Raw genomic sequence first — 144,179 nt, 5'->3', positions numbered from 1 at the left:
CTTAACCCAATCAGCCAATCGGTGTCTTTTAACTGGACAGTTCAGGCCATTCACGTTCAATGTGACTAATGATAAGTGGTAACTTTGCCCTGCCATTTGCCAAAGATAAGTTCTAATATATGCTTTGAATTCCCTGTGATCTTTTGCTGTGAGGTTTCCTTCCTTGGTTTCCTTCCTTTACCTTCTTTCATATTGATGACCGTGTTTCTGTGTTTCTGTGTGTAACACATCTTTAAGCATCTTTTGCAGGGCTGGACGAGTGGCAACAAATTCTTTCAATTTCTGTTTGCAATGAAAAGTCTTTTTTTCACCTTCATTCACAAATGATAGCTTTGCAGGATATAATATTCTGGGCTGGCAGTTTTTCTCTCTTAGTACCTGGGCTATATCTCGCCATTCCCTCCTAGCTTTTAGAGTTTCTGATGAGAAGTCAGCTGTGAGTTTGATTGGAGATCCTCTGAGAGTAATCTGACGTTTCTCTCTTGCACATTTTAGGATCTTTTCTTTATGTTTCACTGTGGAGAGTTTAATTACAACGTGTCGTGGTGAGGATCTCTTTTGGTCGTGTTTATTAGGGGTTCTGTGAGCTTCCTGTACTAGGATTTCTCTGTCCTTCTCCAAACCTGGGAAATTTTCTGCTAATATCTCACTAAAAAGGCCTTCTAATCCTTTCTCCCTCTCCATGCCTTCAGGAACTCCTAGAACCCGAATGTTGGGTTTTTTCATAGTATCCTGAAGATTCCTGACAATATGTTTTAGATTTCTAATTTCCTCGTCTTTTCTTTGGTCTGACTGTATCCTTTCCTGTTCTCTGTCTTCTAAGTCCGATATTCTCTCTTCTGCTTCACCCATTCTGTTTGTAAGGCTCTCTATTGTGTTTTTCATTTGATCTATTGAATTCTTCACTTCAGTCACTATCACAGTTTCCTGTTGTACTAGTTGTTTCGTTTCATTTTGATTCCTCCTTAATATTTCATTTTCACGAGAGAGATTTTCTATCTTGTCCATGAAGGATTTCTGTAGTTCAAGAATTTGTTTTTGAGAACTTCTTAATGTTCTTATCAATTTTTTGAGATCTGCTTCTTGCATTTCTTCTATGTCATCATCTTCATAATCTTGAATTGGGGTGTCTTTTTCATTTGAGGGCGTCATGGTGACTTCCTTGTTTTTATTACCTCGGTTTTTGCGTTTGTTATTTGGCATATTGGAGATATTTGGTTTCTTCACTGTGGTGCTTTTTCTTGTTATACTATGACTCTAGATTAAGTTTTTGATGGAGCCTTAGGGCTTGAGATGGGTGTGGCCTGAGAGCTCTGTTTGGTGTGCCAAATGTGACACTCCCAGGTTAGGCGTGGTAAATCTCTCTCTCTCTCTTTCTTTTTTTTTTTTTTTTTTTTGATTCAAAAGGGAAGTAATTCCGCACAGCTGAACGAAGTTGGAGGTAGTTAGCAGGCAAATGATATACCCACAGGAGCCAGAGATCGGAAGCTCTTTCCCAAGGACCACACAGGGAATCTGTTTGGCCCTCAGAGTGGGCTCAAATTCTCCTTCAGCCTCCCACTGGGTTGCCAAAGTTACGGAATTGTAGCGTCTCTGGAGAGTGCTCACCTGAATTCCGTGAGTTCTCTCCCCCACCGTCTCTTTTTTCACAGTCTCAGTTCAGTAGCACCACAAATTTACTAGGTCCTAATCTCCTGTTAATTCGCCCCACCCAGAGTCAGGTTTTTCTGCTAGGCTCAGGGCCGGTGCAGACCTGAGGTCGCTCTGCTTATGACGTATGTCCAAGATGGCGCCTGCTCTTTGTCTTGCTCGCCCTTGAGAGGTGAGCGGAGAGAGAGAAACCCGTGTCCGTACTAGTCACCTTTTTTTTTTTTTCTCTCTCTCTCTCTCTTCCAGTTAGCCTTGTGAACTTCCCCCCCGGGGGTCGTTCCCTCTAGTCTCCTCTCTCCGCTTGCCTGCCGGTGTCTCGGGCTATTGAGGTTCGGCTCACCTCGCGTTCCAGCGCTGGTGTGTTGAGTCTGCCGCTGGTGTCCCGAACTGTGGGCTCCCACGCTCTCCACGCAGATCCGCTGTGAGTCACGTGTTCTGGAAGAGTTTCTCCTGCTGTTTCCTCCCCTACTCTTCCTTGAACCTGCAGTATCTCCACTGTTATTAAACTATCTCTCCCCAGACTATCAGTGTGCTCCCTTCCTATTCCGCCATCTTGCCGGAAAACCCCTTAATCTCTTATTTTATTTATTTGGTTCTTCTCCCTCTTTTATTGGTTAGTTGAGCAAATGGTATATCAATTTCATTTATTCTTTAAAAAAAAAAAACAGTTCTTCATTTCACTGATCTTCTGTTTTATTTCTTACTTCAATTTTGTTTATTTCTTCTCTATTTTAAATTATTCTTTCCTTTTACTAATTTTCGATTGGTTTGTCATTGGTTTTCGAGGACCTTGAGATGCATTAATAGATCATTTATTTGATGCCTTTCCAATTTTCTTATATAAGCACTAGTGGATATACACTTCCCTCTCAACACTTTATTGTATCTTGTAAGTTTGCATATGTTGTATGTCATTTTTAGGAATTTTTTTTATTTCCCTTTACATTTCTTCCATGACCTAGTGTTCATTCAGGAGTATGTTGTTCACACTCCATGTCTCCAGTCTCTATGTGAATATTTTCTATATTTTCAAAAGTTGTTAATTTAGAGCTTAATTCCATTGTGATCAAAAAAGACACATGGTATGATTTTGTTTTTTGTTTTTTATTTGACAGGCAGAGTTAGACAGTGAGAGAGAGAGAGACAGTGAGATGACTATCCTTCTTTGTTTCTGTGTGCAGCACATCCTTATGAATAATTTGTAAGACCAAATGAGTGCTGACAAATTCTTTCAATTTCTGTTTTTTTGGGGAGGTCTTCATTTCATCTTCATTTATAATTGACAGATTTGCTAGGTGCAACATTCTATTTTCTTACTTTTAGGATTTGGACTATATCTCTACATTCTTTCCTAGCCTGTAAGGTTTCTGCTGAGAAATCAGATGTTAGTCTAATTAGGGATCCTCTGAAGGCACCCTGGTGTTTCTATCATGCACATTTTAGAATCTTTATGCTTTACTATTGAAAGTTTGACTATATTGTGTCTTTTCTATATTGAAGATCTTTTCATATCATGTCTATTGGGAGTTCTGTTTGCTTCCTCTACTTGGATGTCCCATTTCTCCAAATTAGGGAATTTTTCTGATATAATATTGCTGAAGAGGCCTTCTAATCTATTCTGTCTTTCTATGCCTTCAATAACTCCTAAAACATGTATGTTTCATCACTTGGTAGTATCCCACACTATTTCCAATTGCTCTATGTTTTCCTTCTTTTTTTTTGTCTGACAGATATTTCCAACTATGTGTCTTCTAACTCAGATTTTTTTTCTGCCTTACCATCTGTTGTTGAGGCTTTCCACTGCATTTTCTATTTGGCATTTTGAATTCTCCATTCTTAATATTTCAGTTTCATTTGTCTTCAATACTTCTATTGCTCAGCAAAATTTTTCATCCTTATCATATATGGATTTCTTCATCTTATGAGTTTGTTTCTCTGTTTTTCTGAGTAATCATATCTTCATTTTAATTCATTTATAAGTATTTCATTATTTTATTCTTATTCACATTCTAATATTGAAGTGCTCTTGTGTTCGTTTTAGGGAGTCAGTTTGTCTTCCTCGTTCTTGTTTCTTTTATTTCTGAATTTGGTTTAGGCACATGTGGAAACACTTGTTGGTTTTCTCCACTGATGGATTTTAATCTTTAAGCTATGCCCCTATGGCTTAGTAGAGTGTCTGCTCCTTCAGTGAATATCCAGAAGTGTGTGCTGAGTGGGGCCCAGGAGCTCTGGTCAGTGCTCAAGGGTACAGTGAGATTCCAGGATGACACCCAAGTTGGGCGTGGTAGATCTCCTCTTGTCAGAAGGTGGCAGGGTGTGATCACATCTGCTGGTTTCATCACAGCCTCACCTTCTCTCTTCCAAGATGATCAATGGCCAAGGGGAGTTCACAATGCTTACAACTCCTACTCTACTCACATTAGCACATGAACCCCACAAATTACCTATGTAGTCCTTAGGGTGATCACAGAACACTCAGCAATGACCCATCCCAGGCAGTCAGGGAAATCTGAGCCTCTGATTCCTGACACAGTGATGGCCCTGAGACCCCGTTTTACCCCACATCCTATTGCGCAGTCACAGAATTCTCACAGTCACAGTGTGCAAAGCTCCAGTGGAAGGGGATCCACTCTCATCCCTGCCTTCCTTCCTGGTCCACAGAGATAGCAGGGCCTTACCCGGAGGCAATTGCCTGAGGGAGACCAGCCTTGGCAGTTTGAGCTCCAAAGCCTGTGATAGGGTGAGGGGATGGGAGCTCCCCACAGTCCTAAATCCTAAATTGGCAGCCCCTGCCAACCATGTATTCCAGACTCAAAATCAGTGGTGAACACGGATTTTGCTTTGATAAATCCCCTAATTGTGCACTAAAGAGCCACAGCAGCCTCTACTGGTGTAAAGATGGTGCTTTCTCCCTGATATTCATCAGGGACTCTTGTGTAGGGATGGGGAAATAGAAAAATGCTTTTCTTACCCAGGATCCTCCAGATGGACTCAGAGTCAGTGTGTGCCATAAGGTTCTCCCCGGGCAATATCACCAGTGACAGAGTTGCAGCGTTCTGCTCTCATCTCACTGTCAAAAGCAAGTGTGGGGTGTCCACTCCCTGCCGCACGCTTGTACTGTCCATGCTGCTCCCCAGCATCACTCTTCTTTCTGTGGAATTTCCACGGCAAATCTCTCTCCAACTCTCCCCTGGGAATGCATTTCTTTCACTTTTCTTTTGTTATTTTCTCCTGGTCAAAAACAGCATATCATTTCCCTGTTCATCCATCTTTGAATTTCCTAAAATTCTTTTAAAAAGATTTATTTATTTATTTATTTATTTGGCAAAGTTACACAGAGAGGAAGAGAGAGACAGAGAAAGGAAGAGAGAGAGAGATATCTTCCATCTGCTGGTTCACTACCCAAATGACCTCACTGTTTGGGACAGGACAGAGCTGAAGGCAGAAGCGTAGAATTCTATTTCTGGCCAGGTCTTCCACATGAGTGTAGATGCCCAAGGACTTTTGCCATCTTCTTCTGTTGTTTTTCTTTTTTAACTTTATTTAATGAATATAAATTTCCAAAGTACAGCTTATGGAGTACAATGGCTTCCCCCCCCCATAACGTCCCTCCCACCCACAACCCTCCCCTTTCCCTCTCCCTCTCCCCTTCCATTCACATCAAGATTCATTTTCAATTCTCTTTATATACAGAAGATCAGTTTAGCATATATCAAGGAAAGATTTCAACAGTTTGCACCCACATAGAAACACTAAGTGAAAAATACTGTTTGAGTACTAGTTATAGCATTAAATCACAATGTACAGCACATTAAGGACAGAGATCCTACATGAGGAGTAAGTACACAGTGACTCCTGTTGTTGACTTAACAAATTGACACTCCTGTTTATGGCATCAGTAATCACCCTAGGCTCTTGTCATGAGCTGCCAAGGCTATGGAAGCCTTTTGAGTTCACTGACTTTGATCTTATTCAGACAAGGTCATAGTCAAAGTGGAAGTTCTCTCCTCCCTTCAGAGAAAGGTACCTCCTTCTTCCTCCTTCTTTGATGACCTGTTCTTTTTTTTTTTTTTTTTTCCAGAGTGTCTTGGCTTTCCATGCCTGAAATACTCTTATGGGCTTTTCAGCCAGATCCGCGTGCCTTAAGGGCTGATTCTGATAAGGGCTGCTTCTGAGGCCAGAGTGCTGTTTAGGACATTTGCCATTCTATGGGTCTGCTGTGTATCTCGCTTCCCATGTTGGATCATTCTCTAGGGAGTAGGATTTTAAGTGGAGCAGATGGGATTTAAACAAGTGCCCATAGCTTCACAGATGGTGGCTTGAACCACTGTGCCACAATGTTGGCCCTATTACTGGTAAAGTTTTTTTTTGTTTGTTTGTTGTTTTTTTTTTTCTTTTTTTTTTTTGACAGGCAGAGTGGACAGTGAGAGAGACAGAAAGGTCTTCCTTTTCTGTTGGTTCACCCCCTAATCGCCGCTATGGCCGGCGCACTGCACTGATCCGAAGCCAGGAGCCAGGTGCTTTACCTGGTCTCCCATGCAGGTGCAGGGCCCAAGCACTTGGGCCATCCTCCACTGCACTCCTGGGCCATAGCAGAGAGCTGTACTGGAAGAGAAGCAACCGGGACAGAATCTGGCACCCCGACCGGGACTAGAACCTGGGGCGCTGGCGCCGCAGGCGATGATTAGCCTATTGAGCTGCGGTGCCGGCCCTAATCTACCAGTAAAGTTCTTGAGAGATATTAAAAGTGCTACCTTTAGAGAACAATGTATTAAGATTTGGTTATCTAGAGAGAATTAAACAATCACAAATCCCCATAAGCCAAAGCCTAAGACAAAGTAAACTGCTAATTCTCTTCACTTCTATAAAGGTTGGGCAAGATGTGGAAGCTATGAAAGAAAAAGTATTATACTAGCAGAGATTGGCTTTTGAGGTTTAAGGAAAGAAGCCATCTGTTGCCATAAAAATGTGCAAGATAAAACAGCAAGTGTTAATATGCAAAAGACAGCATATTTACAGAAGATTGAGTTAAGAAAATTAATGAAGTTGGCTGCACTGAAAAACAAATCTTTGATATAAATGAAACAGCCTTAAATTGGAAGACTAGGATGTGGGTGATCCTGTACCTGGTGGGGAGTCTGCCTGCCCTGCCCATGCAAGAGGTTGAGAGGGTATGGCACACCATGCCTATGGGAAGGACCCGATAACCTGACTGCTGGCAAGCGGTGGGAGCCCCAGGCACATTTCCCCCACCACCCCTTCCTTGTTAAATGGCCCTGTAATTGCCAAACAGGAAACTGCTCCCAAGTGTGGTCCAGACCCATTAGGAGCACCTGGAAAGCTACCCTAGCTACATGACCTGCAAGCTGATTGGAGAAGCATAGCGTTGCCAATATTGACTCTATCCTATAGAATTAGTGTTGCCCTGAATTAACTATACTCCCTCTGCCTGCCCTTTAAAAGGTGTGCTTGGTCATTAATAAAGTTGACATGGTCACCAAACCTTGTCTCCAGTGCTTCTTGAAGAATGCTGTCACCTCACCATCCCAGCAGTGTGGACCTCGCGGGTTGAGTCTGCAATAGGCTATCTACAGCATTCATAGCCAGAGAGAATTGGATGTGTGTCTAAAAAGCATCAAAGGACATGCTGGTTCTCTTTCTAGGGCCTAACACAGCTGATTACTTTAAGTTGAAGCCAAGGCTCACCTGTCATTTGAAAAATCCTAGGGCCTTAAGAAATATTCTTAATCTAGTATACCTAGACTCTATAAATGCAGCTAAAATGCTTGGATGACAGAACATCTATTTACAACATGGTTTATTGAACATTTTAAGCCCACAGTTGAGAACTACAGCTCACAAAACAAAGTAAAAGACTTTTTTTCAAAATATTGCAGTTCATTTAACAATGCACCTGATATCCCAAGAGCTCTGATTAAGAAGTACAATGAGATTATGTTTTTTATCTCTGTTAATACAACATCCATTCTTCAGCCATTGGACAGTGAATAATTTTGACTTTCATCTCTTACTTTTAATTAAGACATAAATATTAAATGTATTTATGGAACACAATGTTATTGCCTGAATTATGTATACATTGTGTACTGTTCAAATCGGTAAAAGCGTATCTGTGTCTTCAAACATTTGTCATAAGTTTTTCATGAAAGCATCTAACGTAATTTATTTTGGCTTCTTGAAATAGGTATTATTATTTATAGTCACTCTACTGGGCAATAGAATGATATAACTTATTTCTCCTATGAATTTATAAATTAATGCCTGTTTGTCAATCTTTCCCTCTTTCCCTTCCCTACTCTTCACAGCCCCTGGTAACGACTATCATACCCTCAATTACTGTGAGGAATACTTTTTTCAAATTACACATCTGAGGGAGATCATGTAGTATTTATCTTTCAGGGCCTCGCTTATTTCATTTAGCCTAATGACCTCTGGTTCCATTTCCATTTCATAAATGAAAATATTTCACCCTTTTTGCAGCTGGATAGAATCCCACTGTGTATATGAAGCTACTTCAAAAAGCTCATTGAAAAGTGGAATTAAAAGTAAGAATTTATTATGATGCCAATGTTTTGGTACAAAACTTTTTCTTAATGTGTGGAAAATGCATTTTATGAAAAAATTTCAAAGCAATTTTATAATAGAATATAAGATTTTATACAGTACTCCATGAAATTTTGAATTACCCTCATATAAAACATTTTTTGTCTATTCATCACCCAATTTATATTTAGGTTGTTTGTACATGTTGAGTCTTGTGAGTAGTGTTGCAATAAACCTGGTTGTGCAGAACTCTTCAACATATATGTATATAGATTATATAAATATTGATTTCATTTCCTTCTTGTGCATGTATTTCCTTTGTATAATCCCAATGGTAGGATTATTGGATCATACAGTGTTTCTGTTTTTAATTTTCTGAAAAACTATCACTATTTTCTATAATGGGTGTAGTAATGTACATTCCCATCAACAAGGGGCCAGTATTCCCTCTTCTCCGTAACCTTACCAACATTTGTGTTCTGTCTTTTTTATAATGCCAATTCTATGGATCGGCACTGTGGCACAGTAAGCAAAGCCTCTGTTTGTAGTACCAGCATCCTAAATGGCCTGGTAACTCCTCTTCCAATCCAGCTCTCTGCTATGGCCTAATAAAGCAGCAAAAGATGGCCCAAGTGCTTGGGCCCTTGTACCCATGTGGGAGACCCAGAAGAATCCTAGCTCCTGGCTTAAGATTGGCTCACCTCTGGCCATTGCGGCCATTTGGGGAGGGAACCAGTGGATGGAAAACCTTTCTCTCTCTCTCTCTCTCTCTCTCTCTCTCTCTCCCCCCCCCTAATTGTAACTCTATCTCTCAAATAAAAAAAAAAAATACCCATTCTAACAGGGGCGTGGTGATATTTAATTGTAAGATTAATTTTTGTGAGTGTATACTTGATTACTACAAATAATCAGCATTGTTTCATGCTCTTATTGGTCATTGGTATTCTTTTGAGAAATGTCTATTTATATATATTTCTCATTTTTCTTTTCTCAAGAGTTGTTTGAGTTTCATACAAATTCTGGATTTTATCCCTTTGTCAGTTGTATAGCTTAGAAATATTTTTCACCTTCTGTGGGATTTGTCTTCATTAAGTTGCTGTTTGATCTCCTGTACAGAATATTTTCATAAAGTAAAATCCCATTCTTTATTTTTGCTTTTGTTTCATTGTTTCATGGTCTTATCCAAAGTCTTATTATTTAAGAAACACATTTTATAAAACTTTGCCTTAAATAAGTAGTGATTACTCTTATAGATCTTTGCAAAGTAAATTGGAATTCATTTGTAGAGAATTAACCAATCTAGATGCCATTAAGAATATTTATGTGTCATAGGAAGAGGTCCACATATTAATGTTAACAGCAGTGTGAAAGAAGTTGGTACCCACTCTAATAAATGACTTAAAGGGGCTCAGGACTTCAGGGGAGGAAATAACTGTAGATATTGCTGAACTAGCAAGATAAATAGTTAGAAATAAAGCCTAAAGAATTAGAACTATAGCCTAAAGATATGACTGAGGGACAGCGCTGTGGTGCAGCAGGTTAAAGCCTTGACCTGAAGCGCTGGCATCCCATATGGGCTCTGGTTCTAGTCCCAGCTGCTCCTCTTCCAATCCAGCTCTCTGCTGTGGCCTGGGGAAGCAATGGAAGATGGCCCAAGTTCTTGGGCCCCTACTCCCAAGTGGGAGACCTGGAGAAAGCTCCTGGCTCCTGGCTTTCGATCGGCGCAGCTCTGGCCATTGTGGCCATCTGGGGAATGAACCATTTGATGGAGTATCTCTCTCTGTGTCTCTACCACTCTCCGGAATTCTGTCTTTCAAATAAATAAAATAAATCTTTAAAAAAATGATATAACTGAATTTCTACCATCTCAAGGTTCAACTTTAATAAATGAGGATTTGCTTCTTATGGTGAGTAAAGAAAGTAATTACTTAAGATGGAACTTATGCTTGGTGAAGATAATATGAACATGGTTGAAACAAGAGCAAAATATTTAGAATATTATAAATAATTAGAAAATTATTTAGAATATTATAAATAATTAGAAAATTATTTAGAATATTTAAAATATTTAGAATATTATATAAACTTAGTTGCTCTAAACTTAGATCCGTTCTCAGGTTTGAGAGAATTAATTTGCATTTGAAAGAAGCTCTGGCGAAAATGGTATTAAATAGCATCAATCCCACCAAGAGATCTTTCATGAAAGTGTCATTCATTACAGCAAACTTAATTGTTGTTCTATCTGAATATATTGTCAAAATCACCCAAATTGCCAGCAACAAACACAAGGAACAGTTGTCAACACTGAGACAAATTTATCCACCAGCAAAAAGATGATGGCTAGCTGAAGGAACAGATGACAGTTAGTATTGTTTGAATATAAAGTATTTCAGTGAATGTAGTTTTACCGTATAGTTTTAGACATATTATTGCATATTTAATATGCTATAGTTTTGTGTAAACCTAACTGTTATGTCTAGTGTGAAACCAAAAAATTAGTGTGACTTACTTATTGTGATGGTCTGGAACTCAATCAACAATATCTCTGACTTCTGTCTTCACTGCTTTTTAACTTCCATCTATCAATTTTTACATTTGTGTGAAAAGAATAATAGTATTTTAAATGATATAGAAGTGGTTAATATAGTCAGTTGATATTTCTAAATCTATACAAATGAAATATATATATATGTAAACTGTTAAAATACAGTATCCTCAAAAACAGAATTTCTGAGTTACTTTTAAAAAAAGCATTTACTAATCTTTCATGTGGCCTTGAAGCATGTTTTAAATCAATCTGTTTTGTAAATAAAAAAAACTCAAGTATCCAAAAGGAGAAAATGCTGGCACAAAGGACTTCAGTAGGCAACATTGAGATCAAGCTTTCATTTGGTTTTGATTTTCCTTTTGTTTTTATTTTCACAGGAGACAATAAATAAAAATGAAAGAATATCTAAACTCTCTAAGGTAAGATTCTAAACACAACACGTTCTCTTTACCATTCATATGTACCAAAAAGAAAAGAGAGAAATAAATTCAGACACCAGGAGCTTTCTTTGAAAATCACATTACAACAAACACTGTCTATAGAAAATTTTAAAAAGTATATCCCAGAGAAAAAACAAATATCCACTCCTCAATTAAATTAAGTATGGAACCAAGATAATACCATAATGGAAGATACATGGCAGTTAAACCTCTTAAGCCAAAATTGTAAAAGTTTTAATAAAGTAAGGGATATCAAGTAAACTACAATTATTAATTCCTAATTTCTACATCAAAGAGTAAATATTGTCTAAAATTTATAAAGCAAGTTATGAAAGTGACTTAATTAATAGCCAATAAATATAGTGTAAAAAGAGTATTAAGAAAGCTTCAAGGTGACCACATAGAATTTCCCAGTGTCCATCTCCTTTTCTGCAATGAAGAATCAAAGTTGTAATTAAAGAACTCATTTCAAGAGCATGTTGAGGGAGAACACTGGACCTCGGTAAGGGAGATACAGAAACTCCATAGGACAAAGGGTCCTACCATCCCAGCGTGAAAGAGCAGGAAAGTGCACTGACAATTGGAACTTCAGCCCCCAGCTCAGTGCAATCCTTATTGCAAGAGAAAGAGTATATGGATGATCTTATTAGGCTCCATCTTCAGGGACACTGGACATCAGGAACTTTAGTTGCAGGAGGGATCTATGACCATCACAGAGTTAAGAGATCCCTGACATACACACTGTAACTGCTTCAAGGAAGGAACTCACATTATTCCTCCCCTGCTCCTATCCCCAGAGCACATGCTGAAGCGGTGTGACACTATCTTAAGAACTGAGTGACTCTTCTAATCTATGCTGCACTAGGGGACAGAAGTCCTTGCCAATCCCCAAACTTGGAACCTCCCATCATCCCACTATACTAACAACAAAACAACAACAACAACAACATCAAACATTAAAGTCTCACAAACCCAACTAGGTTTAGAAGCAACAGTGACCACCTCACCTTGGCCCAATCAGTGTTCTATACTACCCAGGACAGCTGATTCAGCACAGCGGGGCATGTGTTAATCCCAGAATATTATTAGCTGAAACACCTGCGTCCACAGGCTTTGAGTTGTCCCTCTGCACCACCTATCTCTCCCCAAGGCACAACACATCAGCCATAGACCATAGATAACAGCCAGCTCTGCCCTGCACTTATGTTTCCTTATTAGATCCAGCCCTGCTCTGCAACAAGATCCACAGCTTCCATCTGTAAACCAACCAGCTTCAATTAGCCCCTTTTACTCCACACTGGATCAGCCTGTGTTTGATTACACACATCTGCTGGAACTGAGTGACTCCCTTATCCATCAGGCAGCAACTTTTTTTTTTTTAAGGTTTATCTATTTATTTGAAAGTCAGAGTTACACAGAGAGAGAAGAGGCAGAGAGAGAGAGGGAAAGAGGTCTTCTATCTGCTGGTTCACTTATCAGTTGGCCGCAACTGCAGGAGCTGTGCCAATCCGAAGCCAAGAACCAGGAGCTTCCTCCAGGTCTCCCACTCGGGTGCAGGGGCTCAAGGACTTGGACCATCCTCCACTGCCTTCCCAGGCCACAGCAGAGAGCTGGATCAGAAGTGGAGCAGCTGGGTCTCCAACCAGTGCCCATATGGGATGCTGGCACTTCAGGCCAGGGCATTAACCCGCTGGGCCACAGCGCTGGCCCCAGGCAGCAACTTTAATAGTGCCTGATCTGAAGCCAGTCCTGATGGAGCCCAAGCCTGTTTCAGCTTTGGTGGGAACAATTACACAGGCTGCACAGTTTCCTTTCCATCCCGCCTCTGTTTGGGTGGCTCATGCCCTCCTCAGCCTTTTGGCACATGTGCAGCGCATACACACATGGAATGTGTGCCCAGCACTGCTACAACTGCAGCCTCCACTATTGAAACATACATGTCCTTTTAGAGACTGAGAGGAACCACCCATGTTCCTGCCACCATTGTGATCTTTAACAGAAGGAGGAGCTATAGAAAGACTAAACTTAGCCTTCAACTTGAAATAAAGCCAGTGTAGCCTTCCAATCCAATGTCCCAAGAAACATCTTTGTTTTAAAGCCTTCAATATAAAAAAGTTATATTTTAAAAACTATACTGACAACTTATCCAACAAGTTGCATATGCATATATCAATATGTTACAAAGTTATATATGCATATATATATACAAAGCTATATATGCATATATCAATATAGGGACACAAGAAGTGTAGAAAAAACCAGACAAAATAATGCCATGAAGGGAAAGCAATAACACATCAACATCAGATTCCTTAGAAAGGGGGATTGATAAATGTGTGATAGAAAATTTAAAAATGATTGTAAGGATACAAATAGATTTAAAAATGCTATGGAGTCAAAGGGAATTGGAAAACAAATTCATAATACAAATGAAAAATTCAGGATTTTCATAAGAATTATTTAACTAAAATCAAACATACAATTAAAAATCTCAACAAACTAGAACAAACAGAAGAAAGAATATCTGAGCTGAAGGCAGGTATTTTGAAATATCTCAATCAGACAAAAAGAGAAGATAAGAAAAAGAAGGAAGACAGTCTCTGAAACTTATGGCATCCTATCAAAAAAACAATGACTCTAATTGTAGTTATAACTGAATAGAGGAGAAGACAGCCTGAAAGCCTACTCATTTGCATAATAGTTGAAATTTCACCAATATAAAGAACAGATAAAGATATTCAGGTAATGAGGCCCATATGATCTCAAATAGACATGACCAGAAAACATCCTCACTGTCATATGTTATATTCAAATTCTAAAAATACAGTGGCTGGTGTTGTGGTACAGTAGGTTAAGTTGCTGCTTGTGATGCCAGCATCCCATGTTGGAGTATTGGTTCAAGTCCTGGCTCCTCTGCTTCAGCATCCAGTTTCTTGCTAATGTGTTTAGGAAGGCAGAAGAAGATTGTCCAAGTATTTGTTTCACTGTCACCCATGTCAGACAACAGAATGGAATATGTGGCTCTCAGCTTGAATCTGATTCAGATCCAACTGTTGCAACAATTTGCAAAGTGAACCAGCAGATAGAAATGCATGCCTAACTCTCCTGTCTGTTGCTCTGCCTTTTAAATAAATAAATCTATTTACTTTTTTAAATGCTCAAAAGTACAAAAAATGATCCTAAATTTTACAATAAAAATGAACTATAACTTTTAGATGGGCCCCAGGTTAACAATAATCATATTGGCCAAAAGAAAATGGAAAGACATATTGCAAGTTCTAAAAGAAAACACCTGCCAATCAAAACTACTCCCATGAAAACATATAGAAGCATAGTATGCAATAGAAAAAGAACAAAGGATATTCAATATAAGCACATGAGATATTTCAAATGGTAGAAGTAAGTCATTAAATATCCATAAAGCTTTTAATATAAATGGGCTAAATTTCTCATTTAAAAGATAAGGACTGTCTGAATGAATAAAGAAATATACTTCACTGGAAAAGACTGAAAGTGAAAAAGTATGAAAAAAGATATTCCACACAAATAGGAAACAAAGGTGAGCAGGAGTAGCTATAATTGTATCAGACAAAATAGATACTAAGACAAAAATTGGAAAAGAAAACAAAGAAGTTCCCTATTAATAATCAAGGTTTCAATTCAACAAAATGATATAATGTTAAATGTCTACTCATTTAGTGCTGGTAAAACCAATTTTTTATATTTATTTGACAGGTAGAGTTATAGACATTGAGAAAGAGAGAGACAGAGAGAGAGGTTTTCCTTCCTTAGGTTCACTCCCCAAGTGGCCACAACGGCTGAAGCTGCACCGATCTGAAGCCAGGAGCCAGGTGCTTCCTTCTAGTCTCCCATGCAGGTGCAGGACCCAAGCACTCAGGCCATCCTCCACTACTCTCCTGGCCCACAGCAGAGAGCTGGACTGGAAGAGAAGCAACTGGGTCTAGAACCGGCACCCATTTGGGATCCCGGCACCGCAGGTGGAGGATTAACCAAGTGAGCCATGGCACCGGCCCCACCAATTTTTAAAAGCAAACATTATCAGATCTAAAGAAGAGAAATAAGTTCCAGCATAATAATAATAGGGGACTTCAATATACCACTTTGAGGTATATTGAAACTTACCAGGTATCTGAAATGAGGCATTCTTGTGATGTCAATGACTTGTGGAGTTCATACTAACTCCAATTAGAGGGAAAACAGGTTAATTAATGCCTTCCATAAAAATTAATTTCTACAAAAAATAAAAAGGGGAAAATAGGCCGGCATCATGGCTCTCTTTGTTAATCCTCCACCTGCGGCGCCGGCACCCCGGCTTCTAGTCCTGGTTGGGGTGCCAGATTCTGTCCCGGTTGCTCCTCTTCCAGTCCAGCTCTCTGCTGTGGCCCAGGTGGGCAGTGGAGGATGGCCCAAGTGCATGGGCCCTGCACCCGCATGGGAGACCAGGAGGAAGCACCTGGCTCCTGGCTTCGGATCGGCACAGTGAGCTGGCCACAGTGGCCATTTGTGGGGTGAACCAACAGAAGGAAGACCTTTCTCTCTGTCTCTCTCTCTCAGGGTCTAACTCTGCCTGTCAAAAAAAAAATGGGGAAAATAATATTTACTTAAGAGTCCATCAAGTAGATAATAGGAAGTTAACTAATTAAAATAAAAAAGCTTAAAATAAATTAAAAAGATGAATAAACAAATGATTTCTTCAAAGTATATTCATGCTAATCACAAAGAAGAAAAAGAAAAGCTATCCATAAAATCCACACAAGCTCCTCAAGTAAAATTAAAATAAAACAAATAATAAAAAATAGTTTCTTTTCTTTGTATGAAATTAAAATTGTTATAATGATAATGGTTAAAGTTTACTAACTTAGAGAATAAAATATTATGCTCTTGAATAATTATAGCCATGCTCACTAATATAGTAACCATTAGCCTGATGTGATTGCTTATAATTGATTAAAATGAAATCAAATTTAAAGTTCAGTTTGTACTATCCAAATTTCAAGCCCCATTTGAGTAGTTTGCCTTACTAGATACCATACTGTTTTACAATATTCTCATAATCGATATCTTTTGAAAATCACTACACTTGAATACTATTTATTTAATATTAAAAGCATACACACAGAGAACAGTACAAAAATACACACAGAAAAACAGAAATACACATAACTTATTTTCCCAAGCAAATTCACTAATGAGTATTTCCTCCACAGATTCAATAATACTTTCTTAAAATTACGCTTTTCTCTGTGAAAATGATCTTAATATATTATCACATTATTATTTGCAATAGCAAAACAAGAAACAATTCAAAGTGCTACTAATAAGGGAGTAGTTAAATAATGTATTATGTACAAACACAATAAAATGTTTTCCATTTGTTAAAAATAATATATTTATCAAAGTCAATAGATGTTTTTTAAAAGATTTTATTTATTTGAGAGGTAGAGTTACAGAAAGTGAGAAGGGGAGACAGACAAAGGTCTTCCATTCCCTGGTTCACTCCACAAATGGCTGTAATGGTGGAAGCTGAGCCTATCCAAAACCAGGAGCCAGGAGATTCCTCAGGGTCTCCCACACAGGTGCAGGGGCCCAAACGCTTGGGCCATCTTCTACTGCTTTCCCAGGCTATAACAGAGAACTGTATTGAAAGTGGAACAGCCTGGACTCAAACCAGTGCCCATTTCAGATGCAGACACAACAGGCAGAGAATTAACCCACTGTGTCACAGCGCCAGCCCCAGTCAATGATTTTTATCAAAGATGTCAAGAACAGCAATGGGGAATGAGCAGATATTTCATTAAATGATGCTGTGAAAGCTGAATATGCATACACAGAAGAAAGAAGTTAAACCCTGCTCTATAACCAACTCAAAACGGACTGAAGATTTAAACATAAGACTTCAAATGTAAAACTAAAAAAGTGGGAAAAGTTCCATGACATTGGTCTGGAAAAGTTTTGAAATGTAGAATAGATAAGAAAAACAAAAATAGACAAATGAGAGTATATAAGGTAAAAAACCCCTGCACAGAATGACCAAAGCATCAACATAGTAAAGATGAAGGCAGCAGAGTAGGAGAAAATTTTGTAAAGCATACCCCTGTGAAAGAGTAGCCAACCACAGTCTGTAAATTTAAATAACGTTAAGAGCCAAAAAATAGAGGAATAAAAGAAAGAAAAGGGAAATATAATAATCAAATGACCAGAATAGACATTTCTCAAAAGAAGACACACAAATGATCAACAGGTATATGAGAAAATGTTCTACATCACTGATCATCAGTAAAATGAAAATCAAAACCACAGTGAGATATCACCACATAGCTCTAGGACAGCTATAGTGAAAAAGACAAAGGATACCAAGCATTGGTAAAGATGTGGAGAAAAGGAGTCTTTGTACACTGTCAGCGGGAGTGCAAATTGTATAGCCATTATGGAGAATAGCACGGAGGTTTCTCAAAAAATTTTTTAAAAATAATCTAGCAATCCTACTTCTGGGTTATATTCAGAAGATGTGAAATAACATGTGAAAGAAAGATCTTCACTTCCATGTATATTGCAGAGTCATTTACAATAGCCAAAATATGGAATTAATTGAGATGCCCAACAATGGGTAAATTGGGTAAAGAAAATGTGATAGACACAAACACACACAATTGAATGATGTTCTGCTTTATGAAATAAGCAAGTCTTGTCATTTGTGACAAATGGATGAACCTAGAGAATAGTAAAGTGAAATAAATAAGGTACAGAAACATAAACACTTATATGAGGAGTAGAAAATTTCTGAACTCATGGAACAGAAAGCAGAATGATGGCTACCAGAGGCTGAGAGTGGGGACTTGGGGCAATGTGTGAAGGACATAAAATTTCATGTACATGAATAAGTTCAGTAAGAATCAATACTATAGATCTATTGCGCATCATGGTGACTAGAGTTCATGACAATGAATTATGTACTTGAAAATTGCTAACAAATGAGATTTTAAGTGTTCTCACTGAAAAAAATGATAAGGATGTAAGCTAATGCATATGTTACATGGCTTGATGTAGCAATTCTCCAATTATGCATCTGTCAGATACCATGTTGTATAGCATAAATGTATACAATTTTTATTTGTCAACTAAGAGAGAATATGTTTATAATGTCTAGAAAGCAGTATTTTGGAGGGAGATCTTCATATTAATAAGCAACCTCTGGTTTTCATTTTGTACTTTTCTGCACAACATAATTTTTGTCATTTGTATTTATGATAAATTTATATAAATAGAATAAAATTAATACACTACTCTGTAAATACATAAATAAATCCTATTGATCCAACCAAAGGAATTATTGATGGGTAACAAATTTCACATTAAGCCAGCAACAGTATCCTTATAAGCCAGCAACAATGGGAGTGATTCATTCCAATTATTTTTAAAGATGTGTTTATTTATTCAAAGGCAGAATTGCAGAGTGAGTGACAGGAGAGAAAGAGAGAGATCTTCCACCTGCTGGTTCACTTCCCAAATGGCTACAAGGACCCGAGCTGGACAGATCCAAAGCCAGGAAGTAGGAGCTTCTTCAGAGTCTCCCATGTGGGTGCAGGGGCCTAAAGACTTGAACCATCTTCCATTGCTTTCCCAGATGCACTAGCAAGGATCTGTGTCACAAGTGGAGCAGCAGGGTCTCAAACAAGCACCCATATGGGATGCCCACATTGTACACTGTGGCTTTACCTGCTGTGCCACAGTACCGGCCCCTCAAACTATGGATAATTCACCATTATGCTTGTTAATAGGACATATATGATATTGGATATTAGTTCCGAGATCATACCAAATGTATACTTGTCATTATGAGTTTAGGTTTTATCACTTTTTTATTATAACTTGATGTAAACTTTGTTTCAATCCGTTGATTACTCCAAATATATCCTTAAAAGTACAGAACCAGAGTTTGAGAACCGCCATTGCCAAGCTTTGAAGAATGAGTTCATGATCATTTGAACCCATGATAACATCACACTATGAGAAAGGAGGGGGAGAGTATTACAGCAGCAGACTCAAGTAAATATCTTTAGTCAATTTTAATAATTTAATTTTTCTGCCTCAAAGACTGCTGGAAATGCACATTGGTAGATACAGTTTGACTTGTTTCTGTTATCAGGGATTTACTTGTACTATTTGAGAAACAGCAATGGGTCTTTGAAGTCTAGGGGAAGTAAGGGAAGCTTATACACTGGGGACATTGGATCAATATTTTCATTTCTTTCTCCTGAAAGAGAAAGAAAATTGACAATTAGTTTTGAAAAAGACACCTATTTCAGCAATATAATTTTATACATTCCCAGACTCTCAACTAAATTTTTCATTGCTCTTCTGCCACCCCAAAACATTTTAAATCTAGCAATAATTTCATGGATATGTTTGAATCATGAAATAGGGGACACAGTATTGAGGCAAATATGTTACTCTAGAGATTTGCATGTCTGGCAAAGCAATTTTATTTCATTTCATTCTGCTTGTCCAAAAGTATTTTTTTACTGAACTTGACATTTAATGTTGTAATTTCATATCTGATCAATGAAGCTTTTATTTATATCAAGGGCTTTCATGATGAGAAAATAAAAGTTATAATTTACCACTCCTCCTGTCTTTTCAGGGCAAGTTTCCCAGGAATGACTTTCCATATCAATTCAATTTAGAATTATAAGGGATTAAATAAATAATAAATAAATAAATAAACACTCTACCACTTCAACCTTCTTAGGTAGGTGACAAAGAAAATATGCCACAATCAACTCCCCACCAGTTCATCCAAACTGTTCCTGCTACCTGTTTTACTTAGTTCTTAATTCATTTAATCTGATTTGTTCCTTTGCTTTCCTGATCATTTCATCATTATATAAAGCTGACCACTTCCCAATTCTTGAAATCCATACTTCCTTGGCTTTATGTTGCACATGTATCTGTATGTTGACTCTCAGTCACCTTTATAGACTCCCTTTCTAAAAATGACATGTAAATACGAATAGAACAGAGTGCAGTTCGATACTTCCCCTTGTATTTACTCTGTATTCTCCTTCCAATTGATATCACCCACTCTCAGACTTTAAGTGCCAGTATTATGCTTACAACTCACTTCAGTATATTTATACTTCCAAACTCTGATGTCCAAAATGATGAATTAACTAAGTATTTTGCATCTATATTCTATTTTACACTACAATCTCTAACCCCATATCTTCAGAAATGAAAGCAACCTTTAGCCTTTATAAGAATTCTTTTCTTATTAGTACTTGTATCTGTAATTACACACCCATATCATCAAATGCTCAAGACAGAAAACTTGGAAACATCCTATAAATCTACCCTTTAATGACACAAAACTTTTATCCATTCACATCCCTGGCATGTCCATGAGTTTCATTTTCATTACCTTCAATCTTACACAAACACCTTGCCTTTCACCTAGATTTTATAAATTGCTTCTAATGGCGTCTTTACTGTATTGATATTCTTTCTATTGCTTTCAATAAAAGCAAAGGCCAATTACATTTTTAGCCACATAGATAAAAATACTATTGTCAAATTTAACAACGGGCACTTGTTAAATATTTTTAGGACAATGACTGAACTCATTTAATTAAAAGATTGCTTAAAATTCTATTTTCTGAAAAGAAATTTAGGACTAAAAAAAACAAGTTATACCAGTGAGAATAATCAAATTAATACATTTTATTTTCTATTTTCTTGCTGATATGCTCCATTTAAAACTTATTTCAATTTGATAGGAATATACTTGCACCATGTTTAGAAGAAGCATTCCTTCTAGAAGTCTGATGAGTTGGAACCTAAACATCTGCCATGTGCTGGCTCTGCGGTGCTTCTCACTGGGGCCAGCATATAGCTTTTCTGCCTTGAAAGAATAAAAGTTGGTTAAATGACTGCCTTTAACTAGGCCAATGGAACATGGGTGGAAGCCATAACAGTCTAGTTTAAAGGCAAAGGCACAGGAGTGCAGGTTTTCATTCATTCCTCTTGTTGTGTTATCTGTCATGATATGGCTATCTATGGTAGCCAAACTGAGAGAAGAATGGAGTTAACTTCACATGTAAAATAGGAATCATAAAATTGTGTGTATAATTTGAGAAATAATCCATACACATTATTGTTTCTTATTCCTCCGTATGCAATCATCTAGATTTTACTAACTTATAGTGATGATATATTTAATTGAGTTTAATACACACACACACACACACACATACACACGAGGGACTTCAAAAAGTTTGTGGAAAATGGAACAAAAATAGAAATAAAAAATGTTTTATTTCTCAACATAAGCCCTAACAAGTTCAAGATGCTTGTTTTAATGATATAAGCCATTTAGTTCATCCTTAAGGAATTCAGAATGCTAGGAATTTAATTACACCAATGCTGCCTTATTTACATTATTAACTGAAGAAAAATAGATGTGACTTAAATTTTGTTTTTAAGATTTATTTATTTATTTGAAAGGCCGAGCTACAGAGAGGCAGGCGAGAGGGTATTCTTCCAACTACTGGTTCACTCCCCAAATGGCCACGATGGCCGGAGCTGAGCCTATCCCAAGTCGAGAGCCAGGAGATTCCTCCTTAGTCTCCCACGTGGGGGCAGGGACCCAAGGACTTGGGCCATCTTCTACTGCTTTCCCAGGCCATCAGCAGAGAGCTGGATTGGAAGTGGAGCAGCCGCGACTCAAAGCAGCATCCATGTGGGATGCCTACACTGCAGGTGATGGCTTTATCCCCTAAGCCACAGCGCCAACCCATTTTTTTGTTTGTTTATTAAAGTAGGATACCAAAAGGAAAGCCAGAGGGAGCTGAAACAGGAGCATTGAGTGTTTGTCTGAAAGTTGCCCATGGAAACTCTTTCCTGATTTCCCCTGTTAGCGAAGAGCAATAAACAGGAGTATTATCATGGTGTGAAGCTTTTCCAAGTGTTCTGATAAAGTTTCAGCTATCTTGCTGAGAACACTCTCCTAATAAGCAGTTGCTATTGTCTTCTGGCCATGCAGAAGGTCAATAAGCAAAATTTGCTAAGCATCGCTCCCTAAAAAATCTTTGCCTTGACCTTTGCTCTTAGCAGTCTACATTTGCTATGACTGCTCCACTTCCAGCTCTTGCTAGTCATTGCTTTAGATGTATTTTGTTTCCAGGATTACCCTGTAAAGCATGTTTCATCTCCTATTACAATTCTTTGAAGAAATACTTCCAAATCTTGAAACTATATAATACTTTAATTGAGGAGTGGCCACTCAATGCAAAGGTTGAAAAGACACTTGGGATGGCTATGTCCCAGTAAGTCCCAACTGCATTTCCAATTCCAGCTTCCTGCTAATGTGCATTCTGGAAGGCAGCACATGAATGCTCAAGCACTGGCGACTCGGATGGAGTTGCTGTTTCCTAGTTTTGTCTGACCCAGCCTCAGCTGTTACAAGTGTCTGGGGTATTGAAGCAGCAGGTGGAAGATCTTTCTCACTATCCCTTGTCTGTTTATCTGTCTTAGCCTTTCATTAGAATGAAAATAAATTAATAAATATCTGTTAAAAGATGTGTCATAAAATGAAATAATACAATAAAAAACAAATTAAAGTCTTTCTTGAAAACTCTGCAGCTGATCTGAGCTCAACAGCTTTGCAATTATTGAGCAGAAAATTTGCTCCACTTTAATTTTTCAGTCAGAATTGTGTGAAGTGACCCAATTGAGATGACTATAGTGTTGGCTATTGCTGCTGTTATTAATAGGCTGTCTTCTTCAATTAGGACACAAGCAAGATTAATTTTTTCTCTCAAATTGTTGTGGATGGTCTGCCACTGTGGAGTTCATTTTCATCATCCCACCCCTTTTTAAAAGGAGTTATCCATTTGCAAAGTGCTGCTTTTTTCGAGGCATTGTTCCTATCAAGTTTTCATTAAATATCAATGATTTTACCATTCTTCTATCAAGATTTACCACAAATTGGATGTTTGTTCTTGCTCCAATTTTAGCAAAATTCATGTTTCCTTGAAAGGGGCTCTTATCAAACAGATATGTACTATAACTATATTTTTGAAAAATATTTTGAGTTCCACACAGTTTTTAACTGAAAAATATTTTGAGTTCCACAGTTTTTAACAGTGTGCATTTTCCATGAACAATTTGAAAACTGCAAATACTAAACTCATGCATATATATCACAAAAAGTTGGTAAGCATCTAGGAAATTGTTTGACACATATTAGTTGTATCAAAAATCATAATTCAACAAAATAATCAGTTGTTTATCGCTTTATAACGTGTTGGTATAATTCATTAACATGACACTGAGAAAATTGAAGACCAGTACTGTGGTAAATTCAACAAGGTTTAATGACACTTGGTGCTCTGTATAGCTTCTAATAATAATCATTATCACTCCCTATTAAACTATTGCATCAACTAATCTGAAAGCCCCTTTTTTTAAGTTTAAAAGATAGACACACACACACACACACACACACAGAACTCCTGTATGCCAGTTCACCCCCCAAATGACTACACTGACCAGGATGGGAGGCAAAGTTAGGACACAGGAACTCAATCTGCATCACCCACATGGATGGCATGCACACAACCACTAGCCATCACCTGCCTCACCAGAAATGCATTAATGGGAAGCTAGGATAGGGAGCTAGAGCCAGGAATTGTACCTAGGCACTCGGATATGGAACGTGATTGTCCCAATTTAAATCTTAACCATTAGGTCAAATGCTCACCATGAAAAAATTTTGTGTTCAAATGCAAACACAAAACCATAAGCCTAAAATATTTTAAGCATTTCCACAAGAAAAACTTTTATCACTTTACCCTCTCCCACACTGAAAGAACAATAAAATCAATGACTTGAACTTGTGCCTTGCTATATAAAAAGACACTTTGTTTTACACAACTAGAGTACATTTGAAATAAAAAAAATCCTGCTTGTTTTTTATTATGATTATTTTAGTTTTCCTTCTGAGTATGGAGACAAGGGCTATAAATGGAAAAGATGGATTTTGTCTAAGATGAACAATTCGAGAAGAGGAGACTTAGGAGTGTTGTTATAGGAAGTAAAAGAAAACAGGGAAAAAGTCATTGTAAATTTTGCTGTGAATGTGAGAAAAGTATAGATTTAAAACCAACACACTTGGTGGGGAAGAGTTGGAGCATTTCACCACAATAAGCTCAGTGTGAAGTAGTGTGAAAAGAATGCTAAGTAATCACACAAGAGTTAAGGCAGTGCTTCAAAAGATAATTTTTGTTTACTTCTTATCTGGTGAAAAGTTCATCATTTGCATATCTTCATCAACAATGAATATTTTGCCTTGGATTCTTTTTGAAATTTGTATTATTTACAATTCTACTACAATACTGAATATATTTTGGACAGCATATATTGCCTTTCCTCCTTATGGATTCTGTTATTCCATTGCCTTATCCTTCAATCTTAGGGTGAGAATTGCTGCTAACAAAAGTCTTGATGATCAACAAAGCACACAGAGCATCATCTGTTAGAAAAACCAGAATGGAAGAAGAATGGAAACAATCTGAAGCAAACTGTAAGTGGTATCAAGATAATAGATAACAATGAAGTATACTTCTGTAAGAATTAATAAATACAGTTAAGAATGTTTAAAGTGGACAAGAAGCATTATTTGAAGAAACTATAGATTTATAATTGGAATTAATTTTAAAATTAATTTAAATATAAAAATCAATGTGAATCACTTTTAATTATTAAAAAATGATGATTTATTTTAAAGTGGATGACATTATGTTTTTATAAAATACATTTTAATAGAATCTATCATATGAAAGAGGACATAAAAGTTATCACAACAATTATTGTGTTCTCTTTATGTCTTATGAAAAAGTTTATCAAAAATTAATTATAGATGTAAATATTTTGAGTTTTAAAATTCAAGATGTTTAACAGATGAGTAATCATCTGTTATCCCATATATGTATATATAATATGTATATATATATGTGTGTGTGTGTGTATATATATATATCTATATATATACTACATTTGTTTGAAGAACCATGACTGAATCCTGAAGACTTTATAAGGACAAGGATAGAGACAGCTATCTGTGCTTTTTGTCTCTTCTCATCTGATATTAGGCCCTGAAGGCCACTGCTATATGAGGCCCTGAGCCCTGGTCCCTCCAGAACCATGGGCCAAAGTAATACCTTTTCTTTATAAATTGAGGCTCTATTGAGGTATCTTATTATAGTAGTGAATAGTAGTGAAAAGCTGACTAGTATACAACCTTAACTAATACACAAACAAGTACTGTTTACTGTGGAACACTTCAGAAATATAAATAAAATTTTATTTTCTGTTTGATGCTCAAATTGGTAACTTAAGGGTATAGCCAAAGGAATCTCTGTATAATATTTTTCTTTTTTCTTTTTTTTTTTTTAAAGTTATTTCATGTACATAGACAGGGGAGAGAGCTTATAGAGAGTGAGCAAGTGAGATCCCATGAACTGGCTCCTTTCTCAAATGCATGCATTTTTTGGCCCACAGCCAAAAATTTAATCCACATGAGTTATAGAAACCCAATTACTTGAGCCATCACTGTTGCCTCTAATATGCGTTAGCATGAAGCTTGCATCAGGAACTGGAACTGAGTATCAAACCTATGTACTCTGAAATGAACATATATGTCCTAACTGACATCTGAACCACTAGCCCAAATGCCTATCTTTTCCATATTATTTTTGTAAATTAACATCACATGAAAGAAAAATAAGTGCACCAAAAGCTTTATCCATGAATGCATGCATTATGAAGAAATTATACTAGAAATAGATGTGTCATTTAGAGAAAATACATGATTCAGAAAAGGTTATGTTATATTTAATAGCATGTATTATTCAGATAATCTATTAGACTTTCCCTAAATAAAATAAAATCACATCAGTTTTTCACAGTGATATTTACCACCTGCCTTTTACTGTTGTGGTCATTGTGCAACAGAAGGTAAAAATTAACATATTTTTCATAGTTTGTCAACATAGTCCTAAAAATATTACTGCAACATTTCATTATTTATTTCTGATAATAATTACCTTATTTCATCATACATTAATTTATACATGCATTTATATTTAATAGAACAGTTTTCTCAGGCAGCAGGATAGTCATTTAGGAACTAACAAGGAAAAACATGTGATCAATTGTTTCAAGAGAGCTCATGGTCACTTTTGATATGAAGACACCTGAGGGAACAATAGCAATCAAGTTTTCATAGATGATAAACTTTATACAATACGTAGGTACAAAGTAGTCAGAGGTCAATTATGAAAGAATTGGGCAGTAGGCTATGACAAATTTGACTGGAAAATTAGCTAGGACATCTAAAAATTCACTTCTTCTGTATTTGGAACAAGACAACTTGAATCAAGAATGAATACTTAAACATAGCTCCAGAAATGGAACTAGCTATTAGTTGAATACTGACAATGGTTTGAACAGTGCAATTCAGATCTGGAAACCCTTTCTACAGACAAATCTGTTTCAGCAGATGTTGCTTTGCGGAGGATGGGGTATGTTTCTTGATCGATGGTGAAAAATACATATAGTTACCATAGAATCCCTGCGAAATATAACGGAAATGAAAAACAATTTTTTGTAAATTGATGTGAGATTTGCTTAGCCTTCCAAAATTGCACAATTTTATAAACTCATAACAATGTTAATCTTGCATATAGGACAATAAGACAAAGTAAGGGCTAGTGTAAAACCAATGTTATTTTTTAAAATGTATTTGAGCTTTCCATTTAGGAAAAAGTAGAACATATGTCAACAAAAAATTCCTAAAACATCTAAATTTAAAGTGTTTAGACACAAATATCTGGATGGTGATTAAATAAAAGAATATATTCAATAAACAGAAATATTGCTTGAGTACCATTTGTGCTTCATGATATAATTTCCTCTACTATGTGAGACACATCAACTAACACATCAACTAACACAAAAAATTACATGAAAATTTAACTTTTGATACTTTATTTTTAATTTTTATTTTCCACATCTTATACTGTTAAATGTTTCATAGAGCTGAACACATTTTAGATTCATAAACATAATAAGAAAAAATACTGTTGTTCTTATAATTTTCTTGCTACTCCCCTTGCTAAGAGGGAAAAAACATATATGCCCAGTTTCTCTTCTATGTAAAACAGAGCATTTTTGATGATTAACAAAGAGCAGCAAAGGTAACAGCCTGGTGCAAGACTTGTGATTCTCCAATTCATGGACTAGACCTGTTAAGTTTCTGTTCAGAGAATATTACATTTTCTTTACACAATTTCCTTTCACCATTCACATTCAAAAGAACATACCAAGAAATCCAGTCCCAAACATATTAATTACATCTAAACACTCACACTATACATAAACACATCCAGTGACCACAAACAACATAATATATCACTTTAACATTTTCATAACAGGCATCAGTGAAGTTTCAAATTCATACAGGGAAACAGAAAACTTACATTTCAACAGTAAAATAATCCTAATTCAGAGTGATCAAAAAAGGAACACTAGTTTTCAATGTGACTTTTTAAATCTTTGATTTCCTCTTTAGTCAGATTTGACATTTGAAGAGGGGTTGTCCTGTTCATATATTTTCAATTATATTAGCCAAAGTAGTTGACAATATCTTCTTTTTGTCTACTTATTTGTATTACTCAATTTCCTTTACTTATTTCCTTGCATTTCATTTTCTAATTACCAGCAAGTTATATATACTGTTTATCTTCCTTAGTCAGTTTGTGGGCTTTTCAACATATATATTTAATTGAAATAATAACACTAATTAATACCATCACTATCCTTCTACACAATCCATGAAATTTAACATCTTACTTCTCTCTCTCATGCAATGTATGTTATTACAGTTGTAAATTTCAATTGCATATTATCTATTTTTTTTTTTTTTTGACAGGCAGAGTGGACAGTGAGAGAGAGAGACAGAGAGAAAGGTCTTCCTTTACTGTTGGTTCACCTTCCAATAGCCGCTGCGGCCAGCGCACCGCACTGATCCGAAGCCAGGAGCCAGGTGCTTCTCCTGGTCTCCCATGCAGGTACAGGACCCAAGCACTTGGGCCATCCTCCACTGCCTTCCCGGGCCACAGCAGAGAGCTGGCCTGGAAGAGGGGCAACCGGGACAGAATCCGGCGCCCTGACCGGGACTAGAACCTGGTGTGCCGGCGCCGCAAGGCGGAGGATTAGCCTATTGAGCTGCAGCACCGGCGCATATTATCTATTTTTAAAACAAAGGTTTAGTTACACTTTCTCTTCAAATCTTTAAGGTAACTTTAAAATACATATAATTTCCCTGCTAATATTTTTAAGCCCAGCTCCTATCTTTATAAACAGTAACCATAATTATTAAATGCCATATGGATAAGTAAAATATACAAGAAATCTGCTTATCTGTTTCAATTTCCTTTGATTTACATGTTGTTGTTTCTTTGCCTTCTTTCGTTTTCAGAATATTTGCATTCTGTTAACTGCTTGAGTGTATAACTAGTTTACTGCCACCTTAAACTAAATTATTAGCTTTCTTATTTTTTTCTTCTGGTTACCCATGACACATGAACTTGACTACAGACAGACGCTTCTCTACTAGAGGTTACATGTTCTGAAGGACTTTCTTCCTTGTTTTTCTTGGCTTCAAAACAAATTTATGGATAGTTACCACAATGTAGATGTGGTGTTGGTAGATTTACATATGGTCCCACTTAGACTGAAGATTTAAGTATAAGTTTTACATAGAAGTATGAGATTTACATATAAGTTTTCTAGGGAAAGATTCTACTTTTAGACTGTCTCTTCACCATGGTTGAGTGGTGGCTTTGGTTTCTACACATTTAATAAAATGCTTTCCAGGTTAAAAAACACCGTCAGGATTACCTTTACCTCTCTGGATCCCTGCCACTGTGCTATTTCATAAGAAAATGAAGCATGGGCTGAGAACTTTCTCTGGTTTTAACCTCTTGCTTTTACTACTGGAATAAGTATTAAAAACTTGACTTCCGTTTTTGCTTATTGCTTTAACTGACTCATTTGACACCTGGCATCTCAGCGTATTCCTTCCAACTCAGCAGGGTTCCTGGAAGATTGGTGCAATGACTTGGATAGTTGATGAAGCTCTGGAAGAGCAAAGGCATGGAGTCCCTATAGGACACCTTTGGGAGGTGTTAGCAGAGTGTCTGGGGACATTCTAGAGTGGTGCAGGCAACTTATTTGCAAGAATCTGAGTATCCCAGTAGGCACTTCACAAATATGTCATGAGAAGTGCTAGCTGAGCCCGTGGGACACTACACCAGCTCTGCCAAGGGTTTTGGGAGTGCTACGGAAGTCATTGTGCATTCCAGAAGAATACTAGAAGATTGTTTCTATAAACTACATTTCTGAGGGACACCACTCATGTTTTCTCCTTAGTCCCTGAATCTCCAGCTGAGCATCTGATGAACTGGATTAGAGATCTAAGAGATGGTCAGCAAGAGCTAGGGCAGCAATTCCCTAGCAACTACGTAGAGCAGATGGGACCACAGAGAATCAGGGTGCTCCTGCAGGCTGAGTAACACTAAGCAGCTCGCTGTCACAGATGAGTATTCTACAGTGCATCAAGATTCTGAAACCTCTTGACCTGGTACCTTCCAAGAGATCTTAGAAGTTTAGTTAGCTCCTCTCTGAATACCCAGCTCTGTTCTCACCAACCTGCCCTACACTGCCACATGAAAGTGCTGTCCAAGAAACAGCTTTGCCCCCTAGCCAGCCCAGCTTGGGAAACTCTGGGTGACAAATCCTACCAGGTGGCCCCTGAAACTGACAAGGGTTCTCTTCCCTTGGTGGAGACAGGAAATTCAAATGCCCTCCACCAAGGTTTAAGTTAAATAGGAAAATGTGAAAACTCCATCCAATGCAGAGGTGACTATGTTTATTCCCTGTAATTCCTCGCACCAAGATGAGGGGAAAAACAGAAAATGCTCTGTGGCTTTGGGTCTGAGACCACCACTACTGGGACTCCCACCCAAGGCTGACTAATAAGCATGTGGTCCCTGTGGTCATCGCAAATTTCAATTGCTAACTCCCCTACTGCTGAATGTATTGTTGGCATTGATGTGTTGCTGCCTCTCGCCTTTCTGCCAAGATGTCACGGAGAGTGCCACCATCAGGACCAGTGCAGATGGTATGTGGAAGACTGTGAGACTCCCTGACTAATAGCAATACTGTTAATAACCAAGCTGCCTGCTGGTGAGTATTCAACTGACAAATAAAACTGGCTGCCCCTCATCCTAGGAGACACAGCACTTGGTAAAAATCCAGTCTTGTCCCCTACAAGTCTTTTTGAATTTTGCTTTTAGATTAACAATGGACGTGATACTCAGTGCGTAAACCGTGCTGGACAAACTGAAGTGTCTTCTGTCCTGATCTTTAGCTGACTGACTCATGGATACACTGAAGAACAATCTATGGAAACTCAGACTCCATCCTCCACTGGGCCTGCGTATGTATACTATATCTACCATCAGAGGACACCAAGACAGCATAGAAAATTGTCCTCACTGCCACACACTGGCCAGGGCTAAACACACCAGCCAAGGACAGTTTCCTGGAGTGAGGGGCCAAGACATTCTTAGCAGGGAGATCAGATTGTGCCTTTTGTCCCTTCCAGAGGGTCTTAATGGATTCTGACTGCAATCAATGCTGCCTTTGGCTTGTTTTAGTCAACATTCTGCATCCTACTACTGAAGACATATTATGCAGGCCCTGCAAGTCCATATTATTTTTTTCTTTTAGAGTTTCCTAAGCATAATTTCTCTGATAGCAGGCCTTGGTTTGTTATTTAAGCTATACATAGTGGGCTCAGACATGGTACGTACCATGGACATTCCATGTTGTATATCACCCCAAGTCATAACAATTAACAAGTGTTTCAATGGACAATTAAAGGATAGTCAGAAGTAGTTAATAGGAGGGGACTAGTTAACAAACCCCAGAGAGCACATCTCATGTGAGCCTGTGGGAGCGCAGTGCATCAGTTCCTCAAAAGGAATTTCTCACTTGTGCACATGTTTAATCATGCTGCCTGGCCTGCCTTCAAATTTACACCTCTTTTTTCAATTATTGACAACTCCTCTCTCAAAAAGGACCTTGTAAGGAGCTTACATTCCCTTCAATTCCTTTCTAAAGACTCAAATCAATGGGAGATTAAAATGACTATTAAACAAGAGATGGAAGATTATATAAACCCATTTTGAAATCTTTTTTAAAAATTCAAAGCTATGCTAACCAATTCTTAAACATAATGTGTATTTGTGGTTAAACTAGATAAAAATATATTTTCTGTAAAAATACATTTGTCCCTCTTGCACATAGCCTTTCTAGACAAAGGATCTGTGTGAGAACAGGGGATTATTTAAAGAAATAATAATAAAATTATGATTACTAAGTCAGACACCCTGATTAACATAGACAACAAAACAACTAAAACCTTAACACATAGGGAGACATCAAGGAAGGACATTAAATATATTTATTTTAATGCTCCTGGAAACTTTCCTGTCCTCTAAACAAACCACCCACTGTCCATGTTGTCTTTGCAAGCTTCTGTGAGCACTTTTGTTTTTATTTTTCATTTATTTGAGAGGCAGAGAGAGAAAAGAGAGAAAGAGAGAAGGATGCAGAGAGAGAGGATCTCCCATCCTCTGTCTCACATTTCAAATGCCTGATATAGCTAGGATCTGGTGAAGTGGAAGCCGAGGCGTAGAACTCATTCTAGGGCTCCCATGTGGGTGGCAAGGAACCAACTATTTGAGCCATCACCTGCTGCCTCCAAGGATGCACATCAGCAGGAGACCAGATTGGAAGCAGAACCAGAATTCAAACCAGGCACTCCACTGTGGGATACAAGCATCCTAAGCATCAACACTGCACCAAAGGCCTGTCTCTGTGAGAACTGTTTGTTTTGCTTCTTTTTTTTTTAAGATTTATTCTGTTTATTTGAAAAGCTGAGTGACAGAGAGAGGCAGAAAGAGAAGGATCTTCCATCTGCTGGTTCACTCCCCAAATGGCTGCAATGGCCAGGGCTAGACCAAGTCAAAGTCAGAAGCCAGGAGCTTCCTTTGGGTCTCCCTCATGGGTACAAGGGACCAAATACTTGGGCCATCTTCCACCGCTTTCCCAAGCACACTAACAGGGAGCTGGATTGGAAGTGGAGCAGTGGAAACTCAAACCAGCGCCCACATGGAATGCCAGCATTGCAGGCAGTGGCATAGGCTGCTTTGCCACAATACCAGCCCCTGTGAGAGCTTTGAATTTGGCATCCAATGATACCTAACATAGCAGAACCAATAGAGAATGATCACAACTCCCCAATGGCTATGAAACAGCAGAAGGTGGACCCAGCTGCTGCAAGTCCCATGCAAAACACCTCTAGAGCTGTATTCCATACTGTGTGGTTGAAAAACTGATATTGTGGATGCACAGAACTATTTAAACTGTTACAAGAGGCTCTTCCAGCAGTAAGAACTAAATTCCATTTTTTTGCACTGAAATGGAAGCCCTGGGGTTGGAAGATTAGAAACAAGAGGCCATATTGGAGGACGGTTAACCTAATTACCTGATACCTTTTTTGAGAAGCCCTAACATTATGTTGTAAACTCTGTTTCCATGGGGACCAGGTGTGCCCTCTCAAATTCTACTACTACGTGTATACCCTGACCGCCAAGACACTGCCTCATTCTGGAAGTTTTCCAATAGTCGTCAACTCACTGCCCAGAGCTGTGCTGTGCCTGAAATTATGTCACTGTCCAGATTTGGGCTGTGATACATGTTTTCTGGCTTGATATCTGTTGGCACTAATGATTACTTTTCCGTCTTCCAGGCAGGTCTGAGCATCTTGCTTGAAATGATCTTGACCATGCCCTCGGATTATTGCTTCCTTGGACTAATTACCTGGTCATTGTCACAACGTCTGAATTCCTGACCTGTTTGGGTTAACACAGAGAAGCCTATATTTCTGGCTTACGTTCTGAAAAAAGAACCCACGGTGTTGAGGAATCTTGTTCCTGTCCAAAGCAAAACCAAAACAAAAAAAATGATACGTGATTGTTCAGGCTATCGGCAATTGCAACCGTTTGCCTTGACAAACCTGCTGGAGGAGAAGTGCCTCTTTTCAGCAGACTGGCTGCACAGCCAGTGAAACACAGTCTCTAGAAAGACCAGCCTTCGGGCCCTCTGGGCTGGCCGTGTTCTTAGTATATATTCATTCCTGGCCTGGCTCAGGTGCTTGCATTTAGACTCTCAGCAACAGGGTAGGACAGAAACTTTGAATGTCACTTTTCCCATTTCTGACTTAGTACTCAGTATTATTCCACTCTCATCCTCCCTCAGCCCTGCAGCCGTTTTGTTCAGGGCCCTCTCTGCAGGGAGACCACACACGTACTCTCCCCTTGACTGTGCAAACCTGCTCCCTGTTCCATGGGACTGAATACCAATTTCTCATGAACAGCAACTGAAAAAAACACTGGACTAACACTGGACTAAAATGCTCACTTTGCTAAGAAAAAATATAGCTGTCTACACAAAGTTATATATTGAAACTTTCATTAAAAATGAAATTAAGGCTGGCACTGGGGATCACTAGGCTAATCTTCTGCCTGCGGCGCCGGCACCCAGGGTTCTAGTCCCATTTTTGGGGCGCCGGATTCTGTCACGGTTGCTCCTCTTCCAGTCCAGCTCTCTACTGTGGCCCGGGAAGGCAGTGGAGGATGGCCCAAGTGCTTGGGCCCTGCACCCGCATGGGAGACTGGGAGGAGGCACCTGGCTCCTGGCTTCCGATCGGCGCAGCGCACCAGCTGTAGCGGCCATTTGGGGAGTGAACCAACAGAAGGCTGACCTTTCTCTCTGTCTCTCTCTCTCTCACTGTCTAACTCTGCCTGTCAAAAAAAAAAAAAAAAAAAGAATGAAATTAAGTTATTATTAGACAAAAACAAAGTAATATAACATAGGGGCTTAGCAATCACAAGACAAATGTTCCACAGACCCTAAGAATTTAAATCCTGCCAACAATAATGAGTGAACCTTTTAGAGGACCCTTCCTAATACAAGCTACAGATGCAACCATCTGTGAGAGGTGCAAAGTCAATCTGCACCAGGTACTGAGGCACAAAAACTATATGATAGCAAATACTTCTGTTTTAAGTAAAAAAGCTTATGATTGTTTATTACACCGGAAAAGATTATTTTTAAACAAAACAGATTGTTTAGAAAACACAAGAGTGCAAATAAGAAAATTGCTGGAATCACAGATATACACACACAATGATGCTAAGTATAATATTGACTGATATGAATAATGTATAGAAAATATGGCATCATAATCATGCCCATATATATTTCACCTTCAAGGAGTAATCAATATTATTTACCACCTACAACAATTTAAGAGGAAAAAAGATCACCTTGACTTTTTCAGAAATGTCATAAAATTCAACTTCTAGATAAAAATTGCAAATTGCTAATGAAATATATTAACAGAGGCATGTACAAATATATTACAGCCAGTATATTAAATGCTGAAATTTCAAAAATATTTATTAAGATCAGAACCAACTAAGTTCATTTAGCATCAGTATTTTAATTGATATGTTAGCCAATCACATGAAAGAAATCAAAAGCAATGAAATTAGTACGGTGTTGATAGGAACAAGTAATTTTTTAATAATAGTTTTATTCAATTATGTTAAAACTTTAAAATTTTTACAAAGCACTATAAATAAGGGAAATACTTGAAGCCACAAAAAATAAATACAACCTATAATAACCAAAAAATATTATGAGTAATATATAAACAAAAATACAGTTTGATAATAAACAGATTAAAAACTGGCAAACCATAGAAAAAGGAAGAGACAGAGAGAGGCATTTTTCAAAAGTGGATAAAGGAATGGCACATAAATATATACGTTATTATTAACCTCATTGGCAATTGAGGAAAGGTACATTAAACCCACAATAGTATGTAATTGTATACCCATTAGATTTATAAAAGTTAAAAGCCATAGAATATTTTTTCTGGTTGCGGAAGATATGACATAATGAGAACTCCAAGTTACAACAGCATAAACTAGCACAGTTTTAAAAAATAAATTGATATTACACCTAAAACTGACAAATCATGATAGCAATTCTATTCCGCAGCACCAGGAGACAAATACAGGACTATTTCTCAGAGCATTCTTCCTGGGTACCAAAATAAAAACAGAGCCTGTATGTTTTCTAGTAATAATTCAGATGAAATCTTTACAAGGACACAATTGAATATTCTCCTCCAATCAAAAGTACTCACACTAAATACATCCACCTGGTTGAATATTCTAATCATGACCTTGATTAAAAGACTGAAATCATAGTTGGATCATTTTAATTAATTAAGAACAGGCAAAACTAGGTATTTTGTATCTATGAATACATGTGGAAAGTCATTAATAAAAGCAGGATATTGACACAGTTTTTAGGAGAGTGGCTATCTCAGGGATTAAGAAAAAGGTGTGCAGCTTTTTAGAGACACACTTGGTTTTCCTAAAATGTTAGTAATACTTTATCCCTTAGTCTAATAACATGTGCAAGGATATGCATTTATTATTATTCTTTAAACTCTGTGCATATATTTTAGTATGTACACTTCACAATAAAAAACTTTTGAAACTTTTAAATTAGTTTTTAAACTGTGTAGTCTTGCAAATATTTGGCTCATTTTTATTCAAAAATTTATTATCAAATTCTAAAAAATATTTTCAGCAAAAGCAACCACTTCTGAATCACTACTTTGAAAGGAATAACATCTCCAATATCACTTAAAAAAGAATCCAAAACTAAGATTTTATTGAACGCATTCCTCACTCTATGAAATATGCCACAAACTGTCTTTGGAATTATTTTTGAACTTTTTCGTGTGAACTCATTATTTCAAAGCTGATGATTCTCTGTTCTTTACAAGAGGGAGAGGAATGTAGATTTATGCTTTGTTGAGTAGGAAAGTACTAGTATCTGCATTGTGTTAATATCATAAACGCAAGAGATACAGAATCAGAGAGAAGAAAGATAAAAACTTTGGTTTTTCATCTTAAGTCTCTGAATGCCCTTCCAAGGTACACTGCTACAAGGTAAGTTGTGTATGTTTATAAGTAAAGCAGCAGCCCACTTTTAAGCTGAGGTATAGTAACTGCTCTAAAGTAATTGACATACCACCTCAGGAATTATAGTAGTTATTTTAATAGAGAAAAATGTTAAAACCAATTTACTTGGGTAGCATCTTGCCTAAATTATTAGTACAAGGTCTATATAAAAGCACATAAGAAATTTATTTTTTTACCTGGAAATCTTTTGTTTAAGGTATACAAACATCATGCACTTCATAAATACAAATGTAGGATCATAGTGATTCTTCCCAATCTACCCTCCCTTCCATCCACACTCCTACCTTTCTTTCTCCTCCTCCTCTTATTTCCACTCTTATTTTTTACTAAGATCTGTTTTCAAATAACTTTATACACATAAGATAACCTTATACTAAATAAAGAGTTCAACAAATAGTTTGAAAAAAAAAAAAAAACCTGCCCCTAAACAGTTTAAATGAGTCTTTTATATGGCTTTATTTCAAAATGTTAATACCATAACAAAATCTAAAATTGTTTCTCTCATTCTTTTCAACTGAAAAAAATAGTATTTTGAGTAAAACTTCATATATCTAAGTCAACTATTTTATTTAAAAATATTTTTCAGAAGCAGTGATACAGCTTAGCTGGTTAAGCTGCAAATCATGATGCTGGATTCCCTTATCTGAGTGCAGGTTCTAGTCCTGGCTGCTCTGTTTCTAATCCAGCATCCTCCTGGTGTGCTTGGAAAAGCAGTGGAAAATGGCTCAAATGCTTGGGGCCTGCCACCCATGTGGAAGACCAGGATGAAGTTCTTGGCTCCTAGCTTCAGCCTGGCCCAAACCTGGCTGTTTTGGCCATTTGGTGAATGAACTAGCAGATAGACTATCCCTCTTTCACTCTCTCTCTCTCTCCGACTAATTAAAGAACTAAAATGTTTTAAAAATATTATTTTTCAAATGCAAGCATTTAGCCTTTTGTTAAATCTCTTGCATTTATGATTTTTTAAAGATTTATGTACTTATTTGAAAAAGGTACAAAGAGGCAGAGGTAGAGAGAGAGACAGAGAGAGAGAGAGAGTACTTCCATACACTGGTTCACTCCCCAAGTGGTTGCAATGGCGGGAGCTGTGCCAATCCGAAGCCAGGAGCCAGAAGCTTCCTCTGGGTCTCCCACATGGATTCAGGGCCCAAGGACTTGAGCTATCTTCAACTGCTTTCAGAGACCATAGCACAGAGCTGGATAGGAAATGGAGCAGCCAGGACTCAAACTGACACCCACCCACATGGGATGCTGGCACTGCAGGTGGCAGCCTTACCTGCTATGCCATAGAGCCAGCTTGCATTTAATATATTAACATAGTGCAAATACTAGTACTTTCCTATTCAATGAAGTATAAATCTATACTCCTCTACATCCTGTAAAGAACAGAAAATCATTAGTTCTGAAGTAATGAGTTCACAATAAAAGTCAAAAATAATTCCAAAGATACTATGTGATATAAATCATAGAGTGAGCAAGAGATTTGGCCTCGGCCACCCATATATGTGTTTTTATTTCATAGTGTGAGACACCATTATTTCACATTGTAAAGAATTTGACATTTTCTTCATTCTTTTTTTAAACTTTTATTTAATGAATATAAATTTCCAAAGTACAGCTTATGGATTACAATGGCTTCCCCCCCCCCATAACGTCCCTCCCACCCGCAACCCTCCCCTTTCCCACTCCCTCTCCCCTTCCATTCACATCAAGATTCATTTTCAATTCTCTTTATATACAGAAGATCAGGTTAGCATACATTAAGTAAAGATTTCAACAGTTTGCTCCCACACAGAAACATAAAGTGAAAAATACTGTTTGAGTACTAGTTATAGCATTAAATCTCAATGTACAGCACACTAAGGCCAAAGATCCTACATGAGGAGTAAGTGCACAGTGACTCCTGTTGTTGACTTAACAAATTGACACTCTTGTTTATGGCCTCAGTAATCACCCTAGGCTCTTGTCATGAGCTGCCAAGGCTATGGAAGCCACCTGAGTTCACTGACTCTGATCATATTTAGACAAGGCCATGGTCAAAGTGGAAGTTCTCTCCTCCCTTCAGAGAAAGGTACCTCCTTCTTTGATGAACCATTCTTTCCACTGGGATCTCACTCATGGAGAACTTTCATTTAGGTGTTTTTTTGTTTTTTTGTTTTTTGTTTTTTGTTTTTTTTTAACCCCCAGAGTGTCTTGGCTTTCCATGCCTGAAATACTCTCATGGGCATTTCAGCTGGATCCACATGCCTTAAGGGCTGATTCTGAGGCCAGAGTGCTGTTTAGGACATCTGCCATTCTATGGGTCTGCTGTGTATCTCACTTCCCATGTTGGATCATTCTCTCCCTTTTTGATTCTATCAGCTAGTATTTGCAGACACTATTCTTGTTTATGTGATCCCTTTGGTTCTTAGTCCTATCATTATGATCAATTGTGAACAGAAATTGATCACTGGGACTAGTGAGATGGCATTGGTACATGCCACCTTGATGGGATTGAATTGGAATCCCCTGGTATGTTTCTAACTCTACCGTTTGAGGTAAGTCAAATTCCTTTAAACCCAGTGTCTAGTTACAGTTGAACCAAATTTTCATGCATGAAATTATTATTTACCAAGAAATCTTTTTTATATTTTAATTGAATTTGAGTTTACCTTTCTTTTATCCAAAAAACACCTTAGGCCAATGATGCCTTAGTCAACAGTCAGCCACTTGGGACTGCCTCTGCAACAAAGCTTCAGGCAGCTGCCAGACAGGTCCCAAAGGTGACTGTGGTCAAGGGGTTGATGCTCCATGGACAAGAAGTTCACTGGAGATTGTTCACCATTATGTTAGATTTAATGGGGGATAGCATCCATCAGAGTAGCTGGTGGTAGCCCCTCTGATTGGAGAGAGAGGTTTTTAAAGAGGAGACTCTGTTAGGACAGAGTAAGGGGCAAAGTATCCTGTCTGGCTTGCTCGTGATAAAGCAAAAGAGCCATCAGAGAGTGGAATACCTAATTTGTTTTGCAATAAATAGGGAGCTCTGAAGGATGGAATGACTATTTCCTTGCTATTATTATGGGAAAATTGGAACAGGACAGGGAAGGGCAAAGACCAGTTGGAGGACAAGGGCCAGAGGGTGAAGGCATGGAGACAGCCTGTTCCCAAATTTGCCTTTGCTTCTCCAGGAGGAGAGTGTTAGAGAGGATCATAGAGAAGATGGGGGAGCAGACGTTGGACAAGGGCTGGTTCTGAGATAAGGTCAGAATACCTGGGTTCGGTGCAGAGGTACAGTGAGCAGAGACAGTGAGAGCCAAGAGTGGCAAATATAGAAGAAAAGGGTTTTGTTTTTTTAGAGAGAGCTCTGAATGTTAAGAGAACTTGAGCCAGAGAAATTTTAGAGCTGAGATAGGAGAAATCTTAGACATAAGAAATTTTTTCCACTTTCTCCAATCTCACGGAAGTGATAAAGATCTTGAGTAGTGTCAGGGTCAAACATGGACTGGTTGTTGAGGTAGGAGACAACCAAGAGGAGGGTTGGATGGAATGCAGGATGGAGAAATTACCCTGGTGACCTGTGGAGTCAGACTGGCATATATTGAATGTCCCCAAGATCATGGCTGTCCAACTAGGAGTGTATGGGAACAGAAATTGGGGGTCATCACCCACGAACTCACTGGAGCCCGAGGCCTAGAGCCTGTTAGAGGAAGACAAAAGGCCAGTGGAAGGCATGTAGCCTGTGGGAGGCTGTGGTGCCTGGTACCAGGACTTTGAGATTAAGCAGAGGGGAATCACAACCATGGTAAAGGTCGCCGTGAGAGAATTTCCTGTTCTGCATCTTACCTCAGGACTTGAAAGGCCAGTGTATAGAAGGAGATCACAGAGTGTTTGGTGGCCTGGAATGAGTTCTGGGAGTGTGCGTTGTGACTGGCAGAAACCAGGACCCCAAAGCTGCTCAGATCCCTGAAGGGAGAGCAAGGTTGATGGGGGAGACTGGATCCGAGTCATGGCAGCAATGTAAGGCCACCACAAAACACACCAAACCTGGACTTAGAGGAAAAGTTTATTGTCAGCTGGGGGAAGCCCGACAGATCAGGGGGAGAGGCCTAGAGAGTAAGAGAAAGAAGAATCAGGAGAGAGAGGGCAGGTGTGCTTGAAACAGGTCCTGTTATACCTTTGCTGGGGGCAGGGAAGTAGGAGCAGCAAATCCCATTAGGGTGGGAATGGAGCTGACACCTGTGGTTGGGCCATGGAACTTAGGACCAAAGCTTACAATTCAAGGTGGTGATGGGGGCCAGAGCCTAAGGTGGTGCCCAGGGCTTAGAGGGCACCACAGAGAATATGGCATCATTTTACGAATGGTACAAACAATAATGAAATAGCCAATTGGTATAAAAAGTACTTATAAACATACTTATGTTTCAATGTTCCTTTTAACAATTACTGAACAGTATAACTTATAACTTAATTACATCCATAATTAAATAGTTCCTGATGAAAATCCATAAGGCCACTATGGGAATTGGGTGGACAGAAGGGTAAATACTCACAAATTCACAAAGTGAATTAAATTTCAATGAGATGTTCAAATATGTAAGAGAAATGAATTATTGCAAACTACTAAAATATTTTTGAATATGCTTCTGAAATATGTCTAAAATGTAAGATTGAGTTCAAGACTTGCTAGGGAGTCTACCCCATGTAAACAGCCATTTGTTTATATTAAAATATGGGGAAATGATGTAAATATTTATCACTATGAAAGTTAGTACTAGAGGATGATCTATAGTTTGAAAGGGTCAATAACAATGTATTCAACAACTTAATATGTTATCCCTCTTAGTATTTTTTTTTGATTGTTCTACTTAATACTTTTGGTTGAATACTGTAATCAATACACAATTCTTCGTAAGTGCTGAAACTTAACTGAAAAGTGATCGCTGTTAAATATAAGAGTGGGAATAAGAGAGGGAAGAGATGTGCAATTTGGGACATGCTCAAGCTGACTTACCTCAAACGGTAGAGTTAGAAACATACCAGGGGATTCCAATTCAATCCCATCAAGGTGGCATGCACCAATGCCATCTCACTAGTCCCAGTGATCAATTTCTGTTCACAATTGATCATAATGATAGGACTAAGAACCAAAGGGATCACATAAACAAGAATAGTGTCTGCAAATACTAGCTGATAGAATCAAAAAGGGAGAGAATGATCCAACATGGGAAGTGAGATACACAGCAGACCCATAGAATGGCAGATGTCCTAAACAGCACTCTGGCCTCAGAATCAGCCCTTAAGGCATGTGGAAGTGGTTGAAAAGCCCATGAGAGTATTTTAGGCATGGAAAGCCAAGACACTCTGGGGGTTAAAAAAAAACAAAAAACAAAAAAACAAAAAAACACCTAAATGAAAGATCTCCGTGAGTGAGATCCCAGTGGAAAGAATGGTTCATCAAAGAAGGAGGTACCTTTCTCTGAAGGGAGGAGAGAACTTCCACTTTGACCATGGCCTTGTCTAAATATGATCAGAGTCAGTGAACTCAGGTGGCTTCCATAGCCTTGGCAGCTCATGACAAGAGCCTAGGGTGATTACTGAGGCCATAAACAAGAGTGTCAATTTGTTAAGTCAACAACAGGAGTCACTGTGCACTTACTCCTCATGTAGGATCTTTGGCCTTAGTGTGCTGTACATTGAGATTTAATGCTATAACTAGTACTCAAACAGTATTTTTCACTTTATGTTTCTGTGTGGGAGCAAACTGTTGAAATCTTTACTTAATGTATGCTAACCTGATCTTCTGTATATAAAGCGAATTGAAAATGAATCTTGATGTGAATGGAAGGGGAGAGGGAGTGGGAAAGGGGAGGGTTGCGGGTGGGAGGGACGTTATGGGGGGGGGGAAGCCATTGTAATCCATAAGCTGTACTTTGGAAATTTATATTCATTAAATAAAAGTTTAAAAAAAAAGAATCTAGGAAGATCACTGCATTTAAACATATTGGTTTGTAACTTGCTAAACTTATTTTGCAATTTGTTGTAACAGGTTTCTGATGATACAGCGTTGGGTAATCAGTACTTGATGAAACAGCAATGGATAATCAGTATTTGTTATATCCCCTAAGGCAGATTCTGCAATCTCTGGTTTATTGTCATTGATTTATAGCTAGAGTTTTATAAAAGGAGTAGAGTTCCATATGAATGTAATTTTGACCTTAATTCAGATAGAGGTATGATATAATACCAGCATCCTCAGTCATCCAGGTGTAATTGCTAAATGTAAATTGCATAAAGGCAAATGAGATAAATGTGTCTAAATGTAAATACTGGTATTCTTAACACCTTATATTCTATAGAAAAACTATTGGGTTTTCTAATGTTTTCACAAATTGCCCATATTAAAATAGTTCAACACTGCTTGAAAGTAACTAAGGTTGAAATTTGATGTGTTATCTTATTTAGAAAATGTTGTCTTAAGTTGGAGAATTCTAAAGGGTGACTTCAAAATGCAAATCAAGGAAATCAGCAGATGAAAAGCAAAAGTCTATTTGACATAGAACTAGAATCTGATCCTCTGTTAAAACAATGGAGCTTTTGCAATGCATATGTATGTTCAATATTTTAAATCATCTTAAAAACTGTTTAAAATCTGCAACTTCTCCTTTTAATAGTTTGGTTTAATTGTTAACTCTCAGTTTTCTAGCCAGCTCCAGTAAGTTATTTTCTCTTTCCTACTTCTAACCCTGTTAAAACTGTTCCAAATTATGGGATATGATTCCATGAACTAGCTCTTAAATTTAACATTTTATTTCTGATTTTTGGAGCAACCAGAGACACAGATTTTGTGTTCTGTTAAAATAATTTATTACGTTCTCCCTGTCTCTGTTAGGTTTTAATTGTTTAAAAATAACTGATTTTTAAAGGAGTTATGATTTGTTTGAATATATGCTCATTCTAAAGTATTTGAGTGACCACTTTGTGACAATAATCAAATCTGGTCTATATTATGTCATGATTATAAAGGATCCTATTTTTACAAGATATTTTAAGCCTTCTTGGCATCTTTGACAGGCATTCAAAAAAAAAAAAAAGTTCCAAAGAATTTGGACTTTGATATTTCCAGTTGGATCCCTGGAAATGTCAAAGGATATGTCTCTCATCTTGTAGTAACATCAACTAATCAGGCTATTTAGATTATATTAGATGTACTGTCAATATGTGAAGTGTTACTAAATTTTAAGCTATTATGTAAAATGCTACTTATACAAATTTCAAAAGTTAAAAACTCTAATGATCTTGTGTTACCAGGTATGATGATTATCTTAATGAGGAAAGTCCAGAGATCTAAGAGGGTTAAATGATTTATAAAATCCTAGAAGGTTCTTTCAAAATATTGCATGGAGTAAGCAAGTGCCTATTGTTGGTTACTGAGTTATAATTTTAAGCAAGGCTATTTAAAATCTTTTGTCAACCACAGTTTTATATATCAAATTTGCTGCTCATAAAACTATACATGTGGGTTCTGTGTTTAACTGTCCTTGTATAGGTTCTGAGGGATTTTTTTCCAGTGACTTCTGTTTATTCAGTACATTGGGATGGCTCTGTAAGCAGATGAAGCCAATAATGCACTACAGGTTCCAACTGAGAGAAAGTATGGTTAATCGAGGTCACTAAGAGCAGGAAGTAATTCAAATCAATTGGTCATATAACAGTTATAACAGTTAAAGATTTTAAGAAGCTATTACTGAAACTGCTTTATTGTTCTATCTCATATGTTATATGTGTATACATATTGTATATCTACATGGGAAAATTTATTAAGAACTCTTTTAATTGGCTTACAGATAAAAGATTGCTTATAATTTAAAGCTACCTTTTGATTCACATGACCTAGATAATCTCTGTATCAGATGTTTTAAATTTGTTGGTAGAAAAAAACTAAAAGTGCTTAAGTTGTTGACATGTTTGTGCTTGAGTTTGCTGGTCAAACAAATTACACCATGTTAGATATTTAAGAGATGTTTCCAAGTATATATATTCTTAAAATTTATAAAAGGCATTGGACCTTCCAGTAAATGTTTTCATACATTGCTATTTAACAGTTGAAATGGCTTGCTAAGTGCTCATTTGATATTGTTATTGTCAGTAAGCATCTGGGAAGCTTGACTTTGTTTCCTCTTTTCTCTATTGTCTTTAAGATGGGAAACTGACTCTATACTGAAGACATTCCAGGATGTACAGTTTGATCTTTATATCTTATAAAAGGTATGGCTAACATTTTCTGTCAAAATATCATAGCCAAAAGGAGAGCTTAATTTATAATTTCACAGCTAGATTAACTTCACCATGGGCAGTGTAAACAAGCAAAATCTCTGTTTCAGACCAAGCAAAGGGAGAGAAAGTTTTAAAATGAGGACATAGCTTTCCTCCTGGGCATTGCCTACCTCACAGAAAAACCACTATCCAAACATGCCTGTGACTATAGACTTCTAGTTTAGGCCACCAAGCATGGGACTGAGCACCCCCCTGACTTGCATCCTCTTGAAGGTTTCCTCTGGTCAGATTTAACAAAAGCCTGGAGGAACAGAAAGCTAGGCAGCCGAAGCAATGTAAATATAGGTCGCAGGCCAATTAGGGTTGCTCCATGCCATGATCTGCCATCAGGCCAGTCCACTGCATTGGTTTATATGGAAAGTCAAGGCTTCAGCAGAAGTCAGCTTATGAAGAGCCCTGGCAGCTCTGCCAGTCAAGAGTTGGGTCACTGGAAATGGAGCTGCCATCAAGTCAAAGGACATCAGCTCTTGTTGGCTCTAAGCTGAAAAACTCTTCAACTGGCCCAGTTTCCAAAGTAAACACCACTACTGAGGGGACAACCAAGTAGGGTCAGCAACGTTGTAGGCAGAACTGTAAATTTCCTGTTAGAGATGCCACCTGCCTTTACCTGGCCAGCTCTCCTCCCAGGCCAACTAGGTAACGAAAGTCAACAAGGTGTGTTCCTAAATGAGGTTTACACCTCACTTATGATGTACCCCATGTGAAGAGATAGATAGGCCTGGGGTTAATAATTGGCAAAGCTTTAAAACCCACCTGATTATTTCACTCAGCATGATGTGTTCCAGATTCCTCCATTTTGTTGCAAATGACTGGATTTCGTTGTTTCTTACTGTGGTATAGTATTCTAAAGAGTACATATCCCATAATTTCTTTATCCAGTCTACCGTTGATGGGCATTTAGGTTGGTTCCAGGTCTTAGCTATTGTGAATTGAGCTGCAATAAACATTAGGGTGCAGACCGCTTTTTTGTTTGCCAATTTAAATTCCTTTGGGTAAATCCCAAGGAGTGGGATGGCTGGGTCGAACGGTAGGGTTATCTTCAGGTTTCTGAGGAATCTCCAGACTGACTTCCATAGTGGCTTGACCAGTTTGCATTCCCACCAACAGTGGGTTAGTGTCCCTTTTTCCCCACATCCTCGCCAGCATCTGTTGTTGGTAGATTTCTGCATGTGAGCCATTCTAACCGGGGTGAGGTGAAACCTCACTGTGGTTTTGATTTCCATTTCCCTGATTGCTAGTGACCTTGAACATTTTTTCATGTGCCTGTTGGCCATTTGGATTTCCTCTTTTGAAAAATGTCTATTGCGGTCCTTGGCCCATCTCTTAAGTGGGTTGTTGGTTTTGTTTTTGTGGAGTTTCTTGATCTCTTTGTAGATTCTGGTTATTAACCCTTTATCTGTTGCATAGTTTGCAAATATTTTCTCCCATTCTGTCGGTTGTCTCTTCACTCTCCTGACTGTTTCTTTTGCAGTACAGAAACTTCTCAATTTGATGCAATCCCAATAGTTAATTTTGGCTTTGACTGCCTGTGCCTCCCGGGTCTTTTCCAGAAATTCTTTGCCTGTGCCAATATCTTGAAGGGTTTCTCCAATGTTCTCTAGTAACTTGATGGTGTCAGGTCGTAGATTTAGGTCTTTAATCCATGTTGAGTGGATTTTTGTGTAAGGTGTAAGGTAGGGGTCTTGCTTCATGATTCTGCACGTGGAAATCCAATTTTCCCAGCACCATTTATTGAATAGACTGTCCTTACTCCAGGGATTGGTTTTGGATCCTTGATCAAATATAAGCTGGCTGTAGATGTTTGGATTGATTTCTGGTGTTTCAATTCTGTTCCATTGGTCTATCCATCTGTTTCTGTACCAGTACCATGCTGTTTTGATTACAAAATGGAGGAATCTGGAACACATCATGCTGAGTGAAATAAGCCAGTCCCAAAGGGACAAATACCATATGTTCTCCCTGATCAGTGACAACTGACTGAACACCAAAAAGGAAACCTGTTGAAGTGAAATGGACACTATGAGAAACGGTGACTTGATCAGCATAGCCCTGACTGTTAATGAACAACTTAATACATTATCCCTCTTAGTAGTTTTTTTTTTTTTTTTGTCTGTTCCACTTAATATGACTGGTTTAATTCTGTAATTAATGCACAGTTATTCTTAAGTGTTGAAATTTAACTGAAATGTGATCCCTGTTAAACATAAGAGTGGGAATAAGAGAAGGAAGAGATGTACAATTTGGGACATGCTCAAGCTGACTTGCCCCAAATGGTAGAGTTAGAAACATACCAGGGGATTCCAATTAAATCCCATCAAGGTGGCATGTACCAATGCCATCTCACTAGTCCAAGTGATCAATTTCAGTTCACAATTTATCATAATGAAAGGACTAAGAGTCAAAGGGAGCACATAAACAAGTCTAGTACCTGCTAATACCAACCGATAGAATAAATAAAGGGGAGAGTGATCCAACATGGGAAGTGAGATACTCAGCAGACTCATAGAATGGCAGATGTCCTAAACAGCACTCTGGCCTCAGAATCAGCCCTAAAGGCATTCGGACCTGGCTGAAAAGCCCATGAGAGTATTTCAGGCATGGAAAGCCAAGATACTCTGGCAAAAGATCTCTGTGAGTGAGATCCCAGTGGAAAGAACAGGTCTTCAAAGAAGGAGGTACCTTTCTCTGAAGGGAGGAGAGAACCTCCACTTTGACTATGACCTTGTCTAAACAAGATAAGAGTCAGAGAACTCAAAGGGCTTCCATAGCCTTGGAAACTCATGACTGGAGCATAGGGAGATTACTGATGCCATAGACAGGAGTGTCAATTGGTAAAGTCAACAATAGGAGTCACTGTGCACTTACTCCTCATGTAGGATCTCTGTCCTTAATGTGCTGTGCATTGAGATTTAATGCTATAACGAGTACTCAAACAATATATTTCACTTTGTGTTTCTATGGGGGTGAAAACTGTTGAAATCTTTACTTAATGCATACTAAACTGATCTTCTGTAAAAAAAAAAAAAAAAAAAAAAAAAGAAATTATCAATTCCCAATTTGACTCTCACTGGGATTAAACATGACCATAGGTGTGATCTGATTTCATCATCATTTAAAAAATCATCTATTATTTTTCACTTTATGTTTCTGTGTGGGAGCAAACTGTTGAAATCCTTACTTAATGTATACTAAGCTGATCTTCTGTATATTAAGAGAATCGAAAATGAATCTTGATGTGAATGGAAGGGGAGAGGGAGTGGGAAAGGGGAGGGTTGTGGGTGGGAGGGACAGTATGGGGGGGAAGCCATTGTAATCCATAAGTCGTACTTTGGAAATTTATATTCATTAAATAAAAGTTAAAAAAAAAACCCACCTGATTATTATGAGGCCTCTTCTGTCAGTTTCTACTGGCCTCTCAAATGGAAAACTTAATCATGGTTTAGACAGCAGCTTTCTTAGGTTCCCCAATAATGACTCTAGCCCACCTGGGGCCTCATTCCTATGTAATCATAGAGTCTACTCCTACATCAAAGGCTATATTCCTGATCATGTGTATTGATGGTCCTCTCCCCTACTTAATGTTGTATGATTGTTCAGAATTTTTCTACAGACAAAACACTCTACCCACAAGAGATGAATGGCCTTTCTCCCAGTCTTGGTTGGGAAAAGCTTTGTAGTCTCCCTCTCTTCAGTAGTGATTTCAGGAACAGTTTTGGGCCACAATGTTATCTTGACCAACTGACTCAAAAACAACTCCAACAGTTACAAGAGGAGGTCACTAGGTCCATGGTACTGACACCATCCATGGTCTCCAAAGCCATATCACCCCAGTAACTGGTGTGGTACTACAGAACAGACTGACCTTAACAGTGTTGTTATAGTGTTAACTAATCAGGCCAGGTAAAACCACATCCATCAAACAGTCTTCACCAGGGTCCAGAGACTCCCTCATTTCCTTGCCTCTATGAAATCCTCTCATCACTTGGTTAATGCCACTCTTAGGACCATTGGTTGCTATTCTCACCCTGTCTTTCATACTATCTTATTTAAGTGTATACAGGAGGTGATAATGGAATGAACCAAAGCATTAACCAACCAGAAAGTCAACCAAATGCTGCTACAGAGAAATACTAGGCTCCCTATCTAAGAGACAGTGGTTTGAGACATCACTACATGCCAGCAGAGGGTAACTCATTGCCCCCATGTCAGTAGGAAATAACTCTAAAGACAGGTCATCATCCTTCCACCCCTCCTGGACTTTTGGGGCTGATGTAATCCCATACAACCCTTGATTTATAAAAAAAATAAAAAACAAAAGGAGGGAATGTTAGTAAAATAGCGATGTCTTATCTGTGGTGCCATCTATGTCCTGGATGCCATCTTAGGCTCTGGATTCTGTTGCTACCTTCTACAATAAGCTTTGGTCCTAAGTCCCATGTCCCGGTTGGGACATGGTTTCAGCTCTACCCCCTCCCCAATGAGATTTGCTTCACCTACTTCCCTCCCCTCCATCTCTAGCAAAGGTATAACAGGACCTGCTTCCAGCACAAGTGCCCTGTCTCTCTTGATTCTCTCTCTCTTTCTCGCTGTCTACCCCCAACCCTAGGGCTTCCCCCACCCAACAATAAACATTTCCTCTAACTCCAGTGTTTGTTGTGTTTTGTGGTGGCCTTACACCATTTGAAGGAAGTTTAGTGAAACAAACTGTGATGTGTTTATGGAGTAAAAGACAAAAGATTATTTCTGACATAATGTTCCAACCAATTGGACTATACTCATATTAAAATGTGTAAAAGTGATCCCTGTTAGGAATTTGGAAAAAATTATGCTGAGTGAAATAAGCCAATCCCAAAGGACAAATACCAGTTGTTCTCCTTGATAGGTGACAACTAACTGAGCACCAAAAAGGAAACCTGTTAAAGTGAAATGAACACTAGGGGAAATGGTGACTTGATCAGCCCTCACCCTGACTGTTGATGAGCAACTTGATATGTTATCCCTCTTAGTATTTTTTTTTGTTTGTTCTACTTAATACTTTTGGTTGAATACTGTAATCAATACACAATTCTTCTTAAGTGCTGAAACTTAACTGAAAAATGATTGCTGTTAAATATAAGAGTGGGAATAAGAGAGGGAAGAGATGTGCAATTCAGGACATGCTCAAGCTGACTTACCTCAAACGGTAGAGTTAGAAACATACCAGGGGATTCGAATTCATTCCCATCAAGGTGGTATGTACCAATGCCATCTCACTAGTCCCAGTGATCAATTTCTGTTCACAATTGATCATAATGATAGGACTAAGAACCAAAGGGATCACATAAACAAGAATAGTGTCTGCAAATACTAGCTGATAGAATCAAAAAGGGAGAGAATGATCCAACATGGGAAGTGAGATACACAGCAGACTTATAGAATGGCAGATGTCCTAAACAGCACCCTGGCCTCAGAATCAGCCCTTAAGGCATGTGGAAGTGGTTGAAAAGCCCATGAGAGTATTTCAGGCATGGAAAGCCGAGACACTCTGGCAAAAAAAAAAAAAAAAAAAAAAAAAAAAAAAACCACCACCTAAATGAAAGGTCTCCACGAGTGAGATCCCAGTGGAAAGAATGGGTCATCAAAGAAGGAGGTACCTTTCTCTGAAGGGAGGAGAGAACTTCCACTTTGACTATGGCCTTGTCTAAAAATTAGCAGAGTCAGTGAACTCAGGGGGCTTCCATAGCCTTGGCAACTCATGACAAGAGCCTAGGGTGATTACTGAGGCCATAAACAAGAGTGTCAAATTGTTAAGTCAACAACAGGAGTCACTGTGCACTTACTCCTCAGGTAGGATCTCTGTCCTTAGCGTGCTGTACATTGAGATTTAATGTTATAACTAGTATTCAAACAGTATTTTTCACTTTATGTTTCTGTGTGGGAGCAAACTGTTGAAATCTTTACTTAATGTATGCTAACCTGATCTTCTGTATATAAAGCGAATTGAAAATGAATCTTGATGTGAATGGAAGGGGAGAGGGAGTGGGAAAGGGGAGGGTTGCTGGTGGGAGGGACGTTATGGGGGGGGGAGCCATTGTAATCCATAAGCTGTACTTTGGAAATTTATATTCATTAAATAAAAGTTTAAAAAAAAGGTGTATACTTAGCCACAGTGTGTAATGATCTGGTTTAGAAACTTACAAAAAAATGTTTTCTTAAGTTCTCAGAAGAGATAGAAACACTTCTCATTCAATCCTTGATATAGAACTCTTGTCTAGGATCAGTTATGGGACACTCACCATACCTTTGGTTGTTTCCCCAATCCGTCAGTTTTCAATATCCATTTAGAGACAACATCATTCAAAATAACTGTTATGGAGTAATGAAAATAGTATGGTCAATGATGTGTCCTTTTTTTATTTAGAGTACTATGAAAAGGTAATAATTACATGAGAAAGTTAAAGCATAGAGAAGTTGTGTAAGATGTTAAAGTTCACACAAACAACAAAGTATGAGAAGCAAGATTCTAAGCTGACTTGTACCCTACCCAGCATTCCTCCATCCTTTCCCATAATTGATGACATCAGAACATCGGCTTTTCCCCTTTTCCTTGAGACTTGGGAGAATCAAAGCAGCTTTTTGGTTTATTCCCCTCTTCCCTACCAAGGGTTGAACAAAAGGACCCATTGTTGTTTTCAGAGGTGACAACTCCCTCCCCTAAACCAGGCAGAAAAGCAACCAACCACCTGTTACCTTCTCTGAGCTGTTTTTCTTTTCCCCAGTTTATTTTTGTTTCCCTGAACCCCCTACCTCCGAAGCCATTTTATGAACTGCCAGGTGCTACCTGAGCCTGAGAAAAACATAACAGGGAAAAAAAAAAGTACTAGTCAATAGACTCAATATAAGTCATGGGGTAATTCAAAGTTTCAGAAGAAGATAGAGCACAACTCTGAAAAGCACATCTTATATATACGATAACATCTTCAGAAAACTGGACGCTTCAAAATGCCAGAAAATACAGCTGTTATTGACAACCAAAAAAGCGAAAGGTGAAACAGAATAAAAGAATGTGAAACCATGGTAGAATAAGATAGGATTGTCCATAGATCATGTAAAGAAGATTGTCATAACCAAAAAAAAATATACAACACAAGGTAATGAATAGAAAACATTCAGTGAAAAATCTCAGCATAAAATCAGCATGCCAGTAAATATTAGCTATTACGATCATTATGAATCACTTGACCCTAAAGAAACAAAATTTTGTCAATTTGTTAATACATTTATTCATTTACAAATTTTCAGAGTATATTCATAATTATTTTTTTCTGTGACAGCCAATATCTCATTTCATAACCGAATCATAGGGGCAAGTTTATGCTCATGATACCACCTTCAGTACTAGTTTTTTTATGTTTTTTAGAAAGTGTTTCTTTTTTTCTTTTTTTTTTTTTTCATTTGACAGATAGAGTTATAGAGAGTAAGAGAGAGAGACAGAGAGAAAGGTCTTCCTTCCATTGGTCCAGTCCCCATCATGGCCACCACAGCCAGCACTACACAGATCCAAAGCCAGGAGCCAGGCGCCGCTTCCTGGTCTCCCATGTGGGTGCAGGGCCCAAGCACTTGGACCATCCTCCACTCCTGGGCCACAGCAGAGAGCTGGACTGGAAGAGGAGCAACTGGGACAGGAACCCGGTGCCCATATGGGATGCTGGTGTTGCAAGCAGAGGATTAGCCAAGTTATTGCATGTAGAATTCTTTCTACACTAACTTTTTCAATAATTCTCAAATTATAGAAATGTGATGTCTGATTTAAGGATTCTCTAGAAATATGATGATATCCTTTCCTGTCCTCTCACTCTTTGTTCTTTATTGCAAATATCCTTCCCATTCATTCTTTGTTTTATTCATTGATTTGATATATATATGAGATTTCTCCAAAAATTCATGGAAAATGCATACTATGAAAAAAACCTGCATGAATTTCAAATTTTTTCCACCAAAATAAGTGTATATTTTAATTTCACTTTACCATGAATGTGTTGAAGTATGCTTGTACATTGAGTATCTATCAAAGTTTGGGTATTTTTTAAGTGTTGTTTTGCTTATTGTCTATTAAGCTATATTCTGGAATTGGACATGGCAGAAGACAATACCTGAATTGAAAAGGAGATTACATGTGAGCACACACAAATCTAAGGGGGAAAAGTGAATAAATAGAATGAATTCAGACACATCATGCCAAGTAATTTCATTTGTACGAAGGAAAAATAAAATAAGGGGAGAAACATCAAAGTTCAATAGGGATCAAATAAGTATGAATATTGCTTCAGATTCACAATGAAAATATAAGATAAGCCTGTGAAGCAATAACTACAAAATATGTTAGGCAAATATTTTTTGTTTGAAAATATTATGACCTGTCAGTAATTCACAAATAAGGATAGAAGTGTTTTCTCAGATACTCACATTTGGATAATATTAGATGTAGTCAGCAGTGGAATATGATAATCCTAATATACCCATCTAATATTAGCACATCTTAAATGACAAGTATATTGTTTCACTCACATTTGCCAATTGAAAAGTAAATTATTTTTGAATATTTAAATTGTTAATAAAATTGCAAATAGATGGTATTATTTCCAAAACACTGAAAAACACATGATATGTTGTAAGAGCTAAGAAGCAAAAGAAGGAAATGTGAAAAAGGAAATTTCAAAATATGTCTCATTTTATAGGAATAAGTATGAATTGTATCCATAAAAATAGCAGCTTACAGTTCTCACTTAAAAACTGATTTAGGAAATTTGGGGCAATAAAATGAATGACAAATGGACGTATGTTTTTTCTTTCATCGGGAATTGTGTGGCCATCATCTAATCCACTATGGAATCAAATAGAATAAATGGTAAAGAAAAGATGATTCTACCCTTTCTCACTCTTATGTAAGCTCAGCCATTCTCCTTCTGCCATTGAAAATCAGAGCTCCTGGGTTCGTTGCCTACAGAGTCAGACAAAAATACACAACTGCCCTTCTTGATTTGTAGCTAGCAGACAATCAGTTGTGGAACTTCAGAGCATTATAATTTCATGAGCCAGTTAGCTGTGTGTGTGTTTGTGTGTGTGTGTGTATCTCCCATTGGTTGTGTTTGTGTTTGTCTGGAGAATGAATATAGATGTGATGTTCTTCACATTATATGTACTTAAATGCATATGTAAGACTTTCTATGTAATATATAACTAATCTCTCCAAAGAACAGAAATGTATTCATAAATTCAAGGAAAGAAAAATTAAGCCATATAGAAATATGCAAACAGTTTCCAGATAGTGAGATAGATACATTTTTCATTATCTTATTTGCATTTTGATAATTTTCATATTTTAAAAATAAGCATGTGTTTATTTTGTAATCAATGTCATTAATTGTTATAAAGAATAAGAAAGAAGTTGAATGATTAAAGCATATTTTTTCAATGAACAATTGTCAAAGCTAAAGTAATTTAACTGCTTTTAGAACTTCATGACTAACATTTTTCAATGTATTTTACAGAAATAACTTTTATCTTTAATCCCTCCCCAGATATATGTATGAAAAAATGCCCTTTTCTTTTGAAGACCTTATTAAATAGGCATATTAAGTCAGTTACACTATGGTTCCGATTCCAAAGCTTCTTTAGGTATTTTTCTGACTTTATCTTATTGAAAAACAACCTAAAAGACCCCTCTCTTCTAAAACTATCATATCAAGGTGAAAGTATCGGCCGGCGCCGCAGCTCACTAGGCTAATCCTCCGCCTTGCGGCACCAGCACACCGGGTTCTAGTCCCGGTCGGGGCACCAGATACTGTCCCGGTTGCCCCTCTTCCAGGCTGGCTCTCTGCTGTGGCCAGGGAGCGCAGTGGAGGATGGCCCAAGTGCTTGGGCCCTGCACCCCATGGGAGACCAGGAGAAGTACCTGGCTCCTGGCTCCTACCATCAGATCAGCGCGGTGCGCCGGCCGAAGCGTGATGGCCGCGGCGGCCATTGGAGGGTGAACCAACAGCAAAGGAAGACCTTTCTCTCTGTCTCTCTCTCACTGTCCACTCTGCCTGTCAAAAAAAAAAAAAAAAAAAAAGGTGAAAGTATCACAAAAACAGAAATATCAACAGGGATTTCCAATTTTAAATATCTGGTACATTTCGAAATTATTAATTAGAAGCTCTCAAATGCAGGTGACTTAAACTTAAATAAAAAGTATCTTAAACACATAAAATTTACAGAATAGAGTTACATCATTAAATGTATAAGTTTAAATGGATATTATATACAGTAGGAACCAGTTTACTAAATGTCACCCACTATCCATCTATTGTTTTCATGCCCTGCTACTCTTAAGCTCTGTTTTCTATTATTCAGTGTTGATTCTTTATCTGGACTTTCGTGTATCTCCTCTCCCTTATTCACACATGTATTCACGCACAGCCACACACAGAGATACATACGCACAATACTTTCAAAGTTTTTGTGTCTTCTGGTCAAATAAAAGTGTTTCTCTTGTCATCTATTTTATTTCACCTAAGAAGACTTAGATCCTGATTGGGAATGTGCCTAACAAGCCAACCACTGTACAGAACTGGATTGGATTAACCATTCTGTGTAGCAAATGAGTTGTAGTCACTTAACTACCAGTCCTTCAAGAGTTACAGGAAGGAAGAAAATGGCAAAAGGGAATTACATGGGAGAAGAAAAATAACCACAACTCTAAGAGGTTAAACCAAGCATGCTATTTCAATATTTGTATATGGGTTGTCTTTGTCAAGAACCTTGAGTATACCTCCCACATAGAGGAAGAGGAAAATATCAACACCTTTTTTTCTTTCTCTTCTTCTTATCCCATCTGGTCAATGTGACAACATGCCCTACATGACTTCTAAATCTTGCTTGAGTTCACTGCTCCATGATTGTCAAGAGCATCTCAAATGTTCTTTGTTTCATTAACTAATGCAAATGATTCTCCACTCCTTCCCTCATTGATAGAGGTAGGTTTCTCAACCCACAAACTAATCAAGTCTTCTGTATTTAAATTTAGTGAAAGGAGATAATATTAGTAAACCACTAACAATATATCACCATTAGGCCTTGTCCATTATGATGCTGTAGGTTTCTATACTGGCTTCTGATTATGGTGTTTTGAGAGTGAGACTAACCACAGGAGGCACAGAGTCATAATTAAATGAGTAGATTTCATTCAATATGTTGTACTCAGTTAACTATAACTTAAGTTACAGACTTTTTTCCCCCTCACTTTTAATGAAGAGTAGCTGCTTACTTGAATTTCTACTGCCTCTGTGGCTGCCTCTGTTTAGTGTCTAAAAATTCCAAGATATTGATTATGTATGTCTCTTGGTAATGACTTAACTCCTAATTATTTTGTATCTTATATTCCTAGAGTCTGAAATAGTAAAAATATTAACTCAGTTGTACATTTTAGCCATTCATACAGAAAATAAAATATATTAAAATATTATAAGGGAAAAATTCATTGATGATATCATTTCTTTCTTTTACAGTCTAACATGGTCTCCCTTAGAGGGACTAACATTTACACTGCTTCCATTGACCTTAGAAATCTATCCATTGAAATAAAAGTTATTTTCATAATTTCTTCAGAATTAGAGGGTTTACAAGATTAGCATTGTGAATCAGAGGACTTAAGAAAAATGGAAGCCGTGATGTTCTTATGTGACACTTAAACATTTCTTTCCACTGGGCGTCATGAGTAAAATAGATTATGGGACAACATAATTTGATACAGCTCATAAAAAATGTGCAGGAAAATAAATACAGCAATATTCCTAGGCCTGATACAACTAGATGTGAGCTAGAAAATTGGAAAAAAAAAAAAAACAAACTTCTAACCATTAACAATGTTTCTATTTCCTGGACTATAAGTATATTTAAAATAAGAACAAAAGTCTCACTAATAATATCATACAAAGAAAAAAATATTTTATGATAAGGTCATTATATAAATCATATTTTCCTAAGACAAAGTTCTAAAATATTAGTGTTACTTTACACACCACTAAATATTTCCATGAATCTATGGGCATTTAAGAATCATCAATTAAACACCCATGGTACATTGAAATATTACGAGATATACAACTCTTATATGGAAATATTTATTTGCTTTTGGAAAGCCTTGGTTAATAATTAACATACACTTTAAAAAATAACACTAATAAAATTAATGAACATATTCTAGAAAGAGAATGAAATAGGAAGTACTTGATACTGAAAATTCAAGAGAAATAAACAGGAAAAGTAATAGTCTCTCATCTTTTTGGAGTCTTTGTTACTGTCAAAAACAAAAGCATGAAAGCTTTGACGAGTCCAGTTAGTGCAGTGCATGGATCAAAGTGTCAGGCTGATAGGATCAAAGGGAACAAAATGAAGTGGTAATGTTGGACACCAGATTTGAAACCGTGGCAATGATGAGAGGTTCACACAGGATGCAACAGGGAAGCTTTGATTAGTGCACCTTGTTTGTACTGTGAAGGCATCAAAGTGGCAAATGCTCCTGGATCAAATGGTGCAGAATGCAATGGGTAATGGAGCACTCAGTGCTCACTAGAATTTAAGCAGAGATGCTGATGATGTGGTGGAGGCCAGTGCACACATCCCCATCTGGCAGCTGGAAAGAAGAAAAGAAAAGGGGGGGGGGGGAGTAGGAATAATTTAAAACACTTGAAAGCTAGCTGATTATGACACCACCAATGAAAACAAGAGCACTTGCAATTACTGCGTGAGGTTTGAAAACTAAATCATTTTTAAAACTGGGGAATATTACCAGTTGTTTGATGTTTATTGTGCTTCATGTATTCTCTATTCATTCTAAATAATTCCATCAGGTGTGTTAATTCACAAAATAAATTATCCTAGAAGTTGAATAAATGTAAATCTATATTGCTGGGGCTATTTTTATCTCTTTGGGGTCCATTACATTAGCAGGATTTGTTTTACAGTGATTATTCAGTTACTACATTTGCAGGGATTTGGCAATTCCTGGGAATCAATTCCACTTGAAAATTAAATCTTAAGGCATTAACTGATTTGATTCCTTTTGTCATGCTTATAAGTAACAAATGAGTATACTATTGAAATATTGAAACATCTAAAGAAAATGTTCCCTAACATAACACAGTAATAATGTTTCACCTAAAAATGTAAAAGATGTATTTAATTGTGTCAACATTAAAGTAAAATTAAATACCATGAACATTATTATTATTAATTTTAATAAATCCAGAATGTAACACCTGTTTCTGAGAATGTGTGCTAGTTGTGTTATACTTATTCTCTTTTATTTTAAAAGTATTCTTAATAAGGGTAATTCCATGATGAGATTAGATTTTCTGATGACTTGGAGAAGAAAAATACATATTTTTCAGACAGAAAGCCAATGAAGAATTATGATCAAGAGGGACTAGCTGATCTTTAACCAAGGGCTGCAAAGCAGTGACCTACCCAATAAAGAAGAAATACAGCATTCATTATTATGCAGCATTATTCTGGCAGTAGTTCTCCAAACAGCATTATGCACACCTGTATGTACACAGAGCAATCTTCATGAAGCATGCATATTTCATAAATTGAATGCATTTATCCTTTTAAGCAGAGATTGTAGTTGTTACCTCAGTGCAATTTTTTGCTTATTATTCTGCTCTCCTAAACTCCCCCAAAAGAGCTTTGCATGGGTTAGTAACTTGCCAAGTCTCTGTAGAATGTATTTAGAGTTTTGTTCTCACAGGAGCAACAGGGGGTGGAAGAACTTACTGCCTGTACCTCTTGAGCATTGATACTCACAGAATGATGCTGATTGTACATCTGTTCTATCAGGTCTTTGAGAAATGTGCATGTTTTTTAAAATCTGGTATTTGGTATTTCTACTATTGCTTCACATCACTTCTTGAAGTCCAGTTTGTATTTGCTAAAAAAATCGAGTCAATTATTATTTTTTCATTATATCTTTAAGTTGTTGAATATATATATGGGCCTAACAATAAAGTGATATATATATAATAAAAATATACAAGACATTTATATATATATATTTATATATATTAGAATGCTATTAGTTTGCTTTTGAAAGTGAGGGAAAGTTCCATATAAGATGAAGTTATAAGGGCTGGCTTTCTACTATAACAGGCACAGCCACCATTTTTCATGCCAGCTTCCCATATAGGTGCTGATTCAAGTCTCAGATGTTCCACTTCCAATCCAGCTCTCTGCGAATGCACCTGGAAGGTTAGCAGAGGATGACCTAAGTGCTTGTGCCCCTGTCATGCATGTAGGAGATCCTGAACAAGCTCCTGGCCCCTGGCTTTATCCTGGCCCAGGCCCAACATTTGAGACCATCTAAGACTGATTCAGCAGATGGAGGATCTCTTTCTCTCTCTCTGTCAGGCCCTCTCTCTCTCTGTAACTCTTTCAAATAAACAAATAAATACTTTTTGAAAAGATATAGTGTGTGTAAATTTGCTCAAGAAATGGTTGAACCTACTGCACAAATTTCATTATTCAGCAGTTATAACTGATATTTAGGAATATGAAGGAAATGATTAAAAGAAATAAACCAGTAAATAAATAAAATATTTTCAACAACCAGCTCATTTGGAGACTTCATAAAAGACCTCATTTGTACATGCACAAAATTATACATAGGAATAAAATCATAATTAAATGCATACACACAAAATCACATAGTGATAAATACTGGAATAAGGCATGAGCAAATTATGTTCATTCTTTTTAAAAATATTATAGTATTTACCGATTACAAAGTTTTCATTTTTGTTTTCATATGAATAGCACAGAAACAAAGTGAGGGAGATTTTCATTTCACTGGTTCATTCCACAAACCATGCAAAATCTGGGGTTCGTCCAGTTCAAAACCAACAGCCTGGCACTCCATCCAGGTCTTCAATTTAGGTGGCAGGGGCTCAGGTAATCTAGCCATCACCTGCTGCCTCCCAGTGTGCACATGGGCAGGAAGTTGGAATCAGAAGTGGAGCAGAAATAGAATCAGACCCACCAGTATGGGATATGGATATTTCAAGCAGAATTTTAACTGCTACACCAAATGAAACACCTGTTCTTCTTTAAGATACAGTTTTAATCATAGTGATACCAAATATTATAAGGTAACTGATTAATATTTTTAAAAATTAAAAATTCAAATTCCTTTGCTAAAGTTAGAGCTGTATTATAATTTATTCATGAGATAAGCATCTTTTTACAGAAATTGAGAATAGTGCTATAAGTATATTTTGAATGATTATTAATGCAAATCATCAACTTCTTCTAAACACATACACTGATATCCTGACTCAGAAATAACTATGGCAAGAATCTCTTATGAGACCTAACCACAAAATAAGGATCAGCAATACAAATTTTTCAGATTCCAATAAGGTTAAATTACAACATTTATGAATTTAGTGATTCAAGATTATATTAATTATCCTGAAGGTACTAGCTATTTTGCTAGTAAAACCATAGCTCATTTTATATGTTTACACTCCACAAAAATGCAACTATGTCTCCAAACCTAAAACAAATGAATTACAGTTTAAGATGATGTAATAGGATTATTTCAATTTGATAATATCCATTCCAAATGATCACAATTATGTTTTGAGTAAATGTTTGAATTTCTAACTATTTCTTACTGATAGAAAATTAATATGTAGCCCATCAATATTAGAATATTAGCTTATTATTTAGGTTAACAAAACATTCTTATTTATTTATTTGTTTGATTGTTCATTTATTTATTTTAGAAAGGCAGAGAGACAGACATACAGAGATATCCCATCACTGATTCACATCACACAGCCTCGGATGGGCCAGTCCAAAGCAAGGAGTCAGGAACTCAGTCTTGTTCTTCAATGTAACTGGCATTCTCTCAAGTACTGGAACCATCCCCTGTTGCATATCCAGGGTGAGCATTAACAAGAAGCTGGAAGCATCAGTAGTACCAGGACCTGAGCCCAGGCATTCTAATATGAAACATGAGAATCCCATCAATACTTTAATTGCTAATTCAAACACACACCCTATAGGTTAAAAAGCTTTTTGTAAGGATTAAAAACCAAATATGTTCATTATATTCTAATATATTAGACTTATTTTTACACACTATAAGAGGAAATTTTACATATACTTACTGTTATTCCTTCCTATTTATTTTTTTGGCTATGCCAGAGTATTTAGACATGCATACATAAATTTTTTACATACTTTAAGTTTATTGCTTTATGCCTTAAAATGTAAATATTTCCAGTAAAACACACTTTAAAACACATGTGCCACATAAGTACCAAAGTTTTAATGGAACATAAAATATCTGAAGTTATATTCATACTATCACAGGTTTATTAGAAAAATAATATAATGTCAAAAATGTTTACAACTCATGTAAGTTTATGTATAAATCCAAAAAAATCTTTTTTTACCTATACTCCTATTATTTCTCAGTATAAACAAGAAATGTTTGAGCTACTATACTAATTATTTAGGGGTCCTTATATTTTAGTTTCCAAAATCAGTATGATTAGCTTATTTTCTAAATTTGTTGGTTTGGTTCTTACTACTGAAATAAATGTGTCAATAGAATATAAAAAATTGATATACTATTATATACAAACTGATAGCAATATCATAAATGCATTTTTAAACTACCAGAAATAAACTTAAAAATGTAACAGCATACACCCTAGTCAATTTATGCACACATTCCTTAATTCATTTATTCATTCCCTCTCCTAAATTTCTTAGTGAGTGCCTATAATGAAATGCACAGTTGTGTAATGAAAAGTGCATCTATAAAATTTAGGCATATGTTTTCAATTTGGTTCTCAGTTTGATCATCTCTAAACATGAGAAAGAATGAGAGCTCAGTCTTAACTTTAGAGATGAGATGAGTTATATCAAAGGTGTTAGCCAAGTGCAAAGCATGGTAGGCATTTCGGAACTTAGTAGCTCTGACTGCTTATTTTTGTCTGTGCAGAGCCTCATTATTGTCTCTGGCCTAGAGGTGCAAACTCTGTGTAAAAAATGGCTTAATGTTAGGAACTTAGATTGCTATAAAATAAAGTCACAGGCACTGGAATTGATTTAACTAGTTATATGAATCACATTAAAGCAACTACTATTTAATTCAGAAAAGCAGCATTTTCCATTGAAATCATTAGCATGCTTAGATATTTTAGGGAACCTTTTCTCAGACTATTTGGATAAGTGGCAGGATTTTTAAGTTTCCTGTTTGGAGACTGTAGCATTCACACCACTGCCCCAAAGTGTGACTCATGCATTTCCAGATGTGACAGGGAATAACAAAGCGCATGCCATGTACTCAGTTCATGGTCTCTGTGCTTTATTTTTTTTTTTTAATTTATTTAATGAGCATAAATTTCCAAAGTACAGCTTATGGACCACAATAGCCTCCTCCCACCCCCCCGCCCGTGTCTTCCCTCCCATCCACAATGCTCCCCTCTCCCACTCCCTCTTCCCTTCCCCTTCACATCACAATTAATTTTCAATTATCTTTATATACAGAAGATCAATTTAGCGTATGTTAAGTAAAGATTACCACATTTTGCTCCCACACAGAAACATAAAGTGTAAAATACTATTTGAGTACTAGTTATAGCATTAATTAAACACCTAAGAGTAATTGTGTATTAATTACATAGCTCAACCAATAGTTTTAAGTAGAATATAAAATGCATCTTTTGCATTGTTGTGGCTTCCCCCCGACCTCCCTCCCTCCCATGGCCCTCCCCTCACCCACTTTCTCTCCCCTCTCCCCCCTTCATCACGTTTCATTTTCGGTTACCTTCATATACCGAAGATCAATTTAGTCTATACTAAGCAGGGATTTCAACAGGTTGCACTCACACAACCGAACCAGGTATAGGGTATTGTTCGACTAGTAGTGTTGTTTTTCAGTTTCATAGATAAACATATTAAGGACAGAGATCCTGCGAGGGGAGCATGAACCCAGTGACTCCGTTGTTGATTTAACAATTGGCACTCTTATTTATGACGTCAGCAATCACCCGAGACTCTTGCTATGAGCTGTCTAGGCTATGGAGGCCCCTTGAGTTCACCAACTCTGTATTTGTTTAGTCAAGGCCATATCACAGTGGAGGTTCCTTCCTCCCTTCAGAGAAAGGCGCCTCTCTCCTTGATGGCCTGATCCTTCTGCTGGAGTGTTGTTCGCCAGGATCCTTCATTTAGATTGTTTTTTTGCCACCGTGTCATGGCTTTCCATGCCTGCGAGACTCTCATGGACCTTTTAGTCAGATCCGAATGTCCCAAGGGTTGATTCTGAGGCAGGAGTGCTGTTTTGGGCATTTGCCATTCTATGAGTCTGCTGTGTGACCTGCTTCCCCCGCAGGATCATTCTCAACCATTTTGATTCTATCTTTCATTATTTGCTTACACTGGTCTTATTTGTGTACTCTCTTCGACACTTACCCTATCTCTTGGATCAGTTGTGTATTTATATTTGTCTCTTTACCAAGTGTGCTGGCATTGGTGCCTCTCTGTGCTTTATTTTAAACCTACTTTTAAGGGAGTCCAGGGATGGACATCCCCGAATACCACACCCTGGTATGCTGATTATTTTATATTCAAGGAATTTATGCTAGCGGCGATTACTGGAAGAGGCTATTCCTCTGATATCTGCTTGTCTGCTGAAAACCTGGACCCTGAAGGTCCAGATTAATAATGTCCTCTGGTCAGTCCCTTAATTTCTGTCAACTGAACTCATACCACAGGAAGAGAGACACCCAGACACTTCTGTTCTCTATTTCTGCCCCCCCCCCCCAAAGAATCGTTTACAAGCTACTATTCATTCTGTGGGTTAAATGCACTTTGTTGCAGACCCTTTCATGCTTCTTTGCCACTGAGTTCCCCTGTAAATCTTCCCTGTTCCCTTGACATTGCCTACTCTCCCTCTCCCCTACAAAAAAAGGCACACAGGGTTGGGTGTTGTGGTACATCCCGTTGATGGGTTACTTGGGACATCAGTATCCCGTATTGGAGTGCTTTATATCTCGATTCCTGCTAATACACCCTGGAAGGCAGCGGATGATGACTCAGGTGCTTGAGCCCCTGACACCCATGTGCGAAGCCTGCATAGAACTTCATACTCCTGGCTTCAGCCTCACACAACCCTGGCTATCTGAAGACATTTGGAGAGTGAACCAATGGATGGAAGATTCTCTCTCTCTCTCTCTCTCTCTCTCTCTCTCTCTCTCCCCTTTCTCCCTCCCTCTCTCTCTCTCTCTCAACCTTCTAGGAAGAATATAAGCTTTTTGTTACTAGTGCAGCTGAAGTTGAAATTTTGCACTTTCCAAACCCACTTCTTCCCTATAAGTGTGAAGAAAAGTGGTTGTTGCCTCACCAAAGGATACTAAAAGGCTGTTGTCCAAGGCAAATAGACCTCAGTGGCCACTGGACCAGTCCCTAACATCTCCCAGGGAGGCAGACCAACCAAGCAGGGTGTCAGAACTAAGGCTGAAAGTGGCTGGTCTTCAGCTCCCAGTAAGGAAGAATTCAGACAAGAGGCAGATTGGCACTAAGCAAGCTAGCAAAGTTTCGTGAAGGAATACACCTAACAGACCAGGTGAGCAACTCAGCAGAAAACTGCTGAGTCTGTTCCAGGGTGGAAAGTTTGCTGGGCACCAGACCCTCCCTGTTCACCGCTCTACCTTTCCCCGCCACATACCACCACCACCATCAGTGTCATCCTGCGGGAATATTCCTGAGGGGCTGGAATTTTGATTTACTGATATCAGGTTGCACCCAAGACATCCAAGAAAGCTCCTTTTCTCATGAACTTCTTATTCTTTCTTTTCTCACATTCATGGGCTCATGTCTGTCTCCCTGCCTAACAATCTTAAAAAAAAAGAAAAAAGGAATATATATATATAATTTCTAAATAGTTCTGAGTTAGAAGGTAATCACATACCTATGATTTTGTTTTCCCCAAGCTGCAAGGTTTTTTCTTGGCTCATCAATAATTTTGTGGCCGGCGCCGTGGCTCACTAGGCTAATCCTCCACCTTGCGACTCCAGCACACCGGGTTCTAGTCCCGGTCAGGGCGTCGGATTCTGTCCCGGTTGCCCCTCTTCCAGGCCAGCTCTCTGCTGTGGCCAGGGAGTGCAGTGGAGGATGGCCTAAGTGCTTGGGTCCTGTACCCCAAGGGAGTCCAGGAGAAGTACCTGGCTCCTGCCATCAGATCAGCGCGGTGCGCCGGCCACAGCGCGCTGGCCTCGGTGGCCATTAGAGGGTGAACCAATGGCAAAGGAAGACCTTTCTCTCTGTCTCTCTCTCTCACTGTCCACTCTGCCTGTCAAAATAAAATAAAATAAATTTGTATTCCTCTTCTTCTATTTAATCTTTGTCAGTGTATTTCAGTGAATTTTCAGAAGGTGATAAGGAAATTTCCCTTCTCCCTTACACTCAGGTCATTAGGAGTTATACCTTGTGTGTCATCTATGGCTTTGTAATTTAAATTACAGTATTTAGAGAACTGAAATTAGTTTTTCTTTCATTTAGATGTGATTACAAGTAGAAACCAGGAAACCAGGACATTCAAAGGAAGAAATAAAATCTAGTCTTCACTTACTCTAAAATTCACAAGTAAATATTTGGAGAGCAGTGAGCTTTCTTTTCTTATTAGTCTTTGAAATCCAAGCAGGGTCTGTATCTATTAGATGATGTTTGTTATGTCTGTTTAAAATTAGACCAATTTTTTTTTTTTTGCCGATGTGGGTTCAATCACCTAGCCAGGGTTATCATTTTATTTTCTGTCTGCTGTAGATTTATATGTAGGAAGGTTCTGGTATGATTTGTGGAAAGGCACTTTGTTGGAATGAATATCAAACTGTTACTTTTAAGGGATGAATTTTCTTTATAATTGCTACTGGCATTAACACTCATCTTCAGAACTTCCCCTAGAAAACTGACTGATGGATGGGTATGCAGGATAATCAAAAGAGCTACTGGAGATAACGACATTTCTTTATAGGGAATTGCTTGAGGAAGATTTCCTTTTCAGCAAGATGACTACCACATAGGGTTAGGAAGTTTAGAAAGGAGTTCCCTTCCCTTTCTGCCTTAAGGCAACACTGTAAGCTCAAATGGGCTTTGTCCCTCCTAAGATGTTTGCTTTCTTCAGCAATTCTTAGTTTAATGGGCATAACAAGAAGAACTGGATTCTATTGTGTGAAACAGCAGGTCAGCATTTGCTCCTGTTCTCACTGCTCTTGAAAAAAAAATGAAAGTTTCTTGCACACAACAGCTAAAACAGTTCCTTTCTCCAAGTATGTTAGTTTGTGTCTTACAAGGCTGATGACAAGTAATGGGGTTAGAATTTTCTCTTTTTGGCATGCCTCAGTTCCCTTTCACACATTCCTGTATGTGTAATATGACAGTAGAAATAAATCTATATTCTTAGTGTATTACATGAACTTAAATGCCTATTGTTTTGTCTTTTTCTCACATTAACATTTCAGATAGGCATTTAATTATGTGATCTAATTTGATGAAGAAACACATCAAGAAAATGTAAGCAATACACAAAAAATTTCACAAGTCACATTTTGGTTTCTTATCAATTTCAAATGGAATTTTATTCCCTTCATCTCTTCTTTGCTGGTGATCTACTGCCTCAGTTATTTCCAATATCCATGCCATTTTATTCCTCTTCTCAGCCTCTAATAGCTGAAACAGACTTTACAATGGTAGTATTGATGATATTGATGTGAATTAGAAGATAGTAATCTAATGCTGTAACTCAATGCCATCATCAGTTTTGACCCCATTATACTTTTGTCATTATTGTTGTTTTCCTATGCACACACACAATCACACCCAAGATCTCAGCTTGTACTCAAGAAAAAAATGCTATCTAGTAGAAATATAATAATATAAAACAAGACATAAATCTGATTTTACAATTTAGCTACATTCAAAACAACAAGAACAAACCTAAAATTAATTTTAGATGATCTACTATTTAAACAAAGAATAAAAATGTTATCATACAATTGTAAACGATATGCCATTATTAATCTGGGTTAATATTTATAAAAATAATACTCCTTTCCATACTGAGTTTTCTATGCTGATAATGATTGAAATTTTTTTTACTTCCTTGCAATAAAATATTTAGAAGAAACAAAAATACAACTCAGTTAAGATTTATTTGGAGCCGGCCCTCCGCCTTGCGGTGCCGGCACACTGGGTGCTAGTCCTGGTCGGGGCGCCGGATTCTGTCCCGGTTGCCCCTCTTCCAGGCCAGCTCTCTGCTGTGGCCCGGGAGTGTAGTGGAGGATGGCCCAAGTCCTTGGGCCCTGCACCCCATGGGAGACCAGGAGAAGCACCTGGCTCCTGCTATCAGATCAGCGCGGTGCGCTGGCCGCAGCATGCCAGCCACGGCGGCCATTGGAGGGTGAACCAATGGCAAAGGAAGACCTTTCTCTCTGTCTCTCTCTCACTGTCCACTCTGCCTATCAAAAAAAAAATAATAAAATAAAAAAATAAAATAAATAAAAAAAAGATTTATTTGGGGCCTATGCTCAAGCACAAAGGAGATGACACAACAGGGTGAGAGTCCACACACTATTAAAAAAGGGAACTGAGCAGGGTTTTTATCAGGAGGAGAACAATGATGCTCAGTCAGCATAGGGCACCTCAACTTGCACACCACTCAGTGTTCTGCTCAGGCACTGTTGTTTTCCATTTGCACATGACACACTAAAAATGACAGTATTGCTCACTGCTGCCACTCCAAGAATGCCACATATGGGTCCCACTGAATTACTGTGGACATAAATGGAGTCAATAGAGGATCTTTTCCAATTAGTGTGTGGACATTCCTTGTTCCCAGTTGGTTTTGAGGTGGGTGGAGTGACCTGCTGTCAAAGACAGACATAATCTGGTGGTTGATGGATACATGTCACGTCAGGAGGTGTTGATTTTGCAAGTACTGTTTCTACCCAGCTCCTTCTCTATCTTCCGGCTTCCTGAAAACTCAACTGGGAAAACAGTAAGAGATGGCTCAAGCACCTGGGGCTAGGTGAGAGACTAGGATGGAATTCTAGGCTCCTGGCTTCCAGCTGGCCCAGCCTCAGCCTTTGTGGCTATATATGGAGTGAACCATTACATGGAAGATCTCTGTCTCTCTCTTCTTCCCTCCATCTCTCTGTCACTCTGCCTTGCAAATAATTGAAATAAATCTTTAAAAAGCTTATATGTTTTACACACAGGGTAAAGTTGGCAGTGTTGATTTTGTTAGAAGATTGCTTCTGACAAGTCACCCTGATCATGATTGTTTTCTGAGTATAGTTGTCCAGCATTCCTATATTCTATGAGCTAGCTGAGACCTATCCAATGACTTGTTTTTCTTCTTCATTTTTTTTAACTTATATACAGGTGTTTTGCCACCAGAAATCCTGATTAATATAACTCTTATCTCTTTCACAGGCTACTTTTCCTCTGCATACATGTAAACCATCCTTAATAAGCAAAATGATTACTAGTTTGTCCTAAATCAATTACAGTCAGCCATGCATATCAAATTAACAGCCTAATTAACTGGATATACTGCTGTTTGTTTAATATATAGATTGAGCTGAAATGGAATGTTGAAGGCTCTATCTTTAACCTTAGTACTTCTTACTCTTCTTTTCCCTCTTAAGCAAATTTCACTGAAACTACCACATAAGAATTTTTCTTTCCCTGTCTCTTCTTTTTATTATACTTACCTTGATTTAATTTTTCATATTCATGATGGTAAAAGGCACAATTAATCTCCCATGACATTCCTTATACAATATTGGAGATGAATATGCAAAGTAGAAAGCTATGTCTGGATATTCCATGATAAAATTCTTCAAAGTCAATTTCCACCTGCACACTCAACCATCCCCCCATATATTTCAGGACGATTTTCAAGATTCTTAAATTGAATTGTAAGCTTGTTCTCAACATGGAAACATTTGCCTTTATATCCCAAAAGCATTTCCATGTGCTCCTCATTTCAAAAATGGCATACATAGATAATTTTCATTTATTTATTCATTTTATTTATCTGAAAGAGAGAGAAAGAGGATATGCAGCATCCACCTGTCTACTTCACAAATACCCAAAAAGCTGGAGCTGAGCCAGGCCAAGGCCAGGTTCCAGGAACTCTCCAGGTCTCCGACATGGACTTTAGGGCCTCAAGTATTTGAGCCATCTTCTGTTACCTTCCAGGTGTATTAACAGGAAGCTGAATATGAAGCAGAAGTGGGGCTGAATCTCAGCTTTCAAATATGGGTGTGATCATTTCAAGTTACTGTCTAATCCACTGTACCATAAAGCCCATCCCCATAAGTTATAAGTTATTGTTAACATCACAATATAAGACAAATTCCTCAGTGTCTTATTGCTGAGTTAAACAAGTTAAACACACCTTTAAAAATTTTCCACAACACATGTATCTCTCATTTCAGCATTTATTAAAATACTTTAATTCTTTCTTCATTTTTATGTTTATCCAATATGTTCTCAGATTTCTGGAAAATAAACCCAATAAATATTTGTTGGATAAATGGACAATTCAGCAAGAAAATAGCCTTTAATAAAAATGTATGCATTTGTTTTAAACTTAATTATAATAGATGAGAAATGGTTGAACTCTGAGGCATTTTGTTGCAGAAAAACTTGCTGTTTGAAATTAGACCTGCATCTAATATTTTTTCTGCCACTGATGAGCCCTGTGTTTTCAGCAAAGCTACAATTTGATTCTGAATTCACAAATACATAAATATTAAATAAAATTTATATGTATATAATGGAGATAGGAATACTTTATAAACACTTCAAACATTAAAGACATGGTGAGATACAATATATAAAAGCTCAATGTGTTACCGAATAAGGCAGGCTCACCATCCTATGCATATAAAGACCAATCTGTGACACTGATACTTTGAAAAATAAAAAGTTTTATTTATGTGATTTATGAGCAAGAAGGGGTAGGGAGTGAGATCTAAGTTGGTCTTACTGATGAGAAGTCTGGGGCAAATTTTAGAGGTTCAGTAGGCAAAACTGGCGCACAGAAGAACTGGAAAGAAAGGTAATGCTTGGGATGCTTAGAACCAGACCATTTATAGTAACGTTTAGTTAAATAGGTTTCAGCAGAAACAGAAGGATAGACCAATGGAACAGAATAGAAACACCAGAAATCAATCCAAACATCTACAGCCAATTTATATTTGATCAAGGATCCAAAACCAATCCCTGGAGTAAGGACAGTCTATTCAATAAATGGTGCTGGGAAAATTGGATTTCCACGTGCAGAATCATGAAGCAAGACCCCTACCTTACACCTTACACAAAAATCCACTCAACATGGATTAAAGACTTAAATCTATGACCCGACACCATCAAATTACTAGAGAGCATTGGAGAAAGTCTGCAAGATATAGGTACTGGCAAAGACTTCTTGGAAAAGAATCCAGAAGCACAGGCAGTCAAAGACAAAATTAACATTTCGGATTGCATCAAATTGAGAAGTTTCTTTACTGCAAAAGAAACAGACAGGAAAGTGAAGAGGCAACCGACAGAATGGGAGAAAATATTTGCAAACTATGCAACTGATAAAGGGTTGATAACCAGAATCTACAAAGAGATCAAGAAACTCTACAACATCAAAACAAACAACCCACTTAAGAGATGGGCCAAGGACCTCAATAGACATTTTTCAAAAGAGGAAATCCAAATGGTCAACAGACACATGACAAAATGTTCAAGATCACTAGCAATTAGGGAAATGCAAATCAAAACCACAATGAGGTTTCACCTCACCCCGGTTAGAATGGCTCACATTCAGAAATCTACCAACAATAGATGCTGGCGAGGATGTGGGGAAAAAGGGACACTAACCCACTGTTGGTGGGAATGCAAACTGGTCAAGCCACTATGGAAGTCAGTCTGGAGATTCCTCAGAAACCTGAATATAACCCTACCATACAACCCAGCCATACAACTCCTTGGAATTTACCCAAAGGAAATTAAATTGGAAAACAAACAAGCTGTTTTCACCTTAATGTTTATTGCAGCTCAATTCACAATAGCTAAGACCAGGAACCAACCCAAATGCCCATCAACAGTAGACTGGATAAAGAAATTATGGGACATGTACTCTATAGAATACTATACAGCTGTCAAAAACAATGAAATCCGGTCATTTGGAACAAAATGGAGAAATCTGGAAAACATCATGCTGAGTGAAATAAGCTGGTCCCAAAGGGACAAATAACATATGTTCTCCCTGATCAGTGACAACTAACTGAGCACCAAAAAGGAAACCTGTTGAAGTGAAATGGACACTATGAGAAAGTGACTTGATCAGCTCTTGTCCTGACGGTTGATGTACAATGTAATTCTTTATCCATTTTAGTATTTTTTCTTTGTTCTAGTACTATTGGTTGAACTCTGTAATTAACACACAATTATTCTTAGGTGTTTAAATTTAACTGAAAAGTGATCCCTGTTAAATATAACAGTGGGAATAAGAGAGGGAGGAGATGTAAATTTGGGACATGCTCAATCGGACTTGCCCCAAATGGTGGAGTTAGAAATGTGCCAGGGGATTCCAATACAATCCCATCAAGGTGGCATGTACCAATGCCATCTCACTAGTCCAAGTGACCAATTTCAGTTCAAAATTCATCACACTGATAGGTCTGAGTCAAAGGGATCACACAAACAAGACTAGTGTCTGCTAATACTAACTGATAGAATCAAAAAGGGAGAGAAGGATCCATCATGGGAAGCGGGATACACAGCAGACTCATAGAATGGCAGATGTCCTAAACAGCATTCTGGCCTCAGAATCAGCCCTTAAGGCATTCGGATCTGGCTGAAGAGGCCATGAGAGTATTTTAGGCATGGAAAGCCAAGACACCCTGAGGAAAAAAAAGACCTAAATTAAAGATCTCTGCAAGTGAGATCCCAGTGGAAAGAACGGGGCCATCAAAGAATGAGGTACCTTTCTCTGAAGGGAGGAGAGAACTTCCACTTTGACTATGTCCCTGTCTGAATATGATCGAAGTCAGCAAACTCAAAAGGCTTCCATAGCCTTGGCAACTCATGACTAGAGCCTAGGGAGATTACTCACACCATAAACAAGTGTGTCAAATTGTTAAGTCAACAACAGGAGTCACTGTGTACTTACTTCTCATGTGGGATCTGTTCTTAATGTGTTTTCCAATGTGAAGTAATGCTATAACTGGTACTGAAACAGTATTTTATGCTTTGTATTTCAGTGTAGGTGCAAACTGATGAAATCTTTACTTAATATAAACTAAATTGTTCTTCAGTATATAAAGAGAATTGAAAATGAATCTTGATGTGAATGGAGTGGGAGAGGGTGTGGGAGATGGGAGGGGTGAGAGTGGGAGGGAAGTTATGGGAGGGGGGAGCCATTGTAATCCATAAACTGTACTTTGGAAATTTATATTTACTAAATAAAAGTTAAAAAAAAAAGTAATGGGGATTGCAAACATTTTGATTTCCCAAGTTTAATGAAGTTGTGTAAAGATGAGTCCCAGATATTGATGACCTTTTATTTCAGCATCCTGTATTTTGAGGGTGTCAGTCAACAAATGTGTTTTCTCTTTTCAGTATCTTTGACCAGAAACAATAAAACCCAAAATGATCTTTAGGTTACAAATCTGACTTTCAATTAGTTCTTTTTTTATTTATTTATTTTTCTTTGATGGCCCCATTCTTTCCGCGGCAGCCATTGTAGGGTGAACCAACGGCAAAAGGAAGACCTTTCTCTCTCTCTCTCTCTCTCTCTCTCACTGTCCACTCTGCCTGTCAAAAATAAAAAGAAAAAGAAAAAGAACCAATCAGGAGGCTGGAATAATAATCAGTCAGAGGCTGAGATAAAGCCCATCAGAGGACTGGAATTAGGAAGGCTGTCTAGCCTATCCTCCTGAGAAACACTGAGAGTTGCTAAAGGCAACTTTTGGAAAGATGCAATACATTTTCCTACTCTTAAAGGGACTCATGGAACATTTAATTATCAGCTGAATGTACATGGTACTGGCGGGATAACAATGAACTGGACAGATTCATCTTTTTTCCAGTGATTACAACACTCAGTGACAAATTTCATAATAAATAAATCATCACTAGAATAGTGTTTCATAAACAACTAGGCTTACTCTGAGAAACCACTTCACTTTAGAAAACAAGTTAATCTATAGTGCTATCTAGGCAATTGGGCGGAGGAACAAAACAAGGAACAAGGATAGCACATGTAGAAAACCCTTCAAAAGGGCAGTGGATTTGCCGCATCAGTTACAGAGCTGCAAGCAGTGAGAGATTCAGCTGGTGAGAAAGGCAATGGCCAGACTGTAAGATTTTGTATTGACCAAGGTAAAGACTTTTTTTTGTCCAAAAAGTAATGAGAAGCTATTGAAAGTTATATTTTGGGGCCAGCACTGTGGCATAACAGGTAAGGCTGCTGCCTGCGGTGCCAGCATCCCATATGGACACCGGTTCAAGTACCAGCTGCTCCTTTTCTGATTCAGCTTTCTGCTGTGGCCTAGGAAAGCAGCAGAAGATGGCCCAAGTCTTTGGGCTCCTGCACCCACATGGGAGACCCAGAAGAAGCTTCTGGCTCCTGGATTCAGATGGCAGCCATTGCAGCCATTTGGGGAGTGAGCCATAGGATTGCGAAGATACTCTCTCTCTCTCTCTCTCTCTCTCTCTCTAGCTTTGCCTCTTAAGTAAATAAATAAATTTCTTTAAAAAAAAGTTATATCTTGCTTTTCTTTTAATACTGAAGTTTTCTCATGGTAAATTTGAATTCTGAAAACACCATTTTGGCTGCAGCATAAGTGTGGGGAAAGAGGTTATGAGAGGATCCAGCATTTTCCTAAATTTCATGGGTTGATTTAATTATCATCTGCAATCCTGTTTTTCTCAAACATCTTTCATGCTCCTACTATTTGGTATGCAACATTGGTTGAATATTTATCTTTGTATTTTTTTTACAGTAGACATGAGGAGGAAACATTGAAATCTATTGTCAATTGCCATAGATATGAGTGAAAAGACATATCTGAGTACATTATATGGACTTCAGCAGTAGATGTTACTGATCCCAAGTTGCCTCTAGATCTAGCTTACAGAAAGTCTATAAGATTACCAGATGTCTGAATGTATAATTACTTCACAATTAGATCATACTTACAGGTTTTCTAATATAGATAGCTGTTACAATAGGGTTTGTCATGAGAGAAGCAGTGTTATGTTGAGAAACTTCAAAAGATAACTTTTAAAAATGTTGGTCAGAATACATCCATTGAATTGGGCTTGTCTTGCTTCTTTGCTTCTTCCTCTCTCCTGGGACTAGAGTATCCATTCTGCTAAACAAGATTGTTGCCCATTTTACATCTCTCCATGGGTACTGAGACCAGAACGACTAAGGAAAAGATACCATGCTGGTAAATTGCTGATTGATCATAACTTCAGAATATTCATCAAAACAAATTAAAATTTTATTTTTGTGTAAAAAATTATCAGTATATTGCATTTAATTACTAAGACACACATGCATGTGTCTTCATATGCATGTTCTAACGATATTTTTATGTTTCAGTAAGACAATATTCACCAGTGTAAGCATGAATAAATATATAATTATTAAGGGTAATTGGAACTGTAAGAAGATGAAGACATAATACGATTATATTAACTTTAAAGGATCCATACTAATAATTTTCTTTAAAAGTCAGTTAAATAGTTTTGGTATAGAAAAGTTAGGGAGATGGATAGAAGATTAGGAATGAATATATGCCAGATTACAAAGAAATTACATTTCATGGAAAGAGATGATTTTCTGTAATTGTGTGTTAAGATATGAAAATACAAGGAGGAAGAGTGAGAAAGCAGTAGAGTTAAGCAAGGGAGAAGGAGTATTTTATTTAATGTTTCTGTTTTAGGGTAGACATTGAATCTACCAACTAGAATGGACATATGGCTCTTTCAGATAAGGATGCAATGAAATCATTTCAACTTCTCCAGAGGGTGGGCCATCCATTGTGCTTCAAATACCAGCAATTCTCTTTGAGTAGGATAAAGAGGTTTTGTTCTTTAAGGACTGGGACTCATTCTTTCATTCAGAACTGGTCTATTGTGATCAACTATATCCTAGGGTTTGGATATGAAAAGACAAAGTCCTTGTTTAAATGAAACTAAGAAAATGCGGATTACAAAAATAGAAATAAAATTGCAATCATGATAAATTCTTTAAAAAGGAGATATTTGCATAGGAAATGGGAAAAAATTTATGAAGACGTTGAGAAAGTGAAGGTGGAGAAATGGAAAAAGTTGTGACAAGTTCAGATGCTGGACCCCATATATAGGAGTTCTCTCCTTCAGAATGCCAGAGCCAGAGGCTTGGAATAAAAACTCCTTAAAGGGCACAATTTCAAGTGACAGCCCAATAACTCACACAGACACTCCAACACAACAGCCTTCACACAACTACAGAGGCAGCTTTTCCATGGGGTAAAAAAATAAGTACACACACATGCACATAAAGCAACACAACTTTGCCCTTTCTGTTCTAGCATTCCATAAGACTTGATTGCCTTATGGGAACAAGTTCCTCTTTATACCTAACTTGCTCATAATTATTAATTTAGGGTGTGCAGAAGCTCTTATGCCTGGAATTAAGCTAAGCTCATGCAGTAAAAAACTGAAATTAAGAAACACTGCATATTAAAAAGTTTAAGACAATATTTTTTTTTAAACTTTTATTTAATGAATATAAATTTCCAAAGTACGACTTATGGATTACAATGGCTTTCCCCACATACCGTCCCTCCCACCCACAACCCTCCCCTTTCCCACTCCCCCTCCCCTTCCATTCACATCAAGATTCATTTTCGATTATCTTAATATACAGAAGATCAGCTTAGTATACATTAAGTATGGATTTCAACAGTTTGCTCCCACACAGAAACATAAAGTGAAAAATAATAGATGATTTTTTAAAATGATGATGAAATCAGAGCAGACCTATTGTCATGTTTAATCCCAGTGAGAGTCAAGTTGGGAATTGATAATTTCTTTTTTTTTTTTTTTTTTTTTTTTACAGAGGATCAGTTTAGTATGCATTAAGTAAGGATTTCAACAGTTTGCACCCCCATAGAAACACAAAGTGAAATATATTGTTTGAGTACTCGTTATAGCATTAAATCTCAATGCACAGCACATTAAGGATAGAGATCCTACATGAGGAGTAAGTGCACAGTGACTCCTGTTGTTGACTTTACCAATTGACACTCCTGTCTATGGCATCAGTAATCTCCCTATGCTCCAGTCATGAGTTTCCAAGGCTATGGAAGCCCTCTGAGTTCTCCGATTCTTATCTTGTTTAGACAAGCTCATAGTCAAAGTGGAGGTTCTCTCCTCCCTTCAGAGAAAGGTACCTCCTTCTTTGATGGCCTGTTCTTTCCACTGGGATCTCACTCGCAGAGATCTTTTGCCAGAGTGTCTTGGCTTTCCATGCCTGAAATACTCTCATGGGCTTTTCAGCCAGATCGGAATGCCTTTAGGGCTGATTCTGAGGCCAGAGTGCTATTTAGGACATCTGCCATTCTATGAGTCTGCTGAGATTCTCAGGCGCCTGTGCAGTTTTCATACCAGGGGATTCCAATTCAATCCCATCGAGGTGGCATGTACCAATGCCATCTCACTGTTCCAGGTGATCAGTTTCAGTTCACAGTTGGTCATGGTGAAGGGACTGGGAGTCAAAGGGAGCACATAGACAAGTCTAGTACCTGCTAACGCTAACTGATGGAGTAAATAAAGGGGAGAGTGAGTTTAAGACAATATTAATTACTGCTTATTTATGGGGCAGGCTGAATCCAGAGAGGCCTAGAGGAACTTGCTAAGCCTGCCTCAAGTTTGAAGACCTGTCTTTAAGTTTCAAATCCCTGGCGGTAAACAACCCAGCCCCAGAGCGCTTTTGCTTAAGGATCACTGAGGTGGTATAATAGGATTGGCTAAAACCCTTTTGCGTCACATCACTCCACCCCTTGCCCGCATCTGCTCTGTACCTCAGCCGTATAAGCACCTCCCTTTTACAATAAAGTGAGATCCTGCTTCCACTCGACTTCCCACCACATCTGATTGTCCCCTGGGTTCAGGGAGGCTGAGTGACGAGCGGCGCATTTCCCCTCCTAATTCTCTTGCAGTGAAAAGGAAGAGTCCCCACATTATTTACTACGTATTCTGAGCTACACTTTGTGTATTCCCTCACAACAGGCTTATTTTTGTACCACTACTATAATTCCAGTTCCTAAGGGTTATAAAATTGATCAAGACCATTTAACTATTTGTGTGATTTCAAAATCCATGTCTTCTGTTATACCTGTCAATAGTGTTGAGTAATGCAGGCAGATTGATACATTGATGTCATGGAATTTGACAATGAAAGACCTTGGAAAGTTGGTACTCATACAGTTATGAGAGATGGAGTCTGGTGCAGGGGCAAAAGGGTTAACAAAAGAAATTAAAAGGTATAAAGTAAAATTTTTATTCATTTGTATGAAGGTTCATAATGAGGGAAACTGTAGGACTGAGGCCAAAACAAAAATTATTTCTCCTGAAAAGATGTGTTATGAAATTTTAGGGAGACAGAAAAGAAATAATGGCCAAGAAAAGCAATTGAAGAATACAGATACAAAGATGTAAGTAATGTCACAAGTTTTTGGAGATAGGAAATAAAACCCGTAGTGTGCAGGCAGAATGATTTAGAAAGGAGAATGGGTATCTCTTCTTTAATGCAGAAGGGAATACACTAAAAGCAGCTGAAAACAAGCAAGCCTAAATTTTAAAAAACCAGTAAAAGTTATTATTTTCCTTCAGAACAACATAAATATTCTTTATTCTGGAATTCAAGTTTTGAACAAAGTTGAATTGGTACCAAATTGCCCTTCCCTCTCATAATTTCACAAACTAATGCTTTATACAGACTGAATCACTGTACTCATTGTCATTATCATGTGGCTGCTGCTTCTGTTTCCCCATATCAATGTCTCATTTAAACAGCTTCCCAGCACAGATGTCACTCCCACCCATCACAGCCACTCTCATCTGTAATGTCCAGTCCCAAGCTGCCTCTGTAAAGCCATCCTTAAAACCACATTAAAACATTACCAGCCATTCCTTCCCAGAGGGGATTGTATATACAAAGTATTAACCATTTACTGTTATATGCTCTGATATACCCACTCTATAGATATGCTGGGTCTTCAAAAAGTTCATGTAAAAGTCATACTATGAAAAAAATTCAGATGCATGAATTTCAGAAAATTCTGCACCGAAATAAACTATCTTTTCATTCTGTTTTTTTTATAAACATTTTTAAATAATCATTTATTTATTTATTTGAAAGTCAATGTGTGAGAAAGAAAGAGGGACAGAGAGATCTTCCATTCACTGGTTCACTCCCCAAATGCCTGCAACAGCTGGGGTGAGGCCGGACCGATGCCAGGATCCCGGAACTCCATCTGGATCTCCCATGTGGGTAGCAGGAACACAACTAATTGGGCCATCAGCCACAGCCACTCAGGCACATTAGCATGAAGCTGGATCAGAAGCACAGAGTGCTGGGTACTTGAATGAGGCACTCCAATAAAGGATTTGGCTGTACTACATAGCAACTTAAACCATTGCACCACAAAGTCCACCCCATGAACTTTCTGATGTATTCTAGTACATAAATCCACATGATATATACCCACATGATGCTAGCTTTTTTTTGTATATATGGTCATGGGATTATATACATCTTTCTGAAATTCATGTTGAAGCCTTTTAAAGCTTTTAATTAATTCATTTTTATTTATTCTAAGAAAGGGAGAGGAAGGAGAGAGAGAAGTCTCAAATAGCCATAGCAGCTAGAGCTGGGCTACATCAAAGACAGTAACTGGGATTATAATCTGGGTCTCTCACACAGATAGCAGGGAGCCAACTTCTTACTCTGCCTTGCAGGGTGCACACAAGCAGGAAGCTAAAATCAAACGCAAAGCTGGGACTTGAACCCCCACACTCTGATATGCGGTGTATGCGTACCAAATAAGATCTTAACTGTTAGGTCATACGGCCACCCCATTATGTTGAAGTCTTACCTCCCTGTAATTCAGATTGTGACTAGTTGGGAAAAAAGTGCCTAAAGAATTAATTAAATTAAAACCAAATCATATTTGTGAATAAAAAACAATGTGATTGGTACCTGTTAAGATGAGAAAGTTAAGAACACAGACACACACATAGCAAAGATATATGAGGGAACATGGAGAAAGTACCTAGCTACAAACTAGAGGGAGCCCTAAGTAGAATCCAATCTTGCCAACACCCTGATCTCAGATTTCTGGCTTTCCATACTGTGAGAAAGCAAGTTTCCATAATTTAGGCTTCCCAATCTGTGATATTTGTTATGGTAGCCCTAGAAAATGACGTATACGTAAAATGCAGTGGTATATAATATATGCACATATTATGTATTACACTGTTATAATATAATCATGTTAAACTTCTTGGTATTTCTACATCCCCATTCTTGATATATCAGTGTTTTCTTAGACAAATTGTAGTATAGCAGAATGTTTAAACATCCAGACAGTGGAGAAAAGTACACATGAGTTTTATCAAATTCAGATACAACAACCAGAGTTTTCACAAACACTTCATTCCTCTTAGCCTTAATTTTCTACCTGTCCTTTAGGGGTAATAAGACTGTGTTCCTCACGAGTGCAGAAATATAAACAGATGGCATATTAATATACAGCTAAATATAAAATATATAATTATTAAATAGAATTATTGTACATAGGTATTTGATCATTAAATATTAATTTATAATATTTAGAAATAAACTAATAATAATCTTATTCAAACTTTTAATAAATTTTCTGCCATACCACTATTAAATATTTTTCTGATTTTATTTTTTAAATTAAATACATGATGTCAGATTTTATCACTGAATTTTATGTATTAGAGATAGATTTTTATAAAAAAGCTCACACTTATATGACTTTCTTGATGATCACAATTCATAATAAACTAATTTAAATGATTATGTTTCAAATGATTTTAATGAGCACTTAACCATTTATTATGTAGAGTGGATTTATACACTGACTAGATAATTCTATTATTAAAAAAGGAAATTATCATGAAAGATTAAACACTTTTCAACTCCTTTTCACAAACTTTCTGGTTGCCAGTAGAGTGAATCTATGATTACAAATCGACTAAGCAGGTATCCCGAGAGGTGAGGGAGCCCCAGCATTGCCTTTTAGCATGACGGTTTCTGCCAGACTCCTGAGGCACTGAATTTGGACTTTGTACATCCTATAAGGGGGCAAAATATAAAGCCTGTGCCCTTCCTCATTACGGGAAATGTAATAAGAAACCAATCACATGGGAAGACAGAGGTCTGTATCTCATTGTAAAAGTGAATCATTTAATAAAAGTTCCTGATCAGAAATAACAAGGACATAAACTTCTTCCTACAACCATGGATGCTAAAGAGAGGACTCTTGAAAAATCACCCTACAGTTGACCCTCACATGGGGTGAATTTCTGGATTCACAGAGGGTGGTTGAAATAGTTCCAGTAAATTAATATAAAGTGAACTTATACTGGGTGTATCATTAATTACTCAGCAGAAACAAATGCATTATCCATTAAAAACAATTTCCAGCCCTAGCTTGGGAAAAATATGCCAAGGAATATATGATCAGTACAGAATCCAACACCATAAACACAAAGAGATGCAAAATAGACATAGGATAAGGTGAATTAAAAGCAACAGAAACAAAAGCTGATGAAAATATCTGAAGAGGATGTTAGTAACAAAGTTTTCAGAAAGATATAATTTTTTTAAAACTTAAGCCTGGGGCTGGTGTTGTGTTATAGTGGATTAAGGCACCACCTACAGTGCCAGCATCCCATATGCACACATATTCCAGCCCTGGCTGTTCCATTTCCAATCTAGCTCCCTGCTAATGGCCTGGGAAAGCAGCAGAATATGGCCTAAGTGCTTGGACCCCTGCACTCACATGGGAGACCAGGAGGAATCCTCTACCTCTTGGCTTCAGACTGGCCCAGCTCTTGCCATTGTGGTCATTTGGGGAGTGAACCAGAGGGTGGAATCTGTCTCTCTCTCTCTCTCTCTCTCTCTCTCTTTCTCTCTCTCTCTATCTCTGTAACTCGGCTTTTCAAATAAATAAAATAAATCTTAAAAAAAAAAAAGACCTAGGCTAACTAGATCTAAAGAAATGAAAGAGAAAGAATAAAGAATAAGTAGGTAAATAGACAATATGAAGACCCAAGGAAATGTTAAAATAAATTAGAAGAAATAAAAGACAAAGTTGTTGAACTTTTTAAAAACATGAAACATTTATAGCTTACTAGATTTAGTTGAAGAAAAATTTAATGAACTAAAACAAATTTTTTAAGGAATTTTCCAAAATACAACACAAAATGGCAGAGATGGAACTTATGAAAAACAAAAGATTAAGAAACACATGGGGCTGGCACTATGGCTGAGTCTGGGCTGCTCCTCTTCCCATCCAGCTCTCTGCTATGGCCTGGGAAAGCAGTAGAAGATGGCCCAAGTCCTTGGGCCCCTGCACCCACATGGGAGATCTGGAAGAAACTCCTGGCTCTGTCTATTTGTAGGCATCTGGGGAGTGAACCAGCAGATAGAAGACCTTTCTCTCTGTCTTTCACTCTGTTTGTAACTCTAGCTCTCAAATAAATAAATCTTAAGAAAAAAAAAAAAAAGGAACACGTGATGAGTGTGAACTTTTTTTTTTTTTTTGACAGGCAGAGTGGACAGTGAGAGAGAGAGACAGAGAGAAAGGTCTTCCTTTGCCGTTGGTTCACCCTCCAATGGCCGCCGCGGCTGGCGCGCTGCGGCCGGCGCACCGCGCTGATCCGATGGCAGGAGCCAGGAGCCAGGTGCTTTTCCTGGTCTCCCATGGGGTGCAGGGCCCAAGCACCTGGGCCATCCTCCACTGCACTCCCTGGCCACAGCAGAGGGCTGGCCTGGAAGAGGGGCAACCGGGACAGAATCCGGCGCCCCGACCGGGACTAGAACCCGGTGTGCTGGCGCCGCTAGGCGGAGGATTAGCCTAGTGAGCCGCGGCGCCGGCCCGAGTGTGAACTTTTAATCAGTGCTTGTGATAAGGATGAATAAACATGAGATTATGGTTGAGAATTAATGAATACCTGGAAACTGTGTATTCATAAAGCTTTGTATTATTAATTAGAGAAAATTAAAGTACTTAACTATATTTACAATCTAAAAAAGAACTACAGGGGCCTATGCTGTGGCGCAGTGGGATAAGACACCATCTGTAGCCTTAGCATCCCACGTGGGTGCCAGCTGCTCCACTTCCAATTACTTATGTTTGAAAAATTATTTTGATGAAATGAGTCTCCAAGTTGACAATGTTTTAGCTCAGTAAAGAAAAATAATCTGCTTCTAAATTTCTTTATTGGTATTAAGTTTGCTGTCAGTGTGGTTATTAGTTCTTTATGATTTCTAGAACTTTTGTTGTCCTTTGTAGTTTTTTTTTTTTTTTTAAGATTTATTTACTTGAAAGTCAGAGTTACAGAGAGAGAGAGAGAGAGATACAGAAGGAGAGAGAAACATTTTCCATCTGCTGGTTCACTCCCCAAATGGCTGCAAAACTAGGCTTGGGCCAGGCCAAAGCCAGGAGACAAGCATTTCATCTGGGTCTCCCACCTGTAAGCTGGGGCCTAAGGACTTGTGCCATCTTCCACTGTCTTCCCCATTTAGGAAGTGAACCAGTGAATGGAAGATCTCTCTCTCTCTCTCTCTCTCTCTCTCTCCCGATCCCTATAATTCTTTCAAATAAGTAAATGCTTTAAAAAATAAAATAAAATAATGAAAAACTAGCTAAATAGACATGTTCCTGGATAAAGTGACCATGAAAAATTATGAAATAAGAAGAGTTAAAATTTAAAACATAATGAGATTCCCTCCAACACCAATGAAAATATATAATATAAAAGACAGAATACATTGCTGGTGAATATATGAAACAATTTACAGTTTTCATATATATGTAATGCATACAAATACTTTTCCAAAGTTACATATATATGAAAAATATTATATACATACGAAAAACATCTTTTTTCTAAAGAGTTTACATCTCAAGAAGTAAAATGTATGTGCAGTTGTCAAATGACAAACCATTCCTATATATTCATTCAGGAAAAAATGAAAGCATAAGTCCACAAAACTCATGCACACAATGTTCACTGAAGATTTATACAAATAATCAGTGCTGGAACTAACTCAAATAGCCATGCACAGGAGAATGGAGGAAGAAATGTAGCATATTAGCATGTCATACAAAACTGCATAGGTGGGTTTTAAATCTTTATGCTGAGCAGAAGAATCCACACAATAAAAATGACAAATATTATGATTCTACATGAAGTTCCAGAACAAGAAGAAGCTAATCATATAGTAGAAATCAAATAAATGATTACTTGAATTAAGGATGTGAAGAATTATTAAAACAAGTCCAGGAGATGTTTTTAAGGTGTTGGGAATTTTCTGTATCGATTGGAGCTATATTTAACAGATGTTTATATTTAGCAAAATTATGCAAAGTATTCCCTTAAATGGATTTGTGCACCTTATAAAATCTCAAAAAGTATATTAAAATAATAATATATCTTGACCAAGTTGTCTTTATCTAGGAAGAAAATATCAAATATTAGGAAATTTAGTGTTATTATTCACCATAAACAAATCTTTCAATAAATGCTACAAATGATTTTAAGATTAAAAATGTACTCAAAGTTTAAAAAATGCTAAGTAAATTAAGAATGATGACTGGTTTCATTACTCTGACAGAGTGCACCTATAAAAACATTGTGACAAATATGCTTAATGATAAAATGCCATCTTTACACGATGACTTTTATCAGCACTATATTCACTACTCACTGGAGGTTCTCCATACTTCTGAGAAGAATATGAAATAAAAAAGCAAAACTATTGCAAGAGAAAATTAAAATTGCTTTATTTGTATATATGATTTTATATTTATATATATATTATATAAATATAATATATATATTATTTGTATATATGATTATATTTATTTTGAAAGTTAGAGTTAGAGAGAGAGGGAGGGACTAAAAGAGGACTAAAAGATCTTCCATCCACTGGTTCATTCCCCAGATGGCCACCACAGCTGGGGCTGGGCCAGGCCAAACCAGAGATGAAGAGTTTTCTCTGGGTCTCCCGCGAGGCATCTCTTCCTCTACTTTTCCTAGGCCATTAGCAGGGAGCTGGAATAGAAGTAGAGCAGCTGGGACACGAACTGGGGCTCATATGAGATGCTAGAGTTACAGGCGCCAGCTTTACCCACTTCACCACATCACCAGCCCCTGTATATATGATCTCTCTATTAAAAACGGAAAGGAATAAGCACATAAAGTATTTGGGTGTGAAAAAGGCAGTTTGTTTGCTGATGAGGAGGTTTATATACATATGTATTTCTACATACCAGTGACATACTCCTACATTTTTAAGAAGATAACATATTTAAAATGATAACAAAATCAGTGAACTACTCAGAAATAAAATACACAAAAAGACTGTAGGAACAGCATCATATTATCTTGAAGCATACTGAAGACTTCTACAAATAAAATGTTTTTCTTCAATAGGAAAAGCCCGTATTTTAAAGAGATTTTTAAAGATTCAATTCTGCGCTATGGCACAGTAGGCTAAGTCTCCCCCTGCAGCTCTGACATTCCATCTGGGAGTCAGTTCATGTCATGGCTGTCCCACTTCCAATCCAGCTCTCTGCTATGGCAGTACAAGATGGTCCAGGCACTTGGGCCTTTGCACCCACATGGGAGACCCAGAAGAAGCTCTTGGCTCCTTATTTTGGATAGGCTTAGCTCCAGCCATTTCAGCTATTTGGGGAGTAAACCAGCAGATTGAAGACCTCTGTGTCTCTCCCTCTGTCACTCTGCCTCTGAAATAAATAAATAAAATCTTAAAAAAAGATTCAGTTCTCCAAACTGATTATGTATTCCATACAACTCCAATTAGAATGACAATGATTGTTTGCTTTTAACAGTATTTTAAAAAAAAAGCCATGAAATTAATGGCAAAAATTGTGGGGAAGAAGAGCTAATCTTCTCATGTAGATGAAGAATAAGTTGAGGGAAGTTGTTTTCTCAGATATCATAAGGTATTAAAAAGTATGGTATTTAAACCAATGTAGTTTATTGCAGTTACAGGCCAACAGTAGAGAGCCCAAACTTCAACCAACTGTTCATACATATAACTCATGATATATGTATAATCTATATTTATAACAGTAAAAGAAAAGAGACTTCCTACTGAATAATTTATGCAAGAATAATTGGGTTTCACAATGGACTTAATGTTTATGCATCCCTCCCCTAAAAGTTGTATATTAGAATTCTAACCCCCAATAAAATGGTATTTGGAGAAGGGCTTTTTGGGTAGTAATTAGGTTTAGATTAGAGTAACAAGGGAACAAAATCAGTTGGCACCTTGATCCCACACTTGCCAGCCTTTGGAACTTTGCATAAAGTGTCCAATCCTGTTTGTAATATCTTTAATTCAATAGTGATTTTCCTCCAACTCTAATCCTCTTTTGCTATAATTCTCACAACCTGGTGTTTCATGATTAAAGCCAAACATGAAAGACATCTCCTCAAAACTTTTCTGTAAAGCAAATTCCTTCTTTTTGGAAATCCAGTAGATAGGTATAAATATAAAAGGTGGAGTGAAGTTAAGCCTCATGTAGGCAGAAGTTTGGAGCAATGAGAATATGCACCCATTGCTGTGTGGTGTATAGACTGCTGCAGATATTTTGGAAAACCGATTGGCTTTACCCAGAAAAGTAAAACATAGGTATACAAAATAACTCACTGAACTTACTTCAAGATACAGACACACAAACACACATATACACACACATACATCTCATTCGCACATACACAAACATATACATACACACACACAAACACTCACAAAATCTTACACAAGTGTGTGGGGATATATGTCCTGAGATAATGTTCATGGTAACTTTGCTTATAATAACAATAAAAAAGAAACTAATCCATATGTTCATGAAAAGTAAATGGCAGTATATTTGTGCTTTAGTGTTCTAGACAGCAATGATAAATAATCACCATGGGCATTTGCATGGATAAGTCACACAAATGTAACACTGAGTGAGCAAATCGACAAAGATTTCATAAAATGCTAGAGAATATTCAAAAACAGAATTAAAAAAAAACGTTAAGTAATAAATAAAACTTTAATGCCACGCAATGAAATTATCACTGTGAAATTCAGTCTATTATATTCCTTGAGCTTTGATAAGGGTGCGTAGAAAGAACCTAAAGGGGGCTAACTGTTATGCATAAAGTCACTTTATTTTACTTACTTCAGTAATCTGCACGTGCATACTTCTATTTTTTCGAATACATGGAGATTTAAGCACTCTTTTTGTCTACGCTTTAAAAATAAGATGAGAGGCAGATGTTTGGGTTGGCAGTTAAGCTGCTACTTGAGGTAAGTCACTGCCCCACCTAAGAGTGCCTGTGCTCCAGTCCTGGCTCTGTTCCCAATTCCATATTCCTGCTGATTCACACTCTTGGAGTCAGCAGGCAGACTTAAGAGGTCAGTTCCTTGGCCCCCACGTGGGAGAATTGACTGAGTCTCTGTCTACCGACTCCAGCTTCTTTAAGTATCTGGAGAGTGATCCAACAGTTGGAAGCTCTCTCTTGCTCGCTCTCTCTCTCTCTCTCTGTGTGTGTGTGTGTCTACCTCTCAAATAAATATACAATTAAAATAACAAAATTAATACTGATGAAAATGAAAGATACTCAATGATCATTCTGTTAAAAATCATTTTGCTAATAAATACATTAAAACACTGCCATGCAGCTTATAAAATAATGAGAAGACTGAATTCAGAACAATATGGATGATTACCCACAGTTTCAAGTCCTTCAAAACATCAAAGTATTTTATCTTTACCAAGTTTATTTGCAAAAATGAGCCACTATTTTTTGAAAGATTTATTTATTTATTTGAAAGTCAGAGTTACACAAAGAGAGGAGAGACAGAGAGAGAGAGAGACAGAGAGAGAGAGGTCTTCCATCTGCTGATTCTCTCCCCAGTTGGCCACAAAGGCCAGAACTGCACTGATCTGAATCCAGGAGCCTGGAGCTTCTTCCAGGTCTCCCAAGTGGGTGCAGAGGCCCATCTTGTACTAATTTCTCAGACCATAGCAGAGAGCTGGATTGGAAGCGGAGAAGCCAGGACTCGAACCAGGGCCCATATGGGATGCTGGCACTGCAGGCGGCGGCTTTTACCCACTATGCCATAGCCCTGGCCCCACAGAGTTCTTTCACCTTACCAGTTCCTAAAGATTGTACAATAGGAATGAACTGAGACATATTCTTTAAAAATTTAATATCATATACTATATAGAGATTATAACTGATTCAAGATTATAAGCCCTGAGGTTGCCGTTGTGGAGAAACCGGTTGAGCTGCTGCCTGGAATGCCAGCATCCCATATAATCACGGGTTTGAATCCAGACTGCTCTACCTCTGATTCAGCTTCCTGCTAATGCAACTGGGAAAGCAATAGAAGATGCCCCAAGTGGTTGGGGTTGTGCCGTCCACTTCATCAAGGTCTCCCAGAGGGAGTAGGGGCCCAAGCACTTGAGCCATCCTCTACAGCTTTCCTGGGCACATTATCAGAGAGCTGGATTGGAAGCGAAGCATCTGGGACTTGAATGGAAACCCATATAGAATGTAGGCACTACAGAGAGTGGCTTTACCTACTGCACCACGCCCTGGCCCCAAAGCAATATTTTGATAGCATAAAGAGTTGAAAGATATCTACATTAAAGGTGAAAGAATCCAAAATTCCTCATGGAATTTGTATGGTCCTATAAAGATTGATGGATTTATATTCAGAGTAAATTTAAATTTAAATTCAGAGTAAATCAAAATCTGAGTAAGTATAAGATTGTTTTCCAGAAAGCAGAATTTGTTTTTCTGAGGAAAAAAACCCACATAGTTAGATACCAAAATCAAGTCTATATTCATATGCCTTCATTATATAACTTCCAATACAGCAAAAACTGGTAGAAATAGATGAAGAAACAGACAATTCCATTAAAAATATATTTTAAGAATCCTTACTGAATCTCAGGTATGTCGCTCCCCCTCTTCGTGGAGGAACGACACAGGACCCTGCGCTGTTCTTTCGTCTGCTCGGCCCTCCCCGGGTTTGCTGCTGGTTCTTCCCGGGTTGGCTACTATCCCTTCCACCTCCGTGGAAGGGCAGTTCCCCCTGGCCACATTCCCCACTTCCGCAGGGGAGCGGCACACCGCCGGCCGGCTCTCTCGGGGGCTGCACAGGTGTTCCTTCAGATAGATGTTCCCCTTAGATGTTCCCCATAGATGTTCCTGGTGCATGCCGTCTCTCTCCTCCTTTATAGTCCTCCTCCGCCAATCCTAACTCGGCTGCCCACACGCCGAGTACGCTGCTCTCCAATCAGGAGCAAGTCCTACAGTTTATTGGTTGAACTGGAGGCAGCTGTGCGGAAGCTGTTTACTTCTCTCCCAGCACCATATTGTGGGAGAGCAGATGCATAGAATAAGTCTTAATTCCAGTAACTCAGTCCAGTCCGAGCTGCTCCCCACAGATCCCCCTTTCTTTTTATTTTTGGCGTTGATACGCGCCTGTCTTCGGTGTCCCGCGGCACACACTCTGCTCTACTTGCTAGAGTTGCCACAGGTTCTTACATCAATCAGGCAAACCGAATCCAAGCCTTCTCATTGCCGTATTGTGGGGGAGACTTATTAGTGTTGGTTCGTGCCTATCTTCGGTGACCTGCAGCTCATACTCTGGTCGAGCTGCTTGCTGGTGCTTACCGCCTTAATCAGGCAGACCGAATCCAAGCCTCCTAATTGTTGTATTGTGGGGAGGCCTTACTGATGTTAATTCGTGCCTGTCTTCGGTGACCTGCGGCGCATAAACTGCTAGCCGCCGCAGGTGCTCATCGCCTCACTTAATCAGGCAGACCGAATCCAAGCTTTCTCATTGCCATGTTGAGGGGAGGCCTTTCTATTTCTCTATTTCTCTATCTCCGGGCATTCCTATTTCTCCCATTTTACTTCTATCTTCCAGCATTCCTATTTCTCTCACTTTACTTCTAAACTTCTGTTTCTCTTATCCCCGCGGCTTCCCGGCGCCTCGCCCCGCCAGCGGGCTCCGCCCCGAGGCTGCTTCTCGGCGCCTCGCCGGCTCTGAGCCGCTTCAGCCTCTCTCATCTGCGCGGCCCGGCTTTGCGCGCACACTCCGCGGTCTCACACTTAGCCCAGCGTTCCCTATGTACTTGAGCCCCGCACGCTCTGTCTGCGCGCGGCAGCCTCCGCGAGTCACACAGCGTAGCTTACGTGTCCGCCACTAGCATTCAATCTAAGTTCCCCGGGCTAGCCTGGCGAATTCAACCCAGCATACGTCTCCACCCCACGGTTTGGCTTCCCGTCCTTTGCTCCCCAGGCTAATCAGACGGATCCCAACCAGGCTTACGTTTCAGCTTCTGGTTTTAACTTTTCGCCCCCTATTCCCGGGCTAACTTGAGAATCCCAAAGTGGCTTTCGTATCCGCCTCGGCCTGCCCCCCGCGGCTTCAATTTCCCTAACATTTTTCTCTACCCGGTATGTTTCCCCAAGCTTTCCTCCAACAATATTCCTCCCTCATTTCTCCTGGCCTCTCCCCACAGTCCGCGTCCGAGTCTGTTTGTTCTAGCTTTCACTTTCGCTTTCGACCTTAGAGATTTCTCCCAGCTTCCCCCCGTAGTAGTCCGTATCTGAGTCTATGCCTAGGCTTTCAACAGCTTCTTCCGGCACCCTTTTCGTCCGGCTTTTCCCTAGGCTGTTTGCTAGTCTCTCTCTCTGGTATTTTCCCTAGGCTGTTTGCTAGTCTCTCTCTCCGATATTTTCCCAGTTCTTCCCATTTCCTCCCTCCTAAGTTTCCTATCCGTCCTAGGTTTCCTATCCGTCCTAGGTTTCCTATCCGAGTCATTTCTTCCCTCCTAAGTTTCCTATCCGTCCTAGGTTTCCTATCCGAGTCACGGCACCATTATGTCGCTCCCCCTCTTCATGGAGGAACGACACTAAGCCCTGCCTAGGCTTCATATCCGAGTCACGGCACCATTATGTCGCTCCCCCTCTTCGTGGAGGAACGACACAGGACCCTGCGCTGTTCTTTCGTCTGCTCGGCCCTCCCCGGGTTTGCTGCTGGTTCTTCCCGGGTTGGCTACTATCCCTTCCACCTCCGTGGAAGGGCAGTTCCCCCTGGCCACATTCCCCACTTCCGCAGGGGAGCGGCACACCGCCGGCCGGCTCTCTCGGGGGCTGCACAGGTGTTCCTTCAGATAGATGTTCCCCTTAGATGTTCCCCATAGATGTTCCTGGTGCATGCCGTCTCTCTCCTCCTTTATAGTCCTCCTCCGCCAATCCTAACTCGGCTGCCCACACGCCGAGTACGCTGCTCTCCAATCAGGAGCAAGTCCTACAGTTTATTGGTTGAACTGGAGGCAGCTGTGCGGAAGCTGTTTACTTCTCTCCCAGCGCCATATTGTGGGAGAGCAGATGCATAGAATAAGTCTTAATTCCAGTAACTCAGTCCAGTCCGAGCTGCTCCCCACAAGGTAGAATTTGTAGACAAAAATTAACAGATAAATGGAAGATTTCACAAAAACACATAACAAGATTGACCTAACCAACTTGTGATATACTCAACAAGTGCAGAAATTCACATTCTTTCCAAGTGTACATGAAACAATTAACCAACTGATCATACACTGGACCATACACCAATTCTCAATTTCAAATGACAAAATAATAGAGTATAATCTCCGATTATAGAAAAATGAAGCAAAAAACCCAACACTAAACTATGACAAGAAAATTGTAAAGGGTTTAAAATTTAAAAAAAAAAATTAAGAAACCAATGGACTACAGAAGAAATCAGAATTGAAATCAGATAATATTTTGAGCTAAGTGGTAGTGGAAATACAACCTAACAATTGTAAGATGTAGCTAAATATGTGCATAGGAAAACAGTTGTCACAACTATAGATCCTGAAAAAACTAAAAAGAAAATAATGTGTTGAATTGGGTATCTGAAAAAGATGTAGAAATCCTAACATGTGAATGTGACCTTCCTTGGTAATAGTGTTTCTGCAGGTGTGGTCAATTTCAGATGAAATCATGTGGATTAGAGTGTGAATTAATCCATTATGACTGACGGCTCTAAGAAAAAGCCATGTGAAGAAACAGAGGACAGATACAAAGAAGTCTGTGTGATGGTGGAGATAGAGATTGGATTCTTAAATCCGCAGGCCAAGGAACTCCCAGGATTACCAGAAACTACAAAAGATACGAAGAATTCTCCCCTGGGGACTTTCGTATGTGTATGACCAGGCCAACACCTTGATATTAGGTGCCTAGAGTCCGGAATTGTGAGACAATTGTTGTTGTTTTGTCAAAAAATTATCAAAATTAATATTTTATTTTTTAAAATATTTATTTATCATTTGACAGGCTGAGTTACAGAGAGGCAGAGACAGAAAGAGGGAGAGAGAGGTCTTCCATCTGCTGGTTCACTCCCCAAATGGCCATAACAGCCAGAGCTGAGCCGATCTGAATCCAGGAGTCAGGAGTTTCTTCTGGGTCTCCCACGTGGGTGCAGGGGCCCAAGGACTTGGGCCATCTTCTATTGCTTTCCCAGGCCATAGCAGAGAGCTGGATCAGAAGTGGAGGAGCCGGGACTTAAATCAGCACCCATACGGATGCTGGCACTGAAGGCAGAGGCTTTATCTGCTATGCTACAGTGCTGGCCCCCAAAATTAATATTTTCTAGAACTCAGGAAATTAATTGATATAAAATCATCTGAGAATTCACCCAATAAACATATTGGCATTATAAAAACAGATTTGTGGAATTTTAACTTGTACTACTTCCATCCCCATCTTCCCAACTCAGTGATAAATTCCTTGAAATCATGGTGGCTGGCATGGGCATTGTGGTTTGGCAGGGTTTACCATGGTTTGCCATCCAATATCAGAATCCAGCTCACATCCTGACTACTATGCTTCCAATCCAGGCTCCTGTTAACACATCTGTGCAGGCAGCAGAAGACAGCTCAAGTACTTGAGGCCTTGGCACACATGTGAGAGGGAAGGATGGAGTTCCTAGCTTGTCACTTCAGCTTTGGTCACACCTGGCTATTGTGGCCAACCAGGAAGTGAAACAGTGGATGGAAGATTCTGTCTCTCCCCACCCCTTTCTGTGTATGTGTTGCATGTGTGTGTATGTGTGTGTCTCCCATTATTTCCCTCTCTCACTGTCACTCTGCCTTTCAAACAAATAAATAAATCATTAAAAAAAATCTTGGTAGCCAGGAAAAATAGCAGTGTAAAGAGCAAACTTATACCTCTCTCAGAAGTACCATTCTCAATGATCTTCCACTGTCTGTTAGTCCCATGGAAATACTCCATTTGCAAGACTTATCATAATCTGACCTACATCCGATTTTCTAAAGTCAGAAAAATGTTATTGTCATGGGATGTGCCAATAAGAGTGAAAGCAATTGTTCAAATCATATCTGTCTGAAGTGGCAAAGCTAGTTATGATTAAAAAAAATGGATTGGTGGATGCTGCAGTGTGGCACAGCAAGCTAAGCCTCTGATTGTGACCTAAGCATCCCACGTTAGAATGCAATTCCCTGTTAACGTTCCCAGGAAAGCAGCAGCAGATGGCCCAAATACTCTCTGCCACTCTTCCTTACAAACAAATAAAATAAATCCTTTAAAAAAAAAAGAGAAAGAGAGAGAGAGAGAGATCAGCAAGAAACATAAAAAGTCTGTGGAATCCGTTGTCTTTAAGGGACTTTAAAAAGCTCCAACATATTCTTGAAAATCTAGGAGGCCATGTGCATGTTCAAGGTGAGCATGTCCAGGAATGGCCTGGGGAGTCCCCAGTCTCTGCACTATGGCTGGAGTGCGGTTAGTGCAAAAATCAAAGGCTAAGACGGTTGTAACCTGCTGAAGCTTGGAAGGAAGGAATGAATACATGCAGAGAGCACTGCAGTAAAATTTTTAAGGTGAAAGACATCAGTTCAAGGCCGAGCAGTGACCACACATGAAGGGGAATGCAGTGTAGAGAATTAACTCAGTAAACTCACTAAACAAACAAGCATTAAATACAACAAATGATTTGCTTATGATGGTAACTGGATTGGATGAGTTTTACAAAGCAATGAATACACGTTATAGAGACAATGATGTTGATGATAAGAATAATTATAATAAGTATGGCTTTAAAAAGGAAGAGAAAAACCCAGAAGTTAGCAAGAAGACAATAAATCACAAAAAAATGAAGACAGGATAAGGCACTCAGGTGAGTGAGTATAAAGGTACATGTGTACTACCTTAGATGCCAGTTAAAGAAAGCATAACAACAATAGGAAAGGGTTATTAAATGTAATAAAACTAGTCTCAAACAGTATTTTACACTTTATGTTCTGTGTGGGTGCAAACTGATGAAATCTTTACTAAATATATGCTAAATTGATCTTCTGTATAAAGAGAATTGAAAATGAATCTTGATGTGAATGGAAGGGGAGAGGGAGTGGGAGAGGGGAGGGTTGCGGGTGGGAGGGAAGTTATTGGGGGGGGAAGCCATTGTAATCCATAAGCTGTACTTTGGAAATTTATATTCATTAAATAAAAGTTAAAAAAAATTTAAAAAAAGAAAACTCAAAATTGAAGGACTGGGAGGTAGGATCAGAAAAGGGATAAAGGATGTCATGAGAATCTGATTTTTTAAAATGACTGAAGCTGCATAAAGGAACACTTCAGTGACTGAGACTTCATTAGGAGTAACAATAAATTGATATTTAGTTTTATTTATAAATTTCACTCATAATTAAACTCTTTTTCACCTCTGTAAAATATTTTCTTTTTTTAAGATTTTATTTATTTACTGGAGAGAGTGAATCACAGACAGAGAGAGGGAGAGACAGAGATAGAAGTCCTCCATCCGCTGATTCATTCCTCAGATGGCCACAACAGCCAGAGCTGAGCTGATCCAAAGCCAGGAGCCAGGAGCCAGGAGCCAGGAGCCTCCTCTGGGTTCCCCACACAGGCCCGGGGGCCAAAGATCTTGGGCCATCCTTTACTGCCTTCCCAGGCCATAGCAGAGAGCTGGATAGGAGGAGGAGCCACCAGAAAATGAACTGGCGCCCATAGAGGGTGCTGGTGTTGCAGGTGACCCCAGCCCACCATACCACAGCAACGACTCCATACCCCTATAATAATATTTTCTATGGTTTCAAGAATGGTATAATGTTAATTCTAATTTCAATAACATAATTAGTCAAATTTTGATGAGATTTTACTTTAAGTTGTACAGAAGTATATTCATCAGTCTTGCATAGCTTGGTATGGACAAAGAAAATCATACCATGTATTTAATTTTTAAATGTTTAATGATAATGGATTTATTATATTTGACTATGCTAAGCAAAATGTCCTATAATCATCACAAACAGACATACGAACATCAACATATATCGTTCAATACCATGTATTTCAACAGAAATAATTTAATCGAAGGAATGAGATAGGTTCATAAATGTTGAAGAACTTCAGGAACTAGAATATGAACAATTATCGCAGATATAATACTTGAAGAAGATCAAAGCAGCCTAGAAGAAGGTAAGAATAAAAGGAACAACCTGGGATTGTTAGACCCTAGGAGACATACTATAGAGAGAAGTCTCTATTCAGAGTTCTGAACATGAACACCCTGTAGAGCAGGCGTTCAGAACACCGAGGACCAGCTCTGACAAAGCAGTACAGTGATTTACTGGCATGAGCAAGCTGGTTCTAGGAATGGTACAAGTTAGAGACTGGGACTAATGATGCTGTATAGATAAAGAGAAAATATTAGACTAAGCTGACAGAAACCAAACATGGAATAGAATGAAAGTAACCCTTCCTCAACCCTCTTGAAAGGCTATGACTTCACAATCTACAAGTATGACTCTATATTTCAAATTACTAAAGTGATGCCAATTAATGAACAAAATGAAAAAAAAATTTTACAGTACAAATCCTCAAAATATACAAATTATGGAAACTACCTTATTCTTCAAAAGTGCAATAATTCAGGTCAGAGATTGTTCATTTTCATTAGGCAAGGGTATATAAATAATACGTTACATTTATAGACATTTTTTCTTAGAAATTTTAGTAAGTACTCATTTACCCAAAAATAATCAGAAAATTGGGTCTTCTGGTTAATTGAACATTCTTGATAATTGACATTTGTCAAATATATCATACATGGATTAGCAGTGCTCAAAGAACTAGAATAAAACAACATAGACTTAACATCAGAATTGTAACTCTAAGGCTGTTCCTAGCTGTATAATTCTGACCTCCAGAATATACAAGTGCTCAAACATTAAAATATGCCATTAATTCAAATAATTAATTATATTTGCACAATGTTTAGGAGTAAAAGGTGAAGCTAGTTTGGAATTTGAATACAAATTTTCTGAAGTAAAATTAAACTAAATTACAAAGTAGCATGGTATAAAAATTATTTCTATCTTTTGACTTGTGTGTTTTCTGAATTAGAAAGTACATATTTTATCTTTTTTTTAAGATTTATTTTATTTATTTGAAAGGCAGAAATACAGAGAAAGAGAGAGAGATATCTTCCACTCACTGGTTCACTCTCTAAATAACCACAATGGCTAGAACTGGGCGGATCCAAAGCCAGGAGCCAGGAGCTTCTTCCAGGTCTCCTACGCAGGGACAGGGGACCAAGGACTTGGGCCATCTTCTACTTCTTTCCCAGGCTATTAGCAGGGAGCTGGATTAGACGTGGATAAGTTGGGACTCCAACAGGCACCTGATGCTGATACCGCAAGCAGCAGCTTTACCAGCTGCACCACAGCACTGGCCCCCTCGTTTTATCTTTTATTTTTTTTTTTATTTATTGTCATACTGCAATACAATTATAGAGATCTACCTCTACAACATGTAGTTTCTAAAACACTCAAAATTTTTCTCAACATTTATGTGGTATTAGCATTTTATTTTGATTCTTAAAACTTATTAAAAAACATTATTTGCCAGCAATCTTTCAGAACATGATAGAAGTAAACAAGCTGGAGCTTCATATTTGTGCTTTGAAATAAATTTTCTGTCAAAATTATTAAAAGGAGAACATATAATTATAGGGTTTTCTACTGATCATCATTACCTAAGTATTTTAACAACACTTAAGGCCGGCACCACGGCTCACTAGGCTAATCCTCCGCCTGTGGCGCAGGCACCCTGGGTTCTAGTGCCAGTTGGGGCGCCAGATTCTGTCCCAGTTGCTCCTCTTCCAGTCCAGCTCCCTGCTGTGGCCTGGGAGTGCAGTGGAGGATGGCCTAAGTCCTTGGGCCCTGCACCCGCATGGGAGACCAGGAGGAAGCACTTGGCTCCTGGCTTCAGATTGGTGCCGTGCGCTGGCTGTAGCGGCCATTTGAGGGTGAACCAATGGAAAAAGGAAGACCTTTCTCTCTGTCTCTCTCTCTGTCTAACTCTGCCTGTCAAAAAAAAGTATAGTGATTATCTTAAATAATATATTACAGACTTATATGTTCACTCAGGAATAGTCCTTTTATATTAGAACTATTAAAATATTAAACATTTTATTAATAATTATGCACATATGAGTACTCAAACAGTATATTTCACTTTGTGTTTCTATGGGGGTACAAACGATTGAAATCTTTACTTAATGTACACTAAACTGATCTTCTGTAAAAAAAAAAAAAAAAAAAAAAGAAATTATCAATTCCCAACTTGACTCTCACTGGGATTAAACATGACAATAGGTCTGATCTGATTTCATCATCATTTAAAAAAAAAATCATCTATTACTTTTCACTTTATGTTTCTGTGTGGGAGCAAACTGTTGAAATCCTTACTTAAGGTATACTAAGCTGATCTTCTGTATATTAAGATAATCGAAAATGAATCTTGATGTGAATGGAAGGGGAGAGGGAGTGGGAAAGGGGAGGGTTGTGGGTGGGAGGGACGGTATGGGGGGGGGAAGCCATTGTAACCCATGAGTCGTACTTTGGAAATTTATATTCATTAAATAAAAGATAAAAAAAAATAAAATAAAATTGAACAAAAATACTGAAGATTCCTTAAATAAAAGTTAATTTTATTGAGGATTCCCATAATTCTCAGGAACAAAAAAAAAATAATAATTATGCACATATATGTAGTATGTTATGACATTTCAATACATGAACACAATGGAGAATAATTCAGAGTAATTAACTTTTTTCTCTCTGTCACTTATGTTTGGAGTTTTGTAGCTCTTCTACTTGCATAGAAAGTGCATAGTATTTGTTGTGAGCTGTAGTCACTCCAATCATGTTGAGTTACACTAGGAACTCATGCTTCTGTCTAACTGTGATTTGGTAACTGTTGTCCAACCTCCCTCTAGTCCCCTTCTCAGCCTCTGTTAATTACTGTTCCATGTTCAGATAGAGGTTTTTAGCTCCCATACATGAGGGAAAATAGGCACTCTCTGTCTTTATGTGTCTGAGTTATTGCAGTTGACATAGGTCATCCAGCTCCATTCATTTTGCTGCACATGACTGAAGAATATTCCAAATTATATTAACCACAGGTCAAGTGGTACAGGTAGGAAGAAAGAAATGATATTTTAATGGCTAAAACAGTTATTTTCCATTTACCTGCATAATAAAAATTAAACATATTACTGTATTTGAAAGAAAAAAATTCCATAATATATTGTTATTAGCAAGTATAAAGGAAAAAGAATAAAGTTTATGATTAGTTACTTGATGCTTATATCGCAAAACTTTTAGTTGACATATGAAACCAGTAACACTGGAATTTGCATTGATCATCCCCATTGACTATATTTTCCTTTAATTTTATTAAAAATGTTAACAGCCTTACAAGTTTAAATGGCATATATTTAAATCTCTAATTTGATAAGTTTTTTTTTTTTTTTTGACAGGCAGAGTGGACAGTGAGAGAGAGAGACAGAGAGAAAAGTCTTCCTTTGCCGTTGGTTCACCCTCCAATGGCCTCCACGGCTGGCGCGCTGCAGCCGGCGCACTGCGTTGATCTGATTGCAGGAGCCAGGTGCTTCCTCCCGGTCTCCCATGGGGTGCAGGGCCCAAGCACTTGGGCCATCCTCCACTGCACTCCCGGGCTACAGCAGAGAGCTCGCCTGGAAGCGGGGCAACCAGGACAGTATCCGGCGCCCCGACCGGGACTAGAACTCGGTGTGCCGGCGCCGCAAGGTGGAGGATTAGCCTAGTGAGCCGCGGCACCAGCCTAATTTGATAAGTTTTGACATTCACATATACCTGTGAAATTGCCAACACAGTCATGATAATTAGCACAGAAAACATAGCAAAAATTTCTTTACAGTAAGTATTTCCTTTCCTCTTCTAATGTCTGGCAATCTGGGATCTGCTTTGTAAGCAAGTTTGCATTTTCTAGAATTTTATATAAGTGTAGTCATACAGTATATGCTTTTCGAAGAAAGGATCTGGCTTCTTTCTCCTAGAAAAAAGTTATTTTAAGATTTATTCATAATGATATATATTAATTTATATTTATCATTGTATAGTTAGTTGCATGAATATACCATATTTTTAGCCATTTTTGATGAAAACACTTGCATTCTTTCTAATTTTCTGCCACACAAGGAACTGCTTTAAAACTTCATGTATAACCTTTTGTTTTTAATGGTTATTTCATTTGTTTGAAAGTCAGAGTTACAGAAGTATGGGGAGAAATATATAGAGAGAGCTTTCCTCTGCTGGTTCACTCCCCCATAACAGCAATGCTTGTGGCTGGGCCAGGACAAAGCCAGGAGCTGAGAACTTCTCCCAGATCTTCCATGTGGGTACAGGGTCCCAAGGACTTGGGCCATCTTCTGATGCTTTCCCAGGCAAATTAGCAGGTAGCTGGATAAATAGTGGAGCAGCTAGGACTTGAACCAGGGCCAATATAGGATGCTGGCGCCACAGGTGATGGCTTAATCTGTCATACCACAAAGTGTTACATTTTTCACTCATTAGCATTGTATAAGAACGATGCCAGATCATTTTTTTTATTAAGATTTATTTATTTGTTTGAAAGGCAGAGTTACAGACAGCCAGAGACAGAGAGAGAAAGGAGAGATCTTCCATCCATTGGTTCACTCCCCAGGTGGCTGCAATGGCTGGAACTGCACCAATCCGAAACCAGGAGCCAGAAGCTTCTTCTGGGTCTCCCATATGGGTACAGGAGCCCAAGGACTTGGGCCATCTTCTACTGCTTCCCCAGGAGGTAGCAGAGAGCTGGATTGGAAGTGGAGTACCCAGGACTTGAACTGGTAGCCATATGGGATGCCGGCATTGCAGGCAAGCGGCTTTACCAGCTATGCCACAGTGCCAGCCTCTGATGCGAGATTATTGCAGCAATAGTTAGCCACTACGTCTACATATACAAATTTGTAGGTGACAATGGTGCCTTAGTATTTGAATCCCTTTCCCTATTTAAAGAAGTAGTACCCTCCACTATAAGAAGTGTCATCCTTACAAACGGGAAAATATACCAACCTCATTGCACAGAAGCAGCAAATAAGATATCAAGAAGAATTTTATAGACAAATTCTCAACCACATTTTTGAAGTGGCAGTGATGGTGACATCAAGTAGTTGGTATTTCTCAAAATCTAAATTCTTAGGCAATTGATAATAAATGTTTAACAAATACTCCATTGTTTAAGTCTCATGAACAACCCTGTCAAAAGAAGGAATTATTAAACAGCATTGCATAAAGCAGTAACTATCTAGGCTAAAGGGACTAGCAACATCTGGGAGTTGGCCTCATCCAAACCTACTGTATTGAAAACTTTGGGACTATGGCCCTTGAATCTATATGTTGTGTTATTCTAAAGTACACTTAAGTTTGAGAACCACGGGAAATGGAGGAAGGGAGGTGAAGGAGTCAGAGGTTAAATAACTTGCAAAAGACAATAATAAATTAACTAAAATTTCTTTTGGAATTTTGATGAAGACTTTCTTATTCCAACACTTTCATTTTGTGCTACATGATTAAGCCACCATTTACTGTCTCCCAGGGTGCACATTAGCAGGGAGCTGAATCAGAAGCAGAGTAACCAGGATTGGCACTTTCATATGGGATGCCTGCATCCCAAATTAATTATTAGCCAAACACCTGCCCAAAACAGAGTCACTGGTTTAACAATATGCCTTGTCCTTTGTCCTTTGAACCCAGGAAACTACAATGGTAGAGAAGTAACTAATTTATTATTATTGTTACTACTACTAGTAGTAGTAATAAACTACCAAATTTCAGAAACGAGAAATGTCTGACAAATTCTAAAGTTTTTTAAGCATTTTCTGAACTATCTACCCAATTAGCTCAATTAAAAAATAATATCTAACATTAGGAAGCATTAATTATGTTCAATAACATAAAATCAAGTTCAAGTCTATGATTATCTTCTTTGTGTACAGTTGTAACTTCATAGTTTATTAAAATGTTATAATTAGATATTCCTAGATAAAGAAATCCTAAGTACAAAAAGATTACTTTATGTATAATTTATATTTATTTAATATTTTATTTAATTTTTTAAACATTTGCATTTTAGGGGACCTGCATTATGGCAATAATGAGCTCAGATGCCACCTGTAACACTGGTATCCCATTGAGTCTCTTCTGATCCATTTATAATCCAGCTCCCTGCTAATGGAGTAAGGCGCTAGGAGACAGCCAAAATATCCAGGCCCCTGCCATCCACATGGAAGACCTGGATGGACTTCTGGACTCCTGGCTTCTGCCTGGATCAATCAATACTGCAGCCCTTTGTGGAGAATCAGTGGATGGAAGATATTTCTCTCTCATCTCTCTCCATCTGACTGCATCTGCTCCCTCCTCTCCCTCTCCCTCTCCCTCTCTCTCTCTCTCTCTCTCCCCTTCTCCCTTTCTCTCTCTCTCTGTCCTTACAAATAAATCAATGTCTTAAAATACTAAAAGTTACAATTTCATATTTTCCTAATCTGTTGATAAACAAAAATAATCTTCCAGATGGCCCATGATATAGACACAAGGATTTTCAGTTCGTTCTTTTTATTCTGCTCAGCACTCAGCTCCAGAGGACACTTTCGATCTTTAGCAGAAGTTATACAAGGACATGTTTATTGTCACTGCTCATCAAAGTCCACAGAATTTGGATATAACACATGTGCCCATAGCTTATGATAAGAAGAGTTATTCAATGTTTCTCATGTTGACCATGTTAAATTGAAAATATAATTATATATCCAAGTATCAAGATCACCAGATACGTAAATTCAATTCTCAGAAAACCTGTTAGTGCCATAGTCTTCGGTATTAGTATTAACTACCATTATACGGGAAAACCATTGTGCTCACCATTTTATAACAGTAAGATATGATTGTTATATGTGTGCATCTTTTTTGTGAAACAAACAAGGTTATGATGTTTTAGTCATACATTTACTTATTTTTGTCAATTAGCATTTATTATTAGTGTGGGGCTATAATGAGTAATATACTCTTTAAATAATGTTTTAAAGCACTTTTGTGAGAATAAACTTATTTTTATAGTTTTATAATATTCAGTGTTATTTTTCATGAAACTACTTTGCTTTCCTAAATACTCATTTGTAGTATATGCAAGCTCTCTGTCCTTCTTTTTAAAATTAAAAAATATTCTCTATACTTCGTATCTATCCAAATATTTTAAAGTCCATTTATTCATCTGTTTTCCCTATGTCAGTTTTATCATTCATTTATATCTTGATTTTCTATCTCATTATTTTTCACTTCATACTGTGCTAATTATCCTTTCCTGCATTATGAAATGCTTACATGAAAAATTAAGACATTAAATTAAAAAATAGCATGCTATTATTTGACCGAACTGTAGCCTCTTTTTGACTAAGCCTCACCCTTGGTCTGTGAACATCTGAACAAAGCACTAACATAGTTTCTTGGAGTTGAAGCCCATATGGCCCACATGGCTAAGCTCTAGGCTTCCAGAGGAGTTGACTGTTTCCACCAATACCTGAAGATAGGCCTCTTGCCTCCCAGTCTCAACTGTATGGTAGGAGCCCAATTTCAGTAAGATACAGTTTGAAACCCCAGAAGAGTTTCACATGGACAAACCGGTTTTTGATGATTGTGAATTTTCACTTCACTTCCTCTGCTGAGCTCTGCCTACCCCCTCAACACACTGTCCTTTCCATTTTTTTGTTTTTCCTTTAAAGCCCCAAGTCACCCATGTACAGATCAAACTTAAGTTCAATTCACATTGGGGACTTCTTCCTGCAATGGTATATTACTCAAAAAATTTGTCATTACCACTGTAATAGTGTCTAGCTCTGGGGATAAATCAGTATTAATAAGGATCTCTCTCTGGCCCTGTCTCTGATCCTCTCTGCCTTTCAAATAAATGAATGATAAATAATAAAAAGGAAGAGGTACATAGCATCCACCCTCTGCACATGAAAATTGCCTTTTCCTTAACATAATTTTATATAATGGTGTAAAACAATGTTTTACTTTTTTTCTAACCCAAGATTCTTTAAAAAAAAAAAAAAAAAGACATAGGCTAACTCAGTAGGCCCTTACACTAATCAGGTACACACTTTCTTACTGTACGTTCAGCAAGCCAATTCGATACACTGTAGTTTCCAATTAGCATGCTAATTTTTCCCACATAAATATGGATAGTCATCAAAAGATTGCCAGACAAACCAATAAAATTAAACATGAAAGACAAATCCATTAATAAAAGTAAAAATACATTTTGGATAACACAAAAAATATATACAGGGTAGAAGAAAAGATAATACGAATTAAGAAGCAATTAACATCATGTAAGAAATGAGGAGAGATCTCTGATGCATGAAATAAACAGCCCAGAGAAGTTGAAATACAGAATGGCACAATAGTCACAGCTGAAAGCAGAGAAGCATCTTATCACAAAATAGAAAACATGTACTTGACAGGATAAGTCCCTGAGAATCCTTTCCATGAATGTGTCCTTGAATTCGAGCAACCAGGTCTCTCCCTCAGGCAGCGCTATAAAAAACAAGGCTAATGTGGGTTTTTGTTGTTGCTATTGAGTCAGTAATTTGCAGGAAAAGGTCAAGACTTCATTTATTTTGAAAACTACCGCTGGACCAGCTGGACAGGCCACTTAGGCTTTTATTTTTCAGGTTGTGAAGTAGGTCTGTGTGTTTTTCCACATCTGTGTAATAAAAAACCACACACTGTGTGTGTATTTTAAATAAAATCATCATAGAGCCAGGGCAAAGTATAAGCTGCTTTCAACCTTCAATTATGTTAATATTTCCGACCCAACATAAATAAACCTTTTTTATTTATTAAAAAAAAAGCACTTCTATGGACAAATGGAGTCTGAAGCATCTTGAATATACAGTAAATTGATTAAAGTCATTGGGTATCTTTATGGAGAATTCTTTTTTTAAAAAAATGTGGAGTATGCAGGAAGCAAGATTTCAGGAAATTCTTGAACAACATTTGCATTTCATTTCTAGGCCCAAGATCGTATTTACATTACTAAAGAAAACCAGTATAAAAGTTATTGTGATTGCTATGAGGAATTTATAACTCAAAAATCATAAAATGAAGTATAATAATAAGTTAATTTATTTAATAAGTTTCAGGGTTAAAAATAAATTTGAAAGTCATTGTGTCCTACTTTCAAAAACTTGACTACAAGGGGCGAACATTTGACCAAGTGGTTAAGATGCTATTTGGGACACCCACAGCCCATATCTGAGTCCCTGGGTTCAAGTACTGATACTCTACTTCCAATCCAGCTTTCTGATAATACACACTGTAGGAAGTGTAAATCATGGCTCAATTACTTGGGTCCCTGGCACCCACAGGGGAGTTCTAGAATGAATTTTAGATTCCTGGCTTCATCTTGGTCCAGTCCTGGCTGTTGCAGGCTTTTGGGGAGTGAACCATTAGAAGATCTCTCTCCCCCCTCTCTCTGTCTGTCCTTCTCTCCCTGACTTTCAAATAAATTTAAAGAAAAAAAATGACATAGAGAAAGTAGATGATTTCATAGGATCCCATATCTTGTTATGACAGGGTCCAAATACAATGCAAATTCTTAAGTAATCCAGATCATGTCGACTTTCCAGATCACAAAGATGTTTAAATAACATTTTGTATATGAAAAACTGAAATAAAAACTTTAAATCAGCAGACTTCCATTCATATCAGGTTTAGTTTTTTAAAGGTTTATTTATTTGAAAGAGTTACAGAGAGAGGTAGACACATACATACATACACATAGACACACACATAAAGAGAGAGAGAGAAATCTTCCATTTGCTGGTTCACTCACAAATGCCTGCAACTGCCAGAGCGGGACTAGTTCAAGGTCAGGAGCCAGGCGTTTCTTCTAGATCTCCCACATGGGTGTCAGGGCCTAAGCACTTAGGCCATCTTCTGCTACTTTCCCAGGGAGCTGGATCTGGAGTGCAGCAGCCAGGACTTGAACCGGTGGCCATATGGGATACCAGCATTGCAGACAAGTGACAGCTTTATGCCACAACACCAACTCCAAGATTTCTAAAAAAAAAACATAGGATTTTTTATATGTAAAATTGGGGTCTTGACTTTTTACTATGCTTTATGTAACTCTCACTTTTATTTTTTACTGTATAATGTGAAATTCTTTGTTTTAGGCCAAGAAACATACCAGTTGACTTTTGCATCTTGAGAGATTAATACAATTTTTGAGATTAATACAATTTTTCTATTCTAATTTTCCGAAGAACTTGTGTTGGACAATATGAATACAGAAATAAGTGTGATCCTGGAGATTCCAAGATGGCTGAATAGAGAAAATATGACATGAATTTGACCAGAGGAAGATAGCAGAAGATAAGAGGAATAAGTGTATTCCCAAGGGAGAGTTTGAGAGACATTTACATTGGAAATTCAACAAGAAGAAGAGGGACACTGTGAAGCAGCATGGAAAGAATGGGTGTGCAGCAGTAAATGGAGACACCGCATGTGACTTCCACATCTGAAGGCTGGAGGAGAGCTAGGTGAGGGCAGACCATGCCACTGGTGGTACTGCCTGATGGGGAACCTTATGGACCACACTGACACTGAGTCTGGCCTGCAACCCTAGCAGGGGGGCAGGGTACTCACCTAATCCAATGGAAGAAAATCACATTTCTTTCTCCCCTACCCCAAAAAGGGCACCCGACAACCACCGGGGAGAAGGCATCATCCTGACACCATCAGAGGCTGCAGTGGCTCTCCTGCATATAACCAGGGGATTTTACCATAGGGAAAAATCTGCATTCCTCACTGACTTGAGTCGGCTGGGAGGGTCGACAGGGGCTGGGCACCTATTGAGAATTGTGAGGTACTCCAATGCTCTCAAAATGTCACAGGCTCTGGGAATCAAACTGCCAAGGCATAGCACCAACAAGCAGCTGGTGTTGGGATCATCACTGCTGTCTCTATGGATGGGGGAGGATTGTGGGGCCAAAAGGGGATCCTCTGCACCCTGTGACTGTGAGAGCTTTGTGTTCTGTGACTGGGATTCTGTGACTGCACAGTAGAGCATAGGATATAATTGGGTCTCTGGATTATCACATTGTCTGGCATCAAGAGGCTCAGAGCTCCCTGACTGCTGGAGGTGAGTCATTACAGAGGGTTCCATGCACACACTGAGGTCTGTACAGATCCTTTTTGTGGTTCATGTACCAGCGTGGCTAAGGGTTGCACCCACTGTGGTCTAACTCTGGGCATTGATCATCTTGGAGGAGAGGAGGTGAAGGTGTGATCACATCAACAGGTTCTGTCATACCCTCTCCCTGCTCACAATAGAGTATACCACGTCCAACTTCGGTGTCACCTGGTTTCTCATCTTACCATTGAACACTGACAAGAGCTAACTGGAACCACCCAGTACAAGCCTCTGGGAATTCACTGAAGGAACAGACACTCCACTAAACCACAGAGGAATAGTTAAAGGATAAAACCCATCAGTGGAGAAACCAAGCATCTCCTCAAACGCCCAAAAATAAATATAAGAAACACAAACAAGAAGATAGCATGACTCCTCCAAGGGAACACAACAACACTTCAATACTAGAATGTGAAGCTGAAGAGATTAATTAAATGTCTGAAAAGGAATTCAAAAAATTAATCATATTTAGACGCAATGAGAAGCAAATTCATAAGTTAAAGAAATCCATACATGGCATTGGTGAAAAAGATTTCTGTGAGCTAGAGATTTTGATGAGAAATCAAGCCAAAATATTAGAAATGAAGAATTCAATATGTAAAATGAAAAACACAATGGAAAGCCTTAACAACACATATGGTAAGGCAGAAGAAATAATATACAAGCTAGAAGACAAATCTTTGGAAAAATCTCAGACCAGAAAAAAAGAAGAAAAAATTAGAAAAGTTAAAAGCAGTGTTGGAGATTTATGGGATACTATCAAATGACCCAAGATACTGGTCTTAGGAATTCCTGAAGGTGTGAAAAGAGAGAATGGAAAAGCAGTACAAGATGGCACAAATCCTTGGGCCCTGCACCACTGTGGGAGACTTGGAAGAAGCTCCTGGCTCCTGGTTTTGCATTGGCACAGCTCCGGCCATTTCAGCCATCTGGAGAGTGAACCAGCAGATGGAAGACCTCTCTCTTTTTCCTCCTCTTTCTCGCTCTCTGCCTCTGCCTCTCTGTAACTCTGCCTTTCAAATAAATGAATAAATCTTTAAAAAATAGAAACAGAAGACAAAAAATGGAAAAATCTTACATCTTCCATGTTCATGGATTGGAAGTATTACTAGCATCAAAATGTCCAAACTACCTAACCAAAATACCAATGACATTTTTCATTGATCTAGAAAAAAACAATCCTAAAATTCATGTGGAAACACAAGAGACCCCAGATAGATAAAGCAACCTTAAATAACAAAAACAAAGCCAGAGGTATCAAAGTACCAGATTTCAAGACATACAACAGGACAATTATAATCAAAGTAGCCTGGTCCTGACATAAAAAGTACATATAGATAAATAGAAATAAATGGAAGCCCCAGAAATCAATTCTCACATTTATAACCAATTAATATTTAACAAAAATAAAATCAATCTCTAAAGAAAGGATAATCTTTTCAATAAATGGTGCTATGAAAATTGAATCTCTGTATGCAGAAGTATGAAACAATACACCCACTTTACACACTGCTCAAAAATCCATGTAAAATGGATCTAGGCTGTATATCTGTGATCCGACACAATAAAATTATTAGAGAACATTGGGAAAACTCTGCAAGACATCCCTAGGCAAAGCCTTTTTGGAAAAGACCCTAGAAAAAAAGACAATGAAAGTGACAATAGACAAATGGGATTTTATCAAGTTAAGAAGTTTCTGCAATGCAAAGGAAACACTCAACATAGTGGTCAGGAAACCATCAGAGTAGGAGAAAAATATTTGCAAACTATGCAGTTGATAAAGGATTAATATACAGAATCTATAAAGAGCTCAAGAAACTCAACAACAACAAAACAAATAATCCAGCTATGAATTTGGCAAAGAGCTTGAACAGGCATTTTTTAAAAGAAGAAATTTAAATGGCCAACAGACACATGAAAAAATGCTCAGGTGACCAGCCATCAGGAAGTGCAAATCAAAACCACAAAGAGGTTTAACCTCATCCCAGTTAGAATGGCTCTCATACAGAAAAAAAAAAAAAATGGTGTTGAGAATCTGGGGGTAAAAGGTACCCCAATCCCTGTTGGTAGCAATGTAAACTAGTACAGCCATTATGGAAGACAGTATGGAGATAGTTCAGCTGAATATAGGCCTACCATATGACCCAGCCATGCCACTCCTGGAAATTTATCCAAGGGAAATTAAATCAGTACATGAAATATTTTTCTGTACCCCCATATGTATTGTAGCTCAATTCACAATAGAGAAGATATGGATTCAACCCTGAGGTCTATCAACCAATGACTGGATAAAGAAATTATATATATACACTATGGAATATTACTCAGCTGTAAAAAAGAATGAAGTCCTGTCTTTCACAACAAAATGAATGGAACTGAAAACTATTATACTTAGTGAAATAAGCTTGTCCCCAATAGACAAATACCATATGTTTTCTCTGATCTGTGATAATAGAGCATGAAATAATGTAATATATATGCGTGAAATTGACATTTTGAGAATCAATTATTGTTTACAGGCTGTGTCTCTACTGTTGAGGAATAGTGGTTTATTTTCTTCTTCTGACTGTTGAAATCTTTACTTAGTGGGGGGTTAAAATTATGAGTATAAAATGAGCTGAAAATGAGTCATTGTAAAAATTAAAAGAATAAGAAAGGAAGGAGAAGAGAGGGTTGGGAGCATGGGTGGGAGGGAGGTAGTGTGAAAGTATCATTATGCTCTTAAATCTATGTATACATAAAATACATATTATTCAACTTATGTAAATAAAAAAAGAAAGAAAGAGTGATCCTAACTCCAGGGTGTTTTTGGTCTAGCAGGGAGAGACACACAAACTGAAAATGGAATAGTAAGTTCTAGAGTCAATACAGAATTAAACATAGAGCTGTACAAAACAGATTGCTGAACTATATCACTGGAATCCAAGAAAAACCTCACTGAGGAGAGTAAATATCTTGACTCTTGAAAAAATGAAGAGATTTTATCTGAGACAAGGTGATGTAGAGTGGTCTTTGTTGGGAGAGAAGGGATGTTCTAGTTATGTGGAAACTCAAAGGGATATTCAAATGGAGAAACTCTTCTTAGCAAAAATAAACTTTAATAATTGCAAGGTTTTTTTTTACAGGCAGAGTGGACAGTGAGAGAGAGAGAGACAGAGAGAAAGGTCTTCCTTTTTGCCATTGGTTCACCCTCCAATCATGACAAGTTGGACAATTATTATAAAACACTAATTCCTAAAGTGAATGCAAAAATTTAGGGAGATAGAAAAGTTCAACTAGGTGCACAGACTTTAGTGGACATACACTAAGACTAAGAATACATGTGTCCACAGGTGGGATTTAAGAAAATGAGACTTCTAGTCCTTTTCTGGACCACTTATTGTCATAATAAGGCAGATTGTGATATTCTCTGAATCAGGAATACTGGAAATGGACAGGTTGTGAAAGGAGAAAGTGGGAGGTTCACTGAAGAAAATTTTTAGGGAAAGACTGAAATGATGGTTAGATATGTGTATGAAACATAGAAAAGAAAAAAATGTCTGAAACAGAGAAACCATATGTAATGAGAAGAAAAAAAATAAATAATAAAATCCCAATGGTATTCTTAAAGCATGTTTTGATAAGGGATTTTGCTAATGCTAAGTCCAAATATCATATATAAAGTCAAAATTTCACCTGAGTTTAAAAACTTACTATAAAAAATGTTGCACTGCCAATTTAAGTCTATTGCCTGGAGTCCTTGAAATAAATTCTTAATAATCATAAAATATTTTTTGAAATTAGCAAACTATCTTAATAAAAAAATACCAATTACCTTAGCTAACCTTTTCAACCACAAACACTTTTACACACTTGTGGTTTATTCTAAAGTATTGTATTCTCCATATGACTGAGTGAGGAGGTGAGCGCAGTAACAGAGCGACATAACTACAGGATCTCTAGATGTTTCCTGGGTGATAGTCAAGCAGCTGCTTTTCAAATGTAAAAGATTTTGGTGCTGGCGCCACGGCTCACTAGGCTAATTCTCCGCCTTGCGGCGCCGGCACACCAGATCTAGTCCCTGTTGGGGTGCCAGATTCTGTCCTGGTTGCCCCTCTTCTAGGCCAGCTCTCTGCTGTGGTCCAGGAGTGCAGTGGAGGATGGCCCAAGTGCTTGGGCCCTGCACCCCATGGGAGACCAGGAGAAGCACCTGGCTCCTGGCTTCGGATCAGCACGGTGCGCCGGCCACAGTGTGCCAGCCGTGGCGGCCATTGGAGGGTGAACCAACGGCAAAGGAAGACCTTCCTCTCTCTCTCTCACTGTCCACTCTGCCTGTCAAAAAAAAAAAAAAAAAAAGATTTTGTTTGCTTGCTTAATTTTTCATTGGTGAAACAAACTTTGTCTATGTGTATTATAGCTGTTGTTCTATATCATTTTAGTGCAACCACGGTTTTTACAAAAACAGTCCAACCTGATATAAATTTCAGTATACTCATGGAACAGGCAGCAATCCATGCCAAGAAAGAAGACCTACTTTCATGGTCAAGCTATGTGTTTGAGTATTTGTTGTGGGTAATTTTAAAATCTAGCTTCGTTAATTTGAAAATCATAGAGACAGAGTAGCAGAGACAGAGACACATGTGGTGAAAGACAGCAAGATCACACATTCACTGATTCTACTCCCCAAATTCTTGCAACAACTGTGGCTGGACCAGACTGAAGCCAGGAAGCAATCCAAGTCCTCCAACATGGGTGACAGTGACCCAACTACAGGAGCCATCATCTGCTGCCTCCTATGGTCCTCATTAGAAGAAAGCTACGCTTGGAAGCAGAGCCAGGACTGGAACTCACTCTATTATGGAATGCATGTTTCCTAAGTGGTTTAACTGTGTTAAATGTTGGCCCCAGTTGTGAGGAATTTAAAACAGAGGAATCTTGACAGAGTGCCTATGTCCACCTCATAAAAATACATAGCCAAGTATTTGTCACAATCAAGAAAAGCACATAGCATATTAAAGCAATGTTCAATTAAACAATGCTTACAGTAATAGAAATATTTTCAAACTGTTATCAGTTAAATGCAAAATTTCCTAAATATATTATAGAATGAATCATTTTATAATATTAAAATAATTTTTACATTCACCTATTTTAAATTACCATGACACCATTACCATTCTGCGCTGAACTTTTGTTTCATGTATCTGGGGATTTAAATGTCATCTGTAAGCATAATAATTATAATGCTTATTCAATTAATACTATCTTTTTATGTTTTTCATAGTAAAAGTATAATTTTCAATTACTTCAATCTGAAAGCTTTGATTTGATGTTAACCTAATGAATATTGTGCCTGATTATACATAACATGCTTGATTAGTTTGATTTATATTCACTAGATCTACAAAAAGATCATGGAAACTGAGTATTATGAAATACTACTCATGGATTTAAATTTTTGCAGTAAATTAAGTTTATCTTTCATTACATTTTCCAAGACATTTTAGAAATGCTCATTTATTTGAAAGGCAGAGAGGCACAGAGGGGGGGACAGAAAGGGAGACAGGTCTCCCATCCAATAGTTCTCACTCCAAATGCTCAGCTCAGCCAGGACACTGCCAGGCTGAAAAACCAGGAGCACATATCACCATCTGTGTCTCCCAGATGGGTGGCAAGCATCCAAGTATCTGAGTCATTATGGGCTGTTTCTCAGGATGCATTAGCAGGAAGCTGGGTCAGAAATGAAGGAACCAGGACTCAAACCAGCACTTCGATATGGGATGGAAGTATCCCAAGCTACAGCTTAAGTCCCTGTACCATAATGTCTGCACCTCCATGAACTTTCTGAAGCATCCTCATATATAGTTGGTATAAATTTATTTATTCATAATTTAAAAGGCCAACTTTCCTCCCTTTACCCATTACCTTAAAATTCACTGTTATGTGTATCAATACATTCAAAATAATCAATAATCAACTTTCCTTAGAATACTATAATAAAATGATATTGATAAAGATTTATTTAAATAAATTATGACCGGTGCCAGAGCTCACTTGGCTAATCCTCCGCCTGCGGTGCCGGCACTCTGGGTTCTAGTCCCGGTCAGGGCGCCGGATTCTGTCCCAGTTGCTCCTCTTCCAGGCCAGCCCTCTGCTGTGGCCCAGGAAGGCAGTGGAGAATGGCCCAAGTGCTTGGGCCCTGCACTCACATGGGAGACCAGGAGGAAGCACCTGGCTCCAGATCAGCACAGCGTGCTGGCCGTAGTGGCCATTTTGGGGGTTGAACCAACAGAAGGAAGACCTTTGTCTCCCTCTCTCACTGTCTAACTCCGCCTGTCAAAAATAAAAAAAAGGATTTATTTAATTAAAAAGCAGAATTACACAGAGAGACAGATCTTCTATCTGCTGGTTCACTTGACAAATGTCCACAACAGCAGGGGGCTAGGCCAGGGCGAAACTAGGAGACTGGAATTTCATCCAGATCTCCCACATGGGTAACAGGTGCCCAAATACATGAGCCATCTTCTGATGCTTTCCTAGGCACATTAGCAGGGAGCAGGATTGGAAGCAGAGCAGCCAGGACTTTAAGTGGCACCTTTGTAGGATGCTGGCATCACAAACAGTGGCTCAACACACTGTGCCTCAGTGTTGGATCAACATTGCTATCCTGTGTGACATATCTGAAAATAATCAAAATATTTTACTTCACTCTTTATGTGGAAAACTAAGACAATGCAAAGACATATATCTCACCATTAAGAAAATGCTGCTCTCCAAAAAGCATATCATACTGAAGAAGCAGATGTTAAATAAATTGTATGTTATGTTCTGTTATCCATTAATAAGTCATTTGTCCACATAATGCATGGTCCCCTTTCTATATTAAACATGTGCTTTAAAAGTATAAAGTATATTAGCATAAAATACTATACAGTTTACGCATTTTAGTTTTGTTGCTGATCAACTAAACTTTGAGGGGGAAAAGAGGCATTCATCCTATTTTCCTAATCCTATGTATTCTCCTAGAAAATACTGCTGTCACTGTTGCCACTAAGAAAAGAGTAGATATAATCTACTTTTGAATTTAAGTATTATAGAAGATCAAAGCACCATTTGCCATGAACTGACTATAGGAGAGTCTTTTTTAATCTACTCTGAGGCAAGTTATATCTAAACAAGATAAATTAATGGAGTTGATAGTGATGATAGTATGCATCGCTCATAATTCAGAAGTCACGGGGAGACAAAATAGACGAGAAAATTTTGGACATATTTACAATGGGCATGAGCTGGGATCAATGTGCAGAAGTGTGGAGAGGGTGGAGGAAGGTTGAGGTGGGAGCAGTCCTAACCACTTTGAATGTGTGGGCACATTAGCTCAGAATGAGCAAGCATGTGTCATGGAGAAGGATGGCTACTGAAATGGCCAATACTACCCAAATTTGATTCAGTAAATTAGCAATCTCTATTTGGGTAGAAACTTGGCATAAGCATTAGGTGACTTTTGAGCCCAGTTTTTGAATAACAAATGACTCAAAATGATAGTGCATTAGACAAAATTGAAGTTTATTGCTTTCTCCCACATCATTTTAAGGAAGAAACTTGGGCCTGTCATCAAGACTTGTGCTGTAAAGCCCTCAGGGACTCAAGCTATTTTTCCGATATTGCTAAGGCCTGTGACAACTCCATTCTCAGAGCAACCTCATAGTCGAAAATAGCCGATCTAGCTCCAACCATCTTCTTTGAGTTGTAGCCAGCAAGAAGAAAGAAAAGACAAATAAGAATATAAAGGGCCTGGGGCCAGTGCTGTGGAGCAGCAGGTTAAAGCCCTAGCCTGTAGCGCCGGCATCCCATATGGGAGCCAGTTCTAGTCCCGGCTGCTCCTCTTCTGATCCAGCTCTCTGCTATGGCCTTGGAAAGCAGTAGAAGATGGCCCAAGTCCTTTGGCCCCTGAACCCACGTGGAAGACCCAGAAGAAACTCCTGGCTCCTGGCTTCAGATTGGCGCAGTTCCAATGCAGCCATCTGGGGAGTGAATCAGCAGATGGAAGACCTCTCTGTAACTCTGTCTTTCAAATAAATAAAAATAAATCTTAAAAAAAAAATATAAAGGGGCTTTCCACTTTCAAGAAAGTTTCTGGAAGCAGAAACAGGGTGTTTTCTAGTTATGCCTATTACTGGCCATACTAGATGTAAAATGGGATGAGAAGTATAAACAGTTTTCATTGCAGCTACAGATCTACTCATTCATGCTATTGCCAGTAAGAATAAGTATGGGGCAGAAATCAACAGTATATATAAAGTGTTTTAAAATACTGAAAACCATTGGGATGAGCATTTCCTGGGCTTGAATCTTGCCTCTGCTTACACTCCAGTTTCCTGATAAAGTGAATCCTGGAAGGCAACAGATGATCACTTAAGTACTTGGGTTCCTGCAACCCATGTGGCAGACCCAGATGGAGTTCTCTTGGATCCTGGTTTTGGCCTAACCCATCCCAGCTGTGGCAGGCATTTGGGGACTGAAGAAGCTGATAGAAGATCTATGTTTCTTTCTCTCTCTCTCTCTCTCTCTCTCTCTCTCTTTCTTTCTCTGAGTGTACATGTGTATGTGTGTATAACTCTTTCAAATAAATTAAATGAATGACTTTAAAAATTAGAATATTAGAAACATAGTTAAAACTATACATATTAAAAATTGTGAGTACTTAGTAAAAATAAAATGTCATGATAAATCATTAAATAGGTAAACAAAGTTTAAAATAACACATAACTATTATTTTATCATATACACACAGAACAAAGATTAGGACAATGTAATAAATACACAATATTACTAAAACTAATTATTTTAAAGTATATATATATGTCTAAGTGGTTTTAATTTACTTTTCTTACTAACATTTTAATACATTGTACTTAATATTCTATTTTTAATGAATCTGTTTGCATATACATAAAACTTATTCTGAAGTACAAAGGGCATGATGAGAAATAAAATAAGAAATGTCTCCAAAATTGTGAGATGAACGTAAACATTGTCTTCATGTTTAGTACTTTAGTACTTAGGGAAAAATTCACACCCAGTTCTAAAACTTGCCTCAGTTTTAAAGGACAAGTAAATCCATATTTGGATAAGCCAGGATATGATAGCACATTCATATCATTTTATTCACTGTCTTCCTTTACAGAATCAGTCTACGAGCCCAATATTTATGAAATGGCATTGCAAAAGTTGTATGTTAAGGTAAAACTACACACAAGAATACATTCCAGTCACTGCAGGGTAAAAATGCTTATCCATAAACCCATCATGCTTAGAATTTAAGTATTAATGAGAAAGTAAGATTAATGAGTAATGCAATAAATTCTGAAAAGTAGATGTACTAAAGAGTTTCAGAACAAATAATCCCCTACATAGTCAGTGATCATTGCTAAAATTACAAATCACTTGCACAGTTAATATTCTTCCGCATTAACAAAGCAAAATATATGACAATAACCCATGAGTCATCTACCTTTAATCCCAATCTTTTAATTTTTCTCTATAAATTAAAATAATGGACTCAATATATCTCTGTTTAAAATTATAATTTTGTGTAAAGGTCTTCTCCCTTCCTGTTTGGCTGATTTAGATGAAAATTATGCTTTTACAATCACGATCTGACATAAGCCATTTTGAAAAGGTGAACTAGTGGAATTAAAATTAACTATATAGAACTGCAAATAGACATAGAGGGTTCGCAATTAACCATATGGATGCAAATGAAGAATAAATCAGTTCAAGGAAACATCAGCTTCCTCAAGGAGCTTAGAAATTCAACCTAAAGCAATGTTTTCTGTCCTGAGCTATTCAGAGCACGCAGCTCTCTAAAGCTGTTACAGATGTGCTTGCAAAATATTTCTTCCAGGGCACACTCATTGGAGAACTACTCAACACAAACTGAGCTTGGCAACTGTCCCTTGAATTCAGACTGTGAAGTCAAGCAATTTAAATCATCCTTCATCATTTTTTTGCTGAATAGATGTTTTCTTCTTGTCTCCTAAATGAGCAAATTTCTATAATTCATAGTTTTTACATTGTTTAACAAAAGCACTTATCAAGTAGGTTACCTCAACTGGTAGACTGGATTTTGAAGAGCTGACAGGTTGGTACTGCCTTCTCAGGTACCTGCTGCTGCTATATTTTGAGCAAATAATTGGGTAACACTTTCTTTCCTAGAGAAAGTCTCAGGATTTTACAATGACATTCCAAGCATCAGCAGTGGCTTCACTGACAGTTATGTAAAATGCAAAGATGCCACCAGAAGTCCTGCTTCACATTTCGACAAGCTGACGTTAGTGGAAGTGTGGGTAGGTGGGTGTGGAAAAACACGATATGCATTGTAAAGAAGTTTGCAATGGAATGTTTAAAAAACAAAAAGAATTCCCTGAATATCATTCTGTAGGCAGTGGACAGCCTAGTGATTTTGTGAAAAGTGAACACTTAAAGAAGTTTTTTTTTTTTTTTTTTTTTGCATCTGTTTCAGGCAAAAATTTCTTCTGCTCCTATTGTGAAATATAGTCTATGGAGTATAAACATCATGTTGTGGGTAGTAGATAATTTAATGTGAACTCCAGTCTTCCTTTGCCTAGCAAGTAGAGTTTTAAGAAGGACCATCTAAATCTGCAAGTACCAACAAGACAGAGAATACTATACAGATTTCTTAAATAATCATTATGAGAAAGAGGCAAAGGCGGCGGATGAAACTACACAAAATTGAAAGGCAATATTTAAACCTCTATGTACACACATTAAACAAATGAGTGAGGCAATATGAATTTAACAAATATATCTTTCATGAAAAATAGCAAGGAGATCAGGGGATAACATCGTGGAGTAGCAGGTAAGGCTGCCACTATGACACCAGCATCCCTTGTGGGATTTAGTCCCTGTGGCTCCACTTAAGATCCAGCTCGCTACTAATGGACTGAAAAGGCAATGGAAATGTCCTAAGTGTTTGGTCTCCTGCCACCCAGGTGGGAGACCCAAATGAGCCTCCTGGTTCCTGGCTTCAGCCTGGTGTAACCTGGGTCATTGTAGTCATTTAGGGAGTGAACCGGCAGATGAAAAGACCTCTCTGTCTCTTCCTCTCTCTGTGTAACTCTGCCTTTCAAATGAATAAATAAATCTTAAACAAAACAAAACAAACAAAAAAAAACAAACATAAAAAGAGGGCAGGCAGTTAGCACAGTGGTTAGGATGCCCACAACCCCATATCAGAGTATGTGATTTCAAGTCCTGGCTCAGGTCTAGTTCCTACTCCCTGCCTATGTGGAAAGATCTTCGGAGGTAGTGGTAATGACGTGAGTAGTTGGGCCCCATCACACATGTGGGAGACCTAGATTGGGTTCAAAGGCCTTTGGGGAATGGAACAGCAGATGAGAGTTCCTCTCCCTCTCTCTCTTTCTCTTTTTCTTTCTTTCTTTTTTTTTAACTTTTATTTAATGAATATAAATTTCCAAAGTACGACCTATGGATTACAATGGCTTCCCCCCATACCGTCCCTCCCACCCACAACCCTCCCCACTCCTACTCCCTCTCCCCTTCCATTCACATCAAGATTCATTTTCGATTATCTTAATATACAAAGATCAGCTTAGTATACATTAAGTAAGGATTTCAACAGTTTGCTCCCACACAGAAACATAAAGTGAAAAATAATAGATGATTTTTTTTAAATGATGATGAAATCAGATCAGACCTATTGTCATGTTTAATCCCAGTGAGAGTCAAGTTGGGAGTTGATAATTTCTTCTTTTTTTTTTCTTTTTTTTAACAGAAGATCAGTTTAGTATGCATTAAGTAAAGATTTCAACAGTTTGCACCCCCATAGAAACACAAAGTGAAATATATTTTTTGAGTACTCGTTATAGCATTAAATCTCAATGTACAGCACATTAAGGACAGAGATCCTATATGAGGAGTAAGTGCACAGTGACTCCTGTTGTTGACTTTACCAATTGACACTCCTGTCTATGGCATCAGTAATCTCCCTATGCTCCAGCCATGAGTTTCCAAGGCTATGGAAGCCCTCTGAGTTCTCCGATTCTTATCTTGTTTAGACAAGGTCATAGTCAAAGTGGAGGTTCTCTCCTCCCTTCAGAGAAAGGTACCTCCTTCTTTGAAGACCTGTTCTTTCCACTGGGATCTCACTCACAGAGATCTTTTTGCCAGAGTGTCTTGGCTTTCCATGCCTGAAATACTCTCATGGGCTTTTCAGCCGGATCCGAATTTTTTAGGGCTGATTCTGAGGCCAGAGTGCTGTTTAAGACATGCACCATTCTATGATTCTGCTGAGTATCTCGCACTCTGGTTTCTCTTCAGATCGCATAAATCTTTCGCCTTTTTCTTTCTTTCTAGGCCTTTCAAAGAGAAAACAAACAAAAACAGTAAGCATGACAGTACTGTCTGTTTCTACATGGGCCCTACAGACATCACAGTAATATTTAGGGGAAGATTATCAGATTAACATAGCTCTAATTATATTTTTTTTTGGACAGGCAGAGTGGACAGTGAAAGAGAGAGACAGAGAGAAAGATCTTCCTTTTCCGTTGGTTCACCCCCCCAATGGCTGCTGCGGCCAGTGTGCTGCGGCCAGCTCACTGCGCTGATCGGAAGCCAGGAAACAGGTGCTTCCTCCTGGTCTCCCATGGGGTGCAGGGCCCAAGGACCTGAGCCATCCTCCACTGCACTCTCGGACCACAGCAGAGAGCTGGACTGGAAGAGGAGCAACTGGGACAGAATCTGGCGCCCCTACCAGAATCTAGACTAGAATCTGGTGTGCCGGCGCCGCAGGTGGAGGATTAGCCTATTGAGCCGCAGTGCCAGCTAGCTCTAATTATCTTAAAAATGCAAGGTTTTGGCATACGATTTTGCTGTTTCCAGGAAATCTCTTCTTAAATTGTTTAATAAAAGATAACTTTAAATTACTCTAATCACATTGCAAATAAGTATTCTCCATAAATTTGTTTAGTTGTAGTTTGTCTAAATGGCTCCTGTCATGCATGGTGTCATATTACCAAATAATGGCTTTAATTTTCAAAGTAATTTAGCCATAAGTAAAATGTGTTGCTTGGAATGATCATTTCATCTGAGAGCAGTATGCTGTAGGAAAAGCTACATTGAGAAAACCAAACCCACTAAGATTGGAATTGCTTCATTCTGGCAAGATCAAGAAGATCCCTGAGATACAGAATAATCAGGATGTTGAGATCAATCCTGGACCATATAAGACAGCTTAACAAATTTAAAGGAACAGAAATTATGTTAAATTATGTTCCCTAACAAAATGGAATTAAATAATATAATAACAAATGTTAGGCAAAAATCTAGAAAACTGTTGGACCTAACTCAACACTTCTACTTAATACGGGAATTAATTAATAAATATAGAAGAAATTTAAAATATTTGGAAATAAATGAAAATAAAAATATGAGTTATCAAAATTCATAGGTTACTGTAGAAAGTTATGCTAAAAGGATAATTTATACATATGAAAGAAGAAAGTTCTAAAATCAATAATCTAAGCTTCTATTTCAGAAAACTAATGAAGAGTAATGTAAACTTTAAGCAAGCAGAAGAAAATAAAACAAGAATCAAAGAAATTGTGATCAGTAAAGCAATAGGAAAAATCAACAAAAACAAAACTTGATTCACTGAATAAAAGAATCACTTAAGCTGATAAAAACTCTAGCTGAATAACCATGGAAATGTGAGAACACACATTATTAATATCAGAAATGAGGTAAGCATCATCACAGTATTTGGCCAGTACTAAAAAGATAATTTTAAAAATTGTGAAAAAGTCTATGTTCACAAATAGGATCATTTATATAAAATGGACCAATTCATTTGAAGACACAAACTACAAAACTCATACAAGGAGAAATAGACAACCTAATTAGTCCCATATCCTTTAAAGTAATTAGAACAATAATTAATTACCTTTGAAAAATGCTATCATAAGACTCAGATGATTTCATTCATGAATTCTACCAAACATTTTAAAAAGAAGTGATATATAAATTCTATTCTAAATGTAGATGCAGAAGGAATGTACACTTTATAATCCAACCTGTGATGCCAAGATTACCCTAATATCAAAAATAGATAAATACAAAAATATCTCTCACAAAAGTTTTCATGAATATAATGCAAACTTCTTAACAAAAATATAAGAACATCTGTGGCTGGCACTGTGGTATAGCAGGTTAAGCCTCTATCTGCAGTGCCAGCAATCCATTTGGGAACCAGTTTCTGTCCCAGCTGCTCCATTTCTGATCCAGCTCCCTACTAATGAGCCTAGGAAAGCAGTGGAGGATGGCCCAAGTACTTGTGCTCTTGCACCCACATAGGAGACCTGGAATGACCTCCTGGATCTTGGCTTTGGATTACCCAGCTCCATTCATAGCAGCCATTTGGGGAGTGAACAAGCAGATGGAAGATCTCTCTCTGTCTCTCCCTCTCTCTTCTCTGTAACTCTACCTTTAACATAAATAAATCTTTAAAATAAGTATATTGGAATATATAATTAAAATGCATAATATAAATAATATTTGTCATTTTTTGTGATTTAATAAATAAATCTGGGAGAAGATGGAAATTCTGTGCAAAATTCCAAATCATGTATGTAGAAACTTTGCCCTCAGGGAGGTGGATTATGACTTACAGTAATTCATAAATGTGGGATGTGGAAATATCCCACAAACAGCACAGTTTGGATAAAATTACAATTATACAATGAAAAAGCTCATATACAGCACCTCAGTTCATACTGGTATTATGTACCCTTCATTGACCTGAGCAGTAATTTACTCTGTCCCACAAATAAATCAATCTAATATGATCATGAGCAAAATCAGGGAAATCTTAGTTAAGAGGCATTAGACAAAACATCTGAGCAGTAGTGATCCAAATTGTCAAGGTCACCCCATACAAGGAAATATCGAGAAACTATCACAACCTCCTCTGAAAGAGACATGATAACCAAAAGTAACGGATTACCCTGTATTTTGAGCTCAGAACAGAAAAAATACATTGAAAAAATACTTTGAAAATTCAAATTAAAGTATGGACTCTAGTTAATGTAGGAATGTAAGTTCAGTAGTTGTACCATCTATATCACTCCAGCTGAAGATGGTAAGAATAAGATAATCCAGGAACACAGTGTATAGAAAGTTCTATCCTGTCTCCATAATAATTCTGTTAATCTGAAAGTCCTAATTATTTTAAAAGTTTATTTTAAAAAGTCAATAGAAGATTACAGAAGGAAATATGGTTTGGTCCAATGCAGTATAGATAATAGTCGCATTCATTCCAGGAACCGGTGCAGAAAACCTTTTGGATGATCATTTGGGGACATATTTAACAAGGTTCTGTTTCCACAACATCCTCTGGAAAAAGAAAAAATATTTTATCGACTTTTTTTTCTGCTGCCCATTGATCACTGGGTGACTAGTGGTGCAGAACATAAAGGCTGTGATGACAAATATTTTCAAGAGCTGCACTCCTGAACTCCTTCACCTAACCCTGCCATCAATGGTTGGGTAATCTAAAATGGCCTGTATTAAATTCTGCCCTTATGAAAAAATATACATTGGCTATCATCTCCTGAAAAAAGTATGACATTTCAACTGCATGAACCACACATGTATGCTAAAATAATAAAAAGCATTAAACGCATTCTTGTAGAACGCTAGAGAAAAGCCAACTGGTCTGTGGCTTTTACTACCTTAGAATCAGATTAATATATTATCTCTAATCTGTTAAAATCTAATTAAAAATTAAAATTAAAAAAAATTTAAAAGAAAAACTGGAGAGAGGCCGGTGCTTAGGCATAGCGGGTAAAGCTGCCGCCTTCAGTGCCAGCATCCCATATGGGCGGTAGTTTGTGTCCCAGCTGCTCCTCTTCTGATCCAGTTCTCTGCTATGGCCTGGGAAAGCAGTAGAAGAAGGCCCAATTCCTTGGAGCCCTGCACTGCATGGGAGACCCAGAAGAGGCTACTGGTTTCTGGCTTCGGATCAGCCCGGCTCTGGCCATTGTGGCCAATTGGGGAGTGAACCTGTGGATGGAAGACCTCTCTCTCTCTCTTTCCCTCTCTGCCTCTCCTTCTCTCTCTGTTAACTCTTTCAAGTAAATAAATAAATCTTTAAAAAAAAAGAGAGAGAGAGAGAAGAAAAACACTGGCAAGAGAGAGGGAAGGAGAGAAGAAGGGATTATAATTATGCTCTTAGAATTATGTCTACAAAACACATTGAATTGGTCAAAAACTAATTTAAATTAAAAGTAAAAACTGTTTAAAATATGGCCGGCGCTGCGACTCACTTGGCTAATCCTCACCTGCAGCGCCAGCACCCTAGGTTCTAGTCCTGGTTGGGGCGCCAGATTCTGTCCCGGTTGCTCCTCTTCCACTCCAGCTCTCTGCTGTGGCCCGGAAGTGCAGTGGAGGATGGCCCAAGTGCTTGGGCCCTGCACCTGCATGGGAGACCAGGAGGAAGCACCTGGCTCCTGGCTTCGGATTGGCACAACGCGCTGGCCGTGGCGGCCATTTGGGGGGTGAACCAAAGGAAAAAGGAAGACCTTTCTCTCTGTCTCTCTCTCTCACTGTCTAACTCTGCCTGTCAAAAAAAATTGTTTGAAAGAAAAAAATATAATTTCTCTAAGTCCCATTTTTATATGTAAAATTAGAGTGCCAGTCAACATCCTTCCTTGCTCAGTCACTAAGCAAGTCTAGACACTTGAGACTAATTTAGAGTAGATGGTGAAGACTAATGTTCCACATTATAAATATTGTTGGTATATTTGTTTTATTATGATATAATAAATCACCTTTTGTATTTTAAAGTTAATTACTTTTCATCAATATATAATTATAAAATATAATGGACACATGCTTTCTAATCATATAAAGTCCTTTGAATGCTGCTTGTATATGATGGATCTGATGATTTCATACTTTGACATTAGAAACAAGCATTTAAGATGACCTTTCAAGATAAGAAATATTCTTTTAATTTTTACCTTGATGTTGCTAAGCCCTAGGAAGCTTAACACTCTATTTGGTCACATTCCAAAATAAGGTCCCATCCAATTATATTAGTTTCTATGTCTGTTGTAACAAATGGTGGTTTAAAACAGCACACATTTATTCCTTTACCGCTATAGAGGTCAGAAGCCTGAAATAGGTTTTCCTGGGCTGTAAGCCAAGTGTCAGTAGAAATGTGCCTTCTTGGAAGCTCTTGGGCAGAACCTATTTCCTTGCCTTTTCCAGCTGCTAGAGCCCCATTTTCTCATCCATTGGCTTAAGGCTCCATCCTTCATCTACAATCCCGCAAGCTAGTATCCTCCTCAGAAGTCATGCTATTTTCTATTTTGTTTCTGCTATCATATCCCTCTCTGCCTCCCTGTAATAAAATATTTGTGATTATATGTAGAACTTGGGAGAATCATACAGAATAATTCACCCATCAAAAATTTAAACAATCACACATACGAAAAGTGGTTTTTTTCCATATTATATAACAACCACAGACTCCAGTGATTTAGACTTAACATCTCGGGGTGTCAGTTTTTATCATAGTATGCCAGTTTTCATTGCTTGGTGTTACTATTCTTGCAGCTGAGCTTATCATTCTTTCTAGAGCAACTGTAAAAGCAAAATAAAAAGAAAAGTATGGGAAATAAAGGCAATAAAGAAGATAAAATGAAAATTTAAGTATTCTAAACACAAGCAATACTGGAAAAGAAAAATGAAAGAGAACAGACGGAGCAATTATAGAACATATGAAAATAAAAAGCATTTTAAAACAGAATAATGAAATGATAAGACCTGTGTATAAGTTTTAATTAAAAAGAAAGGTAGAAACTGTGAAACTTAAAAAAAATACACAATTACCTGATTCCAAGGAATGAATTGCTGCTCGTCATGGGGCAGCAGGTCCGACAGAGCTCCTCCGAGCCAGCCTGGGGAGCTCGGGGGCTGAGCAGGATGATGAGTGTCATCAAAGGAACCACACCAGAGCCGGGAGATCAGTCAACGCCCAGGGCACAGCCGGGTTCTCGACTTTATTGGGAGGGAGAAAAGCTTTTATAGACACAAAAAGGGGGCTGTCCAGGGCACAAGGGAACCGAGCCAACCAGCTGAAAGGTAAGGCCGGACGCGAGCCAGGCACGCCCTCAAGGGCCAATCACAGGTGAGGACACATACTGTCCACGAATATGGAAGTCTCCTGTCAGGCTAGGTACCTCCCCTGGGGGCCATCTTGGATTGTTGGAAACGCTGAGTCACTGGGATGCGGAAGTGCGGTAAAGGCTTAGCGGCCCTGTCGAGCAAAAATTTGGCAACTTTGTTTCCTTTTCGATTGGATCCCCAGCAATGAATTTTATATATTATTTATTTGGTTATTATTTGAAAAGCAAAGAGACAGTGACAGAGCGGTGAGCATCTTCCATCTCATAGTTCATACTCAAATGGCCACAAAAACTGAGGCTGGTACAAGCTGAAGCCTGGAGACTGGAACATCATCTGAGTCTCCCACCTGAGTGTCAGGGCACCAGGTATTTGAGTAATCATCTGCTGCTTCTCAGGACATACATAAGCTAGAAATTGGAATCACAGGTGGAACCAGGATGGACCCAGGTGCTCCAGTAGAGGATTCTGACATTCCAAGCATTGTCTTAACTGTTGCACCAAAAGCCTCACACCAACTGATATAGTTTAAATAGAAAGTCATTGAAAAGCTAAAATAAAATGACAGAAGATGTGGCATAAGAAATCTAAACTCAAAAAAAGCTGAACCTGCACAAGGGCTTTCACCAGACATAACATGATAAAATGGTCAATTGACTATTCTTAAATATACAGTAAATGAAAAAAATTCAAATTTCATGAAAGCAAAATTGGCAGCACTGAAAGAAGAAAACTGCCACTGCTGCCTTTGCTTCTTTTTTTTAATATTTAATTATTTGAAAGGTAAAGTTACAGAGAGGAGAGAGGGAGAGATAATAGAGATAGATATAGAGATAGAAAGAGATAGAGATAATAGAGATAGAGAGATAATAGAGATAGAAATATAGATAGAGAGATGATAGAGAAAGAGATGGTATAGAGATAGAGAGAGAGAAAGAGAAAGAAATCTTTCATCTGCTGGTTCACTCCCCAAATGGCTATAACATCCAGGCTGGGCCAGTCCAAACCCAGGAATCCGGAACACCATCCAGGTCTCTCATGTGGGTGGCAGGAGCCCAAGTACTTGGGCCATCATTTGCTGCTTTCTAAGGCCCATTAGTAAGGAGCTGGATTGGAAGTGCAGCAGCCAGACTCGAACAGGAGCTTCAATATAGGATGTCAGCATTACATACAACAGCTTAACACACTATGCTACAACGCTGGACCTTGCCTTTCCTTATAATTACTGTTTCTCATTTGGGGTTCATATTTTATAGGATATATACAAAACTCATGATGATGACGTCCTGTGTAAAGCTTAATGCTGAGAGCTTTACTGTTGGAATCTTTTACTGTGTGGTCAAGTTACTACAAATTTTTTCTTGCTTGCCATAAACTTGGGACCCAAAACTCCCTATAATGCCAACAAGTACCCCCTGGGGAACTTGTACTAAAAATAAAACTTATCAGTAAGACAGTACTCGGCTCCACCCTCTAAAACATCAACATGATGACTATCTCCAGTCTTTGAGAAAGTATTCCAACACTTGCTCCTCTTCCTGCTATCAGCAAGCTTGTGAATTGTCCTTCCACTTAGAGTCTCATTTAGAAACTTTTGAATATTGTCCTCATATTCCTCAAGTGGAACCCTCCACTAGGCCCAAAGAAATCCCTTCAAACCCAGCTCTCTACCCTACTTCACTACTGGACTGACTCAGGGTTGTTTTCTTAACTTTGTGCTGTTTCCTATCATACCTAGATGATATGCTCCCACATTTAACAGTTCTTACATTTTTTAACCTTGTAGTGCCTCCACCAGTGGGTCATCAGAGTTTGATTAGATAGTAGAAGACAACACCTGCTGGAACATCATCCAAGGCACTTTTTCACGGAATGTGTGTCTTCCTATGACAGATGGAAACTCGGGCTTCACTATTTCTTTCCCAATCCGTGGACTCTTCCATCTCACTATGTGACAATAACATGAGCATATATCAATACCTCTTTGACCACAGAGGGACTTCCTCTGTGCCTTGTATCTACTTCATTGTAATGCATAGAAACTTTTCTTTCTATATTACTTTCCAAAAATTATAAAGTTCTAATCTAATGGAGCATTTAATACACATTTCTTAATATACATTTCTTGATAAGGTAAGTAGGCAAAAATATAGCAATGTAGATTTAACATAATGAACTAAATTAATCTGAGTAAGATTAATAGATCACAATTCAGCTATAGGATTGAAATTATACAGCACATCTACTGTGACCCCCCAAAAAGTAAATTAGAACTCAAGAAGTTTACCTAATTATTCCCTCAAATATTTGGAAATTGGAAAACATATTCCTACTTACCAATTGATTAAACAGTAAATCACAAGAACAAATAGAAAATATTTCTAACTGAATGAGTTAAAGCAAAATGTCTCAAAAATATTATGGAATTCAATCAAATCTCTGCATAGAGGTAAACGTATTGCTTTAAATGCATATTTCATGAAGAAGGAAGGTATAAAATCTGCCAGCTAAGTCTTTAACAAGCTATGACTAAAAAAATGTGAAACAATATTAAAGAGCAAAAATAAATGACATGGAATACAAACTAAAAACAATGACATAATGATTCTTTAGAAGATTAATGGAATTGATAGACAAATAGCAAGACTGATAAAGAAAAAATCCAATAGTTTCAATATCAGAAATAAAAGAGCATCATTATTCTATACTTCACAAAAATTTTTTAAAAATGAACAAATATTATGGTTAAGGTATGGCAATAATTGGGAACTTAGAAGAAATGAGAAATCCTTGATAAACACACCTTCAACTATCAAAAGAAGAAATAGATACTATGAATACCCAAATACATGTTCTTTTAAAGAAAAATTCATGCTTTAAAGTTTCTCACAAGAAAATCTCCAGGCTTGAATATCTAAATAGTAAATCCTCTCAAATATCTATGCAAACTCATTCACTAACTAGAAGAGAAGCAAACACATCCTAGATCATTTAATTATTATGAAAACCTTCTAAAACACTACTAAGGAATATAATCTTCTGTAGATTTACATGCAAACTTTCTCAAGAACTTTCTGCAAATTGAATCAACTAAGGCACAAAAAGAATTAATAAAACATATATTAGAGAAGAGACACTTTGCAGGGAAGATTTATTTAAGCTTCCAATTTGGAGGCTCGCTGTCCTAGATTGAGTTACCTGATTGGTATGGTGTCTGATAGAGGCTAGCAATAGTAGGGCCTGTGCAAAGGAATGATCACATGACACAAACCAGGAAGCAGAGAGACATAGGGAGCACTGTCCACCACCCCCTTCTTTGTGCTTCTCCTTATCATGTTATTATGATGAGATCACACAGCTGCTCTCTAGCAGCCTAATCCAAGCTATCACTTCCTAAAGGCCTCACCTTCAAACTTAAATCCATCAACCATTACCATTAATTCATTAACCATGAGCATAAGACTTTGGGGTTTCCATATCTGCAGGAGTTTTGGAAGCCAAATTCTCTTTAATTCATAACACAACATGACCACAGGGTTTAATTCCAGGAATGAGAGGATTTTTTTAAACATCAAAAAAATCAATTATAAATCATACTAGAAAACTAAAGAAAAAATATGTACCATATATATAAATGAAGGAAAAATAGTTGTCATTTGACAATTATATTTTAGATAAAATCAGAATTTAAAGAAAAATTTCTCATCAGTAACAGTGAATGTTGTAGGTTCTTCCCCTAAGAAAATAAAAGATTATCACTTACTCCCTGAAGACCTTCTAGTACAAAAAAAGCAAAAAAGTTATAAAAATTTAAAAATAAAAAATAAAACTATTTGTTAGCAAATAATGAAATTATTCTCTTTATGAGGAATGAATAGTAGAAACAAAACCAACAGAACTTTAAGGGAATATAACTGGTATCAGAATGCAAGGTAAGTAAGATGGATCCTAAGTTAAACGTAAAAGTCATAACTAAACATCTTCTAGAAAAAACGCCTATAGAATATGTTCATAAACTTCTCTATGATAAGACAGCAAGTACACTTATGTATAAGGAAATGTGATAATTAAAAGCTGGACTCACCAAAATTAAAAATACCCTGCCCATAAAGATAATACATTAAAAATGGAAGATAGACCCAATAATTGAGAAAATAATTCCCAACCCATATCTCTAACAAAAGAACATTGCTAGAAAACATGTAAAGAATTCTTACTAATAAGTATCTAAAAGCAATTAGTGTGATCTAAATTTGAACAAAAACTTGAACACATACATCAAAAAAGTTGTGTGACTGTTTTGTAAAGAATGAAAAGATCTTCAAAAAATATACTCATCAGGAAAATGTCAATTAATACCATTATGAGATACAATGTCATACCAACTTGGAGGCCTAAAATAAAAAGAGAACATATATTAGTATTGCAAAGTATCAATTAGAACTCTAAAACACCACTCATACAGCATAAAGTATTGCAAGCACTTTAAATACCACTTGTTATTTATAAAGTAAACATATATTTACCTATGATCTAGCCATCCCACTTTATGAATTTATCCAAAAGTAGTGAATATATTTGCCTGTAAATATATATATATATACAATTACCATAAATTTTATCTTCATTTATCCTATCAAGTAAAACACAAAACTGAAAATAATGCAACTTGTGCATTAAAAGTTGGATGGACAAACAGTGTGATAAATTCATTTTATGGAAAAACAATAAAAGGAAAGATTTACCAATTTACTAAACAAATGAATCAACAACAGATATATAAAACTGAATTAAAGAAGTCAAAGATGAAAATTACATACTATATGTTTTCATTTACTTGATGAAATTCTAGTTCTGGCAGGTCTAATATGGAGAAAAATATAAGATCAGTGATTATTTGTGTATGTTTGGGAGGAGAGATTTGACTGGAAAGGAAAATGAAATTTCTGCGATGTTTGAAATATTCCAAATCTTGGTTAGGATGTTTATGATAAGAAGAAGTGAAATTTTTAAATTTATTGAACTCCATGCAATCCGTATCATTTTATGTAAATCTGATTGAAAAAGACTCTGGGGGCAGACAGAATTGGCAGAAATGAATGGAACATTTGCCATTTGACTTAACAATTTCAGTGCTAAGAAGCTTCCTGAGTGAATTAGTAACCCACACTGACACAAATCTGTACACAACAGATTATTCCAGTTTCACTTACAATCACTAAACCTGGAGACAATTCAAATATCCTTCAGCAGATGAATGGATAAACAAACTGGATACCATCCATATAACTGAATGCTACTCAACAACAAGAAGGAATAAACTATTGATTCATGCTACAGTGTGAATAAATCTTAAATGCATTTTGTTAAGTGAAAGAAACCATCTCCCAAAGGCTACCTATTGTATTATTTAATTTATAGGAAATTCTGGAATAAGCAAAACAATAGAGAGAGAAAATAGATCAGTGATTTTCAAGGTGTGGAAGTAGAGGAGCAGTCTCTGTGCAAAGGGGCCGCAGGTGAAAAAACTGTTGGGGTGTGATAGAACTGTCTTTGTGGAAATACTATGTGGTGATTACATGCTCATGCTTTTGACAAAACCATAGCACTATATCCAGTGAATTTTCCTTTATGCACATTTTTAAAATTTTTGGTTGACACATAAAATGATTTGAAATATTTGGGGGTACTGTGATATATATATATATATATGTATATAAGTAGGTAGGTATGTGTTTGCATTTGTGTACATATGTACATATATACAATGTGTAAGATCACATCACAGTAATTGGCAACTCAGTCATCTCAAACATTTATTAGTTCTTTGTGTTGGCAACATTCAAAATGCTGTCTACTACAATTAATTGTCACCAACCAGAGTTACCCTATTGTGCTATAGGATATTAGAAACTATTCCTCCTATCTGGCTGTGCCATTGGACCTGTTAACCATCCTCTCTCCAGTCTCCCTCCTTTCTCTAACCTTCCAAGGCTCTGGTAACCATTATTCTACCTTCCATTCCCTTTTTGTGCCTTATGTATTTCACTTAAACTAACATCCTCCAGATTCAACCATGTTGCCATAAGTGACAAGAAATAGCTCTTTTTTATTGCTAAATAATATTCCATTGCATATTACACACTGCATTTTCTTTATCTATCCCTACAATGATAAGCAATAGGTTGATTCTACGTCTTGGTTATTGTGACTAGTGTATGCTTATGCTTTAAAGAAAACAAAATGAAGTGCAGACTGAATAAAAATGAATCAAATTATGTACAAATAAATGATAAAACTACATTAAAGGAGTAGAATAAAGGAGATAACAACTACATTGTATAATTTGGGACATGCTCAGGCTGACTTGCCCCAAGTGGTGGAGTTGGAAGCATACCAGGGGATTCCAATTCAATCCCATCGAGGTGGCATGTACCAATGCCATCTCACTGTTCCAGGTGATCAGTTTCAGTTCACAGTTGGTCATGGTGAAGGGACTGGGAGTCAAAGGGAGCACATAGACAAGTCTAGTACCTGCTAACGCTAACTGATGGAGTAAATAAAGGGGAGAGTGATCCAACATGGGAAGTGAGAATCTCAGCAGACTCATAGAATGGCAGATGTCCTAAATAGCACTCTGGCCTCAGAATCAGCCCTAAAGGCATTCGGAGCTGGCTGAAAAGCTCATGAGAGTATTTCAGGCATGGAAAGCCAAGACACTCTGGCAAAAGATCTCTGCGAGTGAGATCCCAGTGGAAAGAACAGGCCATCAAAGAAGGAGGTACCTTTCTCTGAAGGGAGGAGAGAACCTCCACTTTGACTATGACCTTGTCTAAACAAGATAAGAATCGGAGAACTCAGAGGGCTTCCATAGCCTTGGAAACTCATGACTGGAGCATAGGGAGATTACTGATGCCATAGACAGGAGTGTCAATTGGTAAAGTCAACAACAGGAGTCACTGTGCACTTACTCCTCATGTAGGATCTCTATCCTTAATGTGCTGTACATTGAGATTTAATGCTATAACGAGTACTCAAACAATATATTTCACTTTGTGTTTCTATGGGGGTGCAAACTGTTGAAATCCTTACTTAATGCATACTAAACTGATCCTCTATTAAAAAAAAAAAAGAAATTATCAATTCCCAACTTGACTCTCACTGGGATTAAACATGACAATAGGTCTGCTCTGATTTCATCATCATTTTAAAAAATCATCTATTATTTTTCACTTTATGTTTCTGTGTGGGAGCAAACTGTTGAAATCCATACTTGATGTATACTAAGCTGATCTTCTGTATATTAAGATAATCGAAAATGAATCTTGATGTGAATGGAAGGGGAGAGGGAGTGGGAAAGGGGAGGGTTGTGGGTGGGAGGGACGGTATGGGGGGAAAGCCATTGTAATCCATAAGTCGTACTTTGGAAATTTATATGCATTAAATAAAAGTTTAAAAAAAAAAATGAATCTTAATGAAGAATGGATGGGAGAAGTAGGAGATAGGATGGTTTGTGGGTGGGAGGGTGGTTATAGGGGAAAAACTGCTATAATCCAAAAGTTGTACTTTTAAAATTTATATTTATTAAATAAAAGTTTTAAAAAATAAAAAAAAAAACTACATTGGAAAAAAGCATTTTAGCAGACACTGCAAAGATAAAGACAAAGAGAACTGTAACAGTCACTGCATTCTAGTTAGCAAATTTCTTTCACACTGCAATAGAAGTTGGAAATTCTGAAACCACAGATATGCTTGGGTTGATCAAATAAGTAAACATAATATAGATATTAGGAAGTTTTTATACAGTTGGAGACTCAACTTCCAAAGAAGTGAAATAAGGATGACAGAACAAACCCTGTAATGATGAACCTGTGAAGCAATCAGATGTATCATTGTGAACTCATGCGTTGTTTTGTTCTGGAGTGTATGTGTGCCTCATTGTGTACATACCTGACTTAATATACAACACGTATTTCAATGCTAATTCGATCTAAAAGTTATGATATACAAATAATAATAAGTGTACCTAACACCAGAAAAAAATATTCTAAACTACTGCTGTGAAATAAAAGGGACAAGGGCCCCTTGGAGAAGCAGCAGACAGTTCATCTAAGCCTAGGGAATGTAAACTACAAAGTGATCCTGTAGCAACATAAGGTGGCCAAAGGTAAAGAGATATCAGCAACAATAAAAACAAAACCATGATTATATCAAAAGTACACAGGAGATAAGCTAGAGGGCTTCAACAGGCCACAGCTTAAACTATTTTAAAATGAGTATAAAAATAATAATATTGACTTTAAATGAAAGGATAAAGTAAGTATTCATGAGTCTATACAGATATAAACAAGTGATTGAGTAAGTGTATGAATGAGAACAACTCTTATTTGCAGAGTAAATCCAACTTTAAAATGTAAAATGAATAAAGAAAATTGAAAATAACCATTAAAACAACACAACTATAACTACACAGTCCACTAATGAATATTAAAATTAGTATGTTATAGTCTTAGACAAAAATAGAATATACGCATAGTCTCAATGTAGCTTCCTATTCTATCTGTTGCAAATACAAAGTTGGGGAGGAGATTTACAGTCTAGGTTCTAGCACCTTAGTCAAATGATAAAGGTTAACATTACTAATAGAAAGACATTGAGACAACATGTTCCTCTTTTGATTTAATGTGATGAAAAAGTCACCTCCATGGTGTTCATCCACAGTTCGGAGTCCTGGTTGATTAATGTGAAAACATTAAAAAAAATGTGTATATGTGACAAAATTCCTGAAAAACATACTTCAGTTCCCAAGTCATGAAAACTAAAAAAGAATGACAAACAATCTGATATATTAAATGCATGAAGTTGTATTAATTACATAAACTAATTTAAAAAGCAATTAAAGATTGAAGAGATCTAATGAAGCATGGAAAGTGAATATAATTTTGGACCATTGGCTAAAATCTGAGATAGAATGAACATATATAAGTAATTCAAAAAACTGGTGCAATTTGAATAAAGTATGCATTTCAGTTTACAATACTGTACCAATGTTCATCATTTAGTCTTTTTTTTTTTTTTAGGATTTATTCATTCATTCAAGAGGTAGAGCTATAGAAAGAGAGAAGGCGAGACAGAGAGGTCTTCCATCCATTGGCTCACTCCCCAAATGGACGTAATGGCCAGAGATAGGCAGATCCAAAGCCAGGAGCTGCCGGCGCCGCGGCTCAGTAGGATAATCCTCTGCCTTGCGGTGCCAGCACACCGGGTTCTAGTCCCGGCCGGGGCACTGGATTCTGTCCCGGTTGCCCCTTTTCCAGGCCAGCTCTCTGCTGTGGCCCAGGAGGGCAGTGGAGGATGGCCCAAGTGCTTGGGCCCTGTACCCCATGGGAGACCAGGAGAAGCACCTGGCTCCTGCCTTTGGATCAGCACGGTGCGCTGGCCGCAGCGCACCAGCCACGACAGCCATTGGAGGGTGAACCAACGGCAAAGGAAGACCTTTCTCTCTGTCTGTCTCTCTCTCACTGTCCACTCTGCCTGTTAAAAAAAAAAAAAAAAAAAAAAAAAGATTAAAAAAAAAAAAAAAAAAAACACAACGAAAAAGCACACAAAGCCAGGAGCCAGGAGCTTCCTCTGGGTCCCCCACACCAGTGCAGGGATTACCCAAGCACCTGGGCAATCTTCCTCCTCCCTCCAAGGCATATTAGCAGGGAACTAGATTGGAAGAGGAGCAGCCAGGATGCAAACAGGGCCCCATAAGGGATGCCACACCAGAGGCAGAGGCTTAACCTACCATGCCACAGCACCAGCCCCCATTGTTTGGTCATGACATGTGTTCCATGGTTACACAAAATATTAATATTAGGTGAAGCTGAAGGAAACATATGCAGAACTTCTCTGTACTATCTTTGACACTACTCTGTAAATCTAAAATTATTTCAAAATTAAAAGTTGAAAATAATTAAAAGCTGTGGATCTTTATGTTCCAGAATTACACAAAAGCCATGGGAGATCATCCATTCTTCTAAAGTTTCAGTGAGTTACCATGTTAAGAAACATAGGAATCCTACAGTATAATTTTAGAATTGACTTTTTTTGTGAAAATTTCAGCTTTCTAAAAAATAGATTAATAGATTGATACACTACTGTCTTATTACATGCTCATTTTCCTCCTCACTGTTATACCTTTTAAAAATATTACACATTTATTGAGATATAACTGACTTATAGTAAATTTCATACAGTTGACATGTGTCATTTGGTAAGCTTGATTCAATTATGCACACATGGGATCATCAATACTAACCAGTGAGTGAGTACAAACATCATTCTTAACATTGCTTCATGTCTCCTGTAACCATGTCTTCTCACACATTCCAATCTTCCTTTGTGCCCAGGCAACTGTTCTTTCTGTCACTATATGTTTGATTGAAATGAAATCTTCCATTATGCACTCTGCTGTCTTTGACTTCTTCTTCCCAGTATGATTTCTTTGAGATTCATCTGTGTTATGGTATCAATAGTGAATTCGTTTCTTTGCTGAGTAATCATCACATAGGTAGACTACAATTAATTTACCTTTTCATCTATGGATTGGCACATTAGCTGTTGCAGTTTGAGTTATTACAAATAAAACTGCTATGAGCACTGTACACCGGTGATTGTGTAAACATACACTTTCCTTTCTCTTGAGTAAACATCTACATTTAAAATGAGTAGAGTATATGGTAGATGTATATTTAATATCTTAAGAAAATGTCAAACTAACTTACAAAGAGGTTATACCAGTTTACATTCTCCCCAGCAGTGTATAACACGTTCAGGTATTACACAGCCTTACTAACACTTTTAATGGATATTCTTTATACCCATTCGAACAGTACTGCAGTGGTATATATTATGATTTTTATTTGATTTTTACTAATGAAATTGGGCATCTTTACAATGTGCCTGCCATCCACACACAAAGTGGCTTCAAAATATGGAAAAAGGAAATAAATCATGTAAACATTATTTTTCAATATAAATTCTATAAAATTCAAGGCAGTTTTGTAATGATGTCAACCTTTCGGTCCATCTCTACAGAACTGAGGGCCCTAGGAATTTAACCATAAGTCCAGTCTTCTTTACATTATTAACTGAAGAAAAATGGATGCTCTTGAAAGATTTTTTTTAAGATTAGGAAACAACAAAGAGAGAAAGGAATCAAATTAGGATTCTAAGGAGACTGCTCAATGATTTTCCATCAAAATTTTTCCCAAATTGCCCTTGCTTAATGAGAGCAATGAGTAAGAAATTTGTCATGGTGGAGAAGGACTTTCTTAAGAAATCTTTCTGGATATTATTTGCTAAAGCTTTGGCTAACTTTCTCAAAACCCTCTCATAATAAGCAAATGGTATTATTGTTTGATCCTACAGAAAGTCAACAAGCAGAATAGCTTGGACATCCTCAGCGAAGTTTTACCATGAGCTCTTGACTGGTCTGCATTTGACTTGGCTATACCACTTGCACCTCTTGGAAGCATTTGCCTTGGTTCTGTTTTATTTGAAGATCCTAACAGTATCACCTTTTCCAGGTCTCTGAATAAAGACGTCAGGATCCTGACTCCCCTTAGTTAACATTGCCGTTGGAAGCTCTGCTCTTTTCTGGAGCTGATCTGGGCATAACAGTCAGGGTACCTGTTGAGCAGAAAGTTTGCCTCACTTTTTAGGCATGAATGCATTAGCCAAAGCAATTGAGTGGTCTGTGATGTCCTGCTGTTAATCCTTGGTTGTCTTCTACTAGGCATGCATAAGATTTATTTTTTTCCATCACAAATTGGTATTGATGGTTTGTCATTATCATCACATCCCTTTCTAACACAAGTTATCGATTTGTAGACTACTGATTTATTTGAGATCCTGTCCCTATAAGCTTTTTGTGAAGCATCAATGATTTCACCATTCTTCCATCCAACTTTCATCACAAATTGGATGTTTGTTCTTGCTTCACTTTTAGTAGAATTTGTGTTACTCTGCTATAGACACTTTTCAATCTACATGCTTCAAACTAGATTCTGTTGAGACATGTTATAGCAACTTAAGATGTGTTTATCCTGGTGCAAAATATCTTTGAAATCCATACATAGTTTTTTCTTTTTTTTTCTTTTTGACAGGCAGAGTGGACAGTGAGAGAGAGAGAGAGAGAGAGACAGAGAGAAAGGTCTTCCTTTGCCATTGGTTCACCCTCCAATGGCCTCTGAGCCAGGTGCTTCTCCTGGTCTCCCATGGGGTGCAGGGCCCAAGCACTTGGGCCATCCTCCACTGCACTCCCTGGCCACAGCAGAGAGCTGGCCTGGAAGAGGGGCAACCGGGGCAGAATCTGGCGCCCCAACCGGGAGTAGAACCCCGTGTGCCGGCGCCACGAGGTGGAGGATTAGCCCATTGAGCCACGGTGCCGGCCTCATACTTTTTTCTTAATACACATTTTTCCATTAAGCTTTTAAAGACCCCTTGTATATTGTTTAATTCTGTTGAAAGAATTTAGTATTCTGTAGTTTTTTTAAAGATTTATTTATTTATTTGAAAGGCAGAGTTACAGAGAGAGAGAGAGAGAGAGAGAGAGATCTTCCATCCACTGGTTCACTCCCCCAGATGGCCACAGTGGCCGGAGTTGTGCCAATCCAAAGCCAGGATCCAGGAGCTTCTTCCAGGTCTCCCACGTGGGTGCAGGGGCCCAAGGACTTGGGCCATCTACTACTGCTTTCCCAGGCCATAGCAGAAGCTGGATCGGAAGTGCAGCAGCTGGAACTCAAACAGGCGCTCTTATGGGATGCCAGCACTGCAGGTGGCAGCCTTACCTGCAACTCCGCAGTGCCAGCCCTTTGTTAATTATTAAGGTTTGACAGTCTTTATTATATTTTTCATGCAAGATCATTTCAGATAATTCAATTTCAAATACTCTATCACAATCTGTGACTTGGATTATAAGTCTCCTAACAATTTTCTATGTAATGTTAACATGGTATATCTTGGTTTCTTTTTAATCTCATTCAATCTTCTTAGCTAAAGCCTTTTTTTAAATTTTAAGACATATTTTATTTATTTGAAAGGAAGAGTTACAGGGAGATGAAGAGTGAGAAAGAGAGAAATCTTCAATTTACTGGTTTACTACCCAAATGGCTGCAATGGTCAGAGTCAGGCCATGCCGAAACCAGTAACCAAGAGATTTATCCAGATCTCCCGTATGGAAGAATAAGCCCAAGTACCCAAGTACTTTGGCCATCTTCTGATGTTATCCCAGACACTTGGAGAGGTGGGATGGAAGTAGAACACCTGGGACACAAGCTGACACCCATGTGGAATGCCAGTGTTGCACATGATGGCTTAACCTGCTATGTCACAATGCCAGCCCCCATCTAAAGCTTTTTTATAATAAGAAGCAATTGGTTTTTCTTGTTTGTATTTTTGACTCAATGTCACAATATTTGTCATTCAAGTGTACCATTTAGAATACTCATATTTTTGTATATCATTAGTATTAAGACTATGATTTCACATTCGCCTTCTATCGTCCATTACAGTTCTTTGTGCCCTCTTTCCTTTTTTCTTATTTTTATGATTAATAAATTTTATGAATTAATAATTTTTGTGAAAGAAACCATTGTTGGATATCTACATTTTCTATGTTGTTATTTTATTGACTTCTTTTGGGTTTATAATACTTATTGTTAATTTAGCATAGCCTAACTACAATTGATATCAGATGGTTTCATATATAACAGCAGTCATTTTCTCCTGTCTTTGCCTTTATGCTGTTTCTATCATATATTTTACTTTTATATATACATATATTCACATTTTAATTTTACATATCCCATATATTTAAACATTTATCTTTACGTTGAATTAAAGAAAAATTCCTTGATATTTACCTTATAGTTGTTAATTATATTGTCCTTCAATTCTTTGTATATTGTAGATCTATATTTCTAGTGTCATTTTTCTTTTGTCTGAAATAATTCCATTTAATATTTCTTGTAGTTTAAGTCTTTTCACATTTTTATTTATCTTCATCCTTCATTCAAAAGGCAGAGGAGAGTGACCCAGAAAAAGAGAGGTCTTCCGTCCACTGGCTCACCCTCAAATGCTCACAAAAGCCAGGGCTGGGACAGGCTGAAGCTAGAAGCTTGACACTCCACCCAGGTATCCTGTGGGTGAGCAGAGACCTGAATGCTCAAATGATCACTTGCTGCACATTAGCAGGAAGCTAGAATGAGAAATGGAGCCAGGGCTTGAACCAAGGGTTTCCCAGCTGGCATCTTAACAACTGTACCATATGTGAATGAAGAATTGTTTCAGCTTTTTCATGTCTGAAATCTGTTTTCCTTCACTCTTAAAAAGTATTTTCACTAAACATAGAATTCTAAGTTTACAGTTTCTTTTTTCTTGCTGTACATTAAAGATGTTTCTCCTTTATTTTTTCACATTGTTTTCCAATCACTTATCTCTCTTGCCTTTTCTGATAGTAACTAGTTTTTTTTTTTTTCTTCTTCTTCTTCTTACTTCCTTGAAAAATTTCTCTGTAAAACTACCTTTAAGGAATTTGAATATGATGCACCTTGGTGCAGTAGTCTATATGTTTTCTTGTTCTTGAGTTCATTGAGCAATTTCTATATGCATTTACAGTTTTTTGTTTTTTTTTGTTTTTTTTTGTTTTTTTGACAGGCAGAGTGGACAGTGAGAGAGAGAGAGAGACAGAGGGAAAGGTCTTCCTTTGCCATTGGTTCACCCTCCAATGGCCGCCGCGGCCAGCGCGCTGCGGCCAGCGTACTGCGCTGATCCGATGGCAGGAGCCAGGTACTTATCCTGGTCTCCCATGGGGTGCAGGGCCCAAGCACTTGGGCCATCCTCCACTGCACTCCTGGCTACAGCAGAGAGCTGGACTGGAAGAGGGGCAACCGGGACAGAATCCGGCGCACCGACCAGGACTAGAACCCGGTGTGCCGGCACTGCTAGGTGGAGGATTAGCCTAGTGAGCCAAGGTGCCGGCTGCATTTACAGTTTCTATCACATGGACTAAACAGCACTATTTCTTCAAATGTTTTTCTGTTCCTCTATCTCTCATTTCTTATAGCTACAATTATAAACCCTTCTTAACTTACAGTGAGGTCACATCCCAATAAATCCATCATAATTAAGATATTGTAAGCAGAAAACGCATTTATTATACCTAAATTACCAAATACCATACCGTAAATACTACGTACCGAAAGTATGCCCAAAACGCTTACATTAGCCTACAACTAGGAAAAATAATCTGACACAAGCTTATTTTATACTAAGGTGTTGAAGTATAAAATAAGCTTGTGTCAGATTATTTTTTACTGTCAGATTATATTTTACTGGAATTAAAAAGCAAAATAGCTGTATGGATCTATTTGGGCAAAATCCTAAGGCAAACTTTCCTGAATCCGGGTCAGTCTGAGTAGTTCTATACATGTAAAAATGTCCCACAGGTTACTAATGTTCCAGTCTTTTATTTTCAAATTATTATTCTTATGTTTTATTTTGTACAACATATATTGTCGTGTTGATTTTTTAGTTATATCTAACCTGTTGTTAATCCCAGGTAGAGTATTTTCACCTCAGACATTAGAATATTCATTCCTACATTTCAACTTGGCATTTTTTTATATCTCCATATATTTCACTTTTTGAACAAAATGAATACAGTCTTAATAATGTTTCTGTACCCATGAGTGCTAATTTTAATATCTGTGTCACTTCTATGTTAGTTTCAATAGTTTTTTTTGTTTTTAAGGAATTTATTAATACATTCAGGGTCACAGAAATTACATGATGATTACAACACAATTCTTATGTTAATGTGATATTAATACATCGTGAACAAATGCAGTATAATTCATATTCTCAATGATACTTCCTTTTCTTTCATCCTTTCTTCAGTGGTTTGCATACTTGGAATTCTCTATTTTTTTTAAAACACTTATTTATGTATCTGAAAGTCAGTGTTACAGAGAAACAGGGAGAGCATGAGAGAGAAAGAGAGTGAGAGAGATTTTCCATTTTCTGGTTTACTCCCCAGATGGCCACAATGACCTGGTCTGGGCCAGGCTGAAGCCAGGAGCCAGGAGCTTTTTCTAGGTCTCCCACAATGGGTGGCAAGGGCCCAAGCACTTGGTTCATCTTCCACAGCTTTTCCAGGCCCTTAGCAGGGAGCTGGATGAGAGTGGAACTGCCAGCGCATGAAGTGGTACAATGCTGGGTTCCACTTGGAATTCTTTACTGGATATAAGATATTTTGTTTTTTAACTTGTTGGATGCTAACTAAATCTGTACTCCCAGAAGAATTTCTGAGCTTTATTCTAGAATACAATTGACTTACTTTGGAAACAGCTTGATCTTTGAGTTTCTGCTTTGAATATATTTTAGGTGTTTAGTCTGTGAAGAATTATTCATCCCTGCAGAGGCAAGGTATTCTGAGTACTCTACCTTAAGTCCTTTGAACTACAACGTTCAGAAAGTAATATGAACAGTGAGAGGAATTTTATCTTACCATTGCTTCCATAAAACTTACTAAAGATTTGCTGCTAAGTGCAGATTCATTAAATTATATAATTAAGTGTTTTCTCTACTCTTTACAGAAATGTATACACTATTTTTGTTAAAAATATTTATTTTAAGCAGTATTATTGAAGAACTAAAACTATTACGTTTGTTATGACTCAAGGCCTATGAAACAACATGATTGTCTTTTTTAATTAAAAGGCAATGATGTGTGTATTTAATTATTTTGGTTAATCAAAACATAACATTTCAAAAAATGTGTATGTTTTATCAGTTCAGTGCCTCTACTATTCCAAACTTTCATTATTTAATGAACTCACTAACTTCCAAATATAGCTGGTATGTTTATTTTTATCTATGATTACTTTATAGTATAATTATGTTCTCCATCAGTGATTAAGAATTTATATATGGATTCATATGAGATTAAATGCTGTATTTTGATGCATCTCATGATCTTAACCACTTCAAGTGGACAATGATTGCAATTAAAACTAGTGATTATTAATGTATCCTGAGCACTCTGCTAAGTATTTTATACATAGTATCTTCTCTCATATTATCAGACACCAGGGTATCAGGCTTTCTTTTATTGATAAGTACTTTACAACTGAAAAAGGGAAATTGAGAGGAGAATGCTATGGTCTGAATGCGTTCACCAAAATTCATATGTGGAAACTTACATCATGCAATAAATAAACTGATATTAACCATTATCCATGTCACTGAGGGAGCAGTGCAATGTCTATCAAACACACTGTTTGGACTATTTGAATTATGTCCTATAATAAAAGAATTTTTAAAAAATGACTTACACTTTTATAGCCTTTTACAATTTTCAACATGCTTGGACAAACACTGCCTCTTCACAACCCTGAGGTAGTTAAGGCAGATTTATGTCTCTTCTATGCAGTTAAGAAAACAGAAGCTTGGTTACTAGTAATGATTACTCAAAAGTCACAAGACAACCTATTCTTTCTCATTAACAGCAGGTGTTTTCCTCCTGGTCTAGCTGTTTCTTTAGAAAACAATAAACTCAATTTGGTCTCATGGCATTTATAGGTATTGCCTTTCCTGCCATAAATTCTTTTCTGCCACATATTTTCATGGAGCACTTCACTCCCTCATTGTAATCTGGTCTTTGCTCAGGTGGTAGCTCTTTATGAATCCTCTACCTACTTCACATGTATTCAGTCTATCATTCACTCATCTTCCCTCACCATTTATAGAAATTGTTTTGAGATATATATATATATATATTTGTTTTTCATGAGCTTTCCATTTTGTAATCTATTTAGTGTTTGTATAACATGATGGAAGACTAAACATTAGATCCCAGAGCATCTAATCTAGCAAAATAAAACTACTCATGAAAATTGGTAATTAAATGCTTTTTCTTACATTTTATTGACCATTATATGAAAGCTTTCATTGAAACAATAATTTTAATATCCTTTTATATTTATGCATTTTACATTATTATTCATATATTTTGATTATCCCTACTAAGGTTTGGGATGATATATAATAATAAACTAGTAACTCATCATTAAATGATTCATGGTTTCAGCATATTGGTAAAATATTAGCTACTGCTGTGGTTGAGAAATGTTGGTGTATTTAATATTATTTTTAATCCTAAAATTAAAATTCTGTTTGCTTTTTAGGTATTACATTAATAACATCTACTAAAATATGAATAAAAAGAATAACCAGAAATTAATATAAACATGCCAACAAATTAGAAGCTCTGGAAGAAATGGATAGATTTCTAGACATATGCAATCTACCAAAATTGAGTCATGAAGCTATAGAAAAAATAAACAAATACATAGGATGGAGATTGAATCAGTAATAAAGACCCTCCAAACATAGAAAAGCCCAGGACCCAGTGGCTTCACTGCTGGATTCTACCAGTCTTTTAGAGAACTAATTCCAAAACTTCTCAAGTGGAGCAGCCAGGACTCAAGCCAGTGTCATAGTGCCTATATAGGATGCCCATATGGCAGCTTTACCCACTGTACTACAGTACTAGCAGGATCTTAAACATTTTTAAGAGCACAATTGAGTAGTGTTAAGTATATTCAAAGTGTTGCACCTGATTTACTTAGTGTATATGAAACATCAAAACACTCTGAAAATCATGACTAAACGAAATTACAAACATAGGTAAAGGGCTTTTTAAAAATATCAAAATCTGTTCTATGTTATAATTCCAGGTCATGGGAACCCAGCTTATAGTAGTAGATACTGGTTCCTAGGTGCTAGAAGAGAAGCACCATACACAGTCTACAACACAACTGAAATTTAGTATGTCTGGCACTGCTCCTGGAAGCTGTTATGTGTAAGAATAAACCTTGTGCCAATTCTTGGATCAGAATAATTCATTGATATGAATACAAATATATCTTGAATAACAGTTGAAATTTGACCTGGTTTTCTCTGTCTGTAAATATCTAATATTTTATTATGTATATTAGGTTCTTTTAGGAAGCATGCATTAATAACGGAAGATAATTGTTGAGATACACATGTATATCGAATTTCTCAGTAAAATGTCTGAGCCACAAAAAACAGTGACATAAATTTAAGTTTACAAACAAATTCTTTCAGAACTGATTTTTTAAAACTTGGATAATAACTGAAGTTACTATTTTAAACATTTAATATAGACTCAGACTCTATCTGAATCCACATTCTCCATTTGGTTCTAACTTGTGGAATTATGCAAGTTGCTCCAACTCTTGGAACCTCAGTTTCCTTATGTGCATATGGATTACTGAAAATGGAGACAGCAATAATAACAGACGCACCAACCTTGTTATGTGGCCACACTGCTTTTTTATTACGTAGCTGTTTGCTGTTAAAATCATGATATTTGGAGTCAGACAACTGAAGCTTAAAATCTAGTTCCAAAGCATTTAAGCTCATAAATTTTAATATACTGCTCAATTCAATGCTTTTGAATCTTGAAAACAAAAAAAAAATATGCACGTATGTTGTATAGCTGTTGTGAGCATTAAGTGAATTATGTAAAATGTATTTAGAACAATGCCTGGTACATAATGAGTGTTCAGAATGCATTAGTCTTTATTGTGATAATTTTCTTCATTTTTCTGCTTAGAGTTATTGCAGCTGCATGAAGAGCTCACATCGTACAGAGGTTTTACTGAAGTGAGAATGCAGAGTTCATTGATTGCAGGAAAATTAATGGATTACAGAATGGCTTGCTATAAGCTAGAAATCTTCAAGAATACTGTTCCAGGACTCTAAGGAGCCATGTCCACCTAGCAGTGGGAAGAGAATCTGATAAATTTTTGTCCAAGTAATCAGATGTCTGGGCTTTATTCAGGTGTCCATTCTATCTACTCAAGCATTGCTATTTTCACAAAAGCTACATAAATCATAACATGCAGAGTATAACCACTTCCATGGGTTCCAGATAGGGAGGATTTTCTAGAAGAGATCGTAGGTAGTGTCAATGAAACCTGTTGCGTTGGCCCAATTCTAAAGTAAAGAATC

The sequence above is a fragment of the Oryctolagus cuniculus genome, chromosome 8 (genome assembly GCF_964237555.1).
Source record: "Oryctolagus cuniculus chromosome 8, mOryCun1.1, whole genome shotgun sequence".
NCBI classification, from domain to species: domain Eukaryota; kingdom Metazoa; phylum Chordata; class Mammalia; order Lagomorpha; family Leporidae; genus Oryctolagus; species Oryctolagus cuniculus.
The sequence above is the reverse complement of the archived record's forward strand: the minus strand, read 5'-3'. Positions refer to the sequence as shown.